The sequence below is a fragment of the Salvelinus alpinus genome, chromosome 25 (genome assembly GCF_045679555.1).
Source record: "Salvelinus alpinus chromosome 25, SLU_Salpinus.1, whole genome shotgun sequence".
Classification (NCBI taxonomy): domain Eukaryota; kingdom Metazoa; phylum Chordata; class Actinopteri; order Salmoniformes; family Salmonidae; genus Salvelinus; species Salvelinus alpinus.
Genome location: NC_092110.1, coordinates 33,749,053 through 33,861,208, shown reverse-complemented (window position 1 = coordinate 33,861,208; position 112,156 = coordinate 33,749,053). Strand labels below are relative to the sequence as shown.

The following is a 112,156-nucleotide window of genomic DNA, read 5'->3' as shown; positions in this document are numbered from 1 at the left end:
AGATGGAGGCGCAGGAATATACAGTGCTATCGTCCATGGGTTACATAAAGTAATCACTCACTTAACAATATCTAAAATACCATAATTATAACTAAAACAATCCCTCAAAGGGGTTCAGACTCGTTGGCACAACTTCTAGATTCTTATAATGACAAGATTATACACTATGGACTGGTTTGAATCAAGATCACCCCCCCATTTGCTTCAAACAGATAGGCCTACATGACTTATTCAAAGATGTGCGTGATGAGCAGGTCTGTTGCCATGCAATAAAAGGTTCCCAGGATGAGTATGAAAAGTTGGCAGTAATTTATGTGTCTGCCCGGGGAGTCATTTCTTTCCTCTTGACATCACACATCGGAGGAGGTATTGTAGGAACAGCCAATTGGATGTTGTTAAACTAAATGGAGGAAAACAGTCTTGTGGAACACACCCCACCGCCTCAGCTCCCACCTCAGTCGCCTAAAAAGACTAAATGCTTGTGAGTCACAGCCAAGACAAGAAAGCCTCAACAACAAAGAGGATCTCCATATTGAATGTACTGTTTTCTCCTGCTTTTGAAAATGTGTTTGCCGCCTTCTCTTGATGCTTTATAATGGAAAATAAAGTGTCTCTGTTGATACTCGGATATTCCCGATTCTGACCCGAGTTAAGGGTGCGTAAATGGAATAGAATTCCCTTTTTATGCGCTTTTCTCTCAATGCGTATTCTGACCTTGAACTTAAGCAGGAGAATAGCATGCTATTCATTTTGGGTGGAGGTGTGTCTACAGATAAACCATATTCTGACCTTGACTTAATTCCCTCATGACTTAAACACCTCTCCCCCATGTGACCTACTTGTGTGTATGTGTAATTGATAGATGCACACACACACACACTATATGTTAATGCTTTTAAATGTATGTAAATTGTTAAATATTTTGTCTGTAATGTTTTTTCATTACGTGTCGGACCCCAGTAAGACTAGGTTGGCGTCGGCTAATGGAGATCCTAATAAATCAAATAACAAAAATCATAATTCCACCACCTTTACGAACCTGCCGGTTCCAAGTGGAAAAAGCATCTACTTTCTTTTTTCCGATAGACATAACACCATTCTCCATGCACTGTAATTTATAATTTGATAAGAGCTAGGTAAATGAGTAATCTGTTTGGAGAAGGGGATTGCAAATACACATAGCAGTTGTTTTAAATGATTTCTCCTTATGATCCCTGGAGACGAATGTGAAACCAGCCACATGGAAGCAAACTGAAAATCGTATCAACATGAAATGTATTACAGCCCCTTTTCCACAGTGAAGTAGGATATAAATAGCTGTTGCCGTTATTCTGAATTCTAAATGTGTGGCTTCATAATTTGCGTGGATGAAATTTGGAGACCCAAGCTATAGGCTTCTGTAGGGCTGAACCTGCCGAGGTGATGTATGCGCTTTAGAATGTTTTGATTATATGCTCAGGCTTTTCTACATTTTATTTTAGCATGTTAAATATTAGCCACTATCAAGAGCCACCGTCAATAATACCCACATTCATTTATTTATGCATCATTCCATTCCGTTTACTTTTCTTTCCTCTGTCACATCTGTGTAAATTGTCCCAGAGGGTGTCGAGCATTAATGAATCATATTAGGCTAACGTTGTGCAATAATTTGGGACATGTAGGCTATTTGAATCATTTTGGAATAGTACAGTATTTAGTGCTTAAAAGCTCTCCAAACTGTTTTTTATTTTTATTTATACAGACATTCCTAACCCTAAAATTTGCCAAAAATAATCGACAAGATCGTAGTATTTTTATTATCTATCAGTTGGTGCTGAAACGGAGACCAAGATGCATAGATGGCTTTCTTTCATTGATCTCTATAATCTGACCCCGTTCTCTCAATATATTCTATTGAGTATGTCACGAAAATTCTAATTAAAGGTACACTGTATTTAAAGGAATGGCTTAAGATAAATGTACTGAAAACCCCATCTAATGAAAACTCCATGACAAAATCCGTTGGCCAGCAAGTGGGAGGGTTTTCAGTGGTTGAATGAAATTCATTCCGAGCGCATAAGGTAGCCACACCTGCAGAGCGCGTTACGGGACTGAATAAGGTACATGTAAGTCTGAATACCAAACACTGAGAGGTGTGTAGGAAAAGCATACATTACTATATCTGGATCAGGTCCATAGCAACCAGGAAATGGACTCACACTAGGCAACTATCGCAAAATATTGCTTTGTATATTGCAAATGTTGTTGACCTTCCAAATAGCTGTTGTAACTCAGTCTTGGCTGGAAGCAGCCACAATAACTTATAGTTTTTTCTTCAGAGCTCCATTAATCCTCCTATTACATGTTAATTGTGCTGAGATCTCAAAAATGAACAGTGCTTTCTTCACTACATAGCCTTAAGGCTTTCCTGATTTGAAAGTATTTTGAACATGTATTCCATACTTCTTATCTTTTCTGTATAGGTGTGCAATATTTAATCAATACATTTTGATAAAGATTATCACTTGAACCAAACATGTGATTCATAACTTTAGTATTTTGTGGTATCATCATGAATTACCTTTCTAGACCAATAATAGTCAAAGGTCTCAGGACAGTCAGGGAAGTTCCGTCGTACCCCTAAATTGACCCCAAGTCTGCCTAAAATTCCTCAATTAGATTCACAATGTGTTCATGACGCTTGATTTGGTTTTTGTATGTTTTAGGGCTTGCTGGGCTTGTTTGAAAACAATAACTACCTACTCATATATTTTGGGATGCTCAAAACCATCAGTTATACCGTTAATTGGAGCATGTCATCATCAAAGTCCTGTTCTAGGCTGTCATCTTCTCGTGGGGGGCATTTGGCGTTAATCTGACACCTTCGTAGCAAACGGTTTGATCTGGGGCCCAGTTCCTGCTCCCAGTTCCTGCTCCCAGCTGCCTCCCATAGCTCATAAAAGGGAGAAGAGAAGAGAGAGAGAGAATGGGAGTAATTGTGAAGTCTTTTCCCCTCCTCCTCAGCTCAGGGTCACGTTTTGGTTAGAAATTGATGCGAGGCAGTTGCCTTCCACATAAGGTACTCTTGCAACATGGCTTCTGTGTTAGAAGTCCATATGTTGCCGCAATACTAAAGGCCAAATTAATAAACCGATCACATTTATGGCGGGAAATATGAGAATGATCTGATATTCTTGAAGTGTCATCTCACTATTAAATAGTTCCTTTTTATGGTATAGTTAAAGTGTGATTGTGGATCATTGCGAAAATAATGTGTTTCATGCGACTGAGTTTCTCATCTTCTTTGTCAGATAGGAATAACACTTTCTTTCAAAACAATAATGAGGTTTCTTTGGTAAGAAGATGACATGGGAGGAGAATTGATGCTACCTGGAGACAACAAATGAGAGTAAATTGAGTTAATGAAGAAACAATTACAGAAGCCAAGTGGAAATATTTATGCTTCTTTCTTCAGCAACCAATCAAATGATGATTATTCAGTGCATGTGGCAGATTCACTCCCCTCCTCGCTGATGATTCAGTCATAGCTTCCAGAGTCGTACACACAAATAAACCCATTTAGTCTAATATAAATAATAACTACTGATGACTAATTGGTAATTTCTTGCATCAGAACACAAATAAGTCATTTCCAGTCAGAGATGATTCATGCTTTTGTGACGTCACCTACTACATGAGTGTTTGTGTCTGCCTTCACGTTAACTATGTGCTTGATTTATCCACAAATTAATATGGGGTCTGACACTGAATTTGACCAACAAGACACAATTAGAATAAGAAGTACTGTAAACAAAGGTTAGCCATGTGTTGGCAAAAACATATGTCCAAGTCAAGAAAACTTACCAGCAGCCAGCGACACTTGCTGGACTGGTAGCCTGTTCGCCGGTGCTTTTTCAAAGCCTTTGTCAGATACTCCAGTGAGTGTAATTTGCTCAATGTTATCTGTAAGGTCCCTCAGTTGAGCAGTGAATTTCAAACACAGATTCAACCACAAAGACCAGGGATGTTTTCCAATGACTCGCAAAGAAGGGCACCTATTGGTAAAAAAGTAATGAATTACACTTTGGATGGTGTATTAATACACCCAGTCACTACAAAGATACTGGCAACCATCCTAACTCAGTTTCACCATGAGGCCAATGGTGACTTTAAAACAGTTACAGAGTTTAATCTCTAAGATGGGAGAAAACTGAGGATGGATCAACATTGTAGTTATTCCACCATAGTAACCCACCTGAAAAGAAGCCTGTACAGAATAAAAAATATATTCCAATAAGTCACTAAAGCAAAACTGCAAAAAATGTGTCAAAGAAATTAACTTTGGCCGTGTCTAGACTTGACTTCATGCAGCGTTAGTACTCTGATCATAGAGTTCTGATCATGGAATTTAGAACGCGTCATGCGTCTACACCACATTTAAAAAATTGTAGACCTCCACAAGTCTGGTTCATCCTTGGGAGCAATTTCCACACGCCTGAAGCTACCACATTCATCTGTACAAACAATAGTACGCAAGTATAAACACCATGGGACCACGCAGCCGTCATTCCGCTCAGGAAGGAGACGCGTTCTGTCTCCTAGAGATGAACGTACTTTGGTGCGAAAAGTGCAAATCAATCCCAGAACAACAGCAAAGGACCTTGTGAAGATGCTGGAGGAAACAGGTACAAAAGTACAGTGGGGAGAACAAGTATTTGATACACTGACGATTTTGCAGGTTTTCCTACTTACAAAGCATGTAGAGGTCTGTCATTTTTTTTATCATAGGTACACTTCAACTGTGAGAGACGGAATCTAAAACAAAAATCCAGAAAATCACATTGTATGATTTTTAAGTAATGAATTTGCATTTTATTGCATGACATAAGTATTTGATAAATCAAAAAAGCAGAACTTAATATTTGGTACAGAAACCTTTGTTTGCAATTACAGAGATCATACATTTCCTGTAGTTCTTGACCAGGTTTGCACACACTGCAGCAGGGATTTTGGCCCACTCCTCCATTCAGACCTTCTCCAGATCCTTCAGGTTTCGGGGCTGTCGCTGGGCAATACGGACTTTCAGCTCCCTCCAAAGATTTTCTATTGGGTTCAGGTCTGGAGACTGGCTAGGCCACTCCAGGACCTTGAGCTTGCAAGCCGAAGGACACCATCCCAACCGTGAAGCACGGGGGTGGCAGCATCATGTTGTGGGGTGCTTTGCTGCAGGAGGGACTGGTGCACTTCACAAAATAGATGGCAAAGGCATGTGGGAGACTCACCAAACATATGGAAGAAGGTACTCTGGTCAGATGAGAATTTAGCTTTTTGGCCATCAAGGAAAACGCTATGTCTGGCGCAAACCCCACACCTCTCATCACCCCGAAAACACCATCCCCACAGTGGTGGTGGCAGTATCATGCTGTGGGGATCTTTTTCATCTTTAGGGACAGGAAACTGTTCAGAATTGAAGGAATAATGGATGGCGCTAAATACAGGGAAATTCTTGAGGGAAACCTGTTTCAGTCTTCCAGAGATTTGAGACTGGGACAGAGGTTCCTCTTCCAGCAGGACAATGACCCTAAGCATACTGCTAAAGCAACACTTGAGTGGTTTAAAGGGAAACATTTAATTGTCTTGCAATGGCCTAGTCAAAGCCCAGACCTCAATCGATTTAAGAATCTGTGGTATGACTTAAAGATTGCTGTACACAAGCGGAACCCATCCAACTTGAAGGAGCTGGAACAGTTTTGCCTTATAAAATGGGCTAAAATCTCAGTGGCTAGATGCGCTTAGCTTATAGAGACATACCCCAAGAGGCATGCAGCTGTAATTTCTGCAGAAGGTGGTTCTACACCTAAGTATTGACTTTGGGGGGGGGGGGGGGGTGAATAGTCATGCACGCTCTAGTTTTCAGTTTTTTTGTCTTATTTCTTGTTTGTTTCACAATAAAAATGATTTTGCATCTTCAAAGTGATAGGCATGTTGTCTAGATAAAATGATGCAAACCTCCAAAAAATCTATTTTAATTCCAGGTTGTAAGGCAACAAAATAGGGAAAATGCAAAGGGGGTGAATACTTTCCCAAGCCACTGTACTGTATGTGCGAATGCTATTCATTGACTACAGCTCAGCGTTCAACACCATAGTGCCCTCAAAGCTCATCAATAAGGACCTCATCTGAGGACCGTGGGACTAAACACCTCCCTCTGCAACTGGATCCTGGACTTCCTGACAGGCCGCCCCCAGATGGTAAGGGTAGGTAACAACACATCCAACATGCTGATTCTCAACACAGGGGCCCTTCAAGGGTGCGTTCTCCGTCCCCTCCTGTACTCCCTGTTCACTCATGACTGCACGGCCAGGCACGACTCCAACACCATCATTAAGTTTGCCGATGACACAACAGTGATAACCGACAACGACGAGACAGCCTATAGGGTGGAGGTCAGAGAACTGGCCGTGTGGTGCCAGGACAACAACCTCTCCCTCAACGTGATCAAGACAGGAGATGATTGTGGACTACAGTAAAAAGAGGACCGAGCACGCCCCCATTCTCATCGACGGGGCTGCGGTGGAGTAGGTTGTTGGTGTCCTTGGAGCAGGTTGAGAGTTCCTTGGTGTCCACATAACCAACAAACTAACATGGTCCAAGCACACCACACCAAGACAGTCGTGAAGAGGGCACGACAAAACCTATTCCCCCTCAGGAGACTGAAAATATTTGGCATGAGTCAGATTCTCAAAAGGTTCCACAGCCGCACCATCGAGAGCATCCTGACTGGTTGCATCGCTGCCTGGAATGGCAACTGCTCGGGCTACTGCTGGGGCCAAGCTTCCTGCCATCCAGGACCTCTATACCAGGCGGTGTCAGAGGAAGGCCGTAAAAATTGTCAGAGACTCCAGCCACCCTAGTCATAGACTGTTCTCTCTGCTACCGCACGGCAAGCGGTACCGGAGCGCCAAGTCTAGGTCCAAGAGGCTTCTAAACAGCTTCTACCCCCAAGCCATAGGACTCCTGAACACCTAATCAAATGGCTACCCAGACTATTTGCATCCCCCCCCCCCCTATTTTACACCGCTGCTTCTCTCTGCTCTTATCATCTATGCATAGTCACCTTAATAACTCTAACTCTACCTACATGTACATATTACGTCAACTAACCGGTGCCCCCGCACATTGACTCTGTACTGATACCCCCCTGTATATAGTCTTGCTATTGTTATTTTACTGCTGCTCTTTAATTACTTGTTACTTTTTTTTCTTATTCTTATCTGCATTTTTTAAAACTGCATTGTTGGTTAGGGGCTCGTAAGTAAGCATTTCACCTGTTGTATTCGGCGCATGTGACTAATACAATTGTATTTTATTTTAAATTTACCTTTCAGCAGGACAATAACCTAAAACACAAGGCCAAATATACACTGGAGTTGCTTACCAAGACATCATTGAATGTTCCCCTGAGTGACCTGGTTACAGTTTTGACTTTTAAACTAGCTTGAAAATCTATGGCAGATATGAAAATGTCTGTCTAGCAATGATCAACAACCAACTTGACAGAGCTTGAAGAATTAAAAAAATAAAAATGGGAAAATATTGTACAATCAGGTATGCAAAGTTCCTAGAGACTTACCAAGAAAGACTCATAGCTGTAATCACTGCCAAAGGTGATTCTAACGTTGACTGAGATATTTCTGTATTTCATTTTCAACAAATTTGTAAAAACTTCTAAAAACATCTTTTCACTTTGTCATTATGGGGTATTGTGTGGAGATGGGTGAGAGAGAAAAAATATTAAATCCATTTTGAATTCAGGCTGTGACACAACAAAATGTGGAATAAGTCAAGGGGCATGAATACTTTCTGAAAGCAATGTATATAGAGGTATGACTTCAACTAAGAATGAGAAATGTGTGGATTGAGGGATTGAGAGGAAAAACACGGTACATAAATGTTAAAGGGGAAAGAATACAACCCTTGGGTTTTCCATGCTGTAAATGCCCTCACTACCAGACCATCTTCACTGTCTGAGCCCTCACTACCAGACCATCTTCACTGTCTGAGCCCTCACTACCAGACCATCTTCACTGTCTGAGCCCTCACTACCAGACCATCTTCACTGTCTGAGCCCTCACTACCAGACCATCTTCACTGTCTGAGCCCTCACTACCAGACCATCTTCACTGTCTGAGCCCTCACTACCAGACCATCTTCACTGTCTGAGCCCTCACTACCAGACCATCTTCACTGTCTGAGCCCTCACTGTGCGTTACATCTCTCCCTGGGGTGAGGCAGCCTTTAGCACAGTGTCACTTTAGTAGAGAGATGCTTTCAGTGAGGCAGGGGGCTGCTGCTGTTGCATGCTGTTTTTATCCCTACGCAGCCTCATTAATGCTGGCTGCTGCACACAGAGACGAAGTGACCAGCTGGAGACCAGCAGCATCATGGTCTTTGAGGTTCAGTTGTGTGCGTCAGCAGATGAAAATACACAGGATGGTATGTTCAAAACATGACACTCGGCAACGACAGTTCGTTGATGTATTTTCTCCATTCGAAGAATTAAGTCAGTGCATTTCATGTTTACAATACAAATACATGCAACTGTTGAGTTTTTGTGTTATTGAAGACCCCTGCTCTCATATCAGACTTCATAATCAGTTTCAACAGCTTTACTGAAAGGATAGTCAAGTAAATTGTGATATCGAAGTGCTATTAAGTGCTACACAGCCACTTGACCCTGACCATGGTACATTATTCTGTTTAAAAAAAGTGATGTTGTGCACCGATTTTAATCTGTGTAATCTTAAAAGATACATTCACAAAATTACCATGCTCAATTAAATTATAGTTTCTGTCTTTTTATCTCACATCGGTCTCCCTCCCTGCTGAGATCCTTCCTTGGATTCCTCATTATGAGTTGGGTTAATTAGCCCGGTGCCAGTGAAGAGCTTCTTAGGGAATCCATTTACCCATTACTCCAAACCCACGCTGTGCCTCTCTCCGCCCTCCCAAGTAGCTACAGACAGTAGGGGAGGTGTATGTCAGGTCATGTGGGGTGGGGACACAGTATATTTCAGTCACATATTTGGTTTTAACATCATGTTTCTTTGTGAGACACAAAGCTTGGTAGCTTCCTGATCAAAATTCCATTAGAATAACTGGAGTGCTGACATTCCCACAGCCTGTAATAGTTGATATGCCCATCAGAGAGAATTCTTGCCAAAGAAAGGGAATTATGAAGGGAATTAGCAATCTTTCATCCATAGCGTAGAAATTTCACTAAAATACAAATTAATTTGCAGTGCTTCATCTTTAAAGGTACATTTTGTTGGATTTTTACAGGACGTTTTTCACAGGGTGGTGTCAGCATAACGATTTAGACATTCTCACTTCTACTTCAAAACTGTATATGATTTGTTTGCCCCTCTAATGGCATGACACCTTACATTAGAGTGGTCTTACACAAGCGCAACATCTACAAGCGTGACATCTTACATAAGAACTTGTTGATTTTGGGGCATTTAAAAATAGAAGCACTACCACATAAATATGTAGGTGCATTACATGCTTGCATGATAAACAGTGATCATTTCCTGATAGTTGCATAGCTATATTACCACTGTAATGTAAAGTGCTACCTTGACCACTGCTTGTCAAGGCAGTTAACACCATGTGCGAATGACACGTGCAGTCTCTCACAGGAGCTTAGAATCACAAAGAAGGAAATTGAGATTTTGGCCGACAAGGGTGACAAAGCTTCTGACGCATTGGATAGTTTTTATACATCCTGATATTTTATAAAGCGTCGAGGCAAATATAATTCATGAAGCACAGAGAGAGAGAGAGAGAGAGAGTCCCTTGCCAATCTTCAGTACTTTTTACAATTTTACCATATTTTGGCACTGCTTTTGGTGTGGAATGAGAATTTAGGAGCCTGCATAGGGAAATAAGTTATACTGTAATGCAAAACAGTCTCCAACAAAAGTCAAAACAAATAGCCATAAAAAACCTTTCTACATGTGCTACATCAGTACTGGTGTTTTTTTTTGTCAGAACAAACAGTCTTGACCATATAAAGCCTAACTAGGTGAAATAATCATATTAGAAGATAGTGGGGCATTGATTGTTTCATCAATGGGAGGGAACCGAACAGCTGTATTTCAATATAGCACATCTGTGTGTAAAATCATTAAATATTCAGTGTGGAATTGGAACTGTGTATATATAGTATTCACAGGTCCATGACGCCAACCTGCAAACACCTAATGAGCACAACTACCCCAGTACGTCATTCACACATGCTAAACTCGACAGGTCCAGAAATAAAACCAAGACATCTGACAGCATGGTGAAGATTCTGAGAATGTTGAGGCTTCTGTTTATTTAGTGTTTCTGAAATCACAGACGCAGATGGCCACCATCCATAACCTTGATTCTGTAGCCAATATCTCAGTTGTCTTCCATAACCATTGTACCGTGTTTGAATTGGGTGCGGTTTGGCAGTGACAATGACATCATTGTCACATGTGTAACATGTGGTTTGGCAGAGTCATCATTACCAATAAACCGCTAAATGCCAAATGCTTGTGCTTGCTGAATTGTCTCTTTGGCAGAACGATACTCACCAGAAATACAAAATACAAGAAAAACATTGGGACCCCAAATATCAGGTCTCTTGGCAGCTAGTCCCTTTCACAAAGGATTATGCATTGATAATGGATGCATAAGAACAGTACAGGACAGCATTCAGTACTGGGTGGCTTAACCCAGGAAAGAGGCTCCCTTCAGGAACAGGGTCCACAAGAGATGAGTCATATCTAATGGATGTGGTCAGGCTTTTTATAGGCTTACAGAATTGTGCTTGGATCATAGACGGGTTGCCTGACAACGTCACGAAAATGATGGGTGCATCGATGGGACAGAAGGCCGTGTGCTGTTATGATTCTGAACGGTCAGATATCTAGCAACAATTACAAGCTGCCATGTGGGGAATCGCAGATGGCTTGTTTCAGCTAGTTGTATCTTGTTCTTGATATACTGATGTACAGTGGCTTGCAAAAGTATTCACCCCCTTGGCATGTTTCCTATTTTGTTGCCTTACAACCTGGAATTAAAATAGATTTTTTGGGGGGTTAAAGATACAAAATATTTTTCATTGTGAAACAAACAACCAACAAAAACAGAAAACTTGAGCGTGCATAATTATTCACCCCCCCCAAAGTCAATACTTTGTAGAGCCACCTTTTGCAGCAATTACAGCTGCAAGTCTTTTTTGGGTATGTCTATAAGCTTGGCACTTCTAGCCACTGGGATTTTTGCCCAATCTTCAAGGTAAAACTGCTCCAACTCCTTCAAATTGGATGGGTTCCACTGGTGTACAGCAATCTTTAAGCCATACCGTAGCTTCTCAATTGGATTGATTAGGCTATTCCAAGACATTTAAATGTTTCCCCTTTAACCACTAGAGTGTTGCTTTAGCAGTATGCTTAGGATCATTGTCCTGCTGGAAGGTGAACCTCCGTCCCAGTCTCAGATCTCTGGAAGACTGAAACAGGTTTCCCTCAAGAATTTCCCTGTATTTAGTTTCCCAGTCCCTGCCGATGAAAAACATCCCCACAGGACGATGTTCTCGGGGTGATGAGAGGTGTTGGGTTAGCGTTTTCCTTGATGGCTAAAAAGTCTGACCAGAGTACCTTCTTCCATATGTTTAGGGAGTGTCCCACATGCCTTTTAGCGAACACCAAATGTGTTTGCTTATTTTTTTCTTTAAGCAATGGCTTTTTTTTCTGGCCACTCTTCCATAAAGCCCAGCTCAATGAGGTGTACGGCTTAAAGTGTTTCTATGGACAGATACTCCAATCTCAGCTGTGGAGCTTTGCAGATCCTTCAGGGTTATCTTTGGTCTCTTTGTTGCCTCTGATTAATGCCCTCCTTGCCTGGTCTGTGAGTTTTGGTGGGTGGCCCTCTTTTGGCAGGTTTGTTGTTGTGCCATATTCTTTAAAAAAATTTAACAATGGATTTAATGGTACTCTGTGGGATGTTCAAAGTTTCAGATATTTTTTTATAACCCAACCCTGATCTATACTTCTCCACAATTTTGTCCCTGGCCTGTTTGGAGACCTCCTTCGTCTTCATGGTGCCACTTGCTTGGTGGTGCCCCTTGCTTAGTGGTGTTGCAGAGGCCTGGGGCCTTTCAGAACAGGTGTATATTTACTGAGATCATGTGACAGATCATGTGACACTTAGATTGCACACAGGTGGACTTTATTTAACTAATTATGTGACTTCTGAAGGTAATTGGTTGTGCCAGATCTTATTTAGGGGATTCATAGCAAAGGGGGTGAATACATATGCATGCGCCGCTTTTCCGTTTAAAAAAAATAAAATTAAACAAGTTATTTTTTTTCATTTTCATTTCCGACTATTTTGTGTATGTCCATTACATGAAATCCAAATAAATAAATATCAATTTAAATTACAGGTTGTAATGCAACAAAATAGAAAAAAAACCAAGGGGGATGAATACTTTTGCAAGGCACTGTAGGACCTTACTTTTGAGCCAGTGTACTACAGCATAAAAATTATCCTCCAGCAACAGAAAATGTGAATTATTATGTGGATTATAATTAAAGTGGCAATAGTTAACTTTTTGGGCAACCCTACCAAATTCACATAGAAATGTTAGTCATAGATATATAATTCTACTTGAAAGCAAGTCTAAGGAGCGAGAGATATCTTCTATATGCGCTATTTCTATGTTTCCCGCTTTTACATTTTGTAGTTGCATCTTTTACTTTCGGTTTTGTACACCAGCTTCAAACAACTGAAACAACAGTATTTTTGGTAATGGAAAATATATTTAACAGGGATTTAGATGGTACAATGATTCTCTACATTATGCTAGCATATTTTGTCGCATAAACTGAAATTAGGTGAACTGTTAGAGTTTTAGCAACCAGGAAATGGCGGAGTGATTTCTGCATGGTGCTACATTAATGGACATTTTTGTAGGGGTTGATACATTTTTCACAAGGGAAATCAAGTCTTAAATTTCTAAGTAGAAATGACAAACATCAAAAGCCTTTTTAAACTTCAAATACACTACAAGTTTTAAATGTCCTGCATTGCATCAAATTAAAATCCAAATCTGTCTTGTTTTGAGGTGTTTTGACAGATTGTCACATCTATGATAATATGGATAAAATTTGCTAGCTAGCTAACCACTAACTGTAATGATGCATTTGAGAGACAACAAGCGCCTATTGTGCACATTGTATTATGTTTTCAATAAACATTTGTGGACTAAATATAGTTAACGTTGTCAATAATCCTAAAGAGCTGACAGTTGTTTTGCCCCAAAGTTGCGCATGCATCGGTTTTGTTGCTAAACAACCCACCCATCTATTGGGACTCATGGAAAGAAAGTCTGTAAATCATGTTATGTAATTATGAACTCAAATGTATTGATGTGAACTATTTATGATTACAAAATGTGAAAAACTTCAATAAAGATTATTTTAACAGAGAAAGGCTGTGGTATTAGACGAGACTGTGTAGATCAGGGGTCTCCAACCTTTTCTAGCAATGATCGCGAGCTACACATTTATTTCTAGCTTTTCAAATAGCTACATTCTTCTCTTCTCCCCTGTAACTCTTCCCCACAAATTCTGTTTTATATATTCATGAAAAAATGTTTTCTCAGTTGTATTTTTCGTGGTTGTAGATTTTCTTTTACTCTCAAAATGACAATTGTTCATAGAGAAGCAATGGAATTGGATGTTCTGAGTCCATGTCAATGTTTAAAAAACATTTTTTAGGGCTGGAAGAACATTTCGATTTTTGTTGTTGATTTTTTTCTTTCATTTCACATCTGGCCCTTTAATCGCGTATCTAGCGAGTGGGGAATGTTCCATATAATGTGCTGGTCTAGCGATGGCTCTGTACTGCTGTTGCTCATTTCATGGCAAAGTTAGCAAATAACAAATAATAGATACAAATAATAATAATAAATATACTTACTCATGATATACTTCTGCCAGGTAAGCCTACTTTGCAGTTAACATTTAATTGAGAAGGTTTTGGGGGAAAATATTTTTGTCAACCCACAACAAGGTTATCACATCAACTGGCTGCAGCCCTTAGTGATGGACAAACGCACTTACCACACAGTCAGACGGGCAATATTGCTGGAAATTCATTGGCAGATATTGTGTTAGGTTTGGCTCTTTAAGCCAGGGGTGGGATAATGTCAAAGTTGCATTGATTAGCTAGTACCTGGGAGCTTGCTTTGTCAAATCAAATCAAATGTTATTGGTCACATACACATATTATTGCGCGTGTAGTGAAATGCTTGTGAGATTTGTTTATGACAGTATTGCCATGTAAAACGTGAAAATTGCATGTACTTTCAGAATTGTTTGGTAGCTCGCGATTGACTTGTTGAAGACCCCTGTGAACATGTTCATAAACTGAGAGCTTAGAAAGCGCTCCGAATTGAACACACCAGATCTCGCGTTCCTTTGTAATGACTATGAAAGTAGAGTTATATTGGTAAAGTAGGTGATGAGGCAACTGAGAGACTTGAAATGACCTTACCTTAATGAGTAGCATCTGTGGGCTCTTTTGGATGTGTGTGTGTGTGTGTGTGCGCGTGTGTGTGTATGCGTGTATGTGTGTTCTCGGAAGGCAATGGGTCTGACAGCACAGCACAGCACTGATTCTGATTCAACATACAAGGACTAAATCATGAAGGCACTGCCAAGGCATTGACGTTATCGCCAAAGACTTCGCTTCTAACATTCAAAGACTACTCATCAATCACAGCCAAACGTATTGCTTCTCCATACTCTGTGTAGCACAATCCATCCATCTAGTAAATACTACGACCACCAGTTCTTGGAATAGCCTTGCCAGGGGAACCGCATGGAATGTGTTCTCAAACATTGAACTTGTGAATGTCACTTCTATTTCAAGTGGATAGTTTTTAGTTTTTTTTTTTTTTGCTGTGCTTTGCGGCAAATTTAACTGGCACCCATTTATAAACTCCAGTTGAGAAGTGAATGATCATGACCTCTCATTATTCAAAACTTTCAGTCATGCAGTGCTTTGAAAGGTAATTCCAAGTTAATTCATGCATTCATCATCCCTCATCCCATCTAGTAAATAGAATTCCATAAAGCGGCTGGTACTATGATTCTAGTACCAGAACAGTGTGAACATTCACTCACAAACAGGCCATGGAAGACGAGCACTTGAATAGTGTTGTTCGCTAAATCAATGACAAATCTCTCCACACTGTGGTAGGAGGGGATGACAGAGGCTCGCTTCGTAGGAGACTGCTGCTGATTACTGCTGAGTTGAGGTAGTCTCTCCGGGGCTTACAACTGGCGAAGCATCACCCAGGTGGGTGCTGCACATTAGGTGGTGGATGTTCCAGCCTACCTACAGAGGAGGAGTAGCTGTGAACTTCAAAAACAGAAGTGCCTGATTGCTGCCTGCCTGATGTTTCTCTCTCCCTGGCTGTACCATCGACGCCATCTGCACTCAAACTACACCTTTAGTGAAATGTATCATCATCTAGCATTGGAACACCATCTCTCATTAACTGCATCATCAGGGATACCATAAAAATGCCAAATGGTATAGAAATGTATTTTGTATTTTGAAAATACAAATCACAGCTTTCGAAAGTATCTTGTTACAAAATACATTGAAGTGTAGTTCAGCGCAGTGTAATACAAATTTGTTTTGATAAAAATTTGCAAGGTATAACTAGCTAGCTACCATTAGCTAGTTACATTTTGCTCACAATTATAAAGCCAACAAAATGTTGGGGGTCAGTGATAGGCCTACATAGAGAGTACATGGTTGCTCCATCTCCCTCAAACTCTGGACCTCGAAGACAGTTCCACAGCTTTTTTTCATTGTTCCCTTCTACTCATGGACTGATTTTGAACTGGGACACCAGGTGGATTTAATTAATGATCAGGTAGAACAGAAAACCAGCAGGCTCCGGACCTCGTAAGGTAAGAGTTGAATACCTCGACTCTATCTACTATGGGACCAACTGCAACCTTTTTACAAGCAGCATTGCTAAAATGTATAAAATATAATGAACCTCATAATATGTTACCTGTAATGCTCATCTCCTGTGGCCTACTTGTCATCTCCAGATGTTCACACTGTATCTAAATTACAAGGGTTGGATTTGCACAAAATTATTTTGCATGTCAGCACTTAAAAGGTATGTACAGTATGTACAACATCTGGTATATGGTTTGCCTCATATACTGTACATTGTCTACTGGTATCATTTTCAATTTAGAACATATACTGTAGCTCAATGTGTGAGTTGAGCTATTCTCTGCTTCAGATGACAGATGCCCATGAGGCCAGTAATGCCGTCATACTGTGGGCCTATGGGTGCATGAAACAGATTGGCGATCTTACAACTAGACAAAAAGGAAATGTTGATTTGAGAACACAACACAGACACATTACAGACAGAACCCCTTCCCCTCTTTATTGCAGGATTGTGATATGTGATTAACCAACATTGGCACGAGTACATTTTGAATAATAGTTTAACAATTAAAACAAGTTTAAACACTTTACTTCAAAGAATCAACACTACAAAATGTACAAATAAGCTAACTCGTATGTAAAGATTAGACATCTTAGTCTCAACAACAATAGATTGTTGAGTAGTAAGAAGTAGGTTATTATTACTAAAGATAATTTCAGGTGAACAAAAAAAAACTCCATACCAGCAGTGGCCAACCTTGCTCCACTGATCCCTGACCTACTGGGTGAGCATACTTCTATACCAGCCCAGCAATAGCATACTAGATTATCAACTCATTAGGTTTGATAAGTTGAATCAGGTGTGTTATTGCTGGGCTGAAACCGAACCCTGCACACCCAGCAGGGTTGGCCTGCTCCAGTTGTAATAGGTTTATACATTGTGTGTGATGTTTAACTGTATTTTTGTATACAACATGTGCTAATATAGGTTGGCCTACACACAAAATAAGCCATGGCATATAGGATATACTCTTTGTCTCTTGGGAACTCTCTTTTCATATGCAAACAGGCTTTCACAGCTTTCCATATCTGAGGACAGAGAACATCACAAAGAAACAGGCTTCATGATACTCAAATTAGACAGCACTGAATATTATTTTGCTATTATCTCTCTGTCTTCAAGGTTTAACCCTCTAGGGAATGGAACTGTAGAATATTTTCATAATGTCCTCCCATAAAATGACCTATCCTGTTCAGAGTAGCCTACACTTTCACTTTACATATAACCCATAGTATAGAGCTGGGATGGGCAACTGGCCCCTTTTGTACAGTAGACACATTTCACAAAAAATTTAAAATAAAACAATATATAATATTATAGGTTCTCGCACTACCTCCGTTTTTGGGTCCTTACAAACCGAGATAATGGGCAATCTTCAAGATGTTTCCGGTGGTAGCAAAGCGCCATGTGGATGAATGGAGACAAGGCAAAAGAAGAGTGGTTTAGAATGTGTTGTAACGTTTGACTTTACAAACGTAATCCACTTTCAGTTTCAATAATTATAAATTGCAGACTGGCGGCCACACTTGAAAACTAGCACTTGAAACTACAATACGCAACAACTCTCTACAAAATGAGTCTTACTCGTACAGAAAACAGTACCCATTCTATGGGTGTGTGGGTGGAGGGTTCTTGAAATGTAACATCCAATCAAAATCTTGCAGCTGGGAACCAGCAGACCATTCAAACTGTTTTTGCAATACAAAATTCTCCAGACCTCCAAGGGTGGCGTGGCGTAACAACGTGATTTTGGAGGAATGGCAACGTGAGACTAGTGGAAGACCATCTCCCATGAACAGCACCGTCATCTAGCTGTGGAAGACCACCTCCCATGAACAGCATCGTCATCTAGCTGTGGAAGACCACCTCCCATGAACAGCACCGTCATCTAACTGTGGAAGACCACCTCCCATGAACAGAATAAACTTGGATTTTTCAGCTGGGACATAAACAGGATGCTACCCTCCACAGCATAACCTTCACTCCAGGTCAAAACTCCAAACCTACAACCTGATTTTGGACAAAATTACCTAGATTGATTCCTACTACTAAGGATATTTTTTTCCAAGCAATACAGCGGGTGCTCTGGCAAACAAACAGCAGAGACTGGTGTCCTGAGGTTGGATCCAACCTGGAACTGAGTGAGTAATGCTTGGTCTGATGCTATTTTGAAAGCCAAGAAGAATAAAAAATAAAAAAGTATATTACAATGATATATTTTACATTATAGGGACAGAATGCTAAGATAAGGCTGCCAAGCTTGCTAGGACAGAACCGATGCAACTTCAATTAGCACTGAGGTGTGAAGTGAGAGGTGTCAAAGCCTTTGAGCCCAACAATGGCAGGAGTCTCTCACAGCCTACCCCACCCAAATCCAGAGGCCCTTGAGACCCCCTCCCGCTGTTCAGAGAACATACACTGACATTTTCTACAAGAAATCTGCCACCAGAAAAAAGCTTCTCCCAAGTGGGTGTGACACCTACTCCTGTTCCCTGCTGCACTGCCGCTTGGATTCCAAGCCCTGGCCTGTCTCCCCCTGTCTGGTACAGGTACCCCAGCCACACTCCCACCTCTCTCCCGAGCTTTCGCTCACCTCCAGTATACACACACTGTTGGGGCGAGTGACTGAATTTACAATGGTATTTGCCTCATGACTCCTGCATGCTTTGTTGACTATGAACTTTCTTGTTACCCAACCGTGGGACAGTGTATGTTTGTTCCCACACTCGGGACTCTGACTCTCTATTGGTTACACAGACTCTTGGCCTCCCAGCCTATTCTAACCACCTCTCGCCGGCTTTGTATTCATGTTACCTGATGAAATAGCTGTACAATACAGTATAATCTTGTTGCCATCTAATGCACATTCAAATGTCATAAATCAACATTGCAGAGCTCTCCTTGTCCTTTGCCGTGCCCTGATTGTATTACTGCTGATTATATCTGGAAATGTGCATGTATACCCTCGCCCATCTACTGTTGCTAGCCCCAATTCTGATTTGTGCTCTGATATCTGCTTCACTGATTTCTGCTCTCGTAAAAGCCTGGGTTTTCTGCACGTTAACACTAGAAGCTTATTACCTAAAATGGATCAATCGAAAGTATGGGTTCACAGCTCCAATCCAGATGTGTTGGTCATTACTGAGACGTGGTTAAGGAAGAGCATTTTGAATACTGATGTTAACCTTTCTGGTTATAACCTTTTTCGTCAAGACAGATCTTCCAAAGGTGGTGGAGTGGCAATCTTTATCAAGGATCACCTTCAGTGCTCGGTTGTCTCCACCAAGTCTGTCCCCAAACAATTTGATTTGCTGGTTTTAAGCATTAAACTTTCAAATAGCTCTTTGTTGACTGTTGCCGGGTGTTATCGTCCTCCATCAGCACCGGCCTGTACCCTACCTGCCCTAAGCTCTCTCCTGGCCCCTTACACTAAGTCTGAATTTGTCCTGCTAGGTGACCTAAACTGGGACATGCTTAAACCACCTGGCCAAGTCCTAAAGCAATGGGACTCCCTAAAACTTTCTCACATTACTACCAATCACACAAGCTATGACTCCAAACACCCAGAAAAGGCTACTCTCCTCGATGTTATCCTCACAAATAATCCTGATAGGTGTTTTCTGTAATGACCTTAGTGATCACTGTTTTACAGCCTGTGTTCGTAATGGCTGCTCAGTGAAACGACCTGTCCTGATTTGTCATAGACGCTTGCTAAAAAACTTGAATGAGCAAGCCTTCCTTCATGACCTGGCCTCTGTAAATTGGTATAGAATCAGTTTGATTGTATAAAGAAATGAAGAAAATTAGAATTAAAAACAGGTTCAGCCCCTGGTTCGACCGTGATCTTGCAGAGTTACTCCACCTCAAGAATTCCATTTGGCGAAAGGCTCGGCATATGCATACTCAGGCTGACTGGCTCTCGTTCAGGCAAATTAGAAATATGTGCACTCAGGCTATCCGGAAGGCCAAAGTTAGTTACTTTAAGGAGCCGTACTCTCTCTGTGGGTCTAACCCCAAGAAGTTATGGAAAACGGTTAAAGACCTGGAGAATAAACCCTCCTCCTCACAGCTGCCCATGTCCCTTAATGTTGATGATGTGGTTGTTACTGACAAGAAGCACAAGGCTGAGCTCTTTAATCACCACTTCATTAAGTCAGGATTCCTATTTGACTCAGCCATGCCTCCTTGCCAATCCAACATTTCCTCATCTCACACCCCTTTTAATGCGACTAGCACCAATGCTCCTCCCTCTTTTTCCCCTGCGCTGTTACAAAGTTTAGACCCTTTCTTCTTTAAGGTTGCTGCCCCTGTCATCGCCAAGCCTATCTCTCCTCTCTGGGGAGGTTCCCATTGCTTGGAAGGCAGCCACGGTTCATCCTTTATTTAAAGGGGGAGTCAAGCTGATCCTAACTGTTATAGGCCAATTTATATTTTGCCCTGTTTATCAAAAGTTTTGGAAAAACCTGTCAATAATGAGTGGCGCAGCGGTCTAAGGCACTGCATCTCAGTGCAAGAGGCGTCACTGCAGTCCCTGGATCGAATCCAGGCTGCATCCGGCTGTGATTGGGAGTCCCATAGGGCGGCGTACAATTTGCCCAGCATCGTCCGGGTTTGGCAGGGGTAGGTCGTCATTGTAAATAAGAATTTGTTCTTAACTGACTTGCCTAGTTAAATAAAATATAAATAATAATAAACTGACTGGCTTTCTTGATGTCTATAGTATTCTCTTTGGTATGCAATCTGGTTTCCGCTCAGGTTATGGATGTGTCACTGCAACCTTAAAGGTCCTCAATGATGTCACCATTGCCCTTGATTTCTAAGCAATGTTGTGCTGCTTTTTTTATTGACTTGGCCAAAGCTTTTGATACGGTGGACCATTCCATTCTTGTGGGCCGGCTAAGGAGTATTGGTGTCTCTGAGGGGTTTTGGGCCTGGTTTGATAACTACCTCTCTCAAAGAGTGCAGTGTATAAAGTCAGAACATCTGCTGTCTCAGCCACTGCCTGTCACCAAGGGAGTACCCCAAAGCTTGATCCTAGGCCCCACGCTCTTCTCAATTTAAATCAACAACATAGCTCAGGCAGTAGGAAGCTCTCTCATCCATTCATATGCAGATGATACAGTCTTATACTCAGCTGTCCCCTCCCCGGATTTTGTGTTAAACGCTCTACAACAGGTGTGATTACTACCTATGAGGGTTTAGAGCTTGAGGTAGTCACCTCATAAAAGTACTTGGGAGTATGACTAGACGGTACACTGTCCTTCTCTCAGCACATATCAAAGCTGCATGCTAAAGTTAAATCTAGACTTGGTTTCCTGTATCGTAATCCCTCTTTCACCCCAGTTGCCAAACTAACCCTGATTCAGATGACCACCCTACCCATGCTAGATTACGGAGACGTAATTTTTAGATCGGCAGGTAAGGGTGCTCTCAAGCGGCTAGATGTTCTTTACCAGTCGGCCATCAGATTTGCCACCATTGCTCCTTATAGGACATATCACCGCACTCTATCCTCCTCTGTAAACTGGTCATCTCTGTATACCCATCGCAAGACCCACTGGTTGATGCTTAATTATAAAACCCTCTTAGGTCTCATTCCCCCCTATCTGAGATATCTACTGCAGCCCTCATCCTCCACATACAACACCCATTTTGCCAGTCAAATTAAATCAAATAAAAAAAAATTGGTCACATACACGTGTTTAGCAGATGTTTTTGCGGGTGTAACGAAATGTTTGTGTTTCTAGCTCCGACAGTGCAGTAATATGTAACAAGCAATATCTATAAATTTCACAACATATAACCAATACACACAAATCTAAGTAAAGGAATGGAAGTAAGAATATAGAGATATATGGACGGCGGTGCAGTTTCTGTACCAAGCGGTGATACAGCTTTTCAGAATTGTGCATCTGTAAAAGTTTGTGAGGGTCTTAAGTGCCAGACAAATTTCTTCAGCCTCCTGAGGTTGAAGAGGTGCTGTTGCGCCTTCTTCACCACACTGTCTGTGTGGGTGGACCATTTCAGTTTGTCAGTGATGTGCATGCTGAGGAACTTGAAGCTTTCCACCTTCTCCACTTCGGTCCCGGTGATATGGATAGGGGGGGTGCTCTCTCTGATGTTTCCTGAAGTCCACAATCATCTCCTTTGTTTTGTTGACGTTTAGTGAGAGGGTATTTTCCTGGCACCACACTCCCAGAGCCCTCACCTCCTCCCTGTAGGCTGTCTCGTCGTTGTTGGTAATCAAGCCTACTACTGTTGTGTCGTCTGCAAACTTGATGATTGAGTTGGAGGCGTGTTTGGCCACGCTGTCATGGGTGAACAGGGAGTACAGGAGGGGGCTGAGCACGCACCCTTGTTGGGCCCGTGTTGAGGATCAGCGAAGTGGCGGTGTTGTTTCCTACTTTCACCACCTGGGGGCGGCCCGTCAGGAAGTCCAGGACCCAGTTGCACAGGGCGGGGTTCAGACCCAGGGCCTCGAGCTTAATGATGAGTTTGGAGGGTACTATGGTGTTGAAGGCTGAGCTGTAGTCAATGAACAGCATTCTTACATAGGTATTCCCCTTGTCCAGATGGGATAGGGCAGTGTGCAGTGTGATGGCGATTGCATCGTCTGTGGATCTATTGGGGCAGCAAGCAAATTGAAGTGGGTCTAGGGTGGCAGGTAAGGTAGAGGTGATATGATCCTTGACTAGTCTCTCAAAGCACTTCATGATGACAGAAGTGAGTGCTATGGATTGACAGTCATTTAGTTCAGTTACCTTTGCTTTCTTGGGTACAGGAACAATGGTGGCCATCTTGAAGCATGTAGGGACAGCAGAATGGGATAGGAAGAGATTGAATATGTCCGTAAACACACCAGCCAGCTGGTCTACGCATGCTCTGAGGACGCGGCTAGGGATGCCGTCTGGGCCGGCAGCATTGCGAGGGTTAACACGCTTAAATGTCTTACGTCGGCCACGGAGAAGGAGAGCCTACAGTCTTTGGTAGTGGACCGTGTCGGTGGCACTGTGTTATCCTCAAAGTGGGCAAAGAAGGTATTTTACTTGTCCAGAAGCAAGACGTCGGGAAGGAACCAAAGGGAGTGACATATATAGGGAAGGTAATCAGGGAGGTGATGGAGTCCAGGTGAGTCTGAAGACGTGCAGGTGCGCATAACGATGGTGACAGGTGTGCGCCATAACGAGCAGCCTGCTGACCTAGAGGCCGGAGAGGGAGCACACGTGACAGAGCCGTTGAATTGCGACTCCACTTTGTCTCTATACTGACGTTTTGCCTGTTTGATTGCCTTGCGGAGGGAATAACTACACTGTTTGTATTCTGCCATATTCCCAGCCATTTTGCCAGTCACATTCGGTTAAAGGTCCCCAAAGCACACACATCACTGGGTCGCTCATCTTTTCAGTTCACTGCAGCTAGTGACTGGCACGAGCTGCAACAAACACTCAAACTGGACAGTTTTATCTCAATATCTTCATTCAAAAGACTCAGTCATGAACACTCTTACTGATAGTTGTGGCTGCTTTGCGTGATGTATTGTTGTCTCTACCTTCTTGCCCTTTGTGCTATTGTCTGTGCCCAATAATGTTTGTACCATGTTTTGTGCTGATACCATGTTGTGCTGCTGCTATGTTGTGTTGCTAACATGTTGTTGTCATGATGTGTTGCTTCCATGCTGTGTTGTCATGTGTTGCTGCTGTGCTATGTTGTTGTCTTAGGTCTCTCTTTATGTAGTGTTGTGATGTCTCTCTTGTCGCGATGTGTGTTTTGTCCTATACATTTTTTATCCCAGCCCCCATCCCTGCAGGAGGCCTTTTGCCTTTTGGCAGGCTGTCATTGTAAACAAGAATTTGTTCTTAACTGACTTGCCTAGTTATATAAAGGTTAAATAAAAAATACAAAAATAACAGTATGTTTATGTTATATAGCATTTTCTGAATTTGACCACATTAAATTATCATTGAAATTGCACACACATTGATATCAGACATGTACCCACTCCAATGCTCTGTTGCTGATGACTGGGATGAATGCAGGAGCAGATTTCAGGAGCAGGACAAGACACCCTCTTTGTGACTGATGACCGACATAAGACCATGTACGTGATAGGCCTATCTGGCTTATATTATGATGGTCATAATGCTTCTTGACAGTGTCATAAAGTGTATTTTCTACAAGTTATTAAAAATACGATGAAAATGAAACATGACTGTAATGAATTACAACGACAACAAACGATTTAACTCTAAATCGAATAATTTATTCAAATGTATTTTTTCCCTGCCAAGAAGTTTCCTTCCACCCCTGGATGCAGCCGATGCATTACTTTCTCTGACCAATATAGCGAAGTAGAGAGCAGAAATCAGAGAATAGAGTATGCTACAATGCAATGACACCACTAAAGAAAATTGAAAACTAAAACTTCATACTAAATATATTATGGCAATAGCAAACACGTTCATACATACATTCTCAAATACATTACAATCCCGTTTTCTCTCAGCTATTCGTGTGCTAGGACTACAAAACCAATGTTATGAACAAACAAACTTTGATTCCAAAATATGGACATTTATAAAATCTATCACAGGAAATGTCTTGTTGTTGTAAGGGTAATAATATAAGCCAGATATGCTCATGTACTGTACAGTGATAGGCCTATGTCAGTCACATGTCACAAAGAGGGTGTTTTGTCCTGCTCCTGCATTCATCCCAGCGACTGTAACAGTTGTCGTCGGAAGGATGAGACCAAGGCGCAGCGGTCTTTGAGTTCCACATAATTTATTAACGAAGTGAAACATTAGAATAGAAAAAACAATAACTAATACAACGACCGACCAGCTTCGTTGTGCAAATTACCTGCACACAAACAAAGAACAAGATCCCACACAGAAAGAGGGAAAAGGGCAGCCTAAGTATGATCCCCAATCAGAGACAACGATAGACAGCTGCCTCTGATTGGGAACCACACTCGGCCAGAAACGAAGAAATATAAAACCTAGAAATACAGAACATAGAATGCCCAGCCAAATCACACCCTGACCAAACCAAAATAGAGACATAAAAAGCTCTCTACGGTCAGGGCGTGGAAGCGACAGAGTATTGGCTAGGCACATGTTTGATATTAATGTGTGTACAATTACAATGGTAATAAAATAACAAATTTGAGGAAATGTTATAAAACATACTACTCATTCAAGGGTGTTTATTTATTTTTGTTATTTTCTACATTGTAGAATAATAGTGAAGACATCAAAACTATGAAATAATACATGAAATCATGTAGTAACCAAAAAAGTGTAAAACAAATCAAAATATATTTTATATTTGAGATTCTTCAAAGTAGCCCTTGATGACAGCTTTGCACACTCTTGGGATGCATTTCAATTCACAGGTGTGCCTTGTTAAAAGTTAATTTGTGGAATTTCTTTCCTTAATGCGATTGAGCCAATCAGTTGTGTTGGTAAAAGACCAAGTCCATATTATGGCAAGAACATCTCAAATAAGCAAAGAGAAACTCAATCCGGAAAATGTCAAGGACTTTGAAAGTTTCTTCAAGTGCAGTCGCAAAAACCATCAAGCGCTATGATGGAAATGGCTCTCCCGAGGTCCGCCACTGGAAAAGAAGACCCAGAGTTACCTCTGCTGCAGAGGATAAGTTCATTACAGTTACCAGCCTCAGAAATTGCAGCCCAAATAAATGCTTCACAGAGTTTAAGTAATAGACACATCTAAACATTAACTGTTCAGAGGAGACTGCGCGAATCAGGCCTTCATGGCCGAATTGCTGCAAAGAAACCACTACTAAGGACACCAATAATAAGAAGAGACTTGCTTGGACCAAGAAACACGAGCAATGGACATTAGACCGGTGGAAATCTGTCCTTTGGTCTGATGAGTCTAAATTTGAGAATTTTGGTTCCACCCGCCGTGTCTTTGTGAGACGCAGAGTAGGTGAACGGATGATCTCCACATGTGTGGTTCCCACCGTGAAGCATGGAGGAGGAGGTGTGATGGTGTGGAGGTGCTTTGCTGGTGACACTGTTGGTGATTTATTTAGAATTCAAGGCACACTTAACCAGCATGGCTACCACAGCATTCTGCAGCGATATGCCATCCCATCTGGTTTGCACTTAGTGGGACTATCATTTGTTTTCTCACTAAGAAGGATAGTGATGGAGGGCTGCATCAGATGACCTGGCCTCCGCAATCACCCGACCTCAACCAAATTGAGATGGTTTGGGATGAGTTGGACCACAGAGTGAAGGAAAAGTAGCCAACAAGTGCTCAGCATATGTGGGAACTCCTTCAAGACTGTTGGAAAAGCATTCCAGTTGAAGCTGGTTGAGAGAATGCCAAGAGTGTGGAAAGCTGTCATCAAGGCAAAGGGTGGCTACTAAAATATATTTTGATTTGTTTAACACTTTTTTGGTTTCTACATGAATCCATATGTGTTATTTAATAGTTTTGAAGTCTTCACTATTATTCTACAATGTAGAAAATAGTGCAAATAAAGAGTAGGTGTGTCCAAACACAACAGGTCTAAATATATGTGTCATGAGAGTGTTATGACAATGTTATGACAGGTTATGTCAGCTGTTATGAAATATTATGACATGGTTACCATTAATATGAACATTTCTTTGTAGATCCTCTCCTGATAGGATGCAGTATGCATTATACTGTAGAGTGGCATTCCCTAACTGGCAGCACACAGGTTTTCATTGTTGGACATAAAAATATCAGCTCCAAGTGATTTTAATTTAAGAAATCTGTTCCCAAGTATTCCCATGCATAATAGAGAGACACGTTATCATATACAACGTAAGTAAGGTTTGAAATGATTATGTTTTGGTCAAATATTATATCTGTTTGGAATTCTTGCGGTCAATTTGCAGTCTACAAATGATTTGTAATTATGTTCCGGCCCCCCAACAGAAAAAATTGTCCCGCGGCTGAATCTAGCTGATGATCCCTGCTGTAGAGTTACATAACACACAAACAATCTCAATGGATCTCTTCCTGAGATTGGCAAACACTGTAAACCCCTGGATTAGCTTCTCTCAGTAATATGAATAAACATCAAGGTTAGAATGAACGAAGTTGGCTAGGTCTCTCTTTATTACTCTGCCACGTCAAATGTGGGGGACCGCCACTGCATATCGGAGTCATAATGGGAAATAAATATCATTTTATTTTTCACTCTCTCCCTCGGGTAATGACTCGCACACTAATTGAAAAACAACACTGGAAATCTTCAAAATGTAATATCTGAATATCTTGCCTGAGAGAAAAATGGCAGAGAAAAAAGTCTTTATTTTCTGTAAGTAGGGCCTTGATGCTGAACGGAAGCCACGACAAAGAAGAAAAAAAAGAAAAGAAAAAAGACAGAAAGAACGGATAGAAAATAAAAGATCTGTGATAACCAGTCGGTCAGCCATGAAATTACACAAGTCAGCTCTCATTGCAGTGCCTCAGCCGAGACACTTCATTTTATATAATTAACCCTCCATCTCTCCTAGCCCTTTGGCTCTCAGTCATGACCAGCAGCTGAGCCTGAAAATTATAGTGTTTCTCTTCCTTCACCTTCCAACTTCCTGTCTCAAAGTAGTAATGCATTTTCCTCTTATCTTAGGTGATGAGTTGGTTCTCAGTAACACACCATCTTGGTTGAGTCATTTTTACTTACTTGTTTGAGCAATTTTATTATGTATAATGATGTGTCATGAACCATGTTGATGTCACACCCTGATCTGTTTCACCTGTCCTCGTTATTGTCTCCACCCCCTCCAGGTGTCGCTTGTTTTTCCCAGTGTTTCCTGTCTCAGTTCGTCTTGTACGTTCCAAGTCAACCAGCATTTTTTCCCGTTCTACTGCTTTTGCTATTCTCTTTTTTCTAGTCCTCCTGATTTGAACCCTTTACTGTTCTGGACTCTGTACCCACCTGCCTGACCATTCTGCCTGCCTTGACCTCAAGCCTGTCTGCCACTCTGTACATCCTGGACTCTGAACTGGTTTTGACCTTTTGCCTGTCCATGACCATTCTCTTGCCTACTCCTTTTTGGATAATTAAACATCTTAGACTCCAACCATCTGCCTCCTGTGTCAGCATCTGGGTCTCACCTTGTGTCGGTCTTTATGCTGATGAAAGGCATTTTTATTTTTAACTAGGTATGTCAGTTAAGAACAGATTATCTTTTACAATGACGGTCTAGGAACAGTGTTCAGGGGCAGAACGACATATTTTTACCTTGTCAGCTCAGGGATTCGATCTAGCAACCTTTCGGTTACTAGTTCAACGCTCTAACCACTAGGCTACCTGCCGCCCCCACCTGCCGCATTGTGGCCACAATGTGTCCTTCTGCCTAGTATTATGGATTACAACAAAATAAAGTACCATGTTATTAAGGGCTTGCTGTCTTCATTCGTTTCAAGCAGCACTATCCAGCAACAGGAGATAATACAAAAAACTTTATCACTTCACAGTAGAGTAGGCTAACATCAGTATTGATTGTAGACGTATAGGCCAGGTTATAACGTTAAGATTATAATTTTTTCTGACCCTTACCTTTTTTTGGATGAACGTATCCTGATATAAGATCAGTATCATAATATCTGTATATCATACACTGCTCTGTGGTTTGCATTCGAGTCACAGTGAGGCTGCAGTCTAGCTCTCTCTACTATAATTTCACGGACATAACCTTGCAGAGGAGCATTAGGGGAATTAATTTGTTTGTAGAAATGCCTATTGCAAGTCATTATAGTCCTGCACTACAAACCAAATTAATCTAAAACAATGAAAACACATAAGAAAAAAGAAAACATATGCATTATGTTTTGTTTGTGGCTTCAACATATTGGAGAATTATACCAAAATGATTGTCAATAAAGACACATGCCTGTCTCATTGTATTGACTGTCTCTAGCAGAATTCTGTCTCTGCTCTCCAGCAAAAGTAATTTAGAAGGTATGCAGAAATAGAACAAAAATTAATTATACCAAATGTCAAGAGGTTTTGTTCCAATTGCTTGAAATATTTTCCTAAAGTCTTCTAATTTAAACAAGATACGCTGGATCTGGAGAGTGACAGGGTAATTATGGAACTTCAAGGTGAAAGCAGGGGCCTCATGCACCTATTATTTTAGAGTAGGCATGATATATGGGGTGGGGGGGGGGCGTAGAATTGAGCATTTCTCAAACACCTGAAACCGCTTTTTCCTGCAATCTAGAGATATAATCACTATTCCTCTATTTTTCTGCATAGGTTATCTAAGCATACCTCTTTACCTGTTCAACTGTCATTTTAATAAATGATGCACATTGATTCTTTAAGAACTTTAATACCTTAGGAGTTAATAAGTACAACTGCCACACTGCCACATTGACTGCCAAATTGACACTGAGTCAATACTTTGTAGAAGCACCACAGTTATGAGTCTTTCTGGGTATGTCTCTAAGAGCTTTCCACACCTGGATTGTGCAACATTTGCCCATTATTCTTTAAAAAATTCTTCAAGCTCTGTCAAATTGGTTGTTCATCGTTGCTAGACAACCATTTTCAGGTCTTGCCATAGATTTCAAGTAGATTTAAGTCAAAACTGCAACTCGGCCACACAGAAACATTCACTGTCTTCTTGGTAAGCAAATCCAGTGTAGATTTGTCCTTGTGTTTTAGGTTATTATCCTGCTGAAAGGTGAATTAATCTCCTAGTGTCTGGTGGAAGGCAGACTGAACCAGGTTTTACTCAAGGATTTTGCCTGTGCTTAGCTCTATTCCTGTAACTTTTTCCTGAAAAACTCTCCCAGTACTTAAAGATTAAAAGCATACCCATAACACAATGCAGCCACCACTGTGCTTCCAAATATGGAGAGTGGTACTCAGTAAGGTGTTGTATTTGATTTCACCCAAACATAAATCAAATCAAATCAAACTTTATTTTCCACATGCGCCGAAGTGTAGACTTTACTGTGAAATGCTTATTACAAGCCCTTAACCAACAGTGCAGTTCAAGAAGAAGAAAATATTTACCAAGTCGGCTAAAATAAAAAGTAATAATAAAAAGTAACACAGTAAAAACAACAATAACAAGGATATATGCAGGGGGCACCAGTACTGAGTCAGTGTGCAGGTACAGGCTAGTTGAGGTAATCTGTACATGTAGGTGGGGGCAAAGTGACTGTTCATAGGTAACAAACAAACAGCGAGTAGCAGCAGTGTACAAGAGGAGGGGGGGTCAATGTAAATTGTCCGGTGGTGATTTTATGAATTGTTCAGCACTCTAAGGGCTTGGGGGTAGAAGCTGTTGAGGACCCTTCTGGTCCCAGAGTTGGCGCTCCAGTACCGCTTGCCGTGCGGTAGCAGAGAAAACAGTCTATAACTTGGGAGACTGGAGTCTCTGACAACTTTATGGGCTTTCCTCTGACACCGCCTATTATATAGGTCCTGGATGGCAGGAAGCTTGGCCCCAGTGATGTACTGGGCCGTTCGCACTACCCTCTGTAGGCCACTGACTCATCTCTAAAAATTGGATGTAATAAATGTTTCACTAGCCACTTTAAACAATGCCACTTTATATAATGTTTACATACCCTACATTACTCATCTCATATGTATATACTGTACTCTAAACCATCTACTGCATCTTGCCTATGCCGTTCGGCCATCGCTCATCCATATATTTTTATGTACAGTTGTGGCCAAAAGTTTTGAGAATGACACAAATATTAATTTCCACAAAGTTTTCTGCTTCAGTGTCTTTTGATATTTTTATCAGATGTTACATTGGAATACTGAAGTATAATTACAAGCATATCATAAGTGTCAAAGGCTTTTATTGACAATTACATAAAGTTGATACAAAGAGTCAGTATTTGCAGTGTTGACCCTTCTTTTTCAATGCCTCTGCAATCCACCCTGGTATGCTGTAAAATTTACTTCTGGGCCACATCCTGACTGATGGCAGCCCATTCTTGAATAATCTATGCTTGGAGTTTGTCAGAATTTGTGGGTTTTTGTTTGTCCACCCACCTCTTGAGGATTGACCACAAGTTCTCAATGGGATTAAGATCTGGGGAGTTTCCTGGCCATGGACCCAAAATATTGATGTTTTGTTCCCCGAGCCATTTAGTTATCACTTTTGCCTTATGGCAAGGTGCTCCATCATGCTGGAAAAGGCATTGTTTGTCACCAAACTGTTCCTGGATGGTTGGGAGAAGTTGCTCTCGGAGGATGTGTTGGTACCATTCTTAATTCATGGCTGTATTCGTAGGCAAAATTGTGAGTGAGCCCACTCCCTTGGCTGAGAAGCAACCACACACATGAATGGTCTCAGGATGCTTTACTGTTGGCATGACACAGGGCTGATTGTAGCGCTCACCTTGTCTTCTCCGGACAAGCTTTTTTCCGGATGTCCCAACAATCGGAAAGGGGATTTATCAGAGAAAATGACTTTACCCCAGTCCTCAGCAGTCCAATCCCTGTACCTTTTGCAGAATATCAGTCTGTCCCTGATGTTTTTCCTGGAGAGAAGTGGCCTCTTTGCTGCCCTTCTTGACACCAGGCCATCCTCCAAAACTCTTTGCCTCACTGTGTGTGCAGATGCACTCACACCTGCCTGCTGCCAATCCTGAGCAAGCTCTGAACTGGTGGTGCCCCGATCCCGCAGCTGAATAAACTTTAGGAGACGGCCCTGGCGCTTGCTGGACTTTCTTGGGCGCCCTGAAGCCTTCTTCACAACAATTGAACCGCTCTCCTTGAAGTTCTTGATGATCCGATAAATGGTTGATTTAGGTGCAATCTTACTGGCAGCAATATCCTTGCCTGTGAAGACCTTTTTGTGCAAAGCAATGATGACGGCACGTGTTTCCTTGCAGGTAACCATGGTTGACAGAGGAAGAACAATGGTTCCAAGCACCACCCTCCTTTTGAAGCTTCCAGTCTGTTATTCAAACTCAATCAGCATGACAGAGTGATCTCCAGCCTTGTCCTTGTCAACACTCACACCTGTGTTAACGAGAGAATCATTGACATGATGTCAGCTGGTCCTTTTGTGGCAGGGCTGAAATGAAGTGGAAATGTTGTTTTGGGATTCAGTTCATTTGCATGGCAAAGAGGGACTTTGCAACTTAATTGCAAAAGTGTAACTTCTCAATAGTTTTTTTACACATCTACCATTAAGTGTCCTTCTTTGCGAGACATAGGAAAAACCTCCCTGGTCTTTGTGGTTGAATCTGATGGCCTTGAGATAGAAGCTGTTTTTCAATCTCTCTGTCCCAGCTTTGATGCACCTGTACTGACCTCTCCTTCTGGATGGAAGCGGAGTGAACAGGTATTGGCTCGGGTGGTTATTGTCCTTGATGATCTTTTTGCCTTCCTGTGACATCAGGTGTTGTAGGCGTCCTGGAGTGCAGGTAGTTTGCACCCGGTGATGCGTTGTGCAGACCGCACCACCCTCTGGAGAGCCCTGCGGTCGTGGGTGGTGCAGTTGCCGTACCAGGCGGTGATACAGCCCGACAGGATGCTCTCAATTGTGCACCTGTAAAAGTTTTTAAGCCTCTTGAGGCGCTGTTGCGCCTTCTTCACCACCCTGTCTGTGTGCGTGGACCATTTCAGTTTGTTGGTGATATGTACACCAAAGAACTTAAAACTTTCCACCTTCTCCACTGCTGTCCTGTCGATGTGGATAGGGGGGTGCTCCCTTTGCTGTTTCCTGAAGTCCACGATCATCTCTTTTGTTTTGCTGACATTGAGTGAGAATATTTTCTGTCACACCCTGATCTGTTTCACCTGTCTTTGTGATTTTCTCCACCCCATCCAGGTATCGCCCATCTTCCCCATTATCCCCTGTGTATTTATACCTGTGTTCTCTGTTTGTCTGTTGACACTTTTTTTGTGTCTCAGCTCCTGCTTTTTCCAGTCTCTTTTTTCTCGCCCTCCTTGTTTTGACCCTTGCCTGTCCTGACCCTGAGCCTGCCTGCCGACGTGTACCTTTGCCCCCCTCTGAATTACCAACCTCTGCCTTACCCTGACCCTGAGCCTGCCTGCCACCCGGTACTGTTGCCCCACCTCTGGTTTACTGACCCCTGCCTGCCTTGACCTGTCTATTGCCTGGCTCTGTTGGAATATTAAACTATTGTTTATTTGACATGGTCTGCATCTGGGTCTTACCTTCATACCTGATCATTTTCCTGACACCACACTCCAAGGGCCCTCACCTCCTCCTCCCTCCTCCTTACAGAGAAACAACAAAACATTGTCAATAGGCTACATTCTGTAGCTTGATCAAATGTATTTACAATCATACATCCTGTGAGTCACTAAACAGTACATCAGTACTTCAGAAATATAAATGTATTAACATGTATATTATATAGCCTATGTAAATATGATAGCCTGCCAGCTGCCTGCTTCAATTTGAACTAAAATAACCAAATACATGTAGTATTCTTTCTGAAATGTATCATGACAGAAATGGAAGGCTGTCTACGCCTGCCTTGGCTTACCAAACTACGTTGACAAGAAAGACCCCTCCCTTCACAGCAATGAGGCAGGCGCTCAAATATCCGCCCATAATCAAGCTGACAGCAGAATCCGGTTGATCACTGACAGCAAGGGCACGAACAGCTCAAGACCAGACGAAGCGCGCGCATGGACACGGATGGGATGTTGGCAACATTACGCAGCAGGAGAGTGATGGAAAGTACCGAACAGAGTCGATAGTGGGTGAACTTATAAGGCAATTAACTTGCAAGTATGTATTCTACGCACCAAATTGTTTTCTTTTCCCCGCAGTCGATTCTGTAGCCTATCTTTCAGAACCGCCATAAGACCGACTTCTCATCTCAGGACAGTTGAAAACGAAGTCACGACGAAGAATGAAGAAACACTGAAAAATGTAGCCAATTGAGATATTCAAAGCTGCACACGAGTGTACAAAGTCCTCAGCGCAACCCGAAGCCGGTCTTTAAGTTTATTTTGTCCAAGATGAAAGAACATGATTCCCCCAGCTAACATCATGCAAGACGAGAGTTTGGGCAAGGAGAACGAGCGCGAGCAGCACGAGAACCCTCAGTCACCAGCGCCCAGCGCGAGTCAACAGGAGACAAAGGTAGTGGTACCCAAGAAGGTCGGTTTTTAGTTGATGTGCCCATTCCATGAATCAATAGATCGTGAAATGGTTTAAAATAGATAAAGAACCTGCATGACTGCCTCTCAATCTGTCTGGAACAGCCAAAGCTTAGACATGTAGCTTATTTCAATTATTTAGCCAAATGGTCAATTAAGTCTATTTTTATATATTTTAAATGGCTCATATATTGCACATGGTCATACTTGTGCATCATGTTGTAAACAAAAACATGTTCATATGGTATATTCCACCCATTCATACATGTTTCATGTATTAAATATGTGCAGGATCTAAGTGTCTGTCCCACAATAGGCATTCTTAAAGTAAAGTTATATGACGGACATATTTAAACTATATATACTCTGAAATACTATTTTAGGCTACTATGTTGTATTAAAGCTCAAAATCCAATAATAACAACACTAATTGTTCCTGAGTTCGATTTAGTCTGATTTGAGTGTTTCCACTGATTGTTTTCAGCCAACAATATTGGCTTATAACATCCAACCTTGCCAATGAAAGTACAGTATCATATCTAACTTTGCCAATGAAAGTACAGTATCATATCTAACCTTGCCAATGAAAGTACAGTATCATATCTAACCTTGCCAATGAAAGTACAGTATCATAAAAATATGAATATTTATGAATAGGACAGACAGATGGACCCTAAAAGTTGATGGGGGTTGCTGCAATTGGGAGCTATAGGAGGGTTCCAGCTCTGCCATTGGCATTTTGTCTAATTGTGTGGTCCACACCTATTTATCTGGGTCACCCATAGCCCTGAGTAAGTACTAGCTATAATTAGCTCTAAAATACTGGACCAGTCACTATCATTATGGTTGTAGATTTTCAGCCAGTTACACTCCCTTCCTGTCCCAAAGCTCTCTGGCTTATGCGGGACACTTTAGACACGCTTCTCAGTTCTCGTAAATGATCATCTCAAGTTGAGAGAAACCATTTCAGTTTTTCCATTCCCTTTCCTTGGCAGCCAGTTGCTCCAGCGATGGCAAAACTAAACCCTTTTCCCTTTCATCGTTACATTAGTCTGTAGCACTTCCCATCTCTACACATCAGTAAATGTGGTCGCTAGATTGCTATTTGAAGGGATTCTTGGCAGGTATCCTGGAGTAGTTAGCAGCTGTGGGCAAGCAACTGTAATAATTTCTTCCAGGTGTCTCAGTTGGGATGTTATGGTTGGGTTCCTTTGAGAGAAGTGTGTGACTGTGGGTATGCTGATTGCCTTCTGAATGGATAATTAGTTATTAGTCACGTGTCATGATCGTTTTTTATTAATGAGAAACGATACCTGTTCCCAGATTGACACTTACACTAAGTCATTCTAGAATGTTAGAATACTGCATGAAACCATACCTCACACGTGTGATTCAATGCACATGGCACAGGCTGTTGATTTCATTTGGAATGCATAGTAAACCATTTGTAATGCAAGTTGCAGAGAAATAACTAGGCTACTTCTTTAAAGGCACCATATAGGGACTCTTTCACTTGTTTCGATGTGACTTTCATTGTTTTTCCTTTTAAAGGAAAGTTGGGGTTCATAAAGTAAGAAAAGTGAAGTGCCCTATCAAAACTTTAATCAGCCTCTTTGCCAAACCTCCATTTTATATACTCTTGATGAGAAACACTATTTAAGCTGCCTTGGGAAGTTTGTAATTCATGAGATTCCCTGAGGTGTTTTTGGTAAATTAGCTTTTAGCTTGAAATCCCCCCTTCTCATTAGCCCCCTGTGAAGTATGATAGAGTGGCTCTTTTAAAGCTTGTCCATGTGGCTATTGCTCTTGTGATGGATCCTGTATCAACAGCCAGGCATTTCCCAACGGGGTTCCCTCAGCCTGGTCTGTTGATTCATTTGTCTTATTATGCCGAGAAAGACCTTAATGTAGAGTTCTAGTATTGAGAAAGAGAACAGTGTAGCCTTCATTGTTTATGACGAAGTGCATTGAGTGGCAGCTGCCTTTATAGAAATATAGCTGAAAGCTCTTCATAGTTTGTTGTATTTTTCATGGAAGGGGTGCAACATACCGGTAAACATATTTTCTATAGAATATAAAACATGCCAAATAATTTTAGATGGGCGTCTAATTGAAGTACAGTTTTCTTTTTCCTTCCATTAAATCACAGAGCAGTCACAACATTCCCTTATTGAAAGTACAATATATTTTTGATAGATCCCACCTCTCCAATTCTCTGACTGCTTTAATGTGCACATGTAGGGGCTTTAAGGATTCCAGCCACTAAGCTCATGATAGAGTGGGTAACACAGATGCTCATAAAATATTGACATCTGGTGTATTATGGTTCTCTCTCTGGTCTTAGTAGAGAAAAAAGTGCAAAATGCAATGATAACACATCTGTATTTTGTCCATCTGTCACGTTCCTGACCTTATTTCCCTTTTTTTGTATGTATTTAGTATGGTCAGGGCGTGAGTTGGGGTGGGTTGTCTGTGTGTTTTCTATGTTGGGTTTTTTGTGTTCGGCCTGGTATGATTCTCAATCAGAGGCAGCTGTCAATCGTTGTCCCTGATTGAGAATCATACTTAGGCAGCCGGGGTTTCACGTGTGGTTTGTGGGTGTTTGTTCCTGTGTTAGCGTTTTGCCACACGGGACTGTTACGGTATGTTCGTTTGTTGTTTTGTATCGTGTATTGTTTTCGTGTTCATTAAATTACCATGGAAACTTACCACTCTGCAAATTGGTCCTCCGATCCTTCTCGCCTCTCCTCGTCCGATGAGGAGGACGACTTAGACTACCGTTACAGAAACACCCACCACCAAAGGACCAAGCAGAGTGGGAAAGGACAGCAGCAGCAGCGGAAACAGACACAGGACTCATGGACTTGGGAGGAGATCCTGGACGGAAAGGGACCCTGGGCAGAGCCAGAGGAGTGTCGCCGTCCCAAGGCAGAGTTGGAGGCAGCGAAGGCAGAGAGGCGCTGGTATGAGGAGGCAGCGCGGCGACGCGGTTGGAAGCCCGAGAGTCAGACCCCAAAAATTCTTGGGGGGGGCACACGCGGAGTGTGGCTAAGCCGGGTAGGAGACCTGAGCCAACTCCCCGTGCTTACCGTGGAGTGAGAGGGCGTCGTACTGGTCAGACACCGTGTTATGCGGTGGAGCGCACGGTGTCCCCAGTACGCGTGCTTAGCCCAGTGCGGGCTATTCCACCTCGCCGCACTGGCCAGGCTAGGTTGGGCATCGAGCCGGGTGCCATGAAGCCGGCCCAACGCATCTGGTCTCCAGTGCGTCTCCTCGGGCCGGCGTACATGGCACCAGCCTTACAAATGGTGTCCCCGGTTCGCCAGCATAGCTCAGTGTGGGCTATTCCACCTCGCCGCACTGGCAGGGCTACGGGGAACATTCAACCAGGTAAGGTTGGGCAGGCTCGGTGCTCAAGAGCTGTTGTACTCCTTCACGGTCCGGTATATCCGGTGCCACCTCCACGTACCAGTCCTCCAGTGGCAGCCCCCCGCACCAGGCTGTCTCTCCGGGTTCTCTCTACAGTTGCTCCCGCCTGTCCAGCGCTGCCAGAGCCTTCCTCTTCTCCAGCGCAGCCAGAGTCTCTCATCTGCCAAGAGCTGTCTGAGCTGTCTGCCTGTCCAGCGCTGTCTGAGCTGCCTGCCTGCCCAGCGCTGTCTGAGCTGCCTGCCTGCCCAGCGCTGTCTGAGCTGCCTGCCTGCCCAGCGCCGTCTGAGCTGCCTGCCTGCCCAGCGCTGTCTGAGCTGCCTGCCTGCCCAGCGCCGTCTGAGCCGCCCGCCTGCCCAGCGTCGTCTGAGCCGCCCGTCTGTCCCGAGCCGTTAGAGCCGCCCGTCTGTCCCGAGCCGTTAGAGCCGCCCGTCTGTCAGGAGCCTCTAGAGCCGTCCATCAGTCAGGAGCCGCTAGAGCCGTCCGTCAGTCAGGAGCCGCTAGAGCCGTCCGTCAGTCAGGAGCCGCCAGAGCCGCCAGCCAGCCAGGAGCTGCCAGAGCCGCCAGCCAGCCAGGAGCTGCCAGAGCCGCCAGCCAGCCAGGATCCGCCAGAGCCTGCAGTCAGCCAGGCGATGCCAAAATCGCCGTTCACTCTGGAGCTGCCGGAGTCTCCCGCCTGTCCGGCGCTGCCGGATTTCTCCGTTCATTCGGGACCCATGGCTAGGGTTCCCAGGCCAAGGTCGGCGGCGAGGATCGCCGCTCATAAGAGGCCACGGGGGCGATTAAGGAGGCGGACAAAAACATAGTTGAAGTGGGGTCCACGTCCCGCGCCAGAGCCGCCACCGCGGACAGACGCCCACCCAGACCCTCCCCTAGAGTTTTAGGTGGTGCGCCCGGAGTTCGCACCTTGAGGGGGGGGGGGTTCTGTCACGTTCCTGACCTTATTTCCCTTATTTTGTATGTATTTAGTATGGTCAGGGCGTGAGTTGGGGTGGGTTGTCTATGTGTGTTTTCTATGTTGGGTTTTTTGTGTTCGGCCTGGTATGATTCTCAATCAGAGGCAGCTGTCAATCATGGTCCCTGATTGAGAATCATACTTAGGCAGCCGGGGTTTCACGTGTGGTTTATGGGTGTTTGTTCCTGTGTTAGTGTTTCGCCACACGGGACTGTTACGGTATGTTAGTTTGTTGTTTTGTATCGTGTATTGTTTTCGTGTTCATTAAATTACCATGGAAACTTACCACTCTGCAAATTGGTCCTCCGATCCTTCTCGCCTCTCCTCGTCCGATGAGGAGGACGACTTAGACTACCGTTACACCATCCCCAAGCTCTAACTTCAAATAATTATACTTCTCAGTCGGATCCTATTGAAATGGGGAATAGGTATTCCTTAGATAGTGTATTCTGTAACGTCGACGCTGGGAGTCGAGAAACAGGTGGTAAGTTTAATATAACAATGAACATGGAACGATACAAGGAGTAGCGTTTAGACATGAACAAACAGAAACAATACTGCCTGGGGAAGGAACCTATTGGAGTGCCAGATAAAGGTGAGGTATTGGAGAACAGGTGTGCTTGATGATGAAGCGCAGGTGCACGTAATGATGGTTGCCAGGACCGGTGGTTAGTAAACCGGCTATGTCGAACGCCGGAGGGGAGGAGCGGGAGTAGACAGATACGGTATCAGCTCATGTCTTACCCCACCATATCTGTTTAATTCAATAATAACATTGCAATTTGACTTTCAAGATGACACAATTTAGGATTTATTTTCAATTTATCTTGACCATTGTTTCATTTCAATGTCATTACTGAGAAGTTAAACAAACAAAAAAGGCAGCCTTTCTCAGTGAGGAAGAAGACTGGATCTATACATTATAGATAGGTATTTTATTTTCCAATCACCATCTCCTAGAGTCAAGGCTAGACTACATCAAAGCTTCATTGTGAAAAGACAGCTACACTGAACTACCAGAGTACATTGCTCTGTTGGTGGGGGGCTGAATTAATTATTTCCAGATTGACCAGATTGATCAACAAGTCATGGTCACGTACACGCATACTGTCAAAACTCAGTTTCACTGCTGGATTCATTTGGATGGAAAATACAACAGGGGAACACATTGCAAATTGCATTTGACATAATGCAATCATTGGTCACCACAGGAGATTTGTTCATCCAACAAAACATTTTATGATATGTATATGTGTGTTATCCTCAACACTTTCCAGTCATGGAACCTGGAAATCATTGAGGCCAATCGAATGAAAACAGATCAACTGCAGGGACAAATGCACCTAAATAACAAGTTGAAAATAGCCACTCACCCTGGTGTTAGGTCCCCATTACAGATTCAGCCACTGACTTGTGAAATGGAAAATAATTGTTTAATGAGTCCATTCTCTGACCACCATTCACCATCATTTTTAAAGTGCTCTTTAATGTGACGGTGCAGGCACTGACTGGGCAGATATACAGAAGCAATGAAATTATAGTTTGGCGGAGAGTCGTTTTGTTGAGAGTTTGTCACGACCCAAGTGGGAGCGTAGTAAACAATAAGTCTTTCAATATGAGGAAAAACATTTGTAGAGGTGTTAGAGGAGCCATTTCCTGTCTGCCGGGTTGCTCTTTAAGTTATACAAAAAAATAAACAGAAGCAGTAAGGAATTTGTAGAAAAAAAGGAGGAAGGGAACCGTTGCTAAGGTACACAATAGTCGGTTTTTGTAGACAGAAGGTGCTAAGGTACACAATAGTCGTTTTTTGTAGACAGAAGGTGCTAAGGTACACAATAGTAGATTTTGGTAGATAGAAGATGCTCTTTGGTAAAAGGGATAAATTGGTCATCAAAAAGAAAGGAGGACCGAGGCACTCTTCATAGAATGAATTAAAATGCCTTTATTTGTATGGCATGTTCAATGGAAACATTTTTTAAAACTCTGACATGTTTTGGTTGCATGGCCTCAGGGTGTACAGTAAGGAATTTGTTGAGAGTTTGTCACAACCCAAGTGAGAGTGTAGTAAACAATAAGTCCTTCAAGATGAGGAAATACATTTGTAGAGATGGTAGAGGAGACATTTCCTGTCTCCCAGGTTGCTCTATAAATTATACCCAAAAAAAGAGAAGCAGTAAGGAAATTGATTCTGGTTATGGCCCAGCATGGTAGAAATGATTCCTCCATGATGCAAAGCGTAACCCGGGAAATTACATTTCCTTTCCATGTGGGGGACTGAACCTATACAGCAGTTTTCTACAAAAGAACTGCAGGTTGACTTTGCAATTTCAGTGGCCACTTACAGTATGAGCGTCAGAAATAGACTTAGAAAAATATGAGTGAACATTCATGAATGTTTTTCTCTTTCAGTTGAAGCTTTCAGTTGAAGACTCTTTCAGTTGAAGACTCAATGTGAGTTATCTTGGAACAGCCCAATGAGAAGTCATAAGGAGTAATAATGCAGAAAAGGATTGTATGGCACCTTGTATAGATGTGGTGCTTATGGAGCAAAGATACCCATGCTACAGTAATGGAACCAATTTGAATTAATTTGATACATACTGTACAATATTGTACGGTAATAAACATGTTCTAAGGTCAATTTCTTCTCAATCTATTTCTCTCTCTCTCTCTCTCTCTCTCTCTCTCTCTCTCTCTCTCTCTCTCTCTCTCTCTCTCTCTCTCTCTCTCTCTCTCTCTCTCTCTCTCTCTCTCTCTCTCTCTCTCTCTCTCTCTCTCTCTCTCTCTCTCTCTCTCTCTCTCCCTCTCCCTTTCTCTCTCGCTCTGCAGATGCAGAAGTTGAAGCGCTCCCTCTCCTTCAAGACCAAGAGTATGCGCAGCAAGAGCGCTGACAACTTCTTCCAGCGCAACAACAATGACGCCAAGTTATCGACGGAGCTGCTCTCTGACAACAGCAGCAGCACGTGCCAACTGAGCGTGATCGGGGTGGCGGTGGCCCATCCCGTCCAACCCGTCCAACCCGTCCAACCTGTCCACCCCGTCCACCCTGTCCACCCCGTCCACCCTGTCCACCCCGTTTACCCAGTCCACCCCATCCACCATGCCCCCCCTCTCTCAACCTCCAACCTGGTGATCTCTAATGCGCCCCCGGCCATCCCGTGTGCCCCACCTTCCTTGGTCTATTCCCCGGGACGCCACCCCCTTGCCATCGACCCCACTGGACACGGCTTCATGGAGCACATCTTCAAGAAGCCCACCTTCTGCGACGTCTGCAACCACATGATCGTAGGTAATGGTCACCCTCCGAACTCAAACAAACATTCACACTGTAGTGTATTGCAGAGAAACCTCAGTGTAGATGCTGCCTTCCTCTGACACCGCCTGGTATAGAGGTCCTGAATGGCAGGAAGCTTGGCCCCAGTGATGTACTGGGCCGTACGCACTACCCTCTGTAGCGCCTTGTGGTCGGAGGCCGAGCAGTTGCCATACCAGGCAGTGATGCAACCAGTCGGGATGCTTTCGATGTTGCAACTGTAGAACCTTTTGAGAATCTGAGGACACATGCCAAATCTTTTCAGTCTCCTGAGGGGGAATAGGCTTTGTTGTGCCCTCTTCACAACTGTCTTGGTGTGTTTGGACCATGATTGTTTGTTGGTGATGTGGACACCAAGGAACTTGAAGCGCTCAACCTGCTCCACTACAGCCCCTTCGATGAAAATGAGGTCGTGCTCGTTTCTCCTTTTCCTGTAGTCCACAATCATCTCCTTTGTCTTGATCACGATCACGGCCAGGTCTCTGACCTCCTCCCTATAGGCTGTCTCATTGTTGTCGGTGATCATGCCTGCCACTGTTGTGTCGTTGGCAAACTTAATGATGGTGTTGGAGTCATGCCTGGCCATGCAGTCATGGGTGAACAGGGAGTACAGGAGGGGACTTTTCACACACCCCCGTGTTGAGGCTCATTGTGGCAGATGTGTTGTTACCTACCCTTTCTACCTGGGGGCGGCCCGTCAGGAAGTCCAGGATCCAGTTGTAGAGGGATGTGTTAAGCCCTAGGGTCCTTAGCTTATTGATGAGCTTTGAGGGCACTATGGTGTTGAACGCTGAGCTGTAGTCAATGAATGGGAAAGTGTGGGAAATGGCAGTCTGGAATGCAATAGAGATTAGATCATCTGTGGATCTGTTGGGGCGGTATGCAAATTGGAGTGGTTCTATGGTTTCTGGGATAATGGTGTTGATGTGAGTCATGACCAGCCTTCCAAAGCACTTCATGGCTACAGACGTGAGTGCTATGGGTCGGTAGTCATTTAGGCAGGTTACCTTAGTGTTCTTGGGCAGAGGAACTATGGTGGTCTGCTTGAAACATGTAGGTATTACAGACTCAGTCAGTTGCCAGTTGGACATCGCATGCTCAGAGTACACGTCTTGGTCATCCGTCTGGCCTGCGGCCTTGTGAATGTTGACTTGTTTAAAGGTCTTACATCGGCTACGGAGAGCGTGATCAGACCTATCACCGTCAGTGATCAGACCTATCGCCGTTAGTGATCAGACCTATCACCGTCGTGTCATCAGCAAACTTGATGATGGTGTTGGAGTCGTGCATGGCCACACAGTCATGGGTGAACTGCTCTCCATTTGTCCAGCTCACCAGATCTAATGAGAGAGAGAGAGAGAGAGAGAGAGAGAGAGAGAGAGAGAGAGAGAGAGAGAGAGAGAGAGAGAGAGAGAGAGAGAGAGAGAGAGAGAGAGAGAGAGAGAGAGAGAGAGAGAGAGAGAGAGACTGGCAAAGAGAGTTTAATGAGCCCGGTGGAAGGAGAGTTAGAGTCAGAGAGTCACAGAAGGGCAGCAAGACCATCACATAGAACTAAAGGCTTACTGTAGAGTAGATGCTGGGATGTCAGCATACTGAATCACAGAGCAAAATTGACTTGGTCAGGGTGATACAGACTAGGTATAGGTGTACTCAGGAATGCAATTATGCAAGAAATGGTACATGTTGTGGAGGCACTGTAGAGGTATTCAGATAAGATATCGGATACCTTTATTCAGACAGATTATATGAATTTCAATGCTGCTCTCCGATAGAATATTTTATCTTGGGAGTTGTACAAATGTCTGCGCTATGCATCAATTAAGGGGCCTGATGAACTTTTCTCAATCTCTAATGCCTGTCTAGACTCTAGAGAACTGGAAAGGGAGTCATATTAGAAGACCTGTTGAGAATCCTCTACAACGAGTCAACATCACCCTGTTTGCACATAGGGTGCTTTTATTTAATAAAAGTTAATGCAGAATTAATGTCATCCATAATGAAAAAGCTGATTTTATTACCTTGTTCTCCGGCTCATTGGATTGATGGGGTATATTATAGAATGCAAACACACCATTTGTTGGAAATCAATTGAGCCCCCGAGCATGTTCCCCTTCTTGCGTGTGCTCCTATGTGAAAATTGAATTGTGCTGCTGGATGGATGAAATGGGTTCTTCTATTGTATATCATTTGATTTGGCAAATTGCAAATCACATAGTTGTCGTAAGACATGGGAAAGTAATCTATTCGCTTTGATGCATTTCTGCAAATTCAATCCCTAAGATAAACATGTAAACAGAAGGAAACATCCAAAATACGGGTCAAAGTTCATTAGCTTAAAAGTTGATCAATTGCTAAAACACAATTTCTGAAACCTTGCTCCATTTCCTGAAAACATTAAACACAAAACCTCAATCTTCAAGCACTATTTACATAACCTCTGACTCCTCTCGCAAAATGAAACATTTGCCTCAACATTCGCCTTTACCTGTGTTCAAAATCTAACACGGCTCTCAAATCATAAACAAAGTGATCAAAATGATATACACTCTTAAGCAGTCAGTAAACAATTCTCAGAAAAATAGAAAACACATTGTTCAAAACATACAATTCTCATGGAGAAGTACATTTTTAATCTAAAAATATATTCATATTTTTCCGTCATTGTCTTTTGATGAACGAAAACATGTTCTATCATAGTAGCTCAAAATTGATCAGAAATTACTACTCTGCTTTGCTCTTTGCAATTTTGTTTTTTGTTCTTCCTCCTCCTTCTACCCCTATTTTTACAGTACTGTACCCTGCATCTCACAAACTTGTCCTTTGTCTCTGTGACACTGTAATTCTTGTTCTTTGTTGATATGAACCTGCAACCAGTCAAAATCTATTGAGCAGTCAGTACTGTTAATAAATGGAAAGCACAATGTTCAGGGCCATACAATTTGTCCATTGTACAGTATACAGCCTACAATGCACTGTACTACAGTATACAATACTAAAAGGGACAAAAACCAGAGGAGTAAACATGTGATCACTGTGCTTCTTCTTGTCTTTGGGCTGGGTCAGGCCAGAGCACTTCGTCGACATCACAAGCAATATTGTCCCTCCTGAGGCAACGGGGTAAGAAGCCTCGTGGGCCGTATCCAGCCCTGACATGATTCCTCACCTATATCACCACAGGCTAAATCCATGGCTTGCAGCAGATTTACTCTGGTGTAGGGTGGTCTATCATACACTTTCCATCTCCAAGAGGAGAAAAACTCCTCAATCAGATTCAGGAAAGGCGAGTATGGAGGGAGGTACAAGTTCATAAACTGCCCATTGATGTTAAACCATTCCCTTACCTGAGCAGCTCGGTGGAAACTGACATTGTCCCACACTATCACATAGGTGGGAATGGGATTCTCATTTAGCTCTTGACCCTGCTGCTCTTGAACCTGCTGTTCAAATAAAATATCTCTTAGATTGGCAATAAATCTTAGAAGGTGCTGGGTGTTATATGGCCTGAGTGTAACATGGTGATGTAGAACACCATGGTTGCTGATAGCAGCACAGATTGTGACATTGCCACCTCGTTGACCAGGGACTTCAACAATGGCCCGCTGTCCAATCATGTTTCGGCCTCTCCTTCTCCTCTTTGTTAGATTGAAGCCTGCTTCATCGACAAAGATGAACTCATGGGCTCTGTCCAAGGATTCCAAGTCAAATATTGTCTGTGTAGAAATACAATATACTGTATGTAGGATTTTGTAAGTTGTACAGACAGTGGTATACTGTAGAGTACAATTAGGCTTCTGATTCACATACATTGTATGTACTCAAGAGAAATGTAATTCACATAGTATGTGTTAGTACTGTAGACAATCTGGATTACAGTAAATGTTTCTGAATGTACACTTACTTGCACATACTGAGCTCGCAGTTCTTTCACCCTTGGTGAGTTGCGCTCAAAAGGTACTCTGTATACTTGTTTCATTCGCATCCTGCTACGATGGACACGGTCAATTGTGGAAATGCTCACTCTGTCGATTCCCTGGAAGTGTGTGTTGTCTTGTATCACTCGTTCCTGGATTTCTCTAAGTCGTATTGCATTATCTTGAAGGACCATGCCAACTCTAACGGCCTCTTGCTCCGGAGTGAATATAGCTGTCCTTCCACCTGCATGTGGCAGCTTTGCAATTCTACAAAAAGTAGTTGTGCAGTTACAAAACATATTCATGCAGTACAATACATAGAGTGATTAACTTTATAAATGTCTATTGAAACAGCTGCATATAGTGTAGTACAGTAAATTAGCAATTACAAAAATACAGTAGTATACTGTACCTGTTCTCTTCTCTGAATGTCCTTACTATGGTGGACACAGAAAATCGGCTCAAATTGGGTTGCACTCTAAGTCCTGCTTCCCTCATTGTCAGTCCATGGACAAGAACATGGTCTATAACTGTTGCTCGAATTTCATCAGATATTTCCACTCTTTGTCTTCCTCTTCGTCCTCCTCTTCCTCTTTCTTGCCCTCCTCCTCCTCTTCCTCCTCGTCGCCCACCTCGCATACGCACTCGTCCTCGTCCTCTCACATTGTTTCTTCTATCCATTCTCAGACTTTCTCCTTCCCACCTTCAACAACCTGTTTGCTCTCTGAACTGGCTTATTTTGGTTGTGTCGCATCATTTGAAACAGGTTAAATCAATTTTGAGTGGTTGTGTTCAATCAATGACACGTGTTCTCTATTTGTATTTGATTGTTGCCACTTGTGTTTACCAGTATGGATGACATGTGCATTAGAGTGCAGAATGTGTTTTGAGAATGAGAATGTGTTTAGAGTTTTGCTGAAAAGTCTAAGTGAGATCTGCAAATTGTGTTTTACCATGTGAAATGGTTTAAGGTATTGACAACAGACTGCATAATTAGCTAAATGAGTCCAGGCAACTGAGAACTTTGTTCAGCCAATGGGTTTTAGTGTTTTAGCAATTGAGAAAAACTGTAACTCCACAGCAGATTAGTTGAAGTACATAAAAATGCCTCTGATTGAGCACAGCACGTTAGTCGTTTGTTGAGTACAGGGCCTTGCTGCAAATTACTTATTAAATAAACGTCTACCTTGTTACTGGGGAGTGAATAGGAGATCTATCGGGAGGGGGGGTGACAGAAGGTGGAGAGTAATTTTGTTGAATTTAGTTGAAAATAGGTTATAAATCTTCATCCAGCTTTTACCTCGAATGCCTCGAAATTAATAATATTCTAGCCGTTATTCTGTATGAGTGTGTGTATGAGTATTGAACAAACAAACTATGATGCCTTATTGCTCCAGGAAAGCAATAGGGAAATACACAACCATTCTAAGCCCAAGAGCTCAAAGAATAGCACCTGCTTTAATCTATGTACAGTATGTATTATAAGTAATGAGTATGGCACTTAGAAAAATGTACAACGTAGGCCTACATAGAAATATACAACATAGATGTACAACATAGCAAAGACTCTGCTCTGTGATTGTTACAGCAGGCTATAACAGTGATGATCAGGAATGAGTAAGCTCCTTCATGAGAGAATGATCAATCTTATCACCTTCCTTCTGATCCAAACAACAATATTCAGCTTCATCATCCTTAATTCATTTACTACAGTGTTTCATTTAATGAAGGGTTCAAGGGAAATCTGTGTGCTTTCAGTACCGCTGAATAAGTCATACGCCGAAACCCAGTTGAACAAAAACGGATAAAAGTTTATAAATTAATCAAAATGAGTTGTACAGGTCCTCATTTGAAGTGGAGTAAGGGTACGGAAGAGAGAGGCGGCGGGAGGCAGGCGAGTCTCAGGCACGACGAAGGTCATTTACACAGGAAATGAGAGGATCCAGGCAGGAAAGGGGGCTTAACGGATCAATGTGCCGACTCACTGTATCAGAGTTCGGGCATGTGTGTGTGTGTGTGCACATGCTCACGTGTGGAGAGAGAGGGAAAAAAGAGTGACAAAAAAGTGGGGGGAGAGAGAGAGTGAGGGAGAAGGAAGAGGAAGTTCAGGTCTGGCAGGTGTCTAAACTATTACTGCGGTATAAATAAAAAATGGGCTGTTAAAAGTAGCCTCAGCCATGAGAGCAGATGCCACAGAGTGATTGGATGCCAGGATGCCATCACTTCTCCTTTTATAAAAAACAAAAGGTCTGTTAAGGTTGCCTCAGCCATGAGAGCAGATGCCACCACAGTGTGATTGGATGCCAGGGTGCCATCACTTCTCCAATTTTGGCTCATTGCCAGCTCACCCCACCAGACACCATTCACCACCACAGCTGAAAGGGCATTAGTCAGATGGAAGTGTCTAGGCACTTGGGCACCATGGCTCATCCCATAGCTGCACTCATCTCATTCAGCGTGAGGGGTTCTCATCATACCTCCACGTTATTACAATGAGTCAGTGAAAGCATCCCCATTTAACAACTGTGCAACAAGGGTTTAATTTGGCCTTTGCTATTCTGTCACTGTCAGACACCCTAGCCCATCCGGATAGACATTGCAATGATCCCAGTATATTGTGCTCAAGGACAACCATAGTTCCCATTAAAAACGTTAATGTACTACTGTAGGCTACACAATAAATGCAGACAAAACAAAAATCAATGCCTTCCAAACCATACTAATATGAGATCATTTGTTTTGTAACCTTGACATATTTTGACATTAGCAGTAACCTAACCTTGTCCCGAGGCATATGAAGTGTGGTGCACGAGACTAGCAGTAAGCTGACTTTGTCTGACCCAAATCTCTACAGATGTAGGGTTAGCCATGCAGGGCTCGGGCTCCTCTCTGGTTTACAGTTGCTGTTGGTTTGTTTGTGGCCTTGTTGTTGTTGTGCTCTGTTATTGACCTCTCCGTCCCTCTCCGTCCCAGACAAGGATCATATTCCCAGATCTGTCTGTAGCCTGGTCCCAGATCTGCCTGTAGCCTGGTCCCAGATCTGTCTGTAGCCTGGGCCCAGATCTGCCTGTAGCCTGGTCCCAGGTCTGTCTGTAGCCTGGTCCCAGGTCTGTTTGTGCTTTTGCCTACTCCAGTGTCATTGTCAAGCCATAAGGAGTTGGCAAGAGAGCAAAAACAGATCAGTATCACTAATGACTCCTGTTGTTGAGTATTAATGAGGCTTAGTCAAGCAACACAGGAGCAGACTGCATGACAAGGACCTAGCTTTTCCCTCTGGTTTAAGTTTCTTTGGAGGGATCCCATATGAATACTATTTTATTCACTTTAGTGTTTTTGCAGACTTTACTGTAGTATTCATTGTAGTATTTACGGTAGTGTACTGTAGTATTTGCTGTAGTGTTTTTGGGGACATTACTGTAGTATTTACGGTAGTGTTCAGTAGTATTTACTGTAGTGTTTTTGGGTACATTACTGTAGTATTTACTGAAGAGTTTTTGTATTATTATCTTTGACATAGAAGTGGGGTGCTTTCTCCTTGAGGAAGCCTACTGGAGAAAAAGTAAAGGAGCTCATTTTCCATAACCTGTATAGGTAGGTACTGTAGGTAGGTACAGTTGAAGTCGGAAGTTTACATACACTTAGGTTGGAGTCATTAAAACTCGTTTTCAACCACTCCACAAATTTCTTGTTAACAAACTATAGTTTTGGTAAGTCGGTTAAGACATTTACTTTGTGCATGACACAAATACTTTTTCCAACAATTGTTAACAGACAGATTATTTCACTTATAATTCACTGTATCACAATTCCAGTGGGTCAGAAGTTTGCATACACTAAGTTGACTGTGCCTTTAAACAGCTTGGAAAATTCCAGAAAATTATGTCATTGCTTTAGAAGCTTCTGATAAGCTAATTGACATCATTTGAGTCAATTGGAGGTGTACCTGTGGATGTATTTCAAGGCCTACCTTCAAACTCAATGCCTCTTTGCTTGACATCATGGGAAAATCAAAAGAAATCAGCCAAGACCTCAGAAAATAAATTGTAGACCTCCACAAGTCTGGTTCATCCTTGGGAGCAATTTCCAAACGCCTGAAGGTACCACGTTCATCTGTACAAACAATAGTACGCAAGTATAAACACCATGGGACCACGCAGCCGTCATACCACTCAGGAAGGAGATGCGTCCTGTCTCCTAGAGATGAACGTACTTTGGTGCGAAAAGTGCAAATCAATCCCAGAACGACAGCAAAGGACCTTGTGAAGATGTTGGAGGAAACAGGTACAAAAGTATCTATATCCATAGTAAAACGAGTCCTATATCGACATAACCTGAAAGGCCACTCAGCAAGGAAGAAGCCACTGCTCCAAAACCGCCATAACAAAGCCAGATTACGGTTTGCAACTGCACATGGGGACAAAGAGCGTACTTGTTGGAGAAATGTCCTCTTGTCTGATGAAACATAAATAGAACTGTTTGGCCATAATGACCATCGTTATGTTTGGAGGAAAAAGGGGGAGGCTTGAAAGCCGAAGAACATCATCCCAACCGTGAAGCACGGGGGTGGCAGCATCATGTTGTGGGGGTGCTTTGCTGCAGGAGGGACTGGTGCACTTCACAAAATAGATGGCATCATGAGGGAGGAAAATTATGTGGATATATTGAAGCAACATCTCAAGACATCAGTCAGGAAGTTAAAGCTGGTCGCAAATGGGTCTTCCAAATGGACAATGACCCCAAGCATACTTCCAAAGTTGTGGCAAAATGGCTTAAGGACAACAAAGTCAAGGTATTGGAGTGGCCATCACAAAGCCCTGACCTCAATCCCATGTAAAATTTGTGGGCAGAACTGTAAAAGCGTGTGCGAGCAAGGAGGCCTACAAACTTGACTCTGTTACACCAGCGCTGTCTGGAGGAATGGGCCAAAATTCACCCAATTTATTGTGGGAAGCTTGTGGAAGGCTACCTGAAACGTCTGACCCAAGTTAAACAATTTAAAGGCAATTCTACCAAATACTAATTCAGTGTATGTAAACTTCTGACCCACTGGGAATGTGATGAAAGAAATAAAAGCTGAAATAAATCATTCTCTCTACTGTTATTCTTACATTTCACATTCTTAAAATAAAGTGGTGATCCTAACTAACCTAAGACAGGGATTTTTTACTAGGATTAAATGTCAGGAATTGGGAAAAACTGAGTTTAAATGTATTTGGCTAATGTGTATGTAAACTTCCAACTTCAACTGTAGGTAGGACTCGGTTCTGAATGGAGGGATCAGATCTTCTGCTCTTTTCTATAACCATAAGGATTATTATTATGAATGATAATTAATTATGAATTATGAATATGGTCTATACTCTGCATGTAGGTTTGCATGTAGGTTTCTCTCTTACGGGTGGCACAAATGTGGATGTGGGGGAGCGGAATGGACAGGGTATATGCAAATTAAATACTGTAGTGTTTTTTTGCGGACTGCAGTGTTTGCAGACATTTCTGTAGTATTTATTACAGTGTTTTTGTGTGGATAATAATGTAATATTGAGTGTAGTATTCTACAGTATACTAAAAAATGATATACTAAGTACTACACATGAACGAGGGATACTACAGTGTGTAGTATAGTATTCTACAGTATACTACAGTTTACTACAGAATTCTATATTAAGTACTGTAGTATGTGGGGATGAGGGGAAGAGTTGTGTGTTCAGCTTGTTCAGTGCCGCATGTCTCATGTCAGCTCTCATCCTATGGATCAGGTTTTACTGCTATAATTTGGGCCTGTAACACATCTCACTGCTAATCCAGATGCCACTGTTAATTATGAATGATGCCTGTGCAGTAGGTCAACATAGTTACTGATAGAAGTCAAACAAAACAGGCCTTACTCTGCCTCTGTGCGATGTGAAGGAATCGATCGATTGTGTTTCACATATCCACACGCGTATAGGGTCTGGGCTGCATGGACACGTGCTCATTGATTAATCAATGAAGTCCTGGAAGCAAACGTTTTGCTAGACAAATGACAAATGGCAGTGGGGCTTCACCATGGCATATTGCTTACAGTCGAATAGGCACTCATATGTAGCATTTTAACATTATTATGTAAGCAACATTGTCTATGGAATTAAATATCAGTGATATTTCATAGGAACATGCTACTGTAAAGTCTACTGTACAAAGCCAATCAAAACATGGGCAGAAAAGAGAGGGAAATGGGTTGAGACAAAAATGGACTAGACACAGATGTGCTTGGGTGTAAACCGTGGGATATTACAATCGAGTATTAAGGACATTTAGTTTAATCAGTTTACTACAGTTTTTCAGGCCAGCCACACTCTACATGCCACTAGCGTGGTATATGTGGCCAGGATTGAATCTATATTTGATTAAAAAGTATTACGCTTCTATATTAAATCTGAAGATAAAGTGTGTATGTGTACGCCTTTCCTGCAGTTAAATTACCAAATTTCCCCCTAGTTGCCTCATAGGTGTAATATTTTGTTAGAATTTCATAATTAATAATAATTATTTTTTTTGGGGGGGGTTTACACCGGAAATCTAATGTTTCTATGTCAAATGGTTTTGTTAAATTTCAGTCTTCTGTGATGTATAGTACCAGTCAAACATTTGGACACACCTACTAGGGTTTTATTTCAATTTTACTATTTTTTACATTGTAGAATAATAGTGAAGACATCAAAACTATGAAATAACACACATGGAATCATGTAGTAACCAAAAAAGTGTTAAACAAGTCAAAATATATGTTAGATTCTTCAAAGTAGCCACCTTTTGCTTTGATGACAGCTTTGCACAACTCTTGGCATTCTCTCAAACAGCTTCATGAGGAATGCTTTTCCAACAGCCTTGAAAGAGTTCCCACATATACTGAGCACTTGTTGAATGCTTTTCCTTCACTCTGCAGTCCGACTCATCCCAAACAATCTCATTTGGGTTGAGGTCGGGTGATTGTTGAGGCCAGGTCATCTGATGCAGCACTCCATCACTCTCCTTCTTGGTCAAATAGCCCTTACACAGCCTGGAGGTGTGTTTTGGGTCCTTGTCCTGTTGAAAAATAAATGATAGTCCCACTAAGCTCAAACCAGATGGGATGGCGTATTGCTGCAGAATGTTGTGGTAGCCACGCTGGTTAAAGTGTGCCTTGAATTGGGCCTCCCGAGTGGCACAGCGGTCTAAGGTACTGCATCGCAGTGCTAGCTGCATCACTACAGATCCTGGTTCGATACCGGACCGTGTCGCAGCCGGCCGCGACCAGGAGATTCATGAGGCAGTGCACAATTGGCCCATTGTCGCCTGGGTTTCGGGAGAGTTTGGCCGGCCGAGATGTCCTTTTCCAATCACGCTCTAGCGACTCCTGTGGCGGGCCGGGCGCATGCACGTTGACATGGTCAACAGGTGTACGGTGTTTCCTCCAACACATTGGTGCGGCTGGGTTCCGGGTTAAGCAAACAAGAAGTCAAGAAGTAGTGTGGCTTGGTGGGTCGTGTTTCGGAGGACACGAAAATTGGGGAGAAAAAGGGGGTAACAAAAAAAATACAAATAAATAAAGTGTGCCTTGAATTCTAAATAAATCACAGACAGTGTCACCAGAAAATCACCACCACACCTCCTCCTCTATGCTTCACGGTGGGAACCGCACATGCAGAGATCATCCGTTCACCTACTCTGCGTCTCACAAAGACACGGCGGTTGGAACCAAAGGACAGATTTCCACCGCTCTAATGTCCCTTCATTTTATTGGTGTCCTATAGTAGCGATTTCTTTGCACAATTCAAACATGAAGACCTGATTCACACAGTCTCTTCTGAACAGTTGATGTTGAGATGTGTCTGTTACTTGAACTCTGTGAAGCATTTATTTGGGCTGCAATCTGAGGTGCAGTTAACTTTATTAAACTTATCCTCTGCATCAGAGGTAGCTTTGGGTCTTCCTTTCCTATGGCGGTCCTCATGAGAGCCAGTTTCATCATAGCGCTTGATGGTTTTTGCGACTGCACTTGAAGAAACTTTCAAAGTTCTTGAAATGTTCCATATTGACTGACCTTCTATCATGTTTTAGGGAAATTCCAGATGCAGACAGTGTCGAAGTAACAAAAGTTTATTACTAGAACAGGGGGCAGGCAAAATAACAGGTCAAGGGCAGGCAGAGGTCAGCAATCCAGATCAGAGTCCAAAAGGTACAGAATGGCAGGCATTCTTAGGGTCAGTGCAGGCAGAGGTCAATAATCCAGTGTGGTGTGACAAGGTACAGAAAGGCACGCAGCCTCAGGGTCCGGGCTGGCAGAATGGTCAAAACCGGGAGAACTAGAAACAGAGCAAGGGGGAAAGTGCTGGTAGGCTTGACGAACAAAACGAACTGGCAACAGGCAAACAGAGAACACAGGTATAAATTCACTGGGGATAATGGGGAAGATGGGCGACACCTGGAGGGGGGTGGAGACAAGCACAAAGACAGGTGAAACAGATCAGGGTGTAAAAGACACCTTTATGTCTTAAAGTAATGATGGACTGTTGTTTCTCTGCTTATTTGAGCTGTTCTTGCCATAATATGGACTTGGTCTTTTACTAAATAGGGCTATCTTCTGTATACCACCCCTACCTTGTCACAACACAACTGATTGGCTCAAACGCATTAAGAAGGAAAGAAATTCCACAAATTAACTTGTTAACCCCTGTTAATTGAAATGCAATCCAGGTGACTACCTCATGAAGCTGGTTGAAAGAATGCCAAGAGTATGTAAAGCTGTCATCAAGGCAAAGGATGGCTACTTTGACGAATCTCAAATATAAAATATATTTGTTTAACACGTTTTGGGGTTCTACGTGATTCCATATGTGTTATTTCATAGTTTTGATGTTTTCACTATTATTCTACAATGTAGAAAATAGTAAAAATACAGAAAAATCCTTGAAAGAGTAGGTGTGTCCAAACCTTTGACTCGTACTGTATATGAAGTGTAACATTGGGATGCAAACTCAAACTTGAATACATTTCAACTCTATATCTGAAATGGTACAGAAGACCACAATAAAATCCAGAAAATAGCCATTCAATTCTACAAACATAACAAAGCCCTCACCTACAGAGAGATGAACCTGGAGAAGAGTCCCCTCTGCCAGCTGGTATGGGGACTCTGCTCTCAAACAAAAACAAACCCCACAGAGCCCCAGGACAGCAACACAATTAGACCCAACCAAATCATGAAAAACTAAAACATCAATTGGCTATACTGGAAAGAATAACACTTTGGAAATACATATTTTTTAACATAGAAAACTAGAATGTTATTTGGCCCTAAACAGAGAGTACAAAGTAGCAGAATACCCAACATTAACGAAAGCTTTGACTATGTACAGACTCAGATGGTACGGCCTTGCATCGGCAGACCTGTCTCTCAAGAGTAAACAAGCTATGTGCCCACTGCCCACAAAATGAGGTGGAAACCAAGCTGCACAACCTAACCTCCTGCAAACTGTATGACCATATCAGAGACAGATATTTCCCACATATTACACAGACCCACAAAGAATTTGAAAACAAATCCAATCTTGATAAACTCCCATATCAATTAGGTGAAATACTACAGTGTGCCACCACAGTAGCAAGATTTGTGACCTGTTATCACAAGAAAAGGGCAACCAGTGGATCACAAACACCATTGTAAATACAACCTATATTTATCTGTTTATTTAATTTCCATTTCATACTTCAACTATTTTCACATTGTTATAAAGAGAGAAGAGAGATATAGTGGAAGAGAGAGAGAGAAAGAGAGATAGTGTGATCAGAAGAGAGAGAGAGAAAGAGAGGTAGAGAGAGAGAGAGCATTGTTTGGGTGAAGGAAACCTGGTGATGATAGCAGATGCTCGGCACTATCTTTCTGACTGACTGCCAAATTTTAATGAATGGTATTTTGGGGGGTCTAGGAATCAGCAGCACACTTTGGCTTTCTGTAAATAAAGGTCGTTTTTTTCCGAAGACATATGCCATGAGGATCATATCACTTTGCTCTCAACCTCTGACCCTTGGTTTCAGCCTCACTAAGGCAAATTAACCTTTAACTGCAGTGGGCTAAATCAGGGTCACACAGAGTGTTCCTTGGTAGTCTTAAACAAATCTACTTTGAAACAAAAGTATACACCTGACACACATGGAACTTCTTCGGGATCGGTGTCCCGTCCATGGGACGGTTGAGGCTTATGTGACTAGGTTGTAAGGTTGTAAGTAACAAGAACATTTCCCTGGACATAGACATATCTGATATTGGCAGAAAGTTTAAAATCTTGTTAATCTAACTGTGCTGTCCAATTTACAGTAGCTGTTACAGTGAAAGAATACCATGCTATTGTTTGAGGAGAGTGCACAATTTTGAACATGAAAAGTTATTAATATAAAAATTAGGCACATTTGGGCAGTCTTGATACAACATTTTGAACAGAAATGCCATGGTTCATTGGATCAGTCTGAAACTTTGCACATACACTGTTAGTGGCCAAAATCTAAATTGCAGCTGGGCTGGAATAATACATTATGGCCTTACTCTTGCATTTCAAAGATGATGGTACAAAAAAATACAAAAGAACGGTTGGTTTTTTCTTTGTATTATCTTTTACCTGATCTATTGTGTTATATTCTTGCCTTGTCTCTCGTTCCCAGCTTTGTGCAAGTTACCTGAAGGGCTGATGTTTAGGCGGAGGTAGGTATTGTGTTTTGTGTGCTCTAGGGCAACAATGTCTAGGTGAAATTTGTATTTATAGTCCTGGCAACTGGATTTTTTTTGGAAATAGATTATTTTTGTTTTACTGAAATTAACTGCCAGAGCCCAAGTCTGACAGGATCTGTGCAGACGATCTAGGTGCTGCAGTAGGCCCTCCATGGTTGGGGACAGAGGCACCAGATCGTCTGCAAACAGTAAACATTTGACTTCAGAGTCTAGTAGGGTGAGGCCTGGTGCTACAGATGGTTCTAGTGCCCTCAACAATTAATTTATATATGTTGAAGAGGGTGCGGCTCAAGCTGCATCCCTGTCTCACACCACGGCCCTGAGGAAAGACATCTGTGTGTTTTTTGCCCATTTTAACCGCACACTTGCTGTTTGTTTACATGAATTTTACAATGTCGTATGGTTTCCCCCCCAACACCGCTTTCCCCTACCATCAATTTATATAGCAGACCCTCATGCCAAATTGAGTCAAAAGCTTTTTTGAAATAAAAAAAGCTTATGCTTTGGTTTGTTTGTTTGTCAATAAAGGTGTGCAGGGCGAGTATGGGATCTGTAGTACAGTCATTTGGTAAAAAGCCAGTTTGACATTTGCTCAGGACATTGTTTTTACTGAGGAAATGTAGGAGTCTCCTGTTAATGATAATGCAGAGGATTTTCCCAAGGTTGCATATCCCATGGTAGTTATTGGGGTTGAATTTGTCTCCACTTTTGTGGATTGGTGTCACGACCGTCGTTCAAGGAAGACCAAGGTGCAGCGTGGTGAGCGGACATACTTTTATTATAATGATGTCGCCAACAAAACAATATACATAGAAACGGCCGTGAAGCTTAACTTGGGCTATAATGCCCCTAACAAAGTCAACTTCCCACAATGACAAAAGAGGAAAAGGCAGCCTAAGTATGATTCCCAATCAGAGACAACGATAGACAGCTGTCCCTGATTGAGAACCATACCCGGCCAACACATAGAAATACAAAAACATAGAAATCAGAACATAGAATGCCCACCCCAAATCACACCCTGACCAAACCAAAATAGAGACATAAAAAGGCTCTCTAAGGTCAGGGTGTGACAATTGGGGTTATCAGTATTGGGGAAGATACCAGAGCTGAGGATGATGTTAAAGAGTTTAAGTATAGCCAATTGGAATTCGTGGTCTGTATATTTTATAATTTCATTTAGGATACTATCAACCCACAGGCCTTTTTGGGTTGAGGGGTTTGTATTTTGTCCTGTCGTTCATTCAAGGTAATTGGAGAATCCAGTGGGTTCTGGTAGTCTTTAATAGTTTATTCTAAGATTTGTATTTGTTCATGTACTGTATATGTTTTGTCTGTTTGTTCTTTGTTATAGGGCCTACAAGATAGGACATGGGGTTTATCCATACATCTCCATTTTGGATAGATAGCTCTTCATGTTGTTGTTTGTTTAATGTGTTCCAATTTTCCTAGAAGTCGTTAGATTCTATGGATTCTTCAATTACATTGGGCTGATTTATGATGTGCTGTTCATAATTTTTTCTTGGTGTATTTCTGTACTGTTGAATTGTTTTGCCATAGTGAAGGCATAGGCTCAGCTTTTCTGGGTCTTTGTGGTTTTGGTTGGATAGGTTCCTCAATTCCTTTTTTAGGTTTTTGCTTTCTTCATAAAACCATTTGTCATTGTTGTTCATTTTCTTTGGTTGTCTATTTACATTTTTATTTATTTTGGTATTTGGTATTTTGTTAGGATCCCTATTAGCTGTTGCAAAAGCAGCAGGAAGAAAATTATTGTAGAAACAGTTTGAATTTCTTGGCTAATTGTTTTTTGGTCGGTTTCTATGATACTTTCCTTCCATCTATAGCATCTCCACTGCTCTTTCTCTCTTTTTTCTCTCTTTTTCTCTCTCTGTTTCTCTCTCTCTCCCTCTTCCCCATCTCTATATTTTGCTCTCTCTCTTCTGCTCTCCCTCTCTCTTCTGCTCTTTCTCACTCTTCCTCTATCTCTCTCTTCTGCTCTCTATCTCTTCTGCTCTCTCTCTTCCCCTAACCTCTATCTCTTCTGCTCTCTCTCTCTCTCTCTACTGTTGTCTCGCTCTCTCTTGCTTACAGACAGTCACATTGTCTGTTTCATAACTTCCGAACGCAATTAAGCCTAATTAGTCTTCAATTATTACAATGTCTCTGACTCATACATCAATGAAACCACTAGTGGTGTAGACACATAGACAGGAGGCATCATTCCGCATGGGGATTTTTCGCATCAAACTTCCTTTGTATCCAGAAAACGGGAAAGATATTGAAGGTGAACAGAAGTGCATCTAGACACTGAGGGGAAGAGTATTGGATTAAGTTGGGTCCAATTTAATGAAACTTTAAGAGGAAGTTTGGGGACATGGTTTGGGGTTGAGGGAGGTCATATTAGTTCTGTTTTTAATTTAACACTGGATTTGATTACCTTAACCAGACGGTCAAGTCTAGACAAAAGTATGGTCCACTGCACTCTCAAGGTGAACACTGCTGTGTCAGAGATTGACAGCACTGCAAATGGGCAATGTCTGAGTAGTACATGTAGCTGCAACGACCGTGATTACAACAGAACTGAGTCAACTCACCTGTCCTCTATTCCTTCTCCTGTAGTCTGATGAAAGCAGTTATGACATGACATGACATGGTAGTTGTGATTGTATCCTATTTTTTCTGTCATGGAAAATGTTGAATGAATTGTGTTTTGGGAATCGTATTCTGTCATGGGAATTGCCGAATGAATTGTGTCATGGAAATTGTAGATAATTCAGCCAAATAATTTATGAATACATCACAAAACTTTGATGGCTCTTTAAAGATGAAATGGACTTCATGTTGTGCTTTTCTTGACAGGTACCACCTCCAAGCATGTGGTGATGCTGGCAGGCAACACAGCCAAACATGGCCTCCGCTGCAAAGCCTGCAAGATGAGCATCCACCACAAGTGTGAGAAAGGAGTGGGATCGCAACGCTGCCAAGGCAAGCTGGTAAGAGCCTGAACATCATCACAGAATTAAATATAGAATAAAGGTATTATATATACTGTATCTCTATGGACATCATCACCGGTGTCATCATTAGTGTCGTCATCAATGTCATCATCAATGACATCGTCACTGTCATCATCCATAGAGTTACATCTATATTCTATCACTGTCATTGTCATCAGTGTCGTCAGTGTTCTCCCCAGCTAACCAGAGAATGTATTGAAAATGTTGTATTAACATCATCGGTGCCATCAAGCTCCCTTCGTGCCTACAGTATTTCTCCCCGCATTAAGCATTAATCCAAGGTCAATAGGTCTGGCCTCGAGGAATCTTTTTATTGCATTGGAATATATTGAAGTGCTATATGCCATTCTGTTAGAAGTACACCATGGCAATTACAGCCTGTTGCTTAGTATGATTCACATATATTTGTCTCAACAGTCCCACCAGAATACCAGATTAAAGCTGTGGTGCGGAACATATTGTGCAGCGAGGCAGGACTCCACAGAGGTTAATGTACTCATCACAAAGACATGAAAGGTAGATTAGTAATGCGGTACTGCAATTACGGAATTGAATAATCATGGTGGTGTTGACAGTCCACTGCCACAGGAGTCAATAAGCAGCTCATAAAAAAAGGTGATATAATACTAGAAAAAGAACACTTTATTGTCCATTATCTGAAACATCCATATTTCTGACTGGGTTGAACTTACACTTTCATAGCTTGTATTGTGTCCTCCCATTATCAGGCAATTCCATTATATACAGTGTGATTCATCACTCTCCCTCATTTATCTCAGTATGTGAACTGTGAGCTTGCATTTTAATGAGGGGGGGGGGGGGAGGGAATGCAGAGAATGCCAAGACCAATCTGTCATTTCACTGTTGTCCAATGTACTCTGGGGAACTGGCAGTCACGACTGCACTGGGGCTTTTTAGTCATTCACACCGAATCACACGTCCCACGCGGAAAATATATAGCGTGTGCGGTTCCATCATGTGTGATTTCCATTTGCTTGGCTCTCCAGTGACTAACTTCTCCAGAGTCCAGGTGCCCCTGGCCTGCATGGGAGGGAATTAACTGGGATTGACAGGGAATCACTGGGAATAACTGGACATTACTGAGCTGAAATAAAGAACTGGCCAGGAATGGGTGGGATTGAACAGGGGTAATCAGGATTGACTTGGGGTTTAGTGAACCTTGTGTACCGTGACCATGGGACTGCTCAGGATACAGGAAGACAAGAGTTCCCTTTGCCCTCCATTTTCCTTTTTTCATGAGCTGCCTAATGCATTGAGGATGAGGCTCATGGAGATAGAGATCAGCTTTCAGGAGTGGAAAATGAGGTTGAGGGGTCAAGCATAAAAAGAGAATATACTCCCAGTGGGGCTCGCCTCTAAATTAAGGTTTCTCAAAATGTGGCAGGTTGTATTTGTTCAACCCTGCTTATTTCTCTTGGCAAGAGAATTTGGTCAGAGAAAAAAGAGAGTACATGAAACCAAATATATATCATGATGTGTTGTTTGAGTTGAAGATCAAAATATTACACCATGACATGTCATAACAGTGAAACAGTGACTAGATTAGATTAGACATAGTCATATGAAATGGCCACTTACATACTACAGCTGAAATCATCTTTCTTAGTATTTCAGTCAATATGGCTGCGTTTACACAGGCAGCCCTATTCTGACCAATTCGTTTTGTTTTTTTTTAGATCAGAATTGGGCTGCCTGTGTAAACACAGCCTACAACATTCACACTGTAGGTATAGGCTATCCCACCAATATGTGTACTGTATGACACAGTCAGTTAAAACATACATCCTTTTATATTTCCCAAACAGTTAACATGACTATCACAAGGATAATTCCACACTTTTGACCAGTGACCATTCAAACTGGATTCAAACCTCCATGTTATTTCAGTAGATGAGTTTCAGTGGTCTCATGCATCAACCAGACAACCTTTTCATTAAGGAGCTTGCCTCTGACAGGGCCTGACATTGGGTGGCACTTCAGAGGTGCTTATAAAGTTCAAGAGTTGCTTCTTTTACCTTCTCATTACCAGCCGCGGCACATTGAGAATTAATCAAGGCAGAGTACACATGCAGATTGCCTGAACCCACGGTTGATTATTCAAAATGTAATCAAACAGAAATGCTTCTTCTTTGTACAGTTGAGGCAGAGTGGCTGCCAAGCACCTAAACACAATAAGTTGATTTCATTGTCAGTTAATAACCCGATTTTGAAATGACCTTTCACTGTATGTGATACCAGGGTGAATCTGTCCTTGTTTTGATAAGCTTAGTATGTGATAAACACCTAAAGATGTAGGATCTTAATTTGAGCCAGTTTGCTACAGCAGGAATTATTAGAATTATTATGTGGATTATAAATAATGGACATTTTTGTATGGATTGATACATTTTTTGTAAGGAAAATCAAGTCTAAAATGTCAAAGTGGAAATTACAAACTTCAGAAGCCTTTTTTTAAACCTCAAATACACAAGTTTAATGTATTGCATTGCAGGACAGTTCTCCTGCAACCGGGTGATCAAAATAAGATCCTACATCTGTAGTTTAATTATTCTACCTACTTGTCTTGTCATGTATTGCACTGACATTACCATCCTTGCCTAAGATAATTACTATTTCTTGGGCGAGATTCTGAGAAACTGAAATTCTGAAAATGGAGGCCATCCACTGTAATTTTTCTGGATGTATGAATGACATCTCTGATGGGAAATATTGATTGTATGGGAGACGGTAACACAGAAACGTCATGGTTAGATACTGTGCCTTCGGAAAGTATTCATACCCCTTGACTTTTTCCACATTTTGCTATGTTACAAATGTATTGAATACATTTTTTCCCTCATCAATCTACACACAATACACCATAATGACAAAGCAAAAACAGGTTTTAAGATATTTTTGCTAATTTATTAAAAATAAAAACGGAAATATCACATTTACATAAGTATTCAGACCCTTTACTCAGTACTTTGTTGAAGCACCTTTGGCAACGATTACAGCCTCAAGTCTTCTTGAGCTTGGCACACCTGGCAAACATAGATTGGCACACCTGTATTTGGGAGTTTCTCTAATTATTCTCTGCAGATCCTCTCAAGCACTTTTAGGTTGGATGGGGAGCGTTGCTGCACAGTTATTTTCAGGTCTCTCCAGAGATGTTTGATCGGGTTCAAGTCCGGGCTCTGGCTGGGCCACTCAAGGACATTCAGAGACTTGTCCCGAAGCCACTCCTGAGTTGTCTTGGCTGTGTGCTTAGGGTCCTGTTGTCCTGTTGGAAGGTGAACCTTCGCCACTGTGTGAGGTCTCTCTGAACTTTTCTCCGTTAATCTTTTCCTCGATCCTAACTATTCTCCCAGTCCCTGCCGCTGAAAAACATCCCCACAGCATGATGCTGCCACCACCATGCTTCACCGTAGGGATGGTGCCAGGTTTCCTCCAGACGTGGCGCTTGGCATTCAGGCCAAAGAGTTCAATCTTGGTTTCATCAGACCAGAGAATCTTGGTTCTAATGGTCTGACAGTCTTTAGGTGCCTTTTTGCAAACTCCAAGCAGGCTGTCATGTGCCTTTTTTTACTGAGGAGTGGCTTCCATCTGGCCACTCTACCATAAAGGCCTGATTGGTGGAGTGGTTGTTCTTCTGGAAGGTTCTCCTATCTCCACAGAGAAACTCTAGAGCTCTGTCCGAGTGACCATCGGGCTTTTAATCACCTCCCTCACCAAGGCCCTTCTTCCCCGATTGCTCAGTTTGGCCGGGTGGCCAGCTCTAGGAAGACTCATGGTGGTTCCAAACTTCTTCCATTTAAGAATGATGGAGGCCACTGTGTTCTTGGGGACCTTCAATGCTGCAGACATTTTTTAGTACCCTTCCCCAGGTCTGTGCCTCGACACAATCCTGTCTTGGAGGTCCACGGACAATTCCTTTGACCTTATTGCTTGTTTTTTGCTCTGACATGCACTGTCAACTGTGGAACCTTATATAGACAGGTGTGTGCCTTTCTAAATCATGTCCAATCAATTGAATTTACCACAGGTGGACTCCAATCAAGTATAGAAACATCTCAAGGATGATCAATGGAAACAGTATGCACCTGAGCCCAATTTCGATTCTCAGAGCAAAGGGTCTGAATACTTATGTAAATAAGGTATTTCTGTTTTTAATTTTTTATACATTTGCAACAATTTCTAAAAACCTGTTTTTGCTGTGTCTTTATGGGGTATTGCAGCTCATAATCCGGTGCCATTGTCACAGTCAACACACCTACAGTGCTTTCTGACAGTATTCAGACCCCTTGACTTTTTCCATATTTTGTTATGTTACAGCCTTAATCTAAAATGGATAATAAAAATAAAAAATCCTCAGCAATCTACACACAATACCCCATAATGACAGAGCAAACACAGGTTTTTAGACATTTTAGCAAATGTATTAAATAAAAAACAGAAAAACCTTATTTGCATAAGTATTCAGACCCTTTGCTATGAGACTCGAAATTGAGCTCAGGTGCATCCTGTTTCCATTGATCATCCTTGAGATGTTTCTACAACTTGATTGGAGTCCACCTGTGGTAAATTCAATTGATTGGACTTGATTTGGAAAGGCACACACCTGTCTATATAAGGTCCCACAGTTGACAGTGCAAGTCAGGATAAAAACTAAGCCATGAGGTCGAGGGGAATTGTCCGTGGAGCTCCGAGACAGGATTGTGTCGCGGCACAGATCTTTGGAAGGGTATCAAAACATTTCTGCACCATTGAAGGTTTGGAACCACCAAGACTCTTCCTAGAGCTGGCCGCCCATGCAAACTGAGCAATCGGGAGAAGGGCCTTGGTGAGGAAGGTGACCAAGAACCCAATGGTCACTCTGACAGAGCTCTAGAGTTCCTCTGTGGAGATGGGAGAACTTTCTGGATGGACAACCATCTCTACAGCACTCCACCAATCAGGCCTTTATGGTGGAGTGGCCAGACAGAAGCCACTCCTCAGTAAAAGGCACATGACAGCCTGTTATAATTGAATAATTGGAGAAACTGCCCAAATACAGGTGTGCCAAGCTTGTAGCGTCATACCCAAGAAGACTTGAGGCTGTAATCACTGCCGAAGGTGCTTCAACAAAGTTCTGAGTAACGAGTGTGAATACTTATGTATATGTGATATATCAGTTTAAAAAATATATAAATTAGTATAATTTTAAAAATCTATTTTTTTGCTTTGTCAGTATGGGTTTTGTTTGTAGATTGATTATGATTTTTTTTTTAAATACATTTTAAAATAAGGCTTTAACCTACTTTCCGAAGGGAAAGTTCTAGCTTAAGTTAGGTTTAAAATTGCAGCATTTTATCTCAGACTCATGGCAAAATGTGTAGAATAGCAGAACATTTGCTTTAAAACATATATTATTTTGGGCCCACACAAATTCCTGCAGGCCCACCCACCAAAGTATTTTTGCTTACCCTACTGGACTAATCTGATCCTGTTCCAGATGCACATCTTCACTCAACCCTCATCAAGCTATTTTTTATTTTCACATTGTTTAATATTGTTTAGCATGGCTGAGGTAGGGAGAGTGATCAGCAGGTGGTGATCACAGAGAGGTCTGTAATGGTGAATGGCTTTTAACCAGTTGTTCTGGCTTGGGATATGTCTAAAATGTCTCCTCTGCTTTAGCCAGCTTGTTGTTGTCTCACCAAACAATGATGTTGTTGTAAACAGAAACAAACCCAGACTAGAGTACAGCATAGTGCATGTGGAAACTAATAGAGAAATTAGGTTATGCAGTGGCTCTAATGTATTTTGCTAGTGGTGTGCTGCACTGCCTGTTGATGTATTGATCCCTCACTCACTATGATGGTCCTGCCCTCCATCCTTCCTTCCCTCCCTTCCTCCCTCCCTTCTCTTTCCCCCTCCACAGCCAAAGGGCTTTCGAAGGTACTACAGCTCCCCACTGCTGATAACAGAGCAATTTGGCTGCATCAAAGAAGTCATGCCCATTGGTAAGCACGCTTTCTGTCCCTTTGCCTTACAATACTCTAGAGATAAATAAATGTCATTACAAACCAAGGTGTATGAACAGTGGAGAAAACTGAAGATGAGAAGACACTCAGCAATCCTTTATAAGACAATGGAAGTTTGCTTAAAAAAATATATTTTATTGTTGAAAGCAATGTGAGACAAGCCAAAGCGATTTATATAGGCCTGCCTTTCAAAATGTCAATACGCTTACAGTGAATTGATGCACAACTAGATTGTATTTGTCTGTCTGTTTTGACTGACACAAGCTTCTCTTCTCTGCTGTCTCTCCCCAGCTTGTGGCAGTAAAGTGGACCCTGTGTATGAAGCTCTCCGGTTTGGGACCTCTCTGGCACAAAGGGACAAGAGGGCCAGTGGCTCCGAGTCCCCCCACAGGAACTCTGTAAGAACAACAACACAATCTATTACAGTTCAGTCGAGTAAAGGCTTAACTGAATAACAACAGAGACAGAATACAATATGTAATTTTATTGTTGGTGGTGGTGACAGGTGGAAGGTCATTGGAAGACTGTTGCTGCAAAACAACAGGTGTGACACACAAGGTTTGAGGTGACAAACAGTACCAGTCAAAAGTTTGGACACACCTACTCATTCAAGGGTTTTTCTTTATTTTGACTATTTTCTACATTGTAGAATAATAGTGAAGACATCAAAACTATGAAATAACACATATTGAATCATGTAGTAACCAAAAAACAGTTAAACAGATCAAATTATATTTTATTTTTGAGATTCTTCAAAGTATCCACCTGTAATCGGCCTGTGTGTAGCTGGTGTGGAGGAGTCAGGCGCAGGACAGCAGATATGAGTAATGAACGTACTTTACTCAAGAATTCAAATATATAGAACACAAAAACTAGCCCACAATAACGGACCGTATACATACAAACAATCACTCACAAAAAAACATGGGGGAACAGAGGGTTAAATAATGAACAAGTAATTGGGGGATTGAAACCAGGTGTGTAAAACAAAGACAAAACAAATGGAAAATGAAAAGTGGATTGGCGATGGCTAGAAGGCCGGTGACGTCGACCACCGAACGCCGCCCGAACAAGGAGAGGGACCGACTTCAGCGGAAGTCGTGACACCACCTTTTGTCTTGATGACAGCTTTGCACACTCTTGGCATTCTCTCAAACAGCTTCATAGTCACCTGTAATGCATTTCAATTAACAAGGTGTGCCTTGTTAAAAGTTAATTTGTGGAATTTCTTTCCTTCTTAATGCGTTTGAGCCAATCAGTTGTGTTGTGACAAGGTAGGGGTGGTATACAGAAGATATCCCTATTTGGTTAAAGACCAAGTCCATATTATGGCAAGAACAGCTCAAATAAGCAAAGAGAAACGACAGTCCATCATTACTTTAATAAGACATGAAGGTCAGTCAATCTGGAAATTTCAAGGACTTTGAAAGTTGCAAAATCCATCAAGCGCTATGATGAAACTGGCTCTCATGAGGACCGCCACAGGAAAGGAAGGCCCAGAGTTACCTCTGCTGCAGAGGACAAGTTCATTAGTTACCAGCCTCCGATTGCAGCCCAAATTAATGTTTCACAGAGTTCAAGTAACAGACACATCTCAACATCAACTGTTCAGAGGAGACTGCGTGAATCGGGTCGAATTGCTGCAGATAATTGCTGCAAATAATCCACTACTAAAGGACACCAATAATAAGAAGAGATTGGCTTGGGCCAAGAAACAAGAGCAATGGACATTAGACTGCTGGAAATCTGTCCTTTGGTGTGAGGAGTCCAAATTTGAGATTTTTGGTTCCAACCGCCGTGTCTTTGTAAGACGCAGAGTAGGTGAACGGATAATCTATGCATGTGTGGTTCCCACTGTGAAGCATGGAATAGGAGGTGTGATGGTGTGGGGGTGCTTTGCTGGTGACACTGTCAGTGATTTATTTAGAATTGAAGGCACACTTAACCAGCATGGTTTTTGGTTTTACTTCTCTTTCGTCTTTGCCTACTGTGAGTGAATGAGTGTCGGAATGTAGGGGCGCAGTCGATAAGAAGAGACACTGGCACCCAGGAAACCTGTTGGTGTATCTGTGCTCCGGCGCAGTTCTACGGCTGCTGTTATCCAGCTTAATTAATTAGAGTTCGATCACTCCTTTTAACCTGGGGCCTGGGAGCATGGATGATGGGTCAAGTGAATACATCATATTCAGCTGGATTAATGGTATAGACGGTAGACTCATGTTAAAGTGTAGGCCAAGTGAGCTCTGTCTCTTACTTACAGCAATGAATGTACAAAAAGGCAAAGTATAGATTGAAAAGCTACAGTAATGGTGTTGTTGTTGTAAGCGCATGCCAGCTCTACCTTGAGTAATGATAGTGTACTGAGATACAGCCACTGTGGTGTAAATATGACCAATAACGGTGTACTCAGATACAGCCACTGTGGAGTAAATATGACCCATAATGGTGTACTCAGATACAGCCACTGTGGAGTAAATATGACCCATAATGGTGTACTCAGATACAGCCACTGTGGAGTAAATATGACCAATAACGGTGTACTCAGATACAGCCACTGTGGAGTAAATATGACCCATAATGGTGTACTCAGATACAGCCACTGTGGTGTAAATATGACCCATAATGGTGTACTCAGATACAGCCACTGTGGTGTAAATATGACCAATAACAGTGTACTCAGATACAGCCACTGTGGAGTAAATATGAACGATAACGGTGTACTCAGATACAGCCACTGTGGAATAAATATGACCAATAACGGTGTACTCAGATACAGCCACTGTGGTGTAAATATGACCGATAACGGTGTACTCAGATACAGCCACTGTGGAGTAAATATGACCGATAACGGTGTACTCAGATACAGCCACTGTGGAGTAAATATGACCAATAACCGTGTACTCAGATACAGCCACTGTGGTGTAAATATGACCGATAACGGTGTACTCAGATACAGCCACTGTGGAGTAAATATGACCGATAACGGTGTACTCAGATACAGCCACTGTGGAGTAAATATGACCGATAACGGTGTACTCAGATACAGCCACTGTGGAATAAATATGACCAATAACGGTGTACTCAGATACAGCCACTGTGGTGTAAATATGACCGATAACTTTGTACTCAGATACAGCCACTGTGGAGTAAATATGACCAATAACGGTGTACTCAGATACAGCCACTGTGGAGTAAATATGACCAATAACGGTATACTCAGATACAGCCACAGTGGAGTAAATATGACCGATATATGTAAACTCAGATACAGCCACTGTGGTGTAAATATGACCAATAAAGGTGTACTCAGATTTGTTATTTTATTAGGATCCCCATTAGCTGTTGCGAAAGCAGCAGCTACTCTTCTTGCGGTCCACACAAAACACGAAACGTGACATAATGCAGAACATTAAAAGATAAGAACAGCTCAAGGACAGAACTAGATAAATAAAAAAATGGCACACGTTGCCTACATATCAATACATACACACAAACTATCTAGGTCAAATAGAGGAGAGGTGTTGTGCCGTGAGGTGTTTCTTTATCTGTTTTTTTGAAACCAGGTTTGCTGTTAATTTGAGCAATATGAGATGGGAGTTCCATGCAATAATTGCTCTATATGATACTGTACGCTTTTTGAACTTCTTCTGGATTTTGGGACTGTGAAAAGATCCCTGGTGGCATGTCTGGTGGGTGTAGATACAGCCACTGTGGAGTAATAAAGGTGTACTCAGATACAGCCACTGTGGAGTAAATGTGACCAATAAAGGTAGACTCGGATACAGCCACTGTGGAGTAAATATGACCAATAAAGGTAAACTCGGATACAGCCACTGTGGAGTAAATATGACCAATAAAGGTGTACTTGGATACAGCCATTGTGGAGTAAATATTACCAATAAAGGAAATCTACTCCAGGAAGAGATGATGATGATGAGAGGATTGAAATAATTATTCCAGGAGAGATATCTGCTGAGCTTTTAGACAGAGAGGAGGACTTGAAGACTCAAAGTGTAAACAATGCAGTCATTGCAAAAGAAAAAGGGAGTATCTATCTTCTCTTCTCCTCTCTGCAGCTTATCTGTGTAAATCTAATTTAAACTGTATCTGCGGCTTGAATCAGTCCTGGAAATGATGTCTTAAAACCACCAGGGAAGTCCTGCCAACTGCAGCTGCTATTTTTAAGCTGAAGTACCTGGCGCTTAAAAACTAGGACAATGGTTAGCATCAGTGATAGCAGAGGGTAAACTCAGTTCACCCACCTAGTTTGTTTACCAGTACATCCCTGGTAAGGATAAGATAGGATGAACTTTAATGTCCCCGAGGGGAAAATAGTCTTAGACACACAGTAGTGCTGCATACAAAATAGACGCACTATATTCTACACTCAACATAATACATAAATTGCATGTTAAACTTGTCATACACATTGTACACTTTTCGCGGTTACAATGATAATTGGCAACGATTTAGAACTTCTACAGTACTGCTTTGGTGGGTTCATATGTTGTTATGATTCCTTCAACTGTTGCTCAGTCATAATATTAGTCAAAGTTTTTGTGCTCCGTTGAGCAGCGTTTGTAAATTCAAGATAACATCAAAGCTTTTTTGGTGGTCCTAAATCTAGACCACCCTCTACGATTTCTAGGAAATGTGTCACAAACATTAAAGAGATTTAACAGGATCTTAAGCACTTACAAATTGGAATTCGTACCATATCATACGAACTGCAGGGGGGAAAAAACTAAATAAGGATGTAACATATCATAAGAAATGGATGACGTTGTACACAATTTTCGGGGACCCATTTTGACTCGTCAGTGCTACTTCAAAACTACTAGCAACTACAAAAACTCTGCTGCATCACTTTAAAGATCAGAAATGTGTGTGTGGTCTAGGTGTCTAGCTACTGTAGGATCTGAATGACTGGCAACAATCTGTCAGTTAGATGTAATGCTCTCTATCTGCTCCCATAGACCAGTGACTTAGCCCAGGTTCCAGAGGAGGAGGACGCTCACAGCAGTCCACATGAACTCACCAGGAAGCACAGTGATAATGGTGAGTACTGTACATGGTGTACAAGAGGCAGCCATCAGTCACTAAGAGGCACCCATCAGCCACTAAGAGGCAGCCATCAGCCACTAAGAGGCAGCCATCAGCCACTAAGAGGCAGCCATCAGTCACTAAGAGGCAGCCATCAGTCACTAAGAGGCAGCCATCAGCCACTAAAGGGCAGCCATCAGCCACTAAGAGGCAGCCATCAGCCACTAAGCCATCAGTGACTAAGAGGCAGCCATCAGTGACACTGGGAAATGCACTTCTGTTATGCATAGACTTTACGAATGAAGCATTACTGACTGCTCAATGGTATGTCTATAACCTTATATGCCAGATCCTTGATCTAATTTTCAGTTGATTCACTGACTGTAATGGAAATTCACTGAATGTAATGGATATTCACTGAATGTAATGGATATTCACTGAATGTAATGGATGCTCACTGAATGTAATGGATGCTCACTGAATGTAATGGATGATCACTGAATGTAATGGATATTCACTGAATGTAATGGATGCCGACTGAATGTAATGGATGCCGACTGAATGTAATGGATGCCGACTGAATGTAATGGATGCCGACTGAATGTAATGGATGCCGACTGAATGTAATGGATGCTCACTGAATGTAATGGATGCCGACTGAATGTAATGGATGCTCACTGAATGTAATGGATGCCGACTGAATGTAATGGATGCTCACTGAATGTAATGGATGCCGACTGAATGCATTGGATTCTCAGTTCTATGTACAGTTCTATGTAAGATCTCAAAGAGGAAGAGTAATACGCCTATTGCCCTGACCTTTTGCATGCAGTAAATCAAATCAAATCAAATGTATTTATATAGCCCTTCTTACATCAGCTGACATCTCAAAGTGCTGTACAGAAACCCAGCCTAAAACCCCAAACAGCAAGCAATGCAGGTGTAGAAGCACGGTGGCTAGGAAAAACTCCCTAGAAAGGCCAAAACCTAGGAAGAAACCTAGAGAGGAACCAGGCTATGAGGGGTGGCCAGTCCTCTTCTGGCTGTGCCGGGTGCAGATTACAACAGAACATGGCCAAGATGTTCAAATGTTCATAAATGACCAGCATGGTCAAATAATAATAATCACAATAGGTGTCGAGGGTGCAGCAAGTTAGCACCTCAGGAGTAAATGTCAGTTGGCTTTTCATAGCCGATCATTAAGAGTATCTCTACCGCTCCTGCTGTCTCTAGAGAGTTGAAAACAGCAGTAGCATTCACCCAGAACAATGAAGTTGAAGAAGGGACACTGGTTGAAGTAGACCTCACATTATTCAAAATGCCTTTAGAAGCTCCACAAAAATAATATCATCTGACCCCTGAGGATTGAGGAAGGGTAACCTTCTTCTGTGTTCCTCTCTACTTGCCACATGTAGAGACTGTAATCACTCCCCAATCCTACTTGAATATCTGGACAGTGCTCACTAAGAAGAGGAAAAATATGGGACAGATTCCAGTATGGGATTCTGAAATTATGTATTTGTTTATGAAATAGCTTTTCTATCAAAGCTTGTACTGTAAAAATAAATGCTTATGTTTATTCCAGGACGTTCGGTGTAAAAATAAATACTTCGTTTTTTTGCAGGATGTTCAGTAGATGAAATCCCACTACTATCGAGGTTCATCCAAGCTTCGCTGTCTTTTCTGTGATTGTCAAAGTGTTGATAGCTTTAGTGTTGTCTTTGATAATTGAAGTATTTGTCATTGATTTGGGGTGATTTACTGAATGTTTTGACATTTTCCAGTGTTCACATCACTTGAGAATGGGACGGAGCCCATTCCCTATTGCCACGTAGCTGAGAGGAAACCTGATGATTCGCCGGTAAGGAACACAAACACTTACAGTATAGTAACCACACTCCCTGTAACTCCGAGGAGGGCAGCGGAGAGAAAAGTTCAACTTCCACACAGAATTTTTCCTACTGTGAATTACATTAGTGTTACTCATTTAATTCCCGCCCAAGCATATCAGTGGAATGCTAAGGGAGTTACAGATCTTTTTTAAATTAGATATTGTGTAATTGTGTGTTGAACTCATCCAGGATGCCCCTGAACACCCAGATGCTTTGAGACAACAGTCAGTAGAGAGAGGAAAGGAAGGGTACAGTATGGCAGCTGAGGGTGTGAGAAACGGCTAGCCTGTCTTGTCTTACACAGGTGGAACAGAGTAGAACACACCAACATCATTTTACTACTGTTTTATGAGGTCACAAATAATGTATCTTGCGAGGCGCCTGCCTCATCTACAGTACAGTTCCGTTGTCTTGAGCGATGAGCTCTTTCATGACGAAACACAAATGCATTGAGAAAGACTGCTGGCACATAGAACGCAGGTAGAAGTAAACACTGCAAGAGCTGTTCATGACAAATCATATAATAACTTCTGATCTGGAAATGGAAATGCAAAGTTATTGTTCTTCAGTGGAGCCCAGTGACTGATTATTTTCTCAGTCCTTATTGTTTGTGTTTGCTGCAGAAATGTCCCTCTAGAATGTCTCTTAACCCACGGCTATCCTTAGTCTATTGCCCATTTGTCCTACGGATTAACACAGACATAAAGTCTAAGGATAGCACAAACTGCTCTGGAGACAAATGAGCTCTGGGCTTAGTAAGGTTGGTGTCATCCCAATTTGAAACATGCATTGTCTATAATGGGTAGGGCTTGGACCTACCCAAAAGAGCAGCAGTGTGAAAATCCAATCAATAACTAGCTTCTAAACTTAGATTTCAACATGTCACAATTAGTCTATGGCGAGGAAGAGAACTGACGAGGCATTAGCTTTTGTTGTCTGTTGGCCCTGAGAAAATCATAGCTCTGGACTAAAGGATGTCCTGAGATATTGTACAGTATTCTATTGAAAGCCTCTGAGAACTGTGTCTGTGCTGTGCGTGCTGGTGGGCTGTACTCTACTCTGTGCCTTCAGCCTGAGACCTGATCCTGAGCCAGTTCTTGCTGTGTGGGTGTCCATCAGCATGCTACTTACTATTGGCCAGACTCCCATCACTACTTACTTTCCCAGGAGTTAGGAGAAAAACATATCTCCCTTACAGACAAATTATACCCTTGCCTCGGCCACTGACACACACAGATATGAATAGGCTCTGACCCTGATGTTTATATCTCCAGCTCCGGTCTGTGCAATATTTATTTTCTGCGCGCAGCCTGACACGTTACAAAACTAGTGCAAACTCCATACTGTTCCCTGTAGTGTAATATTGCTTAGCAAATCTCAGACAGATTTATTTTGCCCTCTCTCTGGCTTCTACGGTGGTAGAATGAAGAAAATACATGTATAAGAAATGCCGTATTCATGTTCCCAGAACGTTTCATATTTGTAATATTTCTAGCCAGCCTCTATCATTCATTTTACATGTTTATCCTTAATGTCAACTTTGGAAATGACCAAAAACACACAAAGTACAGAGAAACACAAATATATACAAGCAAACATGCATGTGAATGTGCACACACACATACGCACACACACACACACACACACACACACACACACGTGCACACGCGCCCATGCACACACACACACACACACACACACACACACACACACACCCTATGCGACCTCTCCTGGCCAGCTCGCTGAAACATGTAAAGTGGTGTTTTCCACCACTCTTATCTGGCAAGCTTAGCACAGCTGGGAGGATGTCGTTTGTTCGTCTGAAGGCAGGTCTATAAAAGCAGCCTGGCACCCAAACACAAGGACACACAGACACAGGCTCTACAGGATAATGAGCTGCAGGAGCAGATTGTCCCATGTTGCCTCTTGTCCTATCTGAAATGAGAGACACAAATTACTAGCTGGCCTATTCAAATGTACAGCCCATTTCTTGTCCTACATCCCCTTGTCTTAAACAACACCTATCTTGAACCAACAAGACCTGTTCCCTGGACATGTTAGGTCCCCATTTCTTGAATGATTGAGAAGTAATCAAATGGCTTGTACATTGTTTTCTTACACTGATTTGTGAACTTAGAGGGTTTTTTTGCTGCCCGTTTAACTCTTCACTCTGTCTCATTGGTCCTACTGCAGTTATCATTGTTTTGACATTTTCCAATGTAATGGCCAACATACAGACAAATATAACCACCCAGGGCGGAGGAAATGTCCCCAGAGAGCTGTTAGTCTGCCATAATGATCCCCTAAAGTTTCTGTTGTGCCTTACCGCATTTTCACCCAGGGCCAGCAGAACATTTCCCCTAGGGCCAGCAGAACATTTTCACCCAGGGCCAGCAGAACATTTTCACCCAGGGCCAGCAGAACATTTTCACCCAGGGCCAGCAGAACATTTTCACCCAGGGCCAGCAGAACATTTTCACCCAGAGCCAGCAGAACATTTTCACCCAGAGCCAGCAGAACATTTTCACCCAGAGCCAGCAGAACATTTTCACCCAGAGCCAGCAGAACATTTTCACCCAGAGCCAGCAGAACATTTTCACCCAGGGCCAGCAGAACATTTTCACCCAGGGCCAGCAGAACATTTTCACCCAGAGCCAGCAGAACATTTTCACCCAGAGCCAGCAGAACATTTTCACCCAGAGCCAGCAGAACATTTTCACCCAGAGCCAGCAGAACATTTTCACCCAGAGCCAGCAGAACATTTTCACCCAGAGCCAGCAGAACATTTTCACCCAGAGCCAGCAGAACATTTTCACCCAGAGCCAGCAGAACATTTTCACCCAGAGCCAGCAGAACATTTTCACCAGGGCCAGCAGAACATTTCACCCAGGGCCAGCAGAACGGTTCACCCATGGCCAGCAGAACGGTTCACCCATGGCCAGCAGAACATTTCACCCAGGGCCAGCAGAACAGTTCACCCAGGGCCAGCAGAACATTTCACCCAGGGCCAGCAGAACGGTTCACCCATGGCCAGCAGAACATTTCACCCAGGGCCAGCAGAACATTTCACCCAGGGCCAGCAGAACGGTTCACCCAGGGCCAGCAGCACACACAATCCATGTCTCAATTGTCTCAAAGCTTAACAATCCTCTTTAACCTGTCTCCTCTCCTTCATCTACACTGATTGAAGTGGATTTATGGTGACATCAATAAAGAATCATAGCTTTCACCTGGATTCACCTGGTCAGTCTATGCCATGGAAAGAGCAGGTGTTCCTAATGTTTTGTACACTCAGTAAACATGTAAACAGGAGTAACAGTGACAAGTAACAGGCTAAAATAGATAGGTACTAATGGTAATGGCAATCAATAATCAGTGAACAGCAGCGTAGTGGTAGTAATACATCAAACCAATAATCATTATAGCAGCTGCGTAGGTGTGAGGGTGAGCAGTAGTTATTATCCATTTAACAGTCTTATGACCAGGGGATAGAAGCTGTTTAATAGTCTGTTGGTCTGAGCCTTGATGCACCGGTACCGTCTGCCAGACTGGAGCATGGAGAACAGTCCATGTCTCGGGTGGCTGGAGTCTTTGGCAATTTTATGGGCCTTTCTCAGACACCGCCTGGCATTCTGGGTCATTGTGACATTACGACTAATTGTGACAAAAGTAGAAAGTGCCTAAAGGTGCGAGTGTGTACAAATACGGTTACTGAATGTGTCTGCGATAATTGTGTTAGCACTTCTCTAACAACATCCTCTCCGCCCCTGCTATTATTGTCTTTTAATTTCCTGGGAGCTTATGAAAACAGATCAACTCAACAAGAGGATGCTTCCTCCCACACATGTATATAATGTTGTGGAAACTTTACAGTAGCAGGTGGCAGAACGACTTTGGCAATTCTCTCTTTTTCCATCAGAACAAGAGCTCATTCTATTCTAGGAATAATCAAAAGGAATGAAAGAAGTAATGCATTTCCTCTGCGATTTGATTAGGGAATAACAACAAACCTGTAGTAGTTTTCTGCACGTCTATACTCTGTTTTGTGGATCGTGCTGACAGCTGCTGTGTGTGTGTGTGTGTGTGTCTGTGTGTGTGTCTGTATATATGTGTGTGTTTTGCCTTGCAGGAGAGGAAATGGCTGCAGAAGGACACACTTCAGCTCAACACCTACGTTGCTTTGTTTACATTCACTCCCCAGGAGAGTGAAGACCTGGAGATGAGGTCAGTGGTATACACAAACACACACACACACACACACACACACACACACACACACACACACACACACACACACACACACACACACACACACACACACACACACACATTCCCTTTCTCTCTCCAAGTTGATATTCTTTTTGTGACTGGCCCCCAATTGTGGTGGCAAATTGTAATGGAAATAAGCTTCAGTCGACCCACACATCTACACACACAAAACTACACACATATCTACACACACAAAACTACACACATATCTACACACACAAATCTACACACATATCTACACACACAAATCTACACACATATCTACACACACAAATCTACACACATATCTACACACACAAATCTACACACATATCTACACACACAAATCTACACACATATCTACACACACAAATCTACACACACCGAAGCTGTCCGTTAACCTGGTAGCAGGCACCAATGGCCAGTCAGTCACACATTACCGTTGTCTCACTTTTGTAATACTTACAAAAACAGTGTCATAAATGGTGTGACTGATTTATGGGACTGCTTAGTTTAAACTCTCTTATCTACAAGGGCCAGAAGCTCCTACTAGCTCACTGTCAGAACGGGGTGTTTGATTGATTTCTGATGGGCCTTGGCCTTGCCTGGACATTTCCTGCATTTTCTTTGTTAAAACCACGACGTTAACAATTACCTTAGGTTTCTCTTGAATGTTGAACACACTATGTTTACCTCGATAAGCAGGCAGACGTCACTGAATGCACACTGTAATCACTGCTCAATAGATATCTGGTCTTTGCCAGTGCTATTCTCTAATACAACATGAATAAACATTGTCTGTTTTGTTATGCATGACAATTAAATTGTCTGTGATTTGTGTGTGGTCTTCTGCTTGTACTTTTCTCAGTTTAACGACCATAAGACTATCTCTTAATCATGAGCCAGGCATAAACCCACATTAATTCATTTGATTATAAAGATAGACACATGAATATGGTTATGATTTGACCCGATTCATTAGCTTATAAAGATGTTGTTACATAAATATGGTTGTGATTTGACACAATTACAATATGATGAGATAGAAAGACAATACCTGATGGTTTATTGCTTATCATAAACTGTGGTTCGTGCCCTGAATGCTGATTTGCTGACAGCCGTGATATATCAGACCGTATACCACGGGTATGACAAAACATTTATTTTTAATTGCTCTAATTACGTTGGTAACCAGTTTATAATAGAAATAAGGCACCTCGTAGGTTTTTAGTATATTGGCCATATACCACACCCACTCATTGCTTAATGAGACAAATATCAACATCTCTGATATTTTCGGGAACCTGTGGAAACCTGGCAACCCACTGGGCACACACTGGTTGTTTCCATGTTATTTCAATTAAATTATGTTGAACCAACGTGGAATAGACGTTGAATTGACATCTGTGCCCAGTGAGAATTGTCTGGACTACGTAAATATTAACATATAGGGCACCGTTTTCTTTGTCATTTTGCAATGGGCCCTTAAGAAATAAGAGTTTCTCTCTCAACAGCCCTTGACCCTAAGTATCCATTTTACTCCATCGTTCCCTTAGTAATCCAGTCCTTGGACCTGGCGTATATAATGTCTACACTGTCTCCTTTCAGACGCTCCAATCATCTGAGATCTTCCTCCTTGCTCCCCAGAAAGACTTCAATCATCCCCCACTTCATTTGAAATTCATTCACACCCACATCACAGCATGACTCCCAACCCACAAATAGCTGCTGTACAGTTGGGTGCTGCTTCAAAGTGTTGTTTTAAATCTTCTCCTATGAAAGACAAGCTAGACAGGATCAAGGTCTCAGGATCCCATTACAGACCCTAATCAACACTTCAGACAGACACAATAAATCACATTGTACTGTAGACTTTGAAGGCACCCTCATCAAAAGGTGGAGAAATGTCACTCTCTTTTTACAATACATGTTGTGACACCTGTCTTGTGATAACTTTCTTCTGTATAATTTGTTATTAGCCTACTGCAACATGATGATTTTATTATTTTTGTATTTTTTATTTTACTAGGCAAGTCATTTAAGAACAAATTCTTATTTTCAATGACGGCCGTGGAACATTGGGTTAACTGCCTTGTTCAGGGGAAGAAGGACAGATTTTTACCTTGTCAGCTCGGGGATTCGATTGTGCAACCTTCCGGTTCCTAGTCCAACGCTTTAGCCACTAGGCTACCTGTCGCCCCCACGATGATAGTGATGATACCATTCCAAACATATTCCGATTGGCAAAGTATTTAATAAACCAAAACGTCCATCAATAGACGACCATTTTTAACATGTTCAAACTAAAACCACAGTGTTTTACCTCTCACAGACCTGATTCAATAGACAGGATCTTTTTTAAAGAGACATTATGACTCTAGGAAGCAACGAGTCATAATTGAAACATTATTTCAGATTTGTCTTTCTTATTGTCAGATTAAATCTAATTTACAGCATCAGAGACTTTGATTTTTTTAATACGCAATTTTTTTCTAATTTAGACCCGGAGACAGAATCGTACTGGCTGACGACTCCAATGATGACTGGTGGAAGGTATGTATTTAAGTGGAAGACAGCTAGTACTGACATTTAAACCACTACACTACACCAGTCCAGGGCCGGCTATATGGGGGGGCCCTAGGGGGCCTGGCCCACCCCACTCTACCTCCCTACCCTACCTCCTTATTGATGATTTATTTGAAAGAGACACGCGCCAACAGAAAGACTCATCAATCTCAGTTAAAGCATCCAAGCGAATGAAACAGCGCCCCTTTGTCTTAGTATGTGTAGACCATGTATCGGATACTGTCTGGACCAAAATAGCATGGCATGTGTTTTGACTATAATTTAAAATGTTGTATCAAGAAGAAGGGGAGGTTTGTGTGGAGAATATGGTGCATCTCTCTCCAGAATGCATTTGTAGGAAAGAGCCCATCTGATTTCTGATTGTTTTAACTCACCACGTACAAGTGATGATTTGATACAATGTTGCACTTCACTAGCAATAGCTCATGTCAAGACAGATAGAAAGGGAGGCAGAGAGATGAATGTGATTGAAAGAACCAGAATTTTCATCAGGATATTTTCTACTGTTTGTATTTGTCGGCTTTATGCCTATGTATTTTACTTATTTGACGATGGAAGTTATAGGCCTACTGCTGCATTGGCCTATAGGCTGTCTCTGAGTTCTATGCTGTCATTTCTTTAGCCGCCAATGGATCACAGTGTATCAATGTGTCCATATGAATTTAGTTGAATTTGAACTTTTAGATGTTTATCATTTTACTTCCGATTTTTATGATTAACCACATGACAATAATTTTGAAAAAAACGAAAACGTTATTATTGAAATTAAACTGTTCCACGGAATTACGCGAATAAAAATTATCATGACTGGCAAGCAGATCGGTAGAAGTGGTAGGATAAATTGTAAGTTTCCCCAAACTTGAAACTCACCAGCTGCCTATGTGCTTTACTATTAGACCCATTAACCCATTGTGAGCGCTCAAGCGGGTGCACACATAGGAGGTCCTGTGGAAAAACATGACCCCCTATGGAAATCAAAGGCCGGTCCAACGGATTCTTTCTGGCGCTGGATCTGCACCAGTCTGCTGCCATGTTAGTATGACCAGTAGCTGTGATGGTGTATAATGTTTCCTCTGGATGATGGATCTAGGGCATGATCGAGGACAGGATCGGTTTCTTTCCAGCAGCCTTTGCTCACCAGGTGAAGACCGGAGACAGAGTGTTCAGGTGTCACCGGACGTTCATCGGCTGTAAGGAGCAAGGCCAGATCACTCTGAAGGAGGGCCAGGTATGTGATCTCACTGTTACCCGCAATACAATGATAATTGTGGCCTGTCTGGTTGAGTGGTAATGCCCGGCCTCCGGCACGCATGTTTACGGTGTCGGCATAGGTTTGAATCTGGCCTGCTGCCTTTTGAGACAACCTCTCTCTATATTTCTGTCTCTCTATCTTGCTATCTCTATCTTTCCGTCTTTCTATCTTGCTATCTCTATATTTCTATCTCTCTATATCTCTATCTCTCTATCTTTCCATCTCTCTATATTTCTATCTCTCTATCTTTCCTGTCATCCTCTATCTGTATGTCTCCAATAAAATCAGAAAATTCCATAACAGCATTATTTTAAATCATACGATAATTATGTCAAACTATTTTGTGACAAAAAAGTACCCAATTATCCCCAATTGAACTAATATACAAGAAAACATGATTGTTATTATCTGTTGTTAAAGAATTATATAGTTAGTCCCTTAAATGTTTCCATGTACAACTTTACTTGCTGCAGTTCATGTTTAAGCCCCAGATACAAGTGGACATCAGACACAGTTCATACGCTCACCAATTCCCATAGGCAATGGGAGTCCTGGGCACTCAATCCAAAGACTCTCTCCCGGAACATTCACTTCAAAGGATGGGCCTGAGCTGGCCAATTGGTAGTCCCCCCCTCTCAGCAGTTTCCATGGCATTACCATTTTGGCATGGCAAATGGCTTTGCCGTCTCAAATCCTTTTCCCACAATGCTTTGCATGGCCATTTTAGGATTCAGAGGAGAGTTCATGCTAGTAACCCCCAATGGAGATGCATCCATTCCTAACACTTTGAAGATGACTCAGTGACCTCATAGCTCTGCCTCCATCCCCAATGAGTAGCAACATCCGCTGTTTCCAGTCACACAGCCATTCACACTACCCCTCTGCAGCTGTATCAAAGACTATTCAAACTACCCTCTGCAGCTATATCAAAGACTATTCAAACTACCCTCTGCAGCTATATCAAAGACTATTCAAACTACCCTCTGCAGCTATATCAAAGACTATTCAAACTACCCCTCTGCAGCTGTATCAAAGACTATTCAAACTACCCTCTGCAGCTATATCAAAGACTATTCAAACTACCCCTCTGCAGCTGTATCAAAGACTATTCAAACTACCCTCTGCAGCTGTATCAAAGACTATTCAAACTACCCTCTGCAGCTGTATCAAAGACTATTCACACTACCCCTCTGCAGCTGTATCAAAGACTATTCACACTACCCCTCTGCAGCTGTATCAAAGACTATTCACACTACCCCTCTGCAGCTGTATAAAATACTATTCAAACTACCCCTCTGCAGCTGTATCAAAGACTATTCACACTACCCCTCTGCAGCTGTATCAAAGACTATTCAAACTACCCCTCTGCAGCTGTATCAAAGACTATTCAAACTACCCCTCTGCAGCTGTATCAAAGACTATTCAAACTACCCTCTGCAGCTGTATAAAATACTATTCACACTACCCCTCTGCAGCTGTATAAAATACTATTCAAACTACCCCTCTGCAGCTGTATAAAATACTATTCAAACTACCCCTCTGCAGCTCTATCAAAAACTATTCAAACTACCCCTCTGCAGCTGTATCAAAGACTATTCAAACTACCCCTCTGCAGCTGTATCAAAGACTATCAGGCAAATACAGACAGGTGTCATTGTTGTTTGCTGGGAGAATTATATATTTCTTACAGTGACCCTAAAGCTACATCGCCCTTTAGGGCCACTGTGCATTGTGAATTGAATGTGTTAAATTGTGTTTTGTTTGTACAAAAAGCAACTAAATCACGAGATCATTCTTCACTGTTTCATCAGATTTGTGTAAGCGGTGAGGATGAACACAGTGGCTTCATCCGAGTGGCCAGTGGAAAGAAGAGAGGCTACGTGCCCTGTGATGTCCTGGAAAACATCTGAGAGAGAGAGAGAGAAATAGAGAGTGCTGGAGAGAGATAACGAGAGGAAGAGAAGGAGAGAGAGGAGGGAGGAGAGGCACAGTGGCACACTCCCATGATGCGCAGGGATGGCTCTGACAGTAGCTCTGATTAGATGCCAACCTCAGGCGTGAGGGAGAGGACCATTGTTCCCACAAAATGGCCGCCTGAAACCATGGAGGAAATCCTCTGTTGAGCTGTGGATCCAAACTCCAAAATATTGCTGTTGCCATTAAGGGAATGGCTTTGTCAGAGTCAGAGCCAACCTTCCTCATTCCCTTTTAGCCTGAAGGGGAAAATGTTGCGACGGATCACATAACCTGACTTTGTGGTCACAGGGAGGGAGAGTGGGGTGATTGCATCTCTGGATTTGGATAGATTTTTATTCCGATTTTGTTAGATTTTTAGGACAGCTGAGCATTGTTTGTTCTTTGTGGGATTTCCCAGTGGAGAATGCAGGTGACGCATCATGCATGAATATACTGAATGTACTCGTGTGTCTACTACTGAGACAGATAGAGCAAGGAAAGCAACTTTCGGGCAACTTTCTTTATGCATACATTCTTGCTTATTTAGCATCAGCTGCAGTATGTTTGAACCACCTGTTTAACCTAAAGCCCAAATGTTCAAGCACTTGTTCTCTATAGCCGAAGATTCTGTTCTGAAATAATAAAATCATATTTTATTCACTTACGCTAACTTTGATGCAAGCAGTTGAGGTTACAAACAGCATATTAATCAAAAGCATAGACGATAAATCCCTTTTCTTCTATGCTCGTATGATGGCTCTACTGAGTCTTGGTAGCCTCAAGCTCACAATTACAGACCCATTCTCCCAAGAATACGTCCCTCTGTGATACAAAATATTCCATACATTGGATATGTCACTGGAGAGGAACAACAAAAAGAATTAGACGAAGCGGAAATGTATCAAGATTTCTGAGGTAGTATTGTTCAAAGGAGAAAAATCTTTTGCATAAATCTAGTGATATTCCTAGTCTAGCTGCTTACCCATCCACATTTTGAGTTGAAAAAATATGACACCACAAAAGGACTACAAACCTGTCAAACAGATTTTGTGAATATTTCAAAACAATGAATATCTAAATTTGCAACTTAAAGTCTGGTGATAATGTTCTCTTCAGGTAACTCATCATGACCTTGTTTCTTGATGTGTTTTATAAAGGATACTGGATTTGATGAGAAATTAGGTGAATTTAGGAAGCGGGCAACCTCTAACAAGTGGTTAGATCAATTGTTTTTGAATATATGTCATAAAATCTGCATACCTGTTGTAGTGGCTTGGTGTGGTTTCTAATATACATTTCAACACAATTACATTAGATTCTATACACAATAACAAGTAAACCAAAACAAATTATATATTTTTTTCCCCTATACAACCTGTTATTGTCAAGGTATTTGATCAGAGAAGCTTCAATGCATGAGCTACATGAAATTCAGCTTTGATTTACATTCATGTATGCTTGCTCCAATTGCACTAAATGTTCACTCAGATATGGCTATTCACTTTAAACAATGTAAACTCATTTTTTGTCGAATCAAGACATGCTTGTTGAGATGTAACTATCCCTTTAATGTCACTCTTTATGACACACTCCTGTTCTATTCCTTTCTCTTGAGGAATAGCAATATTCTTTGAGGATTTCTTGATCATCCTCATGTATTATTGTTTTCTGTTAAAATATTATTATAACTTATGAACTGTCAAAGGAAAGGTATGGTAGTAAATGTGTCTCTCTATAAGTTCATCTAAGCTGCACTGAAACTTGACTGTATTAGATGTCAAAGATAGTGTTGTAAAACTCCGTGAACTTTCAATAAATTCCCTAGTTTTCCCGAAATCCCAGTTGGAGGATTTTTGGAATAAGAAGACAATAAGCAGGAAATATGGAATCTTCCAACTAGGATTTCTGGGAAACCAGGGAAAATATTGAAAGTTCCTGGAATTTTGCAACCATAGTCAAAGACCACTGTATTGTATAGATTGTATGCACAGAATAAAAAATACATTTATTAGAATTTTTTAATCAATTGTATCAATTTATTATCGCCGTTTGGGGAAACTATTTACAGAATATATAAAGCACTGTCCTTAACTCGAGATAGATAGCTTTGTCTTCATACTCGGAACACAGAAAACATCACAGTCATGTATGCCTGTGCTGACTATACATTGAAGTATAAAGGAAGTTAGAGGTAGTTTCGCGAGCCTATACTAACTAGCTTTAGCGCAGATACCCATAGACTTCCAGTCATTGCGCTAATGCAAGTTAATATTTTCTTGTGAAACTACCTTTAACTTCCTTCATGCTGGACATAGCGACATAAAAATGATATCCACAAGTATCATCATAACATCTGACTCTGGGGAAGTAGATAAATGGCCTCATTGCCAAAATCCCAAAGTATCCATTTAAGAACTGCTTTGGTGCAATATAACCCAATAATGTCCCAAAAAGGAGGCCATAACATAAGCTTGGACTTTTCCTCTCATTTGGAAAGAGGATAACTCGGCGGTATGACTCTTATATTCCACCAGTATGACCTCCAGTATGACCTCCTTGGTTAACCTGGGGCCTGCTGCCCTATCAGAGAAAATATCTTATGAGAACACATCTACCATGATGAAGAGGCTGCTTCCCCCCTCATCCTCACCTACTTCCCCTTCTGCAGCTCCATACACATTTTCCACATGAGAACTAAGAAAGGGATGCACATTCCCTCATAACAAATATAAATAATATGGGAATCACGTTGATATTTTCTGGAAATAATAATGCTCTACCTTCACAAAAAAAATTGAAATATATTTCCCTTTGAAATCTCTGGTAATAAAATGTTGAATAGCTCACACGGTAGAACTGTTAACAACTACATGCCATGTGGCCATCTAGACTGATCACATATGTTATGCAGAAGAACACCCTCTACTGACAGCATTGTGCATTGTGTTCTCATGATTATACTGCAACATCCTGTAGCATCAATACGCAATATAGTCACCAAGTCACTGAGTGATACAGTTTTCCATGTCTTTTTACACATCTGTCACAAACTATTCATAAAGCCCTACACAGACAGCCGTGCCTTTGATTCTCCCACCCACTACTTAATTAACTGTTGCTAATTGGCTCATCATTTGCTCAACTGTACCACTTTAATTATCTTCAAGCTGTTATTTTGTTTTTACTGCGGCTCCTAGGTTCAGTAGCCCCATTAGGCAGCTGTTCAGAAGTGTAGTGGCTGCTGGACGATTCTCCTGGCAGGGGGCAGAGACAGTTTTAAATACTCACCCTTGTCTTGTTCCCCTGTTTGTCTTTGTCATGACACAGGCCAGTCCACCAGGGCTGATACAGGCCTCAACCACCAGACTCTAGCACCCCCGTTGGTATTGGCCTGACATTAGCCTGTATTGCATTGACAACGTTACAGTTTGTTTTTTAATCACTTTGGTGTAAAGTACAGAGCCAATAGAAAGCCTGCACCCTCTTTTTCACATGGTGTTGGGTGACAAAGTTACAAAGTAAAACCTTTTTTTTTTTTTATCTATACAGAATACTCCATAATGTCAAAGTGAAAATAAAATGATACACATATTTACAAATGAATTAAAATTAAATAACTAAAATATAGTCGCATTAGTTTTCACCCCCTTTGTTTAGGCAAGCCTTAATTAGTTCAGAAGTAAAATATGGCTTAACAAATCACATAAGTTATATGGACTCACTCTGTGTGAAATAATAGAGGTTGACATTATTTTTTAATGACTACCCCTTCCTCTGTTCCCCATACATAAAACATCTGTAAGGTCCCTCAGTCAAGTACTGAATTTTAAGCACAAATTCAACTACAAAGACCAGGGTGCTTTTCGAAAGCTTCATGAAGAAGGGCAGTGGTTGGTAGATGGTTAACAATAACAAATCAGACATTTAATATATCTAAGCATGGTCAAGGTAATCATTATGCTATGGATGATGTCATAAACCACCCAGACACATCAAAGATGCAGTTGTCCTTCTGAACTGAGCTGCAGGACATGAAGGAAACTGCTTAGGGATGTCACCAATGACAAAGTGAAAATAAGAATAAAAATATACAGAATAAAAATATTCCAAAATATGCATATGTATGCAACAAGGCACTAAAGTAACATTGAAGAAGAAAACAAAACACATCAAAGGAATACACTTTTTGGCCTAAATGCATACGGCAAATCCAACACAACACATCACTGAGTACCTGCCTCCTTACTTTCAAGCATGGTGGTGGCTGCATCATGGTATGGGTATGCTTGACATTGGTAAAGACTGGGGAGTTTTTCAGGATCAAAATAAACGGGATGGAGCTAAGCACAGGCAAAATCCTAGACGAAAACCTGCTTCAGTCTGCTTTACACAAGGAATCACATTTCAGCAGGACAATAACCTACAACACAAAGCCAAATCTACTCTGGAGTTGCTTACCAACAAGACAGTAAATTGCAGAGACCGTTCTAAAGACGTGCCCTGGTTCTCTGTCTTTGTCATAACACAGGCAAGAATAGCTGTATAACAGTTTCAGATAGATGAGTAAGCATCAGTCATTTCACACTGCATGCACTTGGTCTGATGTTCGTTTGACATATATCACACATCTCACAAGATACACTCTTTGTGGTGCAATGGAGTGAGTGGGTATGTGTGCGTGCGAGTGTGTTGGATGGGGAAGGAAGAGGTGCCAAACAAAATAGTCTAGCTCTAAGCCATTATAAATGGGCTAGAGTGGCAGTTTGTCACTTTGGGTAGTCAAAATTAAAATAAAAAAAGTAATTGACAGAATAATAAAAGAGAAACTGCAGCAAAAGTGAGCTGTGATTAATGACACAGCAAAATCCACTCGGCGGCTTCATTGCTTCGCCTCGGCTAGGAAGGCCTGGACTATATCCAGATGGTCAGTTAGATTGCCTAAGGAAGTAAGAAGAAAATAGGCTGCTTCAGTGACATAGAGCATACGATCCATTCTCTTTGTTTTGTCAGTACTATAACCCCAACATTATATGCCTCTTCAAAAGAGCTTTTCTGTTGATATTACAGCAAGACTCTCTCAATGACTTTAATGAACTACAGACTCCTCACAGGCATATAGCCAGGTGTCACAAATTTGTCAAAACAATAATTGTATTAATTTCCCCCAGGATTTATACACAACTATTAATTAATCCCTGACCCATAAAATGGGTAGACAAGGTCGTCTCAAATCAAATCAAATGTTATTGGTCACGTACACATGCTTAGCAGATGTTATTGTGAGTGTAGCGAAAATGCTTATGCTTCTAGATCCGACAGTGCAGCAGTATCAAACAGGTAATATCTAACAATTCCACAACAAAACCTAACATCTAACAAATTCCACAACAAAACCTAATACGCACAATCTAGTAAAGGAATGGGATGAGAATATATATGTATAAAATATATGGATGAGCAGTGACAGAGCGGCTAAGATGCAATAGATAGTAAACAATAGATAGTGAAGGATACAGTATAGAGTATATACAGTGGATCTTCCTTTAAAAGTTGCGAGCTTACACCGTGGGACTTAGAGGTATCCAGCGACACGGCTTCATTGATCCAGACCACCGCAAGGGGGAGTTAGAGCACTCATTTGGGTCCTATCGAGTGGTTCCAATGAAGAATTTGGCGCGAGCCATCCTTCGCTGGTGACTTTCTTCAGCAAAGAGGGCTAACAAAACATCACGGTGGAAGCAAATGTAAATAATTATAACGTCATAACGAGTCAAGCAAAAAAAATACAATTGAGAGGAATATGTTAGTTAGTGTAGAGACAAACGATTCTGAATATTTTTTTGTCAAAGTTAATTTACGAAAATCGCTATTTAGCAAGTTAGCTGACTAGCTAACATTAGCCAGCTAACTAGCTAGTGTTATGACATGCGTATAAAATTGTAATTCATGCTGTTTAATGTTTGAGGGACTCCTGAGAAAACCAGCAAACCAGACTGTCATCTTGTGAAACAGTGGATGTAAAGAATCTAGCTAGCTAAAGCATTTACTGCAAATTGAACGTACAATTGTGTAAGCTTGCCTTGCAATGCAGCTGAAGTAACACAGCTAGCTAACTATTTACTTGCTTATTGTGTAGCGGGGGATAAAAATAACTGTATGCCTATGGATGTGTAGCTAGCTACAGTATGTAGCCCATCTGTGTATGGACTCTAAAACTTTTGGTATGAATATTAGTTCAGAACCTATCTATGAACCTCAGCTATCATAGTTGTTGTATCGACTTCAAGTCTGAATGGCATTAATGAAGCATATGGATAGAGTAGAATATATTAACTTTATTGTGCCAAGGATGCAAGTGCTATATACATGTACTGTAGTTCTTACCACGTATGAGATCCCCACATTGTAGCCTGTACAATGAATATATTCATTGATCATGTACTCTTCCTTGGCAAATAAAGGTGCGGTTTAGGTATGAATCTCTGTGAGACATTCTTTTTCAGTCATATCCAATACCAGGTGTATCAAACTCCATTCTTTGAATGATGCTGTGTCTGCATGTATGTATTACAATTATACACTTCAACAGTGTTTACCACTCCTGCTCCTGGGACATCAATGGTTACACATTGTAACTATGCAATAGACTAGAAACATGATTTAAGTAAAGGCTGATTTGTAATTAATATACACAGACAAAAAACAGTACACTGTGAAACGCTTTATTGAAAGTTCATTATCCAGGTGTTATAAACACATAATACATGCATTATAAATATTATAATTGTAATATTATAAATACAAGTTCAATCTGTACTTCAATGCACATATGGTGCGCATTATAAAAAAAAGGGCGAAAGAGGAGGTGGGGAGAGGTGTAGAAGACACAAAAGGAAAGAGGTAAAACAGAGGAGCAGGGAAGACAGCATGCTGTCACGATCGTTATACTGAATGGACCAAGGCGCAGCGTGCGTAGAGTTCCACATAATTTTAATAAATGAAAATCACCAAAACAAATACAGACAGAAACGAAACGTGAAGCAAATGCAGTGCTAACAGGCACTACACAAAAACAAGATCCCACAAACAACAGGTGGGAAAAGGCTGCCTAAATATGATCCTCAATCAGAGATAACGATAGACAGCTGCCTCTGATTGGGAACCATACCAGGCCAACATAGAAATACAAAACTAGAGTACCCACCCTAGTCACACCCTGACCTAACCAAAATAGAGAATAAAAAGGCTCTCTAAGGTCAGGGCATGACAGTACCCCCCCCCCCCCCCCCCAAAGGTGCGGACTCCGGCCGCAAAAACTGACTCTATGGGGGAGGGTCCAGGTGGGCATCTAGCCTCGGTGGCGGCTCCGGTTCGGGACGTAGATCCCGCTCCGCTCGTGGATCCCTCCGTTTCCGTGGAACCGGACCGTGGATCTTCGCCGGAGGCTCCGGACCGTGGATCATCGCCGGATGAACCGGACTGTAGACCAACAGGCTCCTGAACAGCTTCTATGCCCATGCCATAAGACTGCTAAATAGCTAACTAAATAGCTAACAAAGTGGATACACAGACTATCTGAGTTGACCTTTGTATTTTATTCAAATTTTTGCACTCTCTATGCACACTCACAATGCCCTACACACACACACACACACACACACACACACACACACACACACACACACACACACACACACACACACACACACACACACACACACACACACACACACACACACACACATATTATGCATATACATTTATACTGACTCTACACACACTTACACCCACTCACATACAATCATCATATATGGTGCTGCTACTCTGTTTATTATATAACTTGATGCCTAGTCACCTTACCCCAATACATATCTATCTCTGTCACTCCAGTATCCCTGCACATTATAATTATGGTACTAGAACTGACTCTGTGTCACGTTCCTGACCTATTTTCTGTTGTTTTGTATGTGTTAGTCGGTCAGGGCGTGAGTGTGGGTGGGCATTTCTATGTTTTGTGTTTCTATGTTTAGGTCTTGTAATCAGCCTTATATGGTTCTCAATCAGAGACAGGTGTTTGACGTTTTCCTCTGATTGAGAACCATATATAGGTTGGCTGTTCACACTGTTTGTTTGTGGGTGATTGTCTTCCGTGTCTGTGTCTGCGCACCACACGGGACTGTTTTGGTTGTTCGTTCATTTGATGTAGTCTGTTCCTGTTCGTGAGTTCTGCGTGTAGTTATGTAAGTTCCATGTTCAGGTCTGTCTACGTCGTGTTTGTTATTTTGATTATTTCAAGTATAGTTCGTGTCAGTGTTGTCGCTTGTCAATAAATTCATTATGTCAACACACCTCGCTGCGTATTGGTCCACCGATCCTTCTCTCCTCTCCTCGTCCGAGGAAGAGGAAGACGACAGTCGTTACAGAATCACCCACCAACCTAGGACCAAGCGGCGGGGGAGAGCTCAACAGAGCAACCAGGACTCGTGGACTTGGGACGAAGTATTGGAGGGAAAAGGACACTGGGCGCACATTGGGGAATATCGCCGCGCTCGTGAGGAGATGGAGGCAGCGAGAGCCCAACAGCGGTGGTATGAGGAGGCAGCAAGGAGACGTGGCTGGAAGCCTGAAAAGCCCGTGAGTACTACCCAAAAATTTCTTGGGGGGGGGCTAAGATGTAGTGGGCCTAGGGCAGGTAGGAGACCTGCGCCCACTTCCCAGGCTTACCGTGGAGAGCGGGAGTACGGGCAGACACCGTGTTACGCAGTAGAGCGCACGGTGTCTCCTGTACGTGTGCATAGCCCGGTGCGGGTTATTCCACCTCCCCGCACTGGTAGGGCTAGATTGGGTATTGAGCCAGGTGTCATGAGGTCCACCGATCAACGCGTCTGGTCTCCAGTGCGTCTCCTCGGGCCGGCTTACATGGCACCAGCCTTACGCATGGTGTCCCCGGTTCGCCTACATAGCCCGGTGCGGGTTATTCCACCTCCCCGCACTGGTCGGGCGACGGGGAGTATTCAGCCAGGTAAGGTTGGGCAGGCTCAATGCTCAAGGGAGCCAGTACGCCTGCACGGTCCGGTATTTCCGGCGCCACCTTCCCGCCCCAGCCTAGTACCAACAGTGCCTACACCACGCACCAGGCTTCCAGTGCGTTTTCAGAGCCCTGTTCCTCCTCCACGCACTCTCCCTGTGGTGCGTGTCTCCAGCCCAGTGCCTCCAGTTCCGGCACCACGCACTAAGCCACCTGTGCGTCTCCAGAGCCCTGTACACACTGTTCCTTCTCCCCGTACTAGTCCTGATGTGCGTGCCCTCAGCCCGGTATCTCCAGTTCCGGTACCACGCACCAGGCACAGAGTACGTCTTGAGAGTCCAGTGTGCCCTGTTCCTGCTCCCCGCACTAGCATGAAGGTGCGTGTCCTTAGCCCGGTGCCTCCAGTTCCGGCACCACGCACCAGGTCTACAGTGCGCCTTATCCGGCCAGAGCCATCCGTCTCCCCAGCGCCATCTGAGCCATCCGTCTCCCCAGCGCCATCTGAGCCATCCGTCTCCCCAGCGCCATCTGAGCCATCCGTCTCCCCAGTGCCATCTGAGCCATCCGTCTCCCCAGCGCCGTCTGAGCCATCCGTCTCCCCAGCGCCGTCTGAGCCATCCGTCTCCCCAGCGCCGTCTGAGCCATCCGTCTCCCCAGCGCCGTCTGAGCCATCCGTCTCCCCAGCGCCGTCTGAGCCATCCGTCTCCCCAGCGCCGTCTGAGCCATCCGTCTGTCCCGAGTCATTAGAGCCGCCCGTCTGTCCCGAGCCGTCAGAGCCGATAGTCAGTCAGGAGCCGCTAGAGCCATTTGTCAGACAGGATCTGCCAGAGCCGCCAACCAGACAGGATCTGCCAGAGCCGCCAACCAGACAGGATCTGCCAGAGCCGCCAACCAGACAGGATCTGCCAGAGCCGCCAACCAGACAGGATCTGCCAGAGCCGCCAACCAGACAGGATCTGCCAGAGCCGCCAACCAGACAGGATCTGCCAGAGCCGCCAACCAGACAGGATCTGCCAGAGCCGCCAACTAGACAGGATCTGCCAGAGCCGCCAACCAGACAGGATCTGCCAGAGCCGCCAACCAGACAGGATCTGCCAGAGCCGCCAGCCAGACAGGATCTGCCAGAGCCGTTAGCGAGCCATGAGCAGCCAGAGCCGTCAGCGAGCCATGAGCGTCCAGAGCCGTCAGCCTGCCATGAGCGTCCAGAGCCGTCAGCCTGCCATGAGCGTCCAGAGCCGTCAGCCTGCCATGAGCGTCCAGAGCCGTCAGCCTGCCATGAGCGTCCAGAGCCGTCAGTCAGCCATGAGCTGCCCCTCAGCCCTAAGCTGCTAGTAATCCAGAACTGCCCCTCAGTCCAGAGCTGTCTCTCTGTCCGGAGCTGCCCTTCAGTCCGGAGTTGCCCCTCTATCCTGAGCTACCTCTCTATCCTGAGCTACCTCTCTATCCTGAGCTACCTCTCTATCCTGAGCTACCTCTCTATCCTGAGCTACCTCTATATCCCGACCTACCTCGCTGTCCTGAGCTACCTTGTTCCGGAGCTGTCCCTTATCTTGGGGTTGCCCCTTAATTTAGGTGGGGTTATTTGGAGGGTGGTCATTTTGAGGAGGCTACGGAAGCTGGGATTGACTATGGTGGGGTGGGGACCTCGTCCAGAGCCTGAGCCACCACCGTGGTCAGATGCCCACCCAGACCCTCCCCTAGACTTTTGGTAGTGCGTCCGGAGTACGCACCTTGAGGGGGGGTTATGTCACGTTCCTGACCTATTTTCTGTTGTTTTGTATGTGTTAGTCGGTCAGGGCGTGAGTGTGGGTGGGCATTTCTATGTTTTGTGTTTCTATGTTTAGGTCTTGTAATCAGCCTTATATGGTTCTCAATCAGAGACAGGTGTTTGACGTTTTCCTCTGATTGAGAACCATATATAGGTTGGCTGTTCACACTGTTTGTTTGTGGGTGATTGTCTTCCGTGTCTGTGTCTGCGCACCACACGGGACTGTTTTGGTTGTTCGTTCATTTGATGTAGTCTGTTCCTGTTCGTGAGTTCTGCGTGTAGTTATGTAAGTTCCATGTTCAGGTCTGTCTACGTCGTGTTTGTTATTTTGATTATTTCAAGTATAGTTCGTGTCAGTGTTGTCGCTTGTCAATAAATTCATTATGTCAACACACCTCGCTGCGTATTGGTCCACCGATCCTTCTCTCCTCTCCTCGTCCGAGGAAGAGGAAGACGACAGTCGTTACACTCTGTATATAGTATGCTTACTTACTTTATCGTGTTCTTCTTATTTCTTATTTTTATATCTTCTGTGTTTTTGTTCTACCTTGTTATTTCTAGTATTGTATTGTTATTGATTACTGCATTGTTGTGGTTAAAGCTACAGTAGCAAGAAAGGCATTTCACTTTTGCACTTTTATACGTGACATTAAACCTTGAAACATTGGGGAGAGGCATTGTGGTCAGCTAATTTCAGATTCAAATCCCTGCAGCATTCAATTTAATTTCAATGTCATGCATTAGCATGGTTAGGAGAGCACTTCTATCATATAAAATGTAAGTGGTCTTGCCAATTGTGTTCACATTTAGAAAATGTGGTGGCTCTAGGTTGTGAGAGTTTTAGGCTGCACACTGAATTGCCACAAGTCAGGATGTAGCATTTACAGCATTTCAACTGCCAAAATAATGGAAACACTTGAGTAAATGAGGGATAGATACAAGAATATTGGAAGCAGGTGCTTCCACACATGGTTCTTGAGTTAATTAAGCAATTAACATCCCATCATGCTTAGAGTCATGTATAACAATGCTAGGCAGGCCATTATTTTGGCTACCATGGCTACACCCCCATAGGATGACAATGCCCCTATCCACAGGGCAAGAGTGGTCACTGAATGGTTTGATGAGCATGAAAATAATGTAAACCATATGCCATGGTCGTCTCAGTCACCAGATCTCAACACAATTAAACACTTATGGGTGATTCTGGAGCGGTGCCTGAGACAGCGTTTTCCACCACCATCAACATAACACCAAATTATGGAAATTATTGTGGAAGAAAGGAGATGCATCCTTCTAATAGAGTTTCAGAAACTTGTAGAATCTAAGCCAAGGTGAATTGAGGCTGTTCTGGCTGGTGGTAGACCAACGGTGTATTAAGACACTTTATGTTGGTGTTTCCTTTATTTGGGCAATTATTTGTGGTATTGCTAGCGAAAAAGGAAGTCAGCTTTCTGACCTTCGCTTTGAAGAGTGTGTGGTTCAATACACATGTATAAAATATCTTAAACGACAACATTGCCCCCCCCACCCCCCTTACCCGGGCTCAGATCCAATCCCTCAACCTTGCTAACCACGCTCCTTCCCCTCTGCAACGGCAACCAATCAAGCCAGAGTCAATGGGTAGAAAAGAGCAGACGTTCTGTGCTCTCCAACCAGGACCAAGTTAACTACACTGGCTTACAACAGTTGCTTTATTATCCATTTCTACCTTTTGACTGAGAAGAAGATGAGGGTCGTCAATATTGGTCTTCTGCTGGTTTGTGCAGGTAAATATATGGGTCTTCTTTTGTAAAATATGGGTGAAAAGTCAGGAAAATTAAATATTGAAATCCAGCTTTAGGGTAAGTACGTTTTAATTCCATACATGTTTGCCCATGGAAGAAGTGGTCAGAAAGTAACATTTTGGCCCTGAGTGCCAAAACATTCAGGAGACAAAGGTGCTCAAAGTGTACCTATTTTGCATACCCCACCATACCATGAGACATCCATGTCTTCATCACTGGAGAAGATAAACTGTTCAGTTTGATATAATTCAAAAGCTTACAAAGTGTTGTCAAACTACAGTATTTTATTATGTCTTGAATATTTTTTAAATAAATAATTGTCATTTTGAAAACCGTTAACGTCAATGATCTAAAAACGCTTCAACTCTGATTATTTTCATATTTACATATGTTGTAGCTTAGACCCTTTCTCATATCTGAGCTTTTTGTGTTGTGCTCACCATCGGTTGAGACACAACATGCTTCTGAATACAGTATAGGTGTCATTTCAATCATAGAAAATATAATTCATAAAATGGATCTATCCCTTCAGACCACTGCAATTTAGATGGTAAACCATTGACATTTTAATTGAATTGAAATTTTTACTTCTAATTCCTACCACAAAGATGACCGCTGGTCCACCCGCCGCCTAAGGTCAACTTAAATGGTCATGTCTATTCTGGTATCTTTTATGATTTCAATAGGTTTCCTATGGAGGATTGACAGTATAATTTAAAACAACAGATATTCCCATTCAAGTCAACATTCTCTGATGTGTGGACCTCCAACCATCTTTCTGGTACCATTTGAACATTTCAATTTGATTCATATTTTAGTGCATTTATCAGCCAAAACATAATATCCACCGTATCCACAAGAGCATGATGTGTCTCAACCGATGGATGGCACAACACAAATACCTTAGATGATGTAAAATAGGGTCTAAACTACATCTGTGAACATGAAAAAAATGGAAGTTTACGCATTTTAGATCATTCATATTAAAAGATAATATATATATATTTTTATCCCCAGAAATGATAAAATATTTGACTGCCCTTATTGTAAGCTTTATAATCTCAACCATTGAATATTTCCCAGTGATGAAGACATGGATGTCTGATGGTATGGAGGGGGATGCAAAACATGTAAACGTTGAACACCTTTATCTGTTTAATGTTTGGGCATTCAGGTCTAAAAAGTCACTTCCTGAGCACTTCTACAATAGACAAATACCGAAGGAATCGTTCAATTCAAAAAGTGGTGCTGTCAAAAAGTGATTGAATCCAAATGTAGCTATTGTAAAGAATTCACTGCTTTTCAAAAATATCATAAAATGACAATGCTAATATAATCCTCTTGTTTTGGCGGGGGGGGGGGTAGCCTTTGCTCAGTCCTTCAAGTCTCAAGGTGGGGGGAGTCTGAGAGAGGAGGAGGACATGTGGGGGAACTACCTAATGGAAAGAGATGACAACCATGCCGCGGTAGAGTTGGAGACTTTTCATTCTATTGTATTAGTGAGTACCGCCCCGGACAAAAACACCTGATTCAGTTTGATGACTAGTTAATAAGTTGAATCAGATATGCTTGTCCGGGTCTACAAAATAATTTGTACTATTGGGGATACTCAAGGACTGTAGTTGTGAAACACTGCCCTACACAATACCCAGCTAGCACATTTGGTTTGTTGGAAGGTGTGGGAACGTATGTTTTTGGTTTAACATTGGATGTGGGAAAGAAGCCATATTTTTCCTGACCAGTAAAACAGAACATTGTCTGTTCTGTGAATGTTTATTTTTAGGTTGCAGGGAGGTTCTAAGAACGTTTTATTCTGGTTCCTTTAATGTTTTTCTGGGAGGTTATATTAATGCTTTGAGAAGGAAAATTCTATGTTATTTTGAGGTTTTTCACAAAATGTTTCAATAAGTGTCACGCGGGACTAGGTTGGCGAAAGAACCAGACGCAGAGAGAGAGAGAGCCGCTTGGGAAAAAATATTCCTTATATTTATTCTTAAGGAAAAACTGAATAAGCCCGAACATCCAGGGCGTAAAGAACAACACTTGCCAAACACCCAAAATACACACACGTAACAAAAACAATCCCGCACAAAACAAGGGCGGGTCAAACTCCTAATTATAGGGAAGCTCATTACGAAACAAAAAACAGGTGCAACTAATAAGACAAAACAAACAGACAAACGAAAAAGGGATCGGTGGCGGCTAGTAGGACGGTGACGACGACCGCCGAGCACCGCCCGAACAGGCAGGGGAGTCAACTTCGGCGGAAGTCGTGACAATAAGACTTTTAATAATACTGCTAGCTTATTTCTTTGAACTCCAAGCACAGATAGGACACATGGAAATTCCTTATGCAATAATTATGCAAAAACATGTATTTTTTTATTGTAACACGGCATTTCTTTCCATGGAATTAGTCCACTGAGCCACCAGGATGGAGCTAGCATGCCATGTTTAGTTTAAACATTCAAATCTGTACATTTTCATCTATTAAAATAGACTCAATTTCAAAGGAAACAAGCACTCAATAAGATTATAATAAGAAAAATTAAATCCTGTTTGTCACATGCATCGAATACTTTACAGTGAAATGTTTACTTACAAGCCCATTCCAACAGTGCAGAGTTCAAAAGTAACACAAATATTTGATGAATACAAAAGGAAATTGTAACTCAATTAAAACAATAACGAGGCTATTTACAAGGTACTAAGTACCAGTACCAAGTCAATGATCAGGGGTACGAGGTAGTTGAGGTAATTTAGTATGTACATGTAGGTAGGGGTAAAAGTGACTAGGCAATCAGGATATATAATAAACAGAGTAGCAGCAGTGTATGTGGGATTGTGTCTATGTGTCGTCAATATGCATGTGTGTGTGTGAGCGTATGAGTGTGTTGGAGTGTCAGTGTAGTATTTGTGAGTGTGTAGATTGAGTCTAGTGAGTGTGCATAGAGCCAGTGCAAGGAAGTCAATTTAGATCAAGAAACAAATAACAAAGGGGTTCAATTTAAATTGTCCGGGTAGCCATTTGATTAACTGTTCAGCAGTCTTATTGCCTGAGGGTAGAAGCTGTTAGGTGCCTTTTGGACAAAGACTTGGCACTCCGGTACTGCTTGCCGTGGGGTAGCATAATGAATAGTTTATGACTTGGATTGCTGCAGTCTTTCACAATTTTTAGGGCCTTCCTCTGACACCGCCTGGTAAAGAGGTCCTGGATGGCAGGGAGTTTGGCCTCAGTGAACATACATAACAAGACAGAGGATAGAGAGAGTTTTGTTCATGCTGAGCACGGCATGTATGTTTTTAAATAACATTCTTAGAACGTTCTCTGAACGTTACTAAAGTTTATGTTTTTTATGGTTTTCTTAACATCCTCTGAAAGATTTGAGAACATGAATAAATAGAACCATGAAAACAACTTTATGCTGAAGTACTGAAATTCCCACAGAAGAAATCAAATCAAATCAAATCTAAATGTATTTGTCACATACACATGGTTAGCAGATGTTAATGCGAGTGTAGCGAAATGCTTGTGCTTCTAGTTCCGACAATGCAGTAATAACCAACAAGTAATCTAACCTAACAATTCCACAACTACTACCTTATACACACACACAAGTGTAAAGGGATGAATAATATGTACATAAAGATATATGAATGAGTGATGGTACAGAACGGCATAGGCAAGATGGAGTAGATGGTATCGAGTACAGTATATACATATGAGATGCGTAATGTAGGGTATGTAAACATTATATAAAGTGGCATTGTTTAAAGTGGCTAGTTATACATTTTTTACATGTATGGCAGCAGCCACTCAATGTTAGTGGTGGCTGTTTAACAGTCTGATGGTTTTGAGATAGAAGCTGTTTTTCAGTCTCTCTGTCCCTGCTTTGATGCACCTGTACTGACCTCGCCTTCTGGATGATAGCGGGGTGAACAGGCAGTGGCTCGGGTGGATGTTGTCCTTGATGATCTTTTTGGCCTTCCTGTGACATCGGGTGGTGTAGGTGTCCTGGAAGGCAGGTAGTTTGCCCCCCGGGATGTGTTGTGCAGACCTCACTACCCTCTGGAGAGCCTTACGGTTATGGGCGGAGCAGTTGCCGTACCAGGCGGTGACACAGCCCGACAGGATGCTCTCGATTGTGCATCTGTAAAAGTTTGTGAGTGTTTTTGGTGACAAGCTGAATTTCTTCAGCCTCCTGAGGTTGAAGAGGCACTGCTGCGCCTTCTTCATCACGCTGTCTGTGTGGTTGGACCATTTCAGTTTGTCCGTGATGTGTATGCCGAGGAACTTTCTACCCTCTCCGCTACTGTCCCGTCGATGTGGATAGGGGGGTGCTCCCTGTGCTGTTTTCTGAAGTCCAGGTTATTTTCCTGACACCACACTTCGAGGGCCCTCACCTCCTCCCTGTAGGCCGCCTCGTCGTTGTTGGTAATCAAGCCTACCACTGTAGTGTCGTCTGCAAACTTGATGATTGAGTTGGAGGCGTGGGGGCGTGCGAGTTGGAGAACTGTGTTTCTTAACGTTCTCTGAACTATTTGAGAACATTCCCGATATCAAACCAATTGGAGAACGTTCCTAGAACATTACAAAAATGTAAATGTAACCATGTTTGAACTTTTAGGAAACCTTATGTTAAAGTAATGAAATACCAAGAAAATAGTTTTTTTTTGGTGAAAATCCTTAAATGTGCTGAGAATGTTCCAAAGCCAACCCACTGGGCACACACTGGTTGAATCAACATTGTAGCCATGTCATTTCAATGAAATTACGTTGAACCAACGTGGAATAGACACCGATTTGATGTCTGTGGGAAGCAACTATCTGTCACGCCCTGGCCTTAGTATTCTTTGTTTTCTTTATTATTTTAGTTAGGTCAGGGTGTGACATGGGGTATGTTTGTGTTTTGGGTGTTTATTATGGTAAAGGGGGTGTTGGTTTTAGTGTATGGGTTTGTGTTGAGTGTATGTGTCTAGGATTGTCTATGGTTGAGTGTAGGTGTTTAGGAAAGTCTATGGTTGCCTGATTTGGTTCTCAATCAGAGACAGCTGGTTATTGTTGTCTCTGATTGGGAGCCATATTTAAGGTAGCCATAGGCTTTAGGTGTTTGTGGGTAATTGTCTATGTTTGAACGTTTGTAGCCTGTGTGTGTGTGTGTGTGTGTGTGTGTGTGTGTGTGTGTGTGTGTGTGTGTGTGTGTGTGTGTGTGTGTGTGTGTGTGTGTGTGTGTGTGTGTGTGTGTGTGTGTGTGTGTGTGTGTGTGTGTGTGTGTGTGTGTGTGTGTGTGTGTGTGTGTGCACAACGTTTATAGCTTCACGGTCGTTTTGTTTAGTTTATGTATAGTGTTCGTTTCATGTTCATCTTCGTATAAAATAAAAGAAGATGGCTTATTTTCCACATGCTGCGTTTTGGTCCGTCTCTCCTCCACACGATCGTGACACTATCCTGCACCTTTCCCAGAAAGTTGTGGGAAGGTTGTTTGCAAAATAACGACACAGGCCAATAACACTCTCACCAAGCTCTATGAAATATATGGTTTTCAGAATGTTATGTGCTAGCTGGGTAGCCTAAATAAATTGGGGTTTGCATGTGGTAACATGCATGTGGTAACAAAAAATCCCAACTCCTTGTAACCCATTGTCATGTCAAACATGTCAAGAGAGCAGAAACAGACTAATCCTAGTGATGCTTGTTTTAATTAATCCCAAAGAAAGAAAGAAAGAAACGTGCATCAAGGTTTATGTCATTATTTGGTGGTACAATTTTGCCATGTCATATTTAAGTAAATACCTGGTTATTTTTGTAGCCTAAAATGTCTCCCTCTCCCTCAGATCAAAGCTATCCCAGGTCCCTGCTCTGCGTGTAAGGGCATCATCAACAAGGTCAAGGCCAAGCTGAATGGTGATAATGACAGGGTAATAATGACAGTGGCCATCACAAAGCCCTGACCTCGATCCTATAGAAAATGTGTTGGCAGAACTGAAAAAGCGTGTGAGCAAGGAGGCCTAAAAAAATGACTCAGTTACACCAGCTGTGTCAGGAGGAATGGGCCAAAATTCACCCAACTTATTGTGGGAAGCTTGTGGAAGGCTACCCAAAACGTTTGACCCAAGTTAAACAATTTAAAGGCAATGCTGCCAAACACTAATTGAGTGTATGTAAACTTCTGACCCACTGGGAATGTTATGATAGAAATAAAAGCTGAAAGAAATAATTCTCTCTACTATTATTCTGACATTTCACATTCTTAAAATAAGGTGGTGATCCTAACTGACCTAAGACAGGGAAGTTTTACTTGGATTAAATGTCAGGAATTGTGAAAAACTGAGAAAAACTGTATTTGGCTAAGGTGTATGTAAATTTCTGACTTCGACTGTATATCTCTGCAATTCTCACAATGTTATGTAAGCAAATTAATTTGTCACCAATGACACAAACTAACACATTCTGTTTGTGATATAGCTCTATATTTTTACTTGCAGGATGACATTGCTGCTATACTGGACTCTGTTTGTCGCAGCTTGGGGAAGCTCAAAGGCATCTGCAAGAAACTGGTCAATAAATACAAAGAACAACTGATTGATGCACTTGTCAGTGATGTGGATGCAAGGGTTGCCTGTAAAAAATTGAAGCTATGCAAATGAGATACCATTTACCCATGATTGCCCTGGATATGGGTCTGAGCATACATGTTCTGTGTGTTTTTCTTTCAGATGAACTCGCTGTCATAGCTTAGCTTTACATTATTTTCATACACAACTGTCTGGATGGAATGGCAGTCTTTAAAGCCACTTGTATTGCAATTTTCATTTAATTAAATACTGAAACTTATTCAAAACGGTCTCCTTAGTTTCAGTTCTCCTATAACCAGTATTAGTCTTCTGCTGGTTTGTGCAGGTAAATATGTGGCCTTTCTTTTTTGAGGTAAAATGTAAGGCATATAGTTAGTAACTAAATAGGCCTAATGAAATGTAACTAAAGAGTCCTCATGAAATGTAACGAAATAGGTCTAATGGAATTAGCTGATTAGCTGAAAATGTCAAATGCTAATTAGATGGTTAGTTTTTTGGCCAGCTTTTGCTCAATCCTTTAAGCTTCAAGGTTGGGGGTATCTGAAAGAGTAGGAGGACATGTGGGGGGACTACATAATAGACAGAGATGACAACCATGCCGAGGTAGAGTTGTAGACAAAAAAAGAAAGAGAAACCCTGTGCACAGCAATGCATTTAGATCCAGGTGCTGGGCGTCGGCAGGAACAACTAGTATTAAAAACAAGAGCAAAAACTGCCAACTAGAGATGACAGGTGAGTGAAGCAACCGATGTTGACTTTAGTGCTTATATATTTCAATTTTTTTGCAGCGCAATTTTTTTTGTGTGTGTTGTTTATTTCAAAGCAAAATAAAAATATAAATAAGCACTAAAGTCAAGGTCGGTCGCTTCACTCGCCTGTTGTTTTTACTCCTGAAGTTGAGTTGAAGACATTTTATTCTATTATGTAGGCCCTATTACTAGTACGTCATACTATTATTAAGTCCCTAAGTTCATATAGGTTATTATTTATTATAATTTTACCATGTAATATTTAAGTAAATACAAAGACTCAAGAGGGAAGTTCCGGCGGTCAGGTCTGTACAGTGTTGGTCCGACCAATCAGAATTCACGCTCCAAGACTTTTGATCAAGTGGACTGGAATAAGTTCTGGGTAGCCTCTGGAGAAAATGTCAATGAACAGGCCGACTCCGTCACCGGATTCATCAAAGAAACGCATAGATGACAGGATACTGATAGTGTCTTTCAAGACGTACCCGAATCAAAAACCGTGGATTGATAGCAGCCTTATAGGAAAACTGAAAAATGGACATGCTGCTTATAAACACGGCAAGGTGACCAGGGACAATAGTTTGGTTAAACATTACAAATATGATTTACGCAGATCGATCAAAATGGCAAAACACAAATATAGTGACAAAATGGAGGAGCAATTCAGCAGATCGGACATGTGGCAGGGGCTCCTAACGATCACGGATTACAAAAAGAAAGACAGCCACATCACGGTAACCAACGACACCCTACCGGTGTATGCAAGACATTCAAACATGTTAACCCTCACAAGGCTGCCGGCACAGACGACATCTCTAGCCATGCCCTCAGAGTGAATTCTGACATTTTCAATCTCTCCTTAGCTCAGGTCTCTATGCCCACCTGCTTCAAGATGTGCACTATCATCCATGTGCACAAGAAAGTGAAAGTAACTGAAATGAATGACTACCGACTAGTAGTCATTCACTAGTCAAAGACAATATCCCCTCCTCCCTCCCCGACACACTCGACCCTCTCCAATTCACCAACCGCCCTGACAGATCCATGGAACACGCAATCGCCATTGCACTGCACACCTACCTTACCCACCTGGACAAAAGGAATGCATACAGTATGTGAGGATGCTGTTCATCGACTACAGCTTGGCCTTCAATACCATAGTGCCCTTTGAGGTCATTACAATGCTCACAGCCTGGGTCTGAACTCCTCCCTATGCAACTGGGTCACGGACTTCCTGATGGGCTGCCCAGAAGTGGTGAAGGTAGGCAACATTACATACTCAACACTGATCCCCAACACGGGGGCCCCACGAGGGTGCTTCCTCAGTCCAATTCTGTATTCCCTGTATATCCACGACTGCTTGGCCTCACACAGTTCAAACTCCATCATCAAGTTCGCTGACGACATGACAGTAGTAGGCCTGATCACCAACAACGACGAGACAGTCTACAGGGAGGAGGTAGGCACTCTGACGGGGTGGTGCCAGGTAAACAACCTCTCCCTCAACGTTAGCAAAACAAAGGAGCTGGTAGTAGACTTCAGGAGAAATCAGTCTGGACATGGCCCCACCCTCATCAATGGAGCCTCCGTGGAGATGGTCAATAACTTAAAATTCCTCGGCGTACACATCTCAGAGAAGCTGAAATGGTCTAACCACACGGACGTCATAGTGAATAAGGCACGACAGCGACTCTTCAACCTCAGGATGCTGAAGAAATTCAGCCTGTCCCCGAGGGCCCTCACAGTGTTCTACAGGAGCACCATTAAGAGCATACTGTCGGGCTGCATCACAGCCTGGTACGGCAACTCTACCGCCGCAGACCCCAAGGCTCTTCAGAGGGTGATACGTGCAGCCGAACGTGCCATTGGATTAACACTCCCTGCCCTACAGGACAACTGCAACACCAGGTGTCACAGGAAGGCCAAGAAGATCCTCAGGGACCACTGCTATGCACCGTTCTCCCCAATTCAATCACTCAGACGCGAGCAGTAAAGGAGCATCATGGCAAAAACTGAAAGACTGGCCAATAGTTTCTACCCTCAGACCATCAGGCTGCTGAATAGCCACTACTAGTCAGCTACCTGCTCCCCTTTGCACTCCCCCCACACCCTCTACTTTCACTTACCTTACCTGCTGCTCCCCCCCCCCCCCCACGCTACTCCCAACAGACTTTACTCTGCCCCACCCCAATGACATTCATCACTGTTGCAGTTGTTAATATGTATATTATTACAAATTTTTTATTAAAATGTTTGTTTTTATTTCACTCAATTGTCATGCTGCTGCTCCCCCTATGGTCATTCCACCCTACCCCCTCAACAATCTTTACTCTGCATCCACCCCAATGGACATTTCATTATTCATGACTGCCAGAGTCAGGCCCCTTGACTTTTTCCACATTTTGTTATGTGACAGCTTTATTCTAAAATGTATTAAATAGTTTTTCCCCCTCATCAATCTACACACAATACCACATAATGACAAAGCGTGAACAGGTTTTTAGAAATGTTTGCATATGTATTACAATAACAAAGAAATACCTTATTTACACAAGTATTCAGACCCTTTGCTATGATACTCGAAATTAAGCTCAAGTTCATACTGTTTCCATTCGTCATCCTTGAGAGTCCACCTGCGGTAAAATCAATTGAATGGACATGATTTGGAAAGTCACGTGAGAGCAAAATTGCAAGATTATGTTATAATACTGCAATTGCATCAAATGGTTGTTTTATGCAACATAATAGAGGGTTCTTATAACTCTATTGTGTATATGTGAACTGAAAGTGGGCCTCTGGGAGATTTCACACTGACAGGAGATGTACGATGTCTTTGGTTGATACCGCATTCCAGAGCATGAGTTAATGTTTCTGTTCTGTAAGGTACCAGGGAGAGATGGCTCGGGGCCAGACCCTGGTTTCTACACAATGAGAACAGTTTTTACAGCAGATACTGTCTGCTGTGAATTATAAGTATCTTTCATGCAAATCTTAACCTTGTGACCCATTCCATACATCTGTTGTTTGTCATGTAGACTGAAGGGGGTGTACCTGAGCTGAGGGTGATTCGTCGACCAGCCATCATTATCGTAGAGCACTCAATCGATTCACTTTATATGTTTGTGTTGTATTGACCTTCTCCCTTAAAGATTTTTAAAATTATAACTCTGACTTGTGTGATAGGTTTGTCTCTCCTCATTTGATTGTAAAGAAATTAACCACCACACACACACCTCTCTAGATAAGGTCCCAGGGTTGACAGTGCATGTCAGAGCAAAAACCAAGCCATGAGTTCAAAGGGATTGTCCGTAGAGCTCAGAGACAGGATTGTGTCAAGGCACAGATCTGAGGAAGGGTACCAAAAGACAAATGGGAGAAACTCTCCAAATACAGGTGTCTCAAATATATTTTGATTTGTTTAACACTTTTTTGGTTACTACATGTATTATTTCATAGTTTTGATGTCTTTACTATTATTCTACAATGTAGAAAATAGTAAAAATAAACTTTTGACCGGTAGTGTAGATCGCCAGGCTCTGGAGAAGGAACCCGCGCCTGCTACCTGTCCTCCAGAGTGCACCTACGTTCCCACTGGGATAAGGTATCGGCTGTTGACCTGGGCGCACACATCTCTCGTTGCTGGACACCCAGCTTTCACCAGCACTATTCAATCTAAAGTACTGGTGGCCCACCTTGGTGCAGGACGTCGCCCACTACGTCAACTATGTGCCCAAACTAAATCTCCCTGGCATGCTCCAGCAGGGAAACTCCTTCCCCTTCCCATGCCTCAGTGGCCTTGGTCTCATCTGTCCATTGATTTCGTCACTGATCTCCCCTCTTCTGATGGTTTCACTACTATTATGGTTGTTGTGGACAGATTCCCTAAATCCTGCCATTTTACCCCTCTCTCTGGTCTCCCTACCACTCTCCAGGTCGCTGTGAGGGACTGTTCCAGCAGGTCTTCCGTCACTATGGCCTTCCCGGAGGACATCGTCTCCGACCGTGGCCCCCAAATCACGTCACGGGTATGGAAAGCCTTCATGGAGAAGCTGGGGGTCATGGTCAGCCTCACTTCCGGGTACCGGAAGGATGAACCAGGAGCTGGGGAAGTTCTTTCGGAGCCATTGCCAGGACTGGCAAGGGGAGTGGGCCCGGTTCCTTCCCTGGGCGGAGCACGCCCAGAATTCACTGCCTCACACCTCCACCGGGCTGACCCTCTTCCATTGCGTCCTGAGATATCAGCAAGCCCTGGCTCCGTGGACTCTGAGCCAGACCGAAGCTCCTGCGGTAGACAAGTGGTTCAGACACACAGAGGAGGTTTGGAACAATGTTGCGTCCCTGTGGATGACATCCTGGATCCCAACATCATCTAGGATTTCCACCTCCGCCGCCCAGACCGTACTGTTCCAGATGGCCATTCTACCCATGCTAGATTACCGAGACATAATTTATAGATTGGCAGGTAAGGGTTCTCTCGAGCGGCTAGATGTTCTTTACCATTCGGCCATCAGATTTGCCACCAATGCTCCTTATAGGACACATCACTGCACTCTATACTCCACTGTAAACTGGTCATCTCTGTATACCCGTCGCAAGACCCATTGGTTCATGCTTATTTATAAAACCCTCTTAGGCCTCACTCCACCTATCTGAGATATCTACTGTCGAATTAGTATAGCGCCTCACAATCATCACACATAACATACCACTCCAGATCTTTTCCAAACATTACTTTTCTGGCCCTCCCTCCACTTTATTTTCAACTCTCCTTTTGCAGCTTGTCTTATTGAATTAAACTTCGACAGTGTCCTTATTGCCTCTGTGGACTGACGTCAATGATTTTGGGAACGTGCAGAAAAAGTTATTGACTATTGTCTGTGTAGGCTATTTGGCGTGCATGCAGTTAAGCCCTAAAGTGTAGGCTTAAGCAGTAATACCAGATAGCCTAAAATAATGAAAGGAAAGCCTCATAAATTGCAGCCAAAAATATTTTTTAAGGTATTGTTTCTCAGAATTCAACCCATCCAACACCAACCCGCTTTCAGCCACCCAATATTTAATGACCTTAAACCCATCCGCCCCACTGACATAACTGCGGGGACTCTATAACCCGGGCAGCTGATGAAACTGAGGAGTATTTCTGTCTGTAATAAAGCCCTTTTGTGGGGAAAACATATTCTGATTGGCTGGGCCTGGCTCCCCAGTGGGTGATAGGCTGCGTCCCTGCCCAGTCATTTGAAATCCATAGATTAGCGACTAATGAATTTATTTGAATTGACTGATTTCCTTCTATTAACTGTAAATAAGTTAAATCTTTGAAATTGTTGCTTGTTGCGTTTATGTATTTTTTAATGTGTGTGTATATATATATTAATTTTTCCCCCCTGATTTTTCAGGGGGTGCTTCAGCAACCCCTACTTCCCGCTGTGGCAGATGCAGGGTTTGTTTTGGTTTTACAAAGCTGTTGTGTCCATCATAACATTCACTAATCAATTAATTGCAGTCATGCTATCAATTATCAGTTCTAAACATGCATTTTTCTTCTCTATGCTCATTATCTATTTTTCTGCACACATTTGATAGGCAGTTGGTGGTCGGAGCACATTTCTGTCTCTGGAGCAGCTGAGCCGAAGGTATTAAGCATTAGCAGGTCAAAACGAAAGACTAAAATGAACGAGCAACTCAGAAAAAACAAATCATGACTGTTGAGTCAGTAAAAGAGTTATTCAAAAAGAACGAATCGTTGGCGAAGTGCACATCACTATCAGTTATCAGACAGATAATGGAAATAACCCAGCAGACGATCTCCCACACAAACAAGGTAATTATCACATGCTTTATCTGTGTCTTTGTGTGTAGCCTTATCAGTAAATCTCATTGTTGTTGGACTTGTGCATCAGATGAGGTTCAACTCATGGCAGATAGGCAGGGAACTTTCTCTTTCTTTCCCGCTGTCGCTCTAGCGCTCTTCCGCTTCAACCAACCAGAAGCTGCCGGGTAATTTCTCGTTTGCGGTGCCTTTATAAATAAAATAAAAAATCTCTTTCCACCTTTTTAGTTTGTTGTAATTCTCCATTTAAGAAAACAACCCCTTCCTACAACGACACCACTATGGCTAATTTATACTAAAAAATAATAATCTTCCCCCAAAAAGGAATGACTCAACTGGCAATCAGCTGGCTTAAAACGCTACAGGTTGAGAGCCAGGTTAAAGCAACGCTTCCTGGAGTCTGCTGGCGATGTAAGTGGGCCCTGAGGAAGGTGGAGTACATGATGCCCAAACACAGACAATTAAGGTGACAAACAGCATGACATCTGATATAACTCTGCTTTACATGGATCCTACATGATGCAGGGCTTGTAACCAATCTGTGTTAGCCCTCAAGGCTGTTGAAATGTGTGGTAAAATGGCGCCGGAAGAAATGGCAGCAGTTTTACGGGCGCCTAACCAATTGTGCTATTATGTTTTTTTTCACGTTATTTGTAACTTATTTTGTACATAATGCTTTTGCCACAGTATCTTATGGCAAAAAATAGCTTCTGGATATCAGGACAGCGATCACTCACCTCGGATTACACTAAGATATTTTTTTCAACAAGCAGGATGCACGGGATATACTGCTAACACCCGACAAGGCCAACATCCCCGTTATTGGCAAGAGAAAGAGACGCAGGTAAGAGGACACAGAGTTTGGTGCCTCGTTAGGATCCGCAGAAGGCGCGTGGGAAAGCTGCCGTTACCGTCAATATTACTCGCCAACGTACAATCATTGGACAATAAATTAGACCACACTATTTACCAAGAGAGTTTTCATCTATACTTTTCGTGGCTGTTTATTTACCACCACAGACGGATGCTGGCCCTAAGACTGCACTCAGTCAGCTGTATAAGGAAATAAGCAAACAGGAAACCGCTCACCCAGAGGCGGCGCTCCTAGTGGCCGGAGACTTTAATGCTGAGAAACTTAAATCAGTTTTACCTAATCTCTATCAACATGTTAAATGCGCAACCAGAGGTAAAACAATTCTAGATCACCTGTACGCCACACACAGAGACGCGTACCAAGCTCTCCCTCCATTTGGTAAATCTGACCACAATTCTATCCTCCTTACAAGAAAAAATTCAAGCAGGGATCACCAGTGACTCGGTCTATAAAAAACTGGTCAGATGAAGCAGATGCTAAACTACAGGACTGTTTTGCTATCACAGACTGGAACATGTTCCGGCATTCTTCCGATTGCATTGACGAGTACACCACATCAGTCACTGGCTTTAACAATAAGTGCATTGAGGACGTCGCCCCCACAGTGACTGTACGTACAGTACATACCCCAACCAGAAGCCATGGATTACAGGCAACATTCGCATTGAGCTAAAGGGTAGAGCTTCCGCTTTCAAGGTGCGGGACTCTAACCCGGAAGCTTATAAGAAATCCTACTATGGCCTCCGACAAACCATCAAACAGGCTAAGCGTCAATGCAGGACTAAGATTGAATCGTACTACACCAGCTCCGACGCTCGTCTTATGTGGCAGGGCTTGCAAACTATTACAGACTACAAAGGGAATCACAGCCGCGAGCTGCCCAGTGACACGAGTCTACCAGACGAGCTAAATCACTTCTATGCTCGCTTCGAGGCAAGCAACACTGAGGAATGCATGAGAGCATCAGCTGTTCCGGACGACTGTGTGATCACGCTCTCCATAGCCGATGTGAGTAAGACCTTTAAACAGGTCAACATTCACAAGGCCGAAGGGCCAGATGGATTACCAGGACGTGTGCTCCGGGCATGTGCTGACCAACTGGCAGGTGTCTTCACAGACATTTTCAACATGTTCCTGACTGAGTCTGTAATACCAACATGTTTCAAGCAGACCACCATAGTCCCTGCATCCAAGAACAGTAAGGCAACCTGCCTAAATGACTACAGACCCGTAGTACTCACGTCCGTAGCCATGAAGTGCTTTGAAAGGCTGGTAATGGCTCACATAAACACCATTATCCCAGAAACCCTAGACCCACTCCAATTTGCATACCGCCCAAACAGATCCACAGATGATGCAATCTCTATTGCACTCCACACTGCCCTTTCCCACCTGGACAAAATGAACACCTACGTGAGAATGCCATTCATTGACTACAGCTCAGCGTTCAACACCATAGTGCCCTCAAAGCTCATCACTAAGCTAAGGATCCTGGGAGTAAACACCTCCCTCTGCAACTGGATCCTGAACTTCCTGAGGGGCCGCCCCCAGGTGGTGAAGGTAGGTAGCAACATATCTGCCACGCTGATCCTCAACACAGGGGCCCCTCAGGGGTGCGTGCTCAGTCCCCTCCTGTACTCCCTGTTCACCCATGACTGCGTGGCCAGGCACGACTCCAACACCCTCATTACGTTTGCAGACGACACAACACTGGTAGGCCTGATCACCGAGAACGATGAGACAGCCTACAGGGAGGAGGTGAGAGACCTGGCCGGGTGGTGACAGAATAACAACCTATCCCTTAACGTAACCAAGACTAAGGAGATGATTGTGGACTACAGGAAAAGGAGGACCGAGCATGCCCCTATTCTCATCGATGGGGCTGTAGTGGAGCAGGTTGAGAGCTTCAAGTTCTTTGGTGTCCACATCACCAACAAACTAGAATGGTCCAAACACACCAAGACAGTCGTGAAGAGGGCACAACAAAGCCTCAGGAAACTAAAAAGGTGTGGCATGTGTCCTCAGATCCTCAAAAGGCTCTACAGCTGCAACATTGAGAGCATCCTGACTGGTTGCATCACTGCCTGGTACGGCAACTGCTCGGCCTACAACCGCAAGGCGCTACAGAGGGTAGTGCGTACGGCCCAGTACATCACTGGGGCTAAGCTGCCTGCCATCCAGGACCTCTACACCAGGCTGTGTCAGAGAAAGGCCCTAAAAATGGTCAAATACCCCAGCCACCCCAGTCATAGACTGTGCTCTCTACTACCGCGTAGCAAGCGGTACCGGAGCGCCAAGTCTAGGACCAAAAGGCTTCTCAACAGCTTTTACCCCCAAGTCATAAGACTCCTGAACAGGTAATCAAATGGCTACCCGGACTATTTGCATTGTGTCCCCCCAACCCCTCTTTTACACTGCTGCTACTCTCTGTTTATCATTAATGCATAGTCACTCAAAATATACATTCATGTACATACTACCTCAATTAGCCCCACTAACCGGTGCCTGTATATAGCCTGGCTACAGTTATGTAGTTTTTCCTGTTGTTTTTTATTTCTTTCCTTATCTATTCTTCACCTAATACCTATTATTTAGTTAAATTGCACTGTTGGTTAGGGCCTGTAAGTAAGAATTTCACTGTAATTCACTGTAATGTTGAATTCGGCTCATGTGACAAATATACTTGATTTGATTTAAACAGACCTGCAGGTTTAACGCTTGTTATAAGATTGTATGAGCCTTGATAAAATCTTATGGTTTACAATATTTAATGTGTTTCCACTCCACAGGGAAATATCAGACAACAGCTGGAGACCATTTGTAATCGAATTGACTTCCTCCAGTCTTTGTGAAAAAAAGTTTGTGCAATAAGTTTATCAGTTTGATGCTGCTGACTGAATAACTTTTCAACTACGGATAGTTTTTAGCTAAAATTAAGCTCTGCAAGTGAGTACTGTAAAAATACATTATTCTTCAACG

General features: G+C 42.5%; 2 protein-coding genes across 5 annotated transcripts; both read left to right on the top strand.

The window, feature by feature from the left end:
• The first annotated feature begins 33,649 nt into the window (after positions 1 to 33,649).
• On the top strand, positions 33,650 to 84,591 carry stac (SH3 and cysteine rich domain). Of its 3 annotated transcripts, XM_071366580.1 has the most exons (12): positions 34,126 to 34,194; positions 40,984 to 41,025; positions 41,404 to 41,863; positions 59,405 to 59,538; positions 65,486 to 65,567; positions 65,880 to 65,986; positions 70,565 to 70,646; positions 72,416 to 72,492; positions 76,653 to 76,747; positions 79,273 to 79,324; positions 80,448 to 80,585; positions 82,421 to 84,591. In XM_071366580.1, exons 3-12 carry the CDS (start codon positions 41,404 to 41,406, stop codon positions 82,517 to 82,519), a joined length of 1,326 nt encoding a protein of 441 aa, XP_071222681.1. In that variant the 5' UTR covers positions 34,126 to 34,194; positions 40,984 to 41,025; the 3' UTR covers positions 82,520 to 84,591. The 3 variants fall into 3 exon arrangements, with proteins under 3 accessions (XP_071222679.1, XP_071222678.1, XP_071222681.1); XM_071366578.1 differs by lacking the exon at positions 40,984 to 41,025 and having other exon boundaries at positions 33,650 to 34,176; XM_071366577.1 differs by lacking the exon at positions 40,984 to 41,025 and having other exon boundaries at positions 33,651 to 34,194.
• A 10,359-nt stretch (positions 84,592 to 94,950) lies between these two features.
• Positions 94,951 to 101,983, top strand: LOC139553843 (antimicrobial peptide NK-lysin-like). Of its 2 annotated transcripts, none has more exons than XM_071366575.1 (4): positions 94,951 to 95,130; positions 96,514 to 96,647; positions 100,984 to 101,067; positions 101,635 to 101,983. In XM_071366575.1, the coding sequence occupies exons 1-4, from the start codon at positions 95,091 to 95,093 to the stop codon at positions 101,794 to 101,796; spliced, it is 420 nt and encodes a 139-aa protein (XP_071222676.1). In that variant the 5' UTR covers positions 94,951 to 95,090; the 3' UTR covers positions 101,797 to 101,983. The 2 variants fall into 2 exon arrangements, with proteins under 2 accessions (XP_071222676.1, XP_071222677.1); XM_071366576.1 differs by having other exon boundaries at positions 94,963 to 95,130; positions 96,514 to 96,614.
• The last annotated feature ends 10,173 nt before the right edge of the window (positions 101,984 to 112,156 follow it).

Bases quoted from the DNA above. Each gene is read 5' to 3' on its own strand.
- LOC139553843 (XM_071366575.1), top strand. From the start codon at position 95,091: ATGAGGGTCGTCAATATTGGTCTTCTGCTGGTTTGTGCAG. The intron at 96,648-100,983 runs GTGAGTACCGCC...CCTCTCCCTCAG, and splicing joins CTTTTCATTCTATTGTATTA to ATCAAAGCTATCCCAGGTCC. The intron at 101,068-101,634 runs GTAATAATGACA...TTTTACTTGCAG, and splicing joins TGAATGGTGATAATGACAGG to GATGACATTGCTGCTATACT.
- stac (XM_071366577.1), top strand. From the start codon at position 34,063: ATGATTCCCCCAGCTAACATCATGCAAGACGAGAGTTTGGGCAAGGAG. The intron at 41,864-59,404 runs GTAATGGTCACC...TTTTCTTGACAG, and splicing joins CTGCAACCACATGATCGTAG to GTACCACCTCCAAGCATGTG. The intron at 76,748-79,272 runs GTCAGTGGTATA...TTTCTAATTTAG, and splicing joins AGTGAAGACCTGGAGATGAG to ACCCGGAGACAGAATCGTAC.